The following is a 125,644-nucleotide window of genomic DNA, read 5'->3' as shown; positions in this document are numbered from 1 at the left end:
TAGCTTAGTTCAGCATGAGGAAAATGTACACCCCCTCAGAGAAAGTTGTCTTTTGACCCTTATTAGATTTAATTAAACTTGGAAAACAAGTTAACATGTTAATTAGCGGGCTTAAAACGAAGTGCTCATAGGTAATGTTTATTTATTTGTGCTGCCCATGAGCAACTTCAGACTTGGTGTTTGCCGCTACTTTAAGAATTAAATAAGCCGATGTCTCAGCTAGCTCTCAGCAAAACCGCAAGTAAGCATATTTTCCACATGGTAGGTAGTATGCTATACTTGAAGTTATTAAATGCTTCCCTGTGGGAACGGACTCCTTTTTTGAGAAGAGCCTGATAATTATGGCAATAATGGACAGCTGAGTTAAATGTACGTAACTATTAATGAGAAAGTTGTTTCCAGTTATTTTTAGGCACAGTCTATTGCCAGTCTTAAACTTCTCTTTAAATTCCTTAATGCTTTACTCTGAATGTTGACTACTCACTAGATTCCAAAAAGAAGCCTAATTGCTTTGTTTAGTAAAACCCTGCAATTCAAGCTTAAGCCATCTAACACCACATAACAGTTCTCCCTCATCATTTGCATTTGGCTCACTGGACTCTGCAGAGTCCTCAGCTTGACTGTATTGGTGACACAATTGAGAGAGTGCCAACTACTAAACAGTAGTACAGTAGTCGGGGGGTATTGATGCCAAACTGAACTTGAATCTGCTTCAGCAGCTTTTTCACCCATTTTTTTTTTGTCCAGTTTTTTATACCTTGGCAAAATGACATTGTGCAGAATATAATGGTACCTGATTGCAGCTAAAATAACATTTTATGCACATAAAATGGCTTTACTGTTATATTTTTAACAGATGAATACAAAACAAAGTGGCTTAAGATCCAATTAAAACAGACTTATTTCCAATGTTGTCTTTTATTTTTGAGTCCCTTGAGTTTAAGATTTCTGTATTTATAATAGAAAGGTGTGACAGATGGATAGTTGGATTTGGACCTTTGCAGCTACATGCACACTGGCCTGCTATGTTGTGGTGGAGAACTTGATCCAAAAAGCCTGATTTACTTTTCCATCTGTAATCTAGCGGCTGAAATGTGCTTCCTCTATAGAGTGGCCAAACTCAGCCACTCTATAGAGGCTGAGATAAGTTGAAGCGCCCCTGCTTCTCTGCATCAAAATGAGTGGCGTAGTTCTTAAGGATGCCTCTTGGGCATCTCCCCTGGAGTGTTTTCCGGTCATGTCTCTGCGATAGGATGCCCAGCTGGAAACTTTGAACTTACTGGATGTACTATATCCTATCTGGCAAGGGAACACCTTGCTGTTCTTCAGAATTATCTGAGGAGAGTTGCTGGACAGAAAGATGTCTGGGTTTTCCTATTCTGGATCTTTTACATCTCTAACCGCGTCTTGGGTAGGTGCAAGTCAACAAGCACATGTGGGACGATCGCTCTAAAAGACTCTTGGAAGCAAAAGAAAGAAAAGGGATGACTCAGAACTTCTTTGCACAGCGGTGAATGTGATAAAAATTCATATCAAACAGTCAATAGGCTTATTTACTGAATATTGAAATGTATCTTTTCCTTACTGAAAGTATTAACATATTCACTGACTGCAGCTAGTCTGTAGCTTCTTGCAGTGACTCCATTGCAATATTAATTTTTTGCATGCTCAGTTCCAATACATCTCTCCATATGAACCAATTTTCTGAAAAGCAACTAGAATAAGCCCTTTTTATCATGCCAGTTAAAACCTTGAGGCTATGAAAAAAATATATATATCATCTCCTTTTAGATTTGTGGGGTAATGGAAACACTGATGCTTTTGAGCTGGAGGATCTATCACCTCAATTATTCAGCTTTATATCAAAATGGGGATTGCAGGTGACTTGCAGGCCAGTTATTAAAAGGGGATATGCTCAGGACCCAGAAAGATATTGGATTTGGTTTCATAATGCAGCTGTAAAGAGATACGGATGATTTTGTCATTAGCGGCACTGCGAAGCTCCAGCGGTGTGAAAGATCACCATGTTCTGAGCTGATCAATGGCGAGCAGCGTGGTGCTTTCAGTGCAGTCAAGGAAGAGCTGAATTTGTAAAAACTTTTTCTGCACACATAGTTTTTAAGGAGCGTTAAAAGAGTCGAGTCTGAACACAGATAATATGACTCTCCAAAGTCCAAGGTTGTACAGGGCAATGAGCAGATATTTATTTGGAGGCCATCCTGCATTAAATCTCACCAGCATTGGCATTCTGTGAGGTGGTTGCTCATGCAGTTTAAAAATTACCGTACAAACATTATCTTCAGTTGTGTAGTGCATTTGATCATGTTCAGTTTAAAATATGAACCACACGAACTATTCAAGCCTAGGCTATAGTAAGAGCAGAGATTAATTAAAACCGAGGAACGGATTGATTTTGTTTGAATTTCCCACAGATTAAAAATAATTTCAAACATGTTTTTACCAAACTCATTATGCACTGTTGATCATTTATACGAGTGCTTCCTTAATTCACTCTGGAAATATTTGACTGAAAACCAGAAACCACATGTATGACAGAGATTCTTCATAACAAAGTTTTAGATTTAGACACTAACGCTCACATTTTTAATGTGTTTTTGTTTTGTTTTTCATTTTGCATTACAACCAAGTTTGGAGGCTTAAAAACTGAGGTGAGAAAGAGGGGCCTGCCCATGGTGCTACAAGAACCAGCACTTCTCATCAGTTCACACAGTACCTCTAATCTCTTGTTTCATAATGTTAATGCTTTATAAATATGGCATTCTCCATTCAACATAACCTGTGTTTCAGTTTATGTGCGATTCACCAATGAATTACAGCTGTATTACAGAACATATAGCACTTTTTTGAAATTTAGAGCTCATTTTAAATCATTCATTTCAAATATGTAAAGTTTTTAAGGTTCTAAGATCTTACTACAGCAAATGCTTCTTCTATGCATATTTTTTGGCATCTATCTTTGCAATCTTTGTGCTATTTCAACAATTCAAATACTAAAGCATTCAAGGAAATATTATTTTAAAACAATTCATGTAGAAATGAATGGAGCAAGCTTTCAAATACTTGTAAAGTTTTCCTGTACTAAAGAATAACACAGGGGGAAAAGATTGATCATAAATTACTGATCTATACTGACATTATACCAGAAATGAAAGAATAAGTCCAGACAAATATTTTAATGGTTAAATAAAGAAAAAGCATAATTATTTCAGACCCATAACCTTTAAGATATGAAGGTTTATATTCACTTTCAGCATATCCTTTGAGAATATAATTTCTCTTGAAACCTCTTGGCCAGCCGGGGGGTTGGATGTGTTTTGAGTCACCTCCAGATTTGATAATGAGGGAAGAAATAAATAAGACAAATTGAAACCTCAAACCTATGAGAATCCCAATCTTTTTATTGAGATTTTCTTCTTGATTACGTTTTTTCACTGTGAATACAAGCACAGGAGACCAGCAATCGAATCAAGTTGGAGGGATTTTATCCAGCTTACCTCATTAAGGGGATCTGAATCTATAAAAGTAATCCTGAAAATATAGTTTTTCCCCCCCTGCTTACCTATGACAAGTAAACAAGAAATGAATGAATAGATGAAGTACAAATTCTAAATAACCTTAATGCTTTCAATTTGAAAGACTAAATTCGGACTCCTCCAGGAAATAAATTGTAATAAGATTAGAGATTGTTTAAAGTTTTTGAAAAGAAGTGTCAAAGTTGAGTTGCTCAGCTACATACACCTTAAATAAAACCTTTGGTGTTGGTTCATAATTCACATTCTTTCAAAAATTAAGAAGAGAGCTGGCATGCCATCTTCTGTAACACTTTATTTTTTAAATCGCATGAAAAATGATGCTATTATTGTAAGAATATCCAACTACAGTATTCCTGAGCTGGCTCTCCAGTATCTGGGAATCCTAACAGGCGCTTTGTCCTTAGCAGTCGCAAAGTTCGCTGGTACTTAAGGCGTGCTCTGCTCGGTCGGCTCTCATCGCCCGCCCGGTTGTTCTGCACGGAGAGGGAGTTCATACGCGGGGAGGGGTGGAGGCGCACTGCACGACTGCTGCCCGATTTGAACAATTATCCCTGATGAGCGCAGATTGGTTTCACTTAACAGGCGCAGGTGCGGAGGATTTGTGATGCGGCGCAGCTGAGCGTTTTTCCAGGTTTGTGACTGAACACTGGCGCATCTTATGTTGAACATTAACTCTTTAGCGGATACGGACTTTATTTTTTTTCCCTCCTTCGGGACAGGATGCGTGCTACAAAATGACATCCCGTCCAGTCTGGCAGACTCGAGCCGAATTCAGGAGCATCGCTGAATAAATTTGGACCCACGCTGATAAATTTGACCGCGCTGTCATTGCCCTGTCCAGCCTAAAAGGCTCTTCTAAAGCTGCAGGGGAAGGGGGGGAAAAAAAACAAACACTATTCGCTTCAGTACTCTTAGGTCTGCGCACTTGGACGACTTGAAATGAGGACCACATCCCGGCTGTACTCCGTGTGAAGAGACGAGCCGGGCGGCAGCTTTCCCTTCGGCTCTCAAGGACGCGCCAGAAAAAAGTGGCCCCCGGCCGAGCGAGCTGCGGAGCATGGAGCGGGACGACTCCGAAACCGTGTGCCCGTCCAAAAAGACGATAATCGCGAAGATCTTCAAAGTTCGCAAGAGGAGGGAGATGCTGTTCGTTCAGGTCTGCTTCATCTGCAGTGTCCTCTTCGTGGCATGGAGCATGTCGGCACTGTTAACTAAGACAGGTGAGTGTGTGTGGGTGACAAGAGGGGGGGGATGCACCGGGGGCGAAAGAGGAGCATCCGACATCTGCAGAGTGATCATGCTTGGCCACATCACAGTCGTCCATAAAAATGTATCATTTTGCTTTAATTTCAAGGGCAAATGATGAAAAAGATTCATTTTTCCCTTTAGGAACACTCTGTCCAACCTGTGCACGCAGTTCATCTAAATGACGTTTCATTCAAATAACTGTTAAGAGTTTCTGAAGCTGCACATGCTGTCAGCTCTCAGCTTTTTAATGAAAGTACGTTCTGTGTGCCGCAGTGTGCGCGGCGGCACGTTTTTAAACCGATAGGCACGTTTGTAATTACAGCATGCTCCTCATCCACGTGAAGATTTTTTTTTCTTTTTTTACTTAAAATGTTAATTTGCTTTTTGGCTTTTTTTTTTTTTTTGTCTTGCCTTTTTCTTTAATGCGTATCAGAATGTACAGTTTCCAGGCGCGTCATCTGTGGAGCGTCAAGATCATGGTTAATGTTGGCATCATCGCGTCTGGCCCGGGGCTTCACACAGACACACGCACATTTTGCACACACTGGTTCACGAAGATGATCATGCTCCTTTTGCTTCCGCATGCTGATTTTTACGCAGAGGCCACCGACGATCGCTAGGATGGGGAAAAGGAGGGAGAAACGTAGAGAAGGGGTTTGCGATTTCTTAGGAATTTTTATTTATTTTTTTCATTGGCGAGCACACTGAGGAAAAAGATTCCGACGGTGGTGGTGGTGATCATGTCTCGTGTGTGTGAGCGAGCGCAACCCAAACATGCCCTCTCGTGTACAGGAACTCTCGCGGCAGGCTCGTGCAGAGCATCCCACTCAGCCCTCACGCGGTTATGTAATCTGATGGTCAACCTTGACATTTTTGCTGGTGAAGAATGAGACGCTACTGGGATTAAAGGTTAACTAAACAACAGCCATCCCTCGGGAAATTGATCGGATAGTCTCCTGGATTTATGGCAGGAATTTTGACGGCAATCGATTTATTTATATTTTTGTAGTGCTTGTGGTTTCGATGAGAATATCTAGCTGTCTTATTTTAGGGAAACTTTTCAGATATGATGAACCATAGAAACTTCTAATTCTCCCAAATGTTCTCAGGTCCCTCAGTCATGGACTATAGCTAAAATATGCTTTTCCATAAGCTTTTGTCCTACTTCTTGTTGGCATAAAAATATCTTATCTGAATACCAGTACATGCTAAATGGACTTCATATTACTCTGATCACAGGTGTTTGCTATATAAAACATGTTTGATTTTCTGAGCTTTTTATTGTGATTTTTATCCTGCATTTAAGTGAAACCTTAAGAATAAAAAAAATACAACATCCTAGTTGCAAGTGTGAATATCCTTTGCATAAACCTGTAGTTTATTTATGTATGTATTGCATAAACAAAAGGTTTGCAAAAACACCTTTTCAATAAAGTCCAACATTGTCCGTTGGAGTATAACCTCTATTGCCTAGAACCAGATCTTACAAAACATTTTCTTGTTGTACATTTGTCAGTAATTTAACCATAGCCTGAATTTAACACTGAAGGGACTGTTTACCTAATGCTTTGTGACCTCAATCAACCACCTGCATTCTGTATAAATCTGGTCTAAGAGGGACAATTGAAAGATGGATAGAATCTCCCTAAATTATTGGCTTCAATACCAGATTTGCCAAAAGAACACAACTTCTGGTGCATGGTGTTGGCAGCATCATGATCTGGGATACTAGATTAAGTGAATTAAATTGTGTGAACAGTTCCAGTCAGTTTTGGCTTAATCCTTATGTCTGCCAGACTGCTAAAGACAGATTTTTATTTTCCACTGTGATGCAGTGAGTCATGTCATGTATCTAAATCAGCAAAGAATGAGTTTAATATTTGAAGTTATGAAATGGCCCAGCAAGAGTTTAAAACTAAATCTCGCTGGAAAAACCAGCATAGACTTATTATGGGGTGCTAAAATGAATCAAAAGGGGGGTTGTCATGAATTAAATGTGGAAACTTGTAAAATATTGTGGCTCATTGGATTTCCCAAAATTTGCTTTTAGAGTTAAATTGGACAGGTCATTAAATTATTTGCTCACATATATTTATTTTGTTTCTTTTGTAGATTAGAAAAATGTTGGTGTATTGAAAGGGGTACCTTTGAGGGCTACTTACCCAAGGTTAAAACAAAGGCCACTTTAAACTTTAAGAACCACTGAAACTGTAAAATTACAAGCACAGAAATTAAATCTTGAGTGACATGAATTTTTGTTCTGGGCCTTGTCAAATGTGAGATTTGCTGAGAGCATTTCAATAATGTACCTAGCCCTGGGGGATCCCACATGGGGATTTTTTTTTTCTTTTGCATTCTCTCACAATACTAATCAGTTCATGCGCCATAAATGAATACTGTAAACCTTTCTTACGTGGCCGTCATACTTTCTGCTATAATATAAGGTTTTCATAAGGTTTTTCCATATATCTTAATATCTCGTGAAATATCTGAAGTTTTATATCTTTAGGATAGAAATGCATCACAGACCTATGATATAAACAGAAACTTTCCGTAAGAAGGAAAGAAATGAAAAATGCATCCAAAGTATTTGGACTATTTCTGGCTTATTATCACGGAGCAATAAATTCATCTGACAGTTTTGAATGTGCCTCCTTTGTGTTGATGGTCTGAATGTTTTAAAGGGCTGTTTTCATTTATAGTCCCATCTCAACCTTACACAAACATGCAGTGAATAAACCGATTTTCAATAAATTTTTTGCACCAAAGAGTTAACAATAAACACCTTCTCACCGAGGCACTTGATTTGAAATTTTAAATTGACATTTGTGACTGTATACAAAATAGACCAACAAATATTGCAGTAAGTATATTGCGAGAAAACGCAAAATGTATTGCGAGGAAACGCAAAGAAAAATTTTCCCCAGTGCTCCGTAATAATAGAATCCAGAGGTGGTGAAGAATAAATGTTCTGGGTTGGTGTACGGTGTAATGGTTGTATTGTTAGTTCTCTAAGCAAGAGACTGTTAATCGGTTATGCTCATAAATATCCTTGACAAAAAACGTAGATTTGTATCAAAATAGCACAAAGGTTCTTAACATCTCTTGATGGTTTCACAATGCTCAAGACTGACTACTTTGTTTTGGTTGCAGAGTAGAAAATGTTTTTACCCATATCTTGGATCTGGTTAGAACAGGCATCTGACGGTCTTGTCTCATCAGGAGACATGCCTGTTTAAAGCTGTGGATCATTCACATAACTGTGAAAACTTGGGATTTCAAGGGTGGCATGTATAAATTAAGAGTGGGACATGGACTTGAGCCTTGGGGAAACACCATGGATTTTGTTTATAGCTCAAAGATGTAACTGCAATGCCTTTAAAAAATAAATAGAACTTGCTGTTTAAGATGAGAACCTGATATGCTTTTTGTTGGTCCTTTAGCTCCTACTGCTCAGCAGTTCTGGACTAAAGGCAGTCAAAGACTTGGTATATCTGATTGCAGACCTTTAAGGGATTACCACAAGTGTCTAATTACACTAGAAACAAGAGGCTTAAAAGATTATTCTGAATTTATATTATAGATTATAATAGAATCCCCTATGGTTCATTCTAGAAGCCATCATTGAGGCCCTATGTTTTCAATTGATCTTCTGACCCAGGACCCACCCAGAGCTGAGCATGAGTGCCTTTTTGACTCTGACCTATTGGACTTTCAACCTTTGGAGGATTTGGGATGGCACAATGAAGCTATAGTGCTTACCATGGTGGCAATTTACCAGTTACCAGTGTCAAAGTTGTACCAATGTTTTAAAACCAGTTTTCATTTTACCATTTTTTTTATATAGTAATGTTTTATTGAGATAGCAGTTATGAGAGGGGGATTGTTTTCTTACTGTATGAGACATAGTTGAGCAGTGCTGCCCCTCCCCTACTTGTTGCTGCACACTCCCAAGATTAAAAACAGCTCCCACACTTTTCTTTTAAAAGGGGGGGAAAAGTTTCCTATTTCCTGCCACCAAAAACGGACACCCAATACGCAAGCTAAAGGTGATCACTACTTAATTTTTAATGAAGCTTTGTTTTTTAGATGCTCGCCAGTAAATCCAATCTAATAATTTTTGCGTCGTCTAACACTAAAAAAAATCATATATTACCCTGGTCCCTATTTGTGACTGGTGGCAAATGATTTGCCGACTGGCCCAGATGGATAGGATGTGCTGTACTGCCTCTAGGTTGCATCTTCGTGAAGCAGCGGTGGGGCTCCACGTGCTGTCACTCCCGCTGATTGCCGCGTGCATATGCACATGTAGCAGACCTGCGCACGGGTGGCAGGAACAGGTATGTTGAGCAGCGGGGCATTGCTCTGACAGGTTGCTGTGGCAAGTTGACTGTGTGATTGAGCAAAAAAATTATGGTAGCAAAAAATGAGGTGTGCTTGTTCACGTCATGTGACATTTGATTGATGGTTGACCTTGGTTTATCTACCTCCTGGGCTTCTCCGACAGAGCACGAGGATGTTATTAAACCATTACTGCCTGCGTCTGATGTTCAGTAGTGTCGACCAAAGGCAAATTTACTGATTTCTCAAGGTAGGCTTGGACTACTGAATATTTTTTTGCATGACAGTCTTTGGTCATTTTAGGTTTGCGTTCCATGAACATGTCTCACACGACAGAGATATGCTTATGACTTATCCCACAGGTCCCTCCACATTGGTTGACCTCACTTTTTGTTGTTGTATAATCTTACACTTGAAACTTTTTCTAGAATACATTTATTCAGTGGGGTGGGGGAATCCCATGGTAAAGATCTTAATGTTGGGTAAATTTCCCCTTGGTCTTATTACATTTTAAGTAGTGGGCTTTGTCTGTATAGGCCATATTGAGTCCTTTATTACTCTTTTCCTCCCAACTGTCCTTCCAAAGGCTTTACATTATTTAGGTCCACCAATTTTCAGTTTTTGGGTAGAAAGGCACCATAGTTACAATTTCCTGGTTTAAAGTGTGCATGATCATGATTTGGTGAATATAAATAAATGAAAACACTGTCTGTAGAGATCTGATGTTGCACAAGGCAGCAATGTCACACAAGTGGCTGTAGCTCGTATTATAGCACCGACACCCTCTCAGTCTGCCCAGAGGTGCTGACAGAATCACATCTTTAAATGAATGCAACTTGGTGGTAAACTGGACAGCTCAAACTGTCACCCTGTGTTGACTCTTTAAGTGGAAATGTCATAGTTGTGAGCATGTGGTTTCACAAGTAACTGGTTTGGAAAATTGCAATTTGATAAACTGTTTTACTAAATTTAAAATGACCATGTATATCTAATCCAGTTTTCTAATGTCACACATAGGCCACATTATTTATTATAAACTGGTCTAGTGATGGCAAGATATGAAATTAGATGGCTTTCAATTGAACATCTGATCAAGAGGGAGGCCAGAGATGTCAGAGCAGCCAAATGACTTGACTGGTGAAAATGGGTTAAACTGATATCTGGAGGGTTTGGTCTTGGAAAGCAACAAATTGTGGGAAGCAGTAGCGTCTCATCTGTAATTTCATTCAGTTGCCGCTGATCCTGTGGCTTCTGAAATACTTTTGGATTTGTCTTTGAGTCTAGAAAAAAACTATCTGTGGCAAGTTGAGCGCTGCTGTCCTTGTCTGATGCCTGGAATTGAGTATTTAACTCTATAATACTGAAGTTTATTTTTTTCAAACTACACTTTTTGAGACGGGGTTACAACTTGAGCAGAATTTGATTTGGGAGACAAACGATTAAACAGAAACCCCCTGCATAATTGATTTATGGTATATTTTAACCAATGAGCCAAAGAATACAGACTCAAATGTATTGTGAAACTTGGTTTTCAGAACTTAAAAAACTACCAGTCTTGTCAAAAGTCTAATCAATTTTGTAACCTGTTCATCATTTTTTTTGTTTTTATTTTTCAGGAAGTTTAGTACTGCAGTCATACACGTGTTTATGTGTGCATTAAAAGAATCGATACAGAAAATCTAATGGTTCAAAAGCTGTAGAGAGCAGGAAATTGGGTCTAATCTGCTGATGCCCATTGATTGGTAATTTACCAATAAACAAAGAAAATCCCAACCGATGAACATATGAGAATGGAAGCTCTTCAAGAACCATACAATTTTAAAAAGACCTATTTTAAAGATGTTGTTTTTGTGAACTGACAAGGTAATATTATTTAAAATTTAATTTAAATATAAGAATGTCTTCCAAGGCTGCAAATCACCAGAGAATCCACTGGCCTTCAGAACAGGGAGAAAGTCCCTGATTCTTTAGATTCTAGTTTTTCATCAGTCCCAGTTTATCAAATAACATACCGAATCCCTTTAGTGTCAATGAATCAATATCTGTTCAAACATTCAAACTGTAAAACTGGATGCAACTTCATTTATACTAAACATTTACATTTCTTGACTAGCTCTGAAATATTACTGCAGTTTTATGTAGGGGGTGCCGTATCCTCTGTAAGTTGATTTGTGATCAATTCCCCTTTTGTTGGTACACCATTCTGTGGCCATCTTGGCTATTCTGACTTCTTGCATGACAAAATGGCATTTTAGTATGTTAATCACCATTTAAGTGGAACGTTTCTCAAAACTTATTTGTTCAGTTGTACATATGTGTAGATACCTTTCAACCATCAGGAAACTTAATTTGTGGAAAGATGTATTTTTCGTAGAATTCAGATGGTTATACCATTGGATTATCTTTGAGACAAACCAGGAGATTTTGGGGAAAGAAATGGCATTGGTTGCAGGCAAAGAAAGGTTGAGCAATAAAATTTGTAGATGTAATGTGTAATCTTGTTTTTAAAAATGGAATTTATGCAATTTAGCTTGGAGCTGGAAATATCTACATGCATTATGTGTATTGAATAGTTTTTGTTTAATAATCCATGAGTTGAAGCTAGACAGAAGCAACAAGATTGATTGGCTAAGCTCTGGATGAATTAAACATTGCCTTATTAGTTGTCTATATTCCCTTGTGAGCAGTACAAATGTGCATACAGCATCACTGTTTCATCATCCTGTCCCACAGTCCAGCATTGGCTTTGCATCACAGCGTTTTATGAAAATTGCGACTTTAAAGTGATGCTCGGTGCGTATGAACGACTTTACATAATAGGTTTGAGTTTTTTTTTCTCCCCCTCTTGTCCTCATTAGAGGCTTAAAAGCAGTTTTATTTAAAAAAAAAAAAAAAAAAAAAAAAGCCCCCACCCCTAAAACATAATGGCACAGCTGTATTTTGACGTCATGTTGGAGCTGGATAAAAATTTCACATCTACATAAATGAGAACTTTTAAAGGATTAAGTGAAATTAAACCCTGGTTGGTTTAATGAGCATGATCATGGATTCCTGCACATGAAATATGCTGTAAAACATCAGCTATGTTTTTGTTTGCAGAATTGAGTTAAGGTTTGGTTAAAACTACAGGTTCTACAGTTAACTTTTAAATGCATGACATGCTGCAAGAATTGAATGTGCATCTGCTACTGTTGGCTAATCAGTTCTGTTTTATTTATTTTTTTCTTTTTTCAGGGCATGGGATGATTGTGGAGGGACATCCAGACCTTGAACACTGGGGTAGAAGACTAATGGCTTCCAGATCTGAAAATGACACAGAGTCAAAGAACTGTTCAGAGCCAGGTACGTTCTTAAAGTTTTAAACTTCTGAAGATTTATTTATGTTTTTCCTTTGGTTGCAATTTGTTTCTCAGCAGCAAGGCAATCTGAGGTATATCTATTTAAGAATAAAATGGTGGCACCATCTTATTTACCATAGAAATTATCCTTCTGTCTCAGAAATACATGAACTGCATTTGGCTACATTTCTGCGATAGGTGAAAACAGATCAAGCCTGATGGAGAAAGTGATTGCATAATGCTGGCCATGTTGACTGGTTTATGGAGATCCCATGTTGCTTCAGGCTTGGCTGCTCTGAAACCATAATCGTATATTGTAAGCACAGATAAGGATGGATGTATAACTTTATCACACCCCTTTAATCTTAATTCTAATCTAAACAAGGATATATTTTATTCTTAAATGGCCATATTTCATTTTTTTCTCCATTTGGTTAGTAGATTTAGTCAGATGGTCTAGATAATTCTGATGTACTGTTTGCATTTTAGATTTTATACTTCCAGTGACTCATAATTTTGTTCCAACAAAGTTGACATTTTCAAATGGAAATAATGTTTTGAAGATGACCTGTATTTAGGTGTAAATGCTACTAAAATGGGCAAGAGAACTCCACTAATAAGCACTTTTGATCCTCATGTCTATTTTGTATGACTAAAACTAGAATTGTGAAATCACTGAATATCTGAATCTCTGTTGGACATTTCTTAACTTTTCATAAATGAGATGAAAACAAGAACTCGAATGAATGTGTGGAAAAGGCTCTGAAATTGTATTTACTTCGAGTGCAGCTCTTCTGACCTTTCTGTAAATGAGGATATTTTGGTAACTCGTGTACTTCACTGCATGCTGACCTTGTGTAGCACAAGAACTGCTTAAACATATGTTTCCTAATTGGGACTCAAACATGGCTAGAATTTTCTCCTTATTTTCATTTTAACCATGAGTTTGTGGATTTTCTTGTTCGCATGGATCGACTCAGTCTGGCAAACTTCTGTTTTCCTCAAACCCTGAGTCACATGTGCTCCGTGACCCTGCGTGACTCGGTAGAAAGAGAATGGCAAAGCTGCCAGGCCTAGAAGTTAAGTCCCAGCTAACTACTTATTTCATAAAGATTTCTATAAATAACACCCATCCTGTAACATAACTCACAGGCTGAAGAGGATTTGGAGATGACTGTGAAATAACCTTCAGTATAATGAAAGACCTCTTTTATAACAGATAAATTAAAATCCAAAGGATGATAATTCTGCATGATGCATCTCAACGGGTACTTGTGTCGACCTGGGATGTTGATGAGCATGCAACAGAACGCTCTGGGTCATGGATAATTTGGAAGCAATTTCAAATATTTCATTTACTCACTTAGTGAAGTTTACCAGGTTATTACTTCATTACTGTTCATAGGAGGCAGGATCCTGAAGGGATTATAGAAATGTTTCCTGCTGTTGATGTGTGACGGCGCAAAAATGGCATTTTTTTTTCACCATTAAACAATACAAATGTGTAAGTGTTTTTTTCTTTCAAGGCCGCTCGGTCTGAATATTTTAATCACAAGACTCTGAAGTTTTCCGCACATTGACTTTCCCCACTCCTTAGCACAAGAGGCACCGGATGGGCCGTGACATTCCTCAAATTTCTCCTCTCATCCCACCGCCGCCCTGCCTTTTCGGTTTAAAGCTGGTCATATGACTTTATTCCTTTCTCGTGAATAATCCTGTTAAAGTTGCAGTAAGATTAAAGTACAACCACCTTAGCCAGACTGTTCTCATTTGTACAGTTACGTGAAAGCAAGACATGCATTTTCGTTTGGTGTTGTGCCAACGGTCTGTTCTTGTGTTCATGTGTTTGTCCTGAACTGTTGATACAACTACCACTTTTGGGAAAATGCAGTCAATGAATAAATCTACAGGCAATCGATATTCATCCACTAGAAAATATGTGCTTTTATTGCCTTGTGGTAATGGCCACAACAGAAGCTGAATGGATGAAGATAATTTCTAAAGCCGTCCACCGTAATGGAAATGAGGGCCTGTTGGTAATGCATGCAGATGTTTTAAAGACTTGGCTGCTTGTTTATAACATTCTATGCACAAATTGAAGTTCATAATTTTTACTTGAGTATAAAATAACATGATGTTGATGGTTCACTGACATTGTCGCAGTTGAGGATTGAAGATGCAGTATTTAGGCAGGTAGTTTTCCAACCTTCAGTTTTTTGCAGGCATCTTCCCTAGCCAATGGCTGCTTCACTTCTGGCATTGTAGCAACTTAAATCCTTAAGTAGTTTTTATTATTTATTTATTTTTTGCCTTCTGTTGGGAGCAGAGGTGAGGTCACGCTCAGATCAGCTACTGTAAAAATGGTTTGCTTAAAACTAAGATGAAAGGGGCTGGAGTCAACATCTTAAACTACACTGTCTTGGCACCCAGCATGCAGTTACTAAAACTGCTTTCTTGAATTTAATTGCGTTTTCCAAAAAGGTTTTCAACATTTCAAAAATGAGCATATTCCAAGAATGTGTAAAAAGCACCAAAAAATAGAACAAGGCAACTTTGCCGTTTTGGTGAAGTCTGGTCTAGTTCATTATTTGCCAGATTGAATTATCCCAAGCTTGATACAAATTGACATTCTGTTGTAGCAGTCTGAATGTTTCAGTATGTTTTCATTATGTTCCCATGTTTTGACTATACATATATAAGGGCTTTACTGAATAGTGCCACACCATATTACGGCAGTATGTAGTAATATTGTAGAATTTTGAGTATTAGTCTTTCTACTTGAGCTCTATGCTGAACATTGGGCCCAGATAATGAGTGATTTATTAGCGACGGAGGGGAGATGTACAAAATTGACACTGACCCCTTTCTTTCAAATTAGCCAGTTTGGTAGTGAATCTCTAGTTTTATCCAAGCAAATAATCAATCTACTACAACCAAGGTTGGAGAAATGTTTTTTTGTTTTTGTTTGGTTTTTTTTCCCCTTTGAACACTTTTTTTTGTCCCAGATGTGTTGTGCATCTTAAATTCAGTATAATTAGGCATTGGTTTGAAGACTTGCATAGATTTTCCAGAGCTATCTTAGGTTTCAGTCACTTCCTCATCGTTATTTCTGATCAGCAGGGGAGCTTTTTCCGGGGTTCCTGGTGTGCTAATGTTTTTTCTTCCTATACCTAAGACTTGGGCTGCTAAAGCAGCCATTTATCGTAAGTGCCTCTTTATATAGGTCACTGAGTAATCACTCCTGGAAAACAAAGTGCTATACTAACTGCTTTTTGGGCTCTTGCTTTATAAGTGCATGCTTCCACAGACCTGTCAGATTGAAATGATTACATTGTAAGTTTCTCCAAGCCAGACGTTGGGATGATTGTAAACCATAGAAGCCTGGCTAACTTCCTATGAGAAACAATTAATGCTTGATGTCCTTTTTAAACCCGTGTAAGATTTATGTGAAGTTCAAAATTACAACCATAATGTTGGACTTCCTGGAGATCTTCTCTGCTAAAAACAAATTTTATTACTTTGGGTTGAATGACGTGGGCAGATCAGGGTGTTTAACTGTCAGTGCATCTGTCACATGTATGAATGTTGAGTGTCCATGTCGCTGCCAGACGACCAGGCTTAAATCCCTCCACCTGCCCTTCAGAGGATCCTCCCTTCTATCTGCGTCTGCTTTATAGTCCTTCATTGCTTGATTTAAAAGCCCACTAATGGGGGGGAAAATCTTAAATCATGGACATTTTAATGCTGTTTTTTAAAAACCCTTCTTAATACTGTACTGATAAAATAATGCAACACAACTGCAATTGTCTAACTTATAGCTCAGATTCACTGAACAGGAGCCTCATGCTAAAATGGGAAATCATGATTATTCCTTATTGGGGATGCATGTTTAAACATTGTATTACTTACAAAAGTTGCTCTTGTCTTGGTGTATGCCTCATCAGATTTGTATATCTGGAAATCTTTTTTTTTTTGCTTCTTAAGGAATAATTGTGTGCGTCTTTATGGGTTGTTGCTCTCTTGAGCTCATTCCAGACAGTTTCTGACTCTACAATCTGGTGTTAGAAAATAGAGCCGCATATTTTCAAAAATGCTTTCCTGTGATTGTGTAAAAAATGTAGATGCCTGAGATGAACATTTATTTTTCACTGGAATATGCATGAGCAAAATTAGTGTGGAAAATCCTAACAGTCAATATAAAACCAATTTTGATTTTTGGCTATCGCATTGCTCCATTTCCAAAACTGTTGAACAAATTTTGTTCAGTTCTGCTTTCTTCCCCTGTAGCAACTTTAACAGCATCAAATGTTACTGTAGTAAAGTGGATGAGAAGATTGACGTGGTAGTCTATAGATTGTTAAAGTAGCTGGTAAAACTGTGGGTTACAACCATTGCATGCAGATCTTGAGTCACTTCCCCTCATCACATGCTTGCCTGTAGCAATCCCATGACGAATGGAACAAACACACTTTCATCTGTTACCCAAGTAAGGCAAGTAGCAAGATATCTGGAACAATATTTTTATTTTGGGATCCGAATGTTTTATGGGTTCTTCCAGGCGGTGTGGGCAACATGATGCATGCTCGCTGGGAAATGACTTGTGGCTTACTCGGGACTATTGGATTACTTTCTCACATGCATCCTCTTCCTGTGTAGATGTTGCTCCAAAGCACACAAGATTAGAAAGGGAAGATGGAACCACAGCTGCTAATGTGCTGGAGGACTGATTTGCATTCAATAAACACTAAAACCAGATTAATCTCCCACACCAGTAGCATAATTGCCCTGGTTAAGGTACAATGTAAAGGCAAACAAAGCAAAACATCTTGGATTGTTTTGTTGGCTGTACATGTAGGCTGGTGATGCATATTTCATGAGATGGAGGAGGAACTGATTGTGACATGGAAAAATAGACATGGCTTGAAAAAGCTGCAGCTAATGTCTGTTGTGTGCAATGAGACAATTGTTTTTCTTTTCCAATTTTTTATTTAATTTTCTTTTCCTCAGTTGAATTAAAAGTGGAAACCAGCAGCAAGTTTGTTTAGCTGTTGGAAGGTGAAGGCTTGCCGATGTTCAAATGCATATTTCTCAACTACAGGGAACACACCTGAAAGCATTTTAAAAGGGAATTATGCAGGGTGGGATTATGCTGCCGTGCATAATGCAGACTGACCTGACTTTTTCCATTGTTGGCTTGCAAACAAGAAGCAATGATGCAGCAGAGGAGGCACAGGGGGGAGCAGAAACAAACACCTGCAGAAAACTTTTTTGTGCAGAACTCTTTGAGAATGCCTGACCTCCTTAAGCATTTATACACCCTTTGATGCATTGTGTCCTGTTCCACTTTTAGCAAGGTACTAATAAACTTGCTGGTGTTGGTGCTGCATGTCACCCTGAGGGGAAAGTGTACTTCTAAAGCTGAATGCATGTCTCACAGCAGTCTTATTTAACAAGGAGTCCTTTGGTCCAGAAGCAACTGTAACTATGACGTCCCGTGTGACTTTGTGAAACTGTTGAACTTTGGCAGAATAAAGGTGTATCAAGAAATTGGATTGAGCAACTCGAATGAAGGTCAGATTTGGTACATGGAGATCTTTGAAGTTTCTGTCCTGATGAAGGATTACAGATAGAAGTTTATCAAGTTCAAATTCATAACCGTTTATCAAGAATCTCATGTTTCTCTCTGCTGATGAGCGTCATGGAGACACTATATACACAGTACAGACCAAAAGTTTGGACACACCTTTTAATTCAATGAGTTTCCTTTATTTTCATGACTATTGACATTGTAGATTCACACTGAAGGCATCAAAACTATGAATAATACATGTGGAAATATGCACTAAACAAAAAAGTGTAAAACTGAAAATACTCCTTATATTCTAGTTTCTTCAAAGTAGCAACCTTTTGCTGTGATTACTACTTTGCACACACTCTGCATTTTCTTGATGAGCTTCAAGAGGTAGTCACTTGAAATGGTTTTCACTTCATAGGTGTGCCCTGTCAGGTTAGTAAGTGGGATTTCTTGCCTTATAAATAGTCATGAAAATAAAGAAAACCCATTGAATTAGAAGGTGTGTCCAAACTTTTGGTCTGAACTGAGTACTACTTTTGGTCTGTAGTGTATATATCTATATATGTGTATGTATGTATATATATGTATGTATGTATGTATATATATATTTCCCCCATCCAAACTTGGCACCTATCCATCTAGTTAATACCTGAGTAATGACCATAGTCTCTCCATTCTGTCTAGTTAATAGCCAATCAAGAACAGTGAGCTAACCTCCACAGAGAAGATAGTATTCCAGTAAACGATCCAGCACTGGACCTGCCCGGCAAATGTGGAAGAGCTTAAGGTTGTTATTAAAGCAACATGGACTTCCTGAACATCATAGTACAATCTCAAGTCCATGTCACACTGCACTGTAATTAACAGAAAAAGGAGTCTCAAAGTATTCAGTGTGTTTACTGTATAGTACATGGGCATATTTTCAGTAAGCTCAACTTTCCTTGGGTAACTTCAATCTTTTTACAAATAAAATTTGGCATTATTGGCTGCAAGCTGTAAACTGAATGAATCTCAAAATGTATCGAGGTGTATAAACTCTGAAATTCGGATTCTCTTAAAAGTAAAACTGAAAGCAATTCTAATGTAAACATACAGGTTAAGGTGCTCATGAGGCTGTACATGAATTTGTTTTACTTAAATGTTTTGCTGGCAGACTAAGTTTGACATTCTCGATGGATTTCCATAAGTTGAATCATGATTGCGTGTTTGCAAGAATAGCTGATCAGTGCATCTACATTACGCTGCTCACTGATGCCTTCTGGAGCAAGCTAATTATCTAATGGGCTAATAATGACCCAGAGGAAGCGCTCCCTCTCAAGAGTCTCTTGACTGCTGTAGTGGATTGTCAGTTGTATTTAGTTAATGACCTGGCTGGTCTGTGGGTCAGAGCAGCCTTTGGCAGAGGGCAACACCGGGCATTCTGCCGAATAACATTTTGCTCATGTCACTTTTTTTTTTTTTTTTTGGTTGTATAATATTTGAGACTTGTGCTTGTCTCGCTCTCCCGGGAAGATCCGTTTAGCCTTATTACATAGTTTGATGGAGCCATGCAGGCAAAAAGGTCCACTTCATAACCTCGCTTGAGTCATAAGGTCTTGTTCATAGACCACCAGAAGTGCAGAGGGAACACTTGCACACATTCATGTACATTCCTGCCAGGCTTTTTTTTTTTTTTTTTTTTGCCCTCCCTCTGGTGCAGCAGGAGGTACCAGATGCTGAAGGCCATCATGTAACTGAGCCATGATGTTTGTGATTTGGCCAGATTATAAAATACATGAGGAAAAGTAAAAGAAATTGTTCTGCATGCACCTCCACAAATGTCTCATATTGAGATTGGTTATTTTTATTTTCGTACATAAGGCAAGGATTGTGAGAAAGTGTTTACTTTATGCCTTATGAATTAAAGTGTTAAAAACCAATACAGCTGGAAAAAAACTCTCCGAATTTACAGCAGTTTGAAGCTGATCTAATCTTAAAATTGACCATTTACAACCCGACCACTCCATAACTCTTAAATTAATCTTCATCACATTTACATCTGTCTTGGTCATATTTAATCATTCCAGCTTACTATATTAAGTCATCATCAGCTGCTCTTGTATTAAGCAAATGGCTCTTTCAGCAGGGTTTCTTTGGTGTAAGACGTGATCTGAAAATGAAAGTGTTTAACTTCATTCAATTAATGTGACTGCATTTTAAACAGTGACGGTTTTGGTGTTGACCAGATTAATTTGCTTAACCTTTTTGCTTGATATCCATGTCTATTGGGTGTTTTTGCAGCGAACATAAAATGTTTCTTGATGGCTACAACTCTAGTTATTGCTCCAAATGAGGAAACACAGACATTACTTTAAACTAAGTCTTCTGTTGCAAAGATCTGGCTTGTGGCAAAAATGCTAAATTTGTTTTGGTCTGATCCCTCTACTGTACATCAAACAGTTGGAATCAACAACACTTTTTATCCTCTTAAAAATATCGTAATTGATACGGTTTTCCCTGAAGTGTGCTTTCCTCTTGCAAATTAGATTAGGGATTTCTATTGCATTACACCAGCTGGAGCAATAAATTCCTCTCGTGACACTTTAAGAAATCTTAAAATTGATGGTATGCATTATGAATTTTCTTGGAATTTAAAAAGGAATAGGTGATTTTCTTATAAACAACATTGAAACATTTATTGCCCACTTGTTGAAACAAATCTGAAGGACTTGTAGCTTTTAATCACAAAGCATTAATGTAGTATCACCAGTGAAATTCTTAACTAGTGTGGCACAGAGTGAAGACTGTAGCGATATTTAACAAATTCATCAGAGTAGTAAATGTGGACCTCCTAAAAGCTGCAAGTTTCAATTATTTGAGTCTTTGCCCTTAATCAGCAGTATTCTTCCAAAGTGTTACTCTTATGCAGAGTAGGGTGTGGTCTATAAAATTCCATGTTGTGTGGGACTTGAAATGTAAATTAAACGGTTTTAAAAACTTAATGTTAAAATTCTTTTTGCAGCTGATTAAAGCTTGACTGGTTTGTTGCACATTAATAATCCTAATAGGGACACTTCCCGTTAATTTCTTGGTGTCAAATGTTTTGATTTGCCTCGGTCTGTGTGGACACCATGTCCTGTCCTTGTGAGGGAATTGGCTGTGAAAGCAATGTTCATGTCTGGTTTGACCTCTGTTGGCAGCAGACGGTGGCAAACCCCATAGACGCTGTCTGATTGAATGTTTACGAGGCTGAGCGCTGACCTCCCGCCTGCCTGTCATCACTGTGCAGTCTTGGCGCTTACACCCTTTTTAGGTTCACCTTTATGCTGTCATTCAGCGACGATTACAGTGGCAAGCTGGGATTGGGTAAAGCTTTCTGCTAACTAACCTGTAGGCATGCTGGAATCCCAACTGAACATGTAGGGAGGATAAATCAACTCTTTTGATTTTTGCATGCCGTTTTAATCTAAAATTCATGTTTGAGGGCTATTTGTTGCTTATAAATCCTGTAATTGATTTTGCAGGCAGCCATCTGACACTTCAGAAAATAAACCTGTCGGATATGAAAAGATGTAAAGCTGCCTGACACAATCAATACTGTTAGATCTATGTTGGTACTCTGGTACTTCATTACAGATTAAAATAATGGTGCATGTTTGTACCGAGATTTAATTTTTTCCCCTCTCCCTAATCAAAGCTTGGACTTTTAGTGTCAGCACCTGTAGTGTGCATTCATTTAAAGTTAGTGTTTAAGATGGGAATTGGTGCATATTTCTGCCATGATTTTAATTTTGTGATGAAGTGGATGTTTGTTACTACATGGGTCAGTCAGTGCAGCATTTGAAAGCGGTAAATTCAGTTTCATGTCACGGTACTTCAGACTGATGCAGAAATGGATGCAGAGGCTCCCTTTATAGCACCATATCGCGAGGCCCCAAATGTGTTTTCAGTTTAATATTCCATTCATGTATTTTTTTTTTCTTTCTTAGACATGTTTGAGTCATGCGCATTTGACTCTATGGCCAGACAACTTGAGTAGGAATGTCATTTCTGTTACATCAGACAAAGCGCTTTGTAATAGAATTCAAGGGGTTTTGAATACATATTTTTTTTTCAGGATTTAATGCAACACACCTACTCATAATTGTGAAGAGTAATTTATGTGGAAACAAAAGGAATTCTTCTTTTTTTCCCTCTTAAGAATAAAACTCAAACAGCATTTTATTTTCAGGCTTGATTGCAAATGTTGTAGAATCACTAGTTGTATCTAAGTGTTAGATATTTTTAGTCCATCTTCTTTTAGATTACATGGAGAAAGATGAAGATTTTTAAAGTCTTAGTCTTAGATTTAGTTGTAGACTTATCCAAACATGTTTAAACGACGATCACTGCTCTGACTGTACGCTTAGGGTCATCATCCTGCTGGAAGGTGAACCTAACTCAGTCCAATACATCATGGAGCCCCTGAGTTTTCAATCAGCTTTGATCTAGTTCCACTTTTTTGGAGAAAAGCATCCCTGCATGATGCTGCCACCACCATGCTTCATGCTGGACATGATGCAGACAGGGTGGATCTATACCATTCCAGGGTTAACGGGGTTCACTTGACTGCTTATCAAGTTTCTGTCAGTTTAGATGAATGGCTTTGCCTCAGTAGGGTTGCAGTCGTGTCTTTTCTTGAACGTCTCATGAAAAGATGTAAATGGTTTGGGAACCCTGCTTTATACTTGGAATGTTTGATCTCTGACCTCCTTTCACCAATGCTCTAACAAACCCCAGAGGTTTGCAGAACGGGTGCATTTGGAATTTAAATTTAAGATGGTGGGCTTACTTGCACTTTTGCTGACTTTTATAGGCAATTGTTTGCACTGGATTTGGCAGATATCATTCTGGATTTCCACTTGTAAAAATGTAAAACTATGTATCCTTTTCACTTGTATTTTGTTAGCCTGTCAAACTCCAATAAGCATTAAAGTTGTGACAAAATGTAGTTGGAAGAGAACCTGTTTGAAGCATTAACTATTGCTGGCATGCACGCTGGCTGTTAATTGACAACCTGCTGAAAGCGCAAACCATTTCACTCTGAGATTTGATACCATATGGAGCTCACTGGGTGAAAGCCACTAAGTCTGAATCTGATGTAGACATATGGTTCTCGCTGGCAGCTTGTCTGCTATACTTGGAAACTTCAATCCACAACACTTAATATTTTTGCTTTAATTTCAGGTTAATCTAAAATAAATCTAACATGGCTGCAAGGTCCAGGTTCTGCATAGGAATATAGGAACCTGAATTTGTTCCAGTACAAAAAACAAACCACCAGTTGGCAAATAGTTGCCAGTTGTAAAATACTTTGAAATAGATTAGTCGGTCTCTGTCCCAATCATAAGACTGTCCTTTTTTTTTTTTTTTTTTTTAAAAAAGGCTCTTTAGACCTCGGGCAAGTTGCTGTCACACACTCCACCTCTGAGATTTACATAAGATTCTCCTCACTCCCTGAGGCAGTTTTCTCAGTCCTGCTCCTTGGGGTACCTTGTTTTTTTTTTGTTTTTTTTTTAGATGTTTAAGTTCAATTTCAAGCTGTTATCCAGCAACATCCTAAGGTTATTGGAGTTTTTTTTTCCTCTCTCTCTCTTTTGATCCATCAGTCCTAGTTCAACAGAATCAGATCAAACACCGCTCAACACATATGTTGCTCTCATCAGGGAAATGACCTGCCTCCACCTCCAGCCAGAGGCAATATAATTGTGACCCCAGAGATCTGAGCTGTGATCACTCTGGACTGAAGCTGGAGCACCTGATGAACCTTGGCGTGTTCATTCTGCCTGATTGCTTTAATTCTGATTTCACACTCAAGATTTTCCTCAGTCAGAATGTCTGGCTGTTTGTATTGATTAAGATGTGTGATATGCTGCAGTTTAAGTTGGGATTTTGATCAGATTCTATGAGGGTCTTTCCCCCCCACCCTAACACAAGAACAGATCTGAGTGCAAACTAAACACCCCCAGACGGAGAGCCATCATAAAGTCACAAAGTCCTGTTGGGGTGGGCTGGGTACATGAATACCTCACAGTCATGCTGCTGATGTGTTGTGACCGTGACATTTCCTCTCTTCTCAGCAATACACGAGTTCCCTGATGACCTTTTCACCAATGACGAACGAAAGAGTGGAGCCGTCCTGCTGCACATCGCAGCGGTAAGGGAGCTATCAACTGATGGGAGGCATACGCACTCAGTGTTTCTTACCGTTTTAAGTATCCTTTATTATCCTTTGTTTATAGTTTCTGTACAGAAGTGGGATTTAAAACAAATTGGAATAAACTGAATGAAATTGCTTGGCCTAAAGTAAATTATCTTGTTTTGCAAGCCTGAGTTTGCTGTATGGAGCTTTTGAAACGGGTTTGATTTAATTTAGTCAAATCAGTGCTTTAAATCCATTTCAACACGGGCAACATTATTCTTTTAAGCTTAATGTCTTACCATTAGAACATAATGTCTAAGCAATCTACCATTTTCCTTGGATTAAAAAAAAAAAGTACCAGTTAAAGAGCTTTAGTAGAATGAAACCGATTTATTTTTTTTCCCCAATATGTACAGTACCTTGAGATGACGTAATGTGCATAGGACACGAATTAGAATTTACTTTAATTTTCTCTCCTTTTGGGTTAAATGCATAACCTTAAGAATATGGCACATTTTAAAAGCATTTTGAGTTTATTGTTTTTAAAACCATATTAAGGAAAGTATTGCCATTTATTAACACAGGATTGAAAAATGTTTCATTTGGTTTTGGAAGTAAAACCTGAGATGGAGAATATGTAGCAGATTTCCAGCTCAACAAAGCTGGAATCTGCCATTGTTGCTGAAATGCAATAATTGTCAGACCTCTGAGACTTTAACAACTTTGCTTCTATTTTTAGATTAAATGTATGTCATTCTTCTGACTTGGTGTAATGTACTGGCCTCACTGATCAGCAGGATAGCCCTAAGTGTGAAAGTTTTGAGTGCTGCAGTCCTGCAGTGCCCCCTGTGGACAGCATAGAGCAGAGCATTTCTGTGAAAGCACATCAGCCTTGATGGTGTCACGACTGATCTATAATTTATAGATCTCTTCTCCGCTGCTGAAACAGGCTGAATCTCCCCCTTCCTTCTCACTGTGGGAGTATAAAGATCCTGTCAGTTTTTCTCATTGCAAGGGGAAACGTTACTGACATTGGAATTTAATGCAGATAGTTTTTTTTCCAATCTTGTACCATGGTTTGTTGTTCCCCTTTCCTTGTCCTTTAGCAGCGGTAACAAGCAGTTCTGATCTATAAAGAAAATTTCAGTTAAAGAAAAAATGGATTCATACATGCATTTTCTACACCTTATATGGATTTATCTGATTTCTCCCTTCAGACTCTTTACATGTTTCTGGCACTCGCCATAACTTGTGATGAATACTTCGTGACGTCACTGGAGAAGATCTGTGAGGTACCGTGAGGGCTTTAATCCTTTATTTTTTGTTCTCCCTAAATATTACATAACAAATTCACAATACTTTTCATATTGCAGAAACTAGATCTCAGTGAAGATGTTGCTGGAGCTACCTTCATGGCAGCTGGCAGTTCTGCGCCAGAGCTCTTTGCATCTGTCATCGGTACACACACTCACACACAGACGCACGCATGCAGGTCGTGCATACAGACGGTCCCAGATGCTCTGTGTCACTGCTGGTTCTGAGACGATCCCTCCTTGTGTGCAGGTGTCTTCATCACCCATGGAGACGTGGGGGTGGGGACCATCGTCGGCTCAGCAGTTTTCAACATCCTATGCATCATTGGTGTGTGTGGAATCTTCGCCGGACAGGTGCGTGAGTCAGAGCGAGGGACTTACTGCTGCTGCTGCATCATCTTTATTTATAGACTGTAGAGCAGCACACGTGCTGACCTGCCCCCCGCCCTCTGAGGAGAAACAAAAGCTTCTGAAATTGAGGTCTGATTTAGTTGTAGTTTGGCTTTAGAAGACGACAAAAAGCCAAAGTTTTAGCAATGACAAATGGTTCTAGAGAGCAAAGATTGAAAGATTTCTGCATTTGTTTCCATAATCGGTTGACATTTCATGCAGTTTGCTTCTTGATACTTTGTTCTATATATTTGACTCAAAAGCCTGAAATACTTCACACAGCATCATGTTAAATCAGCATAACTGATTTAACATTACAATGTCTGCACAAATGCATCATTTGTGTGATGGGTGCAATTTTTGTGCTTTTCTGTTTTTAGGACAGTACTCTTGTAGATTACAACTGCAATTATCCAAGTTGCACTTTCAAAATAAAACTTATTTCCTAAATCTTTAAATTTAGAAATTAAATGCAAAGATTTAGAAAATAATACCTTTAATTTCAATATTTGCATAAAATTATAACTGGCAAACAGTAGCACTGTGATGAAAACGTGTTTTCTTAAGATCAGACGTCTTGACCTTCACAATTGCTCTTCAATTAAACATCTGATTAGGAATTTAGCCCTTCAAACCTCACGTTTTTCCTGTTTCCATTTTCAATTCAGATTGCAGTCAAATAAAAGCACTGTGCAACATCGGCGGGTCATATTCAGAATAATTGAATAAAATACTATTCGGAATTTGCAATGTCTTGATTTAGAAGGGCTTTTCTGCACATAGTTGATGCCTTTTGATAATTCACACAATATATTTTTTTTTTTCGGTTTTCTGAAATCAAACACTTGGTACCATAACAAATGTTTCTACTTGTAAATTCTCAGGTGGTGTTGCTGACCTGGTGGGCTGTTTTCAGGGACTCCTTCTACTACATCCTATCTGTTTTAGCTTTGATTGCAGTAAGTTAACATTAGCAGTCAATACACATGCATTTTTGTGCTTGGATTTTAGATTATACTAATCTGTTCCTTTTTTCTGCAGTTCATCTACGATGAGAAGATAGTTTGGTGAGAAGATTTTCCTGTTCAGCTTTAAATGCAACGTATTCAGAGTTTAGTTGAGGTTAACTCGTATTCAACTAGTTGTTGCACAAAAATGTCAAACAAGCCAATAACATGATGCAGCTTTAGCTAAAATTGAATAGCAATACTAAAACTTTGACAAGTTACACCTGAATGAGTTTAATTTAATAGTTTAAGTGCTTCTAACACAGAAGATCAATTTTATCTTAGTGTTTGGTGTTGCTCACCATAACTGTTGGAAATATTTCTACTTATGAAAAAACATAAACAGCTAAGTGTGTAAAGGATTAGCCTTTCGCTGAGCTCACCAGTTCACAGGAACAGGTGGAACTCTGGTACTAACTTACTGCATACAAAATAAAAACTTGCTTTTACATGTTGGATATTAATATTGTAGAAATGGCAATGTTAAGAATTTAACCCAGCTGCATCTTGAGGCCAGTAACTCTTGTGCTGAAGTATCATTAACATGTCTGCATTTTACACAGTAGTAACAAATTCCATAAACATTCTCAAAATGAAATCTTTTTGAAAAGATTCATCTTTTCAATATTCTATGTTAAGAATTTATAGCTCCACATTTTCTAGAATAGAATCTGTGTTTGACTGAACTCTTTATTTTTTCCTCCTTCAGGTGGGAGAGTTTGGTGCTTGTCGTCATGTATGCAGGCTACATCCTGGTCATGAAGTGAGTTTTGCCCATTTTCAAAAACAGTTCTTGTTAGATCGGGTTTATTGGACTGATAAAGTTCTGCTTCACTCCTGTACACAAACATCTGTGAGCTGATGAGTATAAACGACTGCGCTCTCACAAGAGGGCAGTAATTTTTCCAGCTGGAGGGGAGTGTCCCATTTCTGTCCCCTGCCCAGATGGCGCACATTTTCCTCTGTATGGATATTATATGCTGCTGCTTGCACTATAAAATTGTTTTCTTTTAATTAAACAATGTGACACATTCCTCATATTTTGCAGTTCATAATTGGAAATGTGCTTAAATCCTAATTTTAGCTCTTCAACACAGCAGCCATATGTTGGCCTTCACAGAACTTGGTTCTTTTTTTTTTTTTCTAAACATAGATCTATGCGTTTATGACTATAAGTGCACTCCATTAGGCCACATTTGTCTTTACAGTCCAGACTCAATAATACCAACCATGCTGTCCTGTGCTGCTGTCTCTGTCCAGCTGGTAATCTGTGCTACACTCAGCGGCAGCCTGCTCACTCGCTGCCATAAGAGTTTAATCTTTTTCCCTCTGCAGTGGCTAAGAGCACCAGGCTTAACCGGATCATTCCCCTCCTTTCTCATTTGGAGGAATAAATGCTTACAGTAGGACATGCTGTCATGTCTCCCTTAACCCAAAATATCTGCGGAGCATTTTGGGCCGTTCAAGTCCAAATGGAGCAGAGTGCATTTAACATGGACCGTCTGGGTCTCTGATTTGAGATAATACTCCGCCTCTCCCTCGTCAGATGTGCTGAGATGAAAGCTGAAGTGGGGGGGGAAGAAAAAAAAAAAAAATGCCATAAATTATAAGCTGTACATCTCATCTCTTGAGCATTTTATGTTTGTTCTCTAAATCTAATCCTGTAACTGACAAAATGCACTCTTAATACCATTATATGCACACTGAAGTTGAGTCTTTGGGATCAAAACGAGGGATGCACAGTGGCTGTTTTAGCAAACCTGAGGGGAAAATAATGCAGTAAAGATTTTCTACTGTTTGGTTGACAGATTAACTTTATCAACCATTTGTAGGAAGAAATTAGTTTTTTAAAAAGTCTAAACTTATCCTGCTCTTTTGGGTCACTTGCTGTTGTGCAAACAGGGCCTCTTAAATATGATGGCTTGTATTTGGCTATGATGCTGCAGCACGGTATCATAACTAATTATACCAACTAGAATAGTTTCTTACTGAAATCCACAGAACATTTTTCAATGCGATGTCTCTGTTCCATGACCCATGATAAAAAAAACTTCACTATTATAAAATAACTTTTTATTATAATGAAGTGCTGGTGAGTCAGTGCTCTGTTTTAGCTGGAGGGACAAAAGTCTGCATATTCTGGGTTTAGAGAATCCAAAATGCGCAAGAACTTTTCCACTGCTGGGCCAACTGCTGGATAACTGGGTAATCTACAAAAGGTTGTCCTGTGCTTAGTCCAAGCAGTACTTGAAGGATGAGAGGGAAAAAAATGACAGAACAAGATTTACTTGTAATCATAGCCTTAAGAGCATGTGAAGCCAAAGCCTTCCAAGATATTGATTTTTATAAATTCTCTCCTAAGCCACAGATTTAAGTCTCACCTGGGCTAAAACAAGACTGGACTGTTACTCAGGGCTCAAGTTATGTTTTAAGATTAAATAAAATCTTTCACTTACAAATGAAAGTTCTAGAGTCTGGGGGTGGGGGTGAGGAGGCACAGAACATTCTCATGGTCTAATAGAAATGTTCTAGTTGGTGATGATTTGGAGAGGAATGTCTGCTGGTGTTGGTGTACCAGGTGTTAAGCAACCCTGTTCAACACCTCTGCAACCACAATGCAATAATTCATCCAAAAGAAGCCCTGATTACAGAATTTACAGTCCACGCGTGTTGTGGTTATTCCTTGCATGTCACTTTTTTTTCCCCCATTCAAATTTCCTTCAAAATGCTTGAATACAGTAATTTGAACATCAAACTTCTTTAGCAATTTGAGAAGCTTCCTGTGCATCTGGGACCTTACTATGAAACAAATAGAAAAGCAGGTTCAGCTGTTAAAGGCAGTAAGACCGTTTGGCAGATGAGCAATTTATCGGAAATGGACTTTATTTCAGGCATTTCAAGTGTTGAAGGTGTATGCAAAATATTCACATGTTTAAAAGTAAAGCAACAGAAGTCATATGAACAGTCTTTTCACATTGAATATGCACTGTATAAAATAAAAGTAATTTTCCCCAATGAATCAAAATTCTGTTTGAGGAAAAAACCTCAAATACTGACACTGAATCTGGTTGGTCTTTGTTCTCCGCTGTTATCAGGCGTTTTTTAGTTGTAATGTTCTTTGAAGATGCTGAGGGCAGAGAACGACTCTTTTACCACTCCAGCTATTACCTCTGCATACTTTATGTTCAAAGGCAGCTGTAGTTCCTTCAGTGTTTGATCCATTTTTATGTAATGGCACTGAAATGGTCTCACTGAAAATGTGTAGCTAAGAGCCTTTGATTGCCTTTTGGGAACGTTTCTTTTGGCTTTCTTTTCTGCCTCAATACAGAGTATCAGAGCAGCGTAGCTCAGCCATTTTCCATAACATTTTGTTAATGGGCCCTTGAAAATTGGGCCCTTGACAATTTTGCATAATGAAAAATAGACATTTTAAGACGCTGTTATGCTTCACCTGTCCAGCTTTTTTTAATTGGATATTTTTCCCTCCTTCCTCCCTAGATTTAACTCCAGCATGCAGCGGTTTTTCATGGGGAAGTCTAACAAAAATGTGGCTAATGGTAACGCTGCAACCAGCAGCGAGATGGAGGACGGTAATGCTTGTTTTGACTATGTTTGGGATGACGACCCGTCGTCACCTTTACTCTCTCCAGGTAAGGTTAATCAGACAGGCCGGGTCCCAGCTGAGTGGTTAAGTCTGATTCTCTGGCAGTCTGAAGACTACTTGCTGGATTTTTCTTCTCCTGAGGGATCTGTGGCTTTGCTTTCTGCTAAACTAACACAGCCAGTGCTTTTTTTTTATATATATATATATACTAATGACTTGATATCAATATTAGAAATGTTTTTGAAGGTAGCATGATGTGATCTCTGCTCCATCTTGATTTGTGTTAATAATCTTAGGTTAATTATCCAATACAAACCATTATGGGTGAGGCATCACTCTCCATCAGGTTCATAAGAGTCTTGTCTAATGAAACCTCACTTTCTCACAACGTATGAAATCAGGCTCATGATGCCTCCAAGCCACAGTCCTCCCTCTATTCTGCACTTAATCTTTAAATTAAAAAATAACCTGTTTCAGAAATGTAACTCTTCCAAGTCTGACTGCATTACTGCTAACATGCCTGTCTGTTTAGCCTTACTAAACCTACTCTCACTTTGTCAGTGTTGTGCTGCTCTGCCAGTTTTTCTGCTTGCATCCTGCTTTTCTCCTGCCAGTCTCTGGAGCGTAGACCTACTCACTCCTGAAGTGGTAATGAATTTCGCAAGAGGAACTGTTTACACCAGCTCTGTTTACGTTGTTAATTTATGTGCATTGGTGCATGCTTAAGTAGTCAAATTAAGGCTGGGTTAAACTAATAAGTGTACCGTCTTATTCCCTGTGCGTGCAATCTAAAAGCTTCTTTTTCAGCAAATGAAAAGATATGAAGTTTCACTTGAATTATTTACTTTTAAGGATATAATCTAAAATCTCAAGTCAAACTTTCAGTGTTGCAAGTTTTGAAATCAATTCTGTTTCTGTATTTATACAGCACATCAGTGAGCTGCCAACCAAACTATAGCACATAGGATTAAGATGTGCCAAAAATTTGATCCGTGGAGATCATCTTTACTGTAGAGTAGCTTGTCCTTTCCTGATGAAATTTGACTACAGTTAAACTTTTTTTGAAATTAAAATGTGCAAGTTAAGTCTTGACAGATTGAAAGTTAAGTTTGGGGGAATATGAATACTAGCTACAATGTTCTTCATATCCTCATTTATTAAACTCCATATCGTTTTTGTTCCACATTTATAGCCAATATTTCTGGTATAGACTAGATAAACTCCAATGTGATCAATTCTCCATTTTGGCCGATGGTTCTGAAATAAATTGCCCATGGCCTTCCTTGAGTTCCTCGTAGGTGTTGTAAAATTTAAGTTTGCATTTTGGGTGCAATAACTTCAGTTGTATATGTTTTTTTTCTTTTTTTTTTTGTTCCTCACAAACTTCAATTTGTGCCTTCATCCCTACAGTCAAGCCGAGCAAGGCTTACAGCCGCGGCTCAGTGGTGATGGTGGATGAGATGATGAATGCCAGCCCATCAAAGTTCCGCTTTCCTGAGGCTGGACTCCGCGTCATGGTCACCAGCCACTTCGGGCCCAAAACCCGCCTTCGCATGGCCAGTCGGCTCATCATTACAGAGGTACAGCGGGCCGTTGTTGCCGCATTCAGTTTGGTGACTTTGAGCAGAGATATATTTCGTCCATATTTGTCTGCAGAAGTGAGCTCAGTTTGAAAATGTTTGTAGCAGCAAGTCTGCTTGTGTGCCCTTTGACTTAGTTTCTTTTTTCTGAAAGCGCCAGAAGTTGGTGCAGGCGTCCAATGGTGTGGAGACGCAAGTGATTGATGGGAAGGTTGAAATCGAGAACGGAAACGTACCAGAGGACAAACCCACGGAGGCAGAAGAAAACGACACAATTTCACCGTTTCATATTCCAAGTATGTGATTTAGAAACTTGCATAAATGTCTGATCTAGTATATTTTGAGACGGTGTAAAAGATCTAATTTGTACGTTCATAATTTAAGACAGTTGTATATTCTCTGAGGTGGTGATATAAATAAGTTATTGAAATTCCTAGTTGGGCAACTTGAATTGTTTTGCTGACGTCTCTTTTAAAATGAGTTTTGCTGTCTAATGGATGAACTAATGATAATCAAATGGCTCAAAGCAAGGCTGCCCTTCTGTCTCTACTGATGTGATGAAGGTCCAATTTATCATTAAACTATAATTTATTATTAAAGTGTTTATGCACTTACAAAGTTCAAATGAAGTGAAAAGAGGAAATACTTGATTCTGTTGGTTTAAAAACTTTAAGGAGATGGTGTGTCATATTTTAAACAGTAATTACTCAAATTTTGGCCATCCTATTTTATGTATATAAATACATTTTCATAAAATCTGGATTTTTCTCTATTTTTTTTATTTAAATGCATTCAAATGGGAAATTCCCGCTTAATCAGAAATATTTCCAATAATCCAGGCTTAGCAAGGAAGTACGGGTACAGTGGATGCTTTAACCAACTTGATCTAATCCTAAAGGTCGGGGAGAAGGCAAAACTCTAATAAAATATTTCACTTTGTATATTTAATGTAATGTTGTCTTGACAGTTATAAGGCAGTCATTAATGGTTCCTCCTGCAGGGGGCGTGGGCAGCAAGATCAAGTGGCTGATCTCATGGCCTCTGCTCCTGCTGCTGTTCTTCACCGTCCCGAACTGTGCCAAGCCTCGCTGGGAGAAATACTTCATGGTCTCCTTCATTCTGTCCACTGTCTGGATTGCAGTCTTCTCATACTTGATGGTCTGGATGGTGAGTTTATTTTACTGTGATTCTGCTGTGGTGGAATTTATTTTCTGAATTAAACCGATGTGCAGTATGCAAATATTTAAAACAGTCAGCAAACCAGTGTCTTAATTTCTGTTGCATAAAATGTCTTTTAAACTTGTGGCACTGAACTTTTCTGCCTATATTGACGGCTATAGAAATGCTCCCAATCTAAATTTAGGGCATTTACTTTAAGAAAAGCTACATTAGTAAGACAGTGAATATTTTCTTATAAATTCATGTTTTATTTCTCTGAAAAATTGTGATTTAACTGGGCTTAGATTACTGTTTTCACTCAAGCAAAAACATCAGCCAGTCTTGCCTTTGGTTGAAATGACTTCAGTGAGAAGCTTCTTGTACCAATCAGTCTGACATCACTGAGGAAAGCTTGTCCCACTCTGCACAATATTTCTTTGCCATTTTAAGTGTGAATAAATGTTGAGGGATGTCGTAATTTCTCATTTGAAACTTATTTCAGCTTCTGAAAATTACTTTTTGTTTCTTTCCCTGATAAAAATTGTTACGAATCTGAGACAAACGGGCTAGGAAGGAACTACATAATTTATTTACACCATTTAAATTAAATGCAGAAATCTGTTTTTGCTGTTCAATAAATGAGGAGTAAAAGAGTAATTCTATTGGTGGAAGCTTCAGCAGTAATAAAGTGTAGCAATGGTATTTGGGGACAATGTACCCTGAAAGGTAATTTACTTCAACATTGATTTATGTATATTAGGTCTGTTTGTTGTCACTTCAAGCTACAAGCAGCACAAATTTTGATTAAGACAATCAATCAAATGCTGAAATCATGCTAAAGATTTATTGTCTCAAAACAGTTTACATTAAGAATTCGCTCGAACACTTTTGGTAAGAAACTGCAGATAACCTGGCCTTATCTGTGTCTCTTTAGGTCACTATAATCGGCTACACCTTGGGCATCCCGGATGTTATCATGGGCATCACGTTCCTGGCTGCTGGCACGAGCGTTCCAGACTGCATAGCCAGTCTCATTGTGGCACGACAAGGTATTACATTACCTACCTGGGAAGACGTAATTTACTTTTAGAAGATATTCTTAGGTTTGTTGATGCAGGAACAGAGTTCCGTGTGGATCTCTTTACATAAATGGGAAGGCTGATTAGAGCTGTGGTGGGTTTTAGGTTTTTGGTTCAATGGAAACTTGGAGGCTTAATGTCTGGCCATTGATTTTTTAACATTTTTGGATCTATTCTTGGGAATTGAAATTTTAACCAGTTATTAGCATGTCAAGGGCATTATTTGATGCAAATATTGTTCCAGAAGATTTTATGATTAACTTTTTCTCTTTTTTTTTTTTTTTTTTTCACTTTCAATTTATTTGGTTCAAAAAATACTATTATTTAAAATCGTGTTTTACTTGAATGACAAGAAAAAACCCTTGGACTGAACTTACAGTTGATCTTAAGTCTTCCCAAGAGAACGTTCATTTCATGGTGTCTTGACATTGAGAAATAAGTTTTTATTCATCATTATACTTTTGCCATGATCTATGTATGTACAAAGATTTTGCTCTAAAAGAAAGCTTTGATCTGTGCTGTAATAACTTTTTTTTTTTACTTCAGGTTTGGGAGATATGGCAGTGTCTAATACAATTGGCAGTAATGTCTTTGACATCTTGGTGGGACTCGGAGTTCCCTGGGCAATGCAGACTATGTGTGTGAACTATGGATCCGAGGTTGGTTTACATTTGATCAAGAATACAGCTTTTGATCAGTTTATACAAGAATGTAATTTAATACAAGAGACTGAGGATCTATTAGCCAGCTACTCGCCTTTTGTTTCAGGTGATGATCAACAGTCGGGGACTGCTGTATTCAGTGGTACTTTTGCTGGGCTCTGTGGCCCTCACGGTGAGCATTAAATGCTAATCGCACTTTAAGTCAGACAATTTTTGCTTTGAAAAGAACTTTAGGGGTTATAAATGGTTTTGCTCTGCATTTCAAATGTCCAACCACAACACATTTCAATGTATTTTGAGGTTTATGACGACGCTCGACAACGTACTGCTGATTTGTGTCTTGGAAGGGAAGAATGCGTGCTTTTCAGAATGTTTTTTTTTGTATACAGCTACAGCCTGACTTTTTGCCCATTTGAAGTTGTGCAGATTTTTATGTTTGCCTTTCTATATGTGCAGGTGTCGGGCATCCACATAAACAAGTGGCAGCTGGATTTAAAGCTGGGCGTCTATGTCCTGGTCTTGTATGCCGTGTTCCTCTGCTTCTCCATCATGATCGAGTACAACGTCTTCACCTTTGTCAACTTGCCCATGTGCATGGAGGATTAGAGCTCAGCAGCATGCAACGATTACCAAAACCTCAAAAATCCACTTTGGCAACCTGAGTTTTTTTTTTTGTTTTTTTTTTCTCAATAAATTGGACCTATCTGGCGACTTTTTGTTTTCCCCCTTTGCTTGCAGTCTTTATTTTTAAATGTTTAATAGAAATCTAATTTTCTTATAAGGCAGTGCTTTGTAGCTGTGAACTCTACGTTTCCAAATTGCCCAGTCATCACACAGCACTGGTCCTTTTTGCTCGTTCTTTCAGGTCGTCGTCAGCGTCTTAGTTTCTCTGTACGCCTGCTAACTTTCCACCCATCAAGCATGCCTTTAGATGTCGTGGACCTCCAGAATCAGAAGTGCCCCTTTTTGATTTCACTGTTCTCACTTTTAGAGTTTTCAGATCAGAACAATCTGTTCCACATCAGGCACTTACTAAACCCAAACTTTATTAAATGTTAAGCCATTGTTAAAAGATTTGTGAAATTATTACGGTCAGGATTTTCCCCCTCTCAAACCAAGAAAAGAGGGAAGAAGGTCTTGCGTTGGCATCTCCCCTCCTTTAGCTCGGACCACACCCCCCAGGATGGCTTTAGGCAACAGGGAGCTGATGCTGTTAGTGCTTTACTCCACCCCAACCCTCGCCTGCTTTCCTAATCTGCTTTCCTAAAGACCTTTTTGTCAGGACACTTTAATTCAACATGTATCGCAGTCCAGATCTAGTGACTGTGATGGTGTTATGCATCTGCACCAGTGCACAATGTAAATTTGTAAACACTTTTTTTGTATTTATTTTTTCAAAAAAAAAAGAAGAGAAGGTTTTGTCTAGTTTGAAATGTAGAAACGAGCTTGTTGCAAATATCAGACCTTGTTCGTCTTTCACTGAACGCTAATTGCACATTGAAAATGCTTTTCTTGCTCTTTGTGTTGAGATTGAAACCTCGGATGCGAGGTGTACCTGGCTGATGACGGCCCAGCTTTAGCCTTTCTGTTTATCCTTCTGCACAAATCAAGATTGGGAGGGAAAAAAAATATCTCAATCTGTCAGATGCATCTTTTAGTCTTTATCAAATGATACTCATTCAAAGATGGCTGCAGAAGGATGGTAGTTGTGCTCGTTGCAGTGATGCACCCTGGCCTGTAGGGGGCACTGCAGCCCCTCTTAGTCCAGAGCGGGCAATCAGTTCCACCAGTTATCAGGGAAACTAAGATTGACAGTTTATGGAGATGATGATCTTGCTTTTTTTTTCTTGCGTTGTATGTAGATATTGCACTTTAACAGCTGTCCTCTCATTCTGAATCAACTAGTGCTTCCTTCTGTGCGTTTGTACTTTCAGTGTATACATGTCGGCGTGACTGTGTGTGAAAGAGAAACGGTGTGTGTGTGTGTGTGGGTGTACGTGCTCATTCTGGGCTCGCGTCAACTTTCTCAAACTGACTGGAACCTTTTTAACAATTTGAGCACACCTGTATCTGTCTGCAGTGCATGCTGGGACACGAAAACAAAGCGCCTCCACAGCACAGCAAAAGGTCGAGGGCTTCCGGGCAGTTTCTATGGCTACTGCCTGGCCCACTTTACAAAAAAAAAATGGCAGCTAAGAGCACTGCAATCCAGACATTTTGACACGATGCAAAAATGCCTGTAAAAAGTCCAGGAGTGGGGGTGCAGAGACTATTAAAGTGTATGTGTGTATGAAATGTTTTGTGTTGAATAATCCTCCTCGGCCACATTGTTGGCAGAGGGCACTTGTATATGCAATCTAAATGTAAAGAATTTATGTGACAAAGGCCCCTGCAAGGTTGCCATATAATGACGGGGCATCCTGTGGAGATTTGATGTCAGTTTGTCTAGTATTCCTTAATGTGTGAGCTCACAGGTGTGTGAAAGCTGAAGAACTGTGCACAGAAAATGGACATGACTGGAGCAGTGGCTTTGTGGAAACGCTCATCTTCTCCCGCTTTTTATTTTTTTTCTTCCTGTGGCTTTCCACTCTGGTACCAGGGCATTAACTCCTCGCCGGCCCCAGCGGAAGGAGCAGCGGGGCAGGATGCAGAACGCATTTGTCTGCCCCCAGGACTCTTTATTGTACACGGCAGAGCAAGGAAAATACAAAATACTGGACCCCTCCTTAGTCTGCCGATCTGCTGGGGTTCATATGGCTTTGTGACCCCACAGGGCCTACAAACCCCTCCTACTCCTCTGTACAAGACCTCCGGAGCGTAACTTTTTTTTTTTTTTTTTAATGCTTTCTCAGAAGACTGCATGGCGGTGCTGATCTGAATAGTGTTGCTCCATTTGGTTAGGTACCGATTGTCAGGTCACAGCATAATAGTTTAAGAACTTTTTTTTTTTCTTTTTTTGTGTGTGTGTTTTATTTTTTGTCCTAACTTGAAAATGTTTTAAATGGCTGGCATTTTTGCTCCAAAGTCATTTGTGTTGGGGAGGGAAGGTCAAAAGAAAGTTGGATGTCATGTTTGGAACTTTGCATAAACCAAGATTGTACGGACATGTTGTGTACAAAATACGCCCACGCACTTGAGGAAGCACATTAGAGAAGGCAATTTGACACTAGAGGACTGGTATCCATTGATTGAATGCGACCTAATGCACTGTGAGCTCAATGTGATGTGGGAGTTGTTTGTCAAGAAAAAAAAAAGATAAATATATTTAATGTAAAGTTAGTTACTATTAAAATATTACTGAGGACATCTGTATAACTTATATGAATGTATTGTCTTGCTATACTGGACATATCCAACCAATGCATTTTACTGTAAAGCAATAATGTGAAGAAAAAAATAAAATGACAAAATGACTCCTACACATTTCTCACGATTTGCCTTCCATTCTGGCATTGTCAATGTTGTAACTATTAAGTGGTTTTCTTTTTTTTTTGTTTACTATATTGGCAAATTGAGATTTGAGTTGGGCTTTTATTTTCTAAGAGTTAACACTTAGTTTTAAGTCTTTGTCCCACTTTAGAATAATGGGGTGCTTTGTGGGGTGGAAGCTCGGCTGGAGACCGCAGCTCTGAGGAGCATTGAGAGAACAAGCCTTCAGGTTCCCCCGAATCCTCAGACATTCATGAAAGAATCAAAGCAACACTCCAGGTATGTTTTTGATGAGGGAATAACATGAAGCTCAGACAATTTTACATAATCCTTCCCCTCTCTAAGTTCTGATAAAGGACGTAAAGATTGATCCAAATCCATGACGTACAAAGTTTCCAAATTAAACTACTATTCAACGAAGTACAACCATTTAACATTAGCAAACCTTTAAAAGTAAATAAGCGTCTGATTGCCTGAAATGCTGCACTGCTCCGTGTGCATGCAAATTCTCCCCTTGTGATTTAGTTTAATGTATATTTTAATTGGCTACATCTAACGCCACTGGAGGACAACTTCAGACTTGCTGACTCTTGAATTGTTCTTGATGTAAGCAATTTGAAATGCGGAATGGATCTTCCTTGATGAGAAAGCCTCAAGGTAAAGTTAATGAGTTGGATGTACTCATCATGCTTGCATTTATGTAATATCCATAATTTGAACATTTCTATTTCAACTGACTGGAAATTCAGTTTCTCCCTTTTTTTTTCTTTATGTAATAAAATATGATGTTTTCAAGATGGTAATATTTACGAATCAGTTTTTGAGGTCTATGCGAAAAAGACACATTTGGCTTAACAGCTACAGTAGCCTTCAATAATGGGGGGAGAGGGATTTTTATTTGCAAAGCTAAAGTCCAGTTGTAACACTTAGGGGCTTTTTTTTCACCCCATCAAGCAATCTGGACACTTTGTTTTTTCACCCAGCAGGGGGCAATGTTGCAGCACGTTTCATTTGTCGTCTTCAACAAACTTTGGAGCTGAAAATGGAGCTCATGAGTGCGAATCCTCCACTCTGATGTAAAGTTAACAAAGTGCAACTAAAATGAAAAAAGACAACTGGAGTTTTTACATGATTTCATCTGCACAAAGTGTGCCAAACATGATTTGTTAATAATGGATGTTGACGTCCTTCATCAGCCAGACAGGCAGCCATCTGGTGAGACCAGCCTGGTCTGTGCCGGCTACTGGTGCTTCTCCTTAATGAGCCACCCTCTTGGCTAGCTTGTGGAAGTTAACAAGCCTCGCTGTCAGCCGTGATCTCTTGCACTGACGAGTTCCACTTCTGCCCCCTAACAAGCCCGTTTGGGTGGCAACTGCTCGTCTCCTGTGAATGCTGGCCCTGCTCCCACATTTGTTGTACCACTTTTAGAGACGAGGCCCACGCATCCTGGCCTTGACGTATCCAGTTGCAGAATTCCACTTTCAAAAGTTGTTTATCTTTTCACCCACCGCCTCCACAGTTTTATAGTTGGGGGATATTTTCTTTCCTTATTTGTGTGTTGCCAGTATTTTTGACAACTACTTCGCTGTTTGGGTAAATTGCTGTGCTTCAGTGATGGATGATGGGGAAACTGACTTGCTGCAGTCCTTGTGCATGGAATGGTTTGGATTGCCCTCAGCTCTCCATAGGATGAAGTTTGTATTTTCTCCATTAAATGATTTTAGGTTGCAGAGTTCTTCTGCCTCTCAGCATACCAAATAACATTTTTGTTCAAGACACTGTTTTCTGGCTCCGTGTGTAACGCAAACCACATACGAAAAAATAAAATATGGAGTGTTGTTCACCCAAGTCTAGAAACTGACCTGCAGATATTTTTCTTGACACAAAGTCAAGGAAAGGCATTGTTGAAAGAAATCGCCAATAATTGCAACTTGTTTGCCACAAGCCAGAGGCCATAGACGTGTGGAGCTTGAATATATTTTCTATTTTTTGGAGTCTGTGTGATGGGAAAAGTAATGCTGCACACCACCTTTAACACCCCATGTCTGGAGTAGAAGGAAAAACAGCTGCAAAGATACAGAGTAATCCTGGAAAAAATATGTTGTTAGAACCTGAAAAAGACTTGGCTGAGTCAGAGAGTCACCATCCATAAAAACAGCAACTCTAACTACAGCCAGAGTTAATATGTTTTTAGATCAAAGGGTCTTGGGAAAAGATCAGAAAGTCTAGACCTAAATTCATCTGAATCCCAATAAAATATGATCAAGTTTGTGGTTGTATCAATAAATTGCTAAACTATGAATACTTAAAAAAAAAAGATTCCCATGAAACAGTATTTGTTACAAGAATTTAAGTTTGCTATGCTCATATCTCATGCTCTATTAATGTCTTTGACATAAACGACTATTTCTAATGGAGTCAAATGAGAATAAGAACAAAATGGTAGACGTTAAAATCATTCCTTTTTGGTGGAGGTTTTATTGAACAGTTTCTGATGAAAAATCTCTGGTTCTCTTTTACCTAACCTTAAATCTGAACTAGTTGAAGAATCTCAGGACTCCAAAGATGGCGATGTTATTCACTCTCAATGCCTTCTTATGCTTTTCTGGGTTTTCTTAAGTTTATCATCAGGTTATTCATCAGAATCCTTGATTTTCTCGTCTTTCTGTGAAAACACCTACAACCATGAAATGCACTGGGTCCATTTATCATAAAACCTTTTCACAAAAAGCCCTAAGCGGTCCATTTCTGCTGTTTTCCATTATCCCCTCATAACCTTTGTGGTATTTTAACAACTTGCACAGTAACAGTAAAATAAGTAGAAATGAATCCAAAGGGAATTAATCTGAATCACAGTGACATTTACATTATCAGAGCTGCAACCTGTGAACACTAGTTCCTTTTTTTGCATACCCTTTTTAATGGAGTCACTTTTAAAATGCCATGAACATAAAGCTGCTAACCCAAAGGTATTCCACACTGAACCGAGCATCTTTCAGTCACAATACTCTCTCAGCTTTGAATTCTGCTCATCTTTTTATGAAAGCTTCCACAGCTGTGGATTGTAGATCAGTGATTAATCCATCGCTGACAGTCCGTGAAGGCAGCACAACACCTTATCAATGTGTTTTTGAATACTAAATAGTGATCCATGGTGAATTTAGGAGAGTGCAATGAAAACAGATGGTTGTGATAAAAACGTACAGAAAACCGCCCTAAAGCACCGATTCATTTTAATGAAGATTATTTGCATTTCGATAGCACTTTCTGTGCTCTTAAGACTTTGTCACTAAAAAAAGACAATTTAAACTCTCTTCTGGTGATATCTGACAGAGGAACTGAGGTGCTGTTTGGTTACACAAATTGTAAACAAATTTAAGGCAAGTGCTTAAATGCTAATTTCTGTTTATTTAAAGTAGCAGAGCTATACCATGAATGAAATCAAAATGATTTTGCTGACATTTCTGTTTTAATAAATATGTCAGAGCAATTCTTATACTCTACTATACCTACCAATAAATTGTTTGCCTCATTGAAATATTATTGTTACCAAAAACATTGACCTTGTCACGGATGTTGGCCCACTATTGCTTTGAACAAAACTGTATGTTGCGCTAATCTGCTGTCATCAAACTCACCTGTTCTTTCGGTCAAATGTTCTTTTTTTTTTTCTATTGTTTTTCAGAAATGCTATTTGTCTGACAATGATATTAATTGCTTCTTAACTTTCAAAAATCAGCATTGCATTCAGTAACCAAACAGTTATTTTAATTTTGAATTTTAAATCTTTGCGAAACTTTGATCAACATTTGTATTTTACTGTTCTTATGGTTCACAAAACCAACATAGTCCCCTACTCTTGTTTATTTATCAACAAGAAAATGTGCATTTTCCCAATGCACATTAAAATTCCATTACCTGTCATGCCATATAGATTTCTACTGAGGGAAAAATATGCAAATCTTTTCCAGGCTTTTTTTAAAAAATGAACGTTACTTTAAAAAAAATTATAATAATAATAATCTGTAATTTTCTCACATTTGCTGACCAACTGAACGGGAACGCTTTTGAGCTGTGTTGCAAGCCTAAAATTCAAAAATGAATTATTAAAATGATCATGGGACACAACATGAAATACCCAGTGGTAACAGTGTCTGCAATAAAGTAAAAGTCAAAGAAGGTAAATTATTCATCAGTTTCTCACATTCTGATAGGTCTATAGTGGGGAAGGAAAAGACAGAAAGAAAGAAACCTATTAAATGTTGATTTACATAAAGCCAGGGTTCTACTGTAGGTGACTAAGTTTTCAGTCGTGTTTTTAACTGGTACTTTTTCATAGAAATGGTTTACTGTTTCGTGCCCTATAAAGATAAACTAAAGGATGTTTTAAAGCTGATAAAACCACATTGTAGAAACTACTTTTCCCTCCGGCAGCATATGAACTGACTTTGGCTCGCCATGGTCACGTTAAACAACATTCTTTGTGATACTGAACAAACAACTTTTAGAATACTCCAATAATTTTCTTCCTGAGGGCAAGTTGCGGCTGACTGCTGTGTGAACACTGTGTCGGTCAGGAGATCATGTATGCTTAATGTTTCTATGGAGACATTTTATTCATTGATTCCATGGCTTTTGTCCATCCATTTTAAGCTAATAGGTCAACAAACTAATGCCCGAAGCTACATGCACATCTCAAAGAGAGTCATTTTGAGATGTAAGAAGCCAAAATAAACGTATTGGGATTTCTTCAATGAGAAATTTTACACAAATGACAAAACATGCAACACCGAGTCAGCAAACTGGCATTAAGAATGATCATTTTTGTGCAAACAAAATTGCAAAGAAGAGTAAATTAAGTTTTTTTGATGTCAAGAAAGGGAAAAGGAGAATGATGCAGTAAAGTGTATTTTGTGATCTTTAGCATTATTACTAAGGGAAAGTCTTTGTTGTCCAGTGAAGATTAAATGTGCAGCTCTTGCATGATCTTTCTAGAGAAGGATTTCCATATAGATGACTTTGTGCATAGAGGTATATGGGGTGAAGGGTTGAGTAGCGACCAAAGTCATCCCAACATAGGAAAAAAAGCTATTGGCTGAAAATGGTGAGCAAAGAGAGGACATGTTTTGCAAGTCAGCACATGTATGTCAAAAGTCCGTCATAACTTGAAATGTCACTTTCCTCTTATTGGCTCTCAATTGACGTTAGCAAAGACTAATTGCTTCAGGAAGTCATGGATAGACATTAGATCACTTGCAGACAGAGAGAGTCCTTTTACTGAGTTATTACATATGGAGGGAACACAATTACATTCCTGATGCGCAGCGCTGTTGATTTATGGATGAGTCCGTAGCACGAAGGGTCTTGGAAAGGTGATCTGCTGCAGAGGCAGCCACAGGTAATTTATTGTTATTCCCAAGTTTGCCATTTACTTCCCCCCTCTTCGTCAAGCACTTGTGCTGACGAGATTTATTCAAACATTTGTGGCGCTTAACTGTGAGTTGTGATCCGGGCCGCAGTGAAGACTCGATCCGGGGTCATGGACATAAAGTTACTGAGCAGTACCTGGAATGGTTGTGAAGCTCATTTTCGTAAAGGATTTCTTTAATTAAGCGCGGAACCTGCTCCTCGCTTCCGACGGACGCATTTTGCTGAAACGTCTGCTCGGGCGGCATTAAAGAGGCTCAATAATGTGAATTCAGCTGCAGCAGAGAGCCAGCTGGGCCATCATCATCATCTGCTGAAATAGGCACCAAATTCTTAGACATTTTATCCCCTCGCAATAATCCATCTTAGAATTAGAGAATAACACTGGTTCCATTTCAATTTTCAGAGCTGTAGCACATCTCCAACCCCAAATCATTTAGCGGTGCATGAGGTGTGTAATTAGATTTTTTTTCCCTTCTTTTATCTACTTGTTTATCTTGAACAGCGTCAAATTTAGATTAACAGCTGTCCTTGCTAACAAGGATGCCCCTAATAGGGAGGCCTGGGTGTGACAGCAGAATGCACAAGGTGACAGGATTTTGAAAGGTGGTTTATTTAGGATGAGTTATATCCTCTTGCAGGTGACAGATGATGGACAGTAAACGGTGTAATGCAGTGTGTGCATTGAGGCGCACAGACCAGCTAACAGAATCTAATTGCTCTCAGATCTCCAGCAGCATATAATGTAATGACACAACTGAGATAAGATCCATTGTAGGACAGGGAAAATTAATTAAATAGACTCAGTAAAGAGCAGTCCGTCCAGGTGTAGTCATTTAGGGCTTTGTACTGTTGTAGAGCGGTTAGGTATTGCTTATCATCCTCAGACAGTTTTGGTTAAAGAAAAAAAGAAAACAAAAAGTCTACAAACACTAATTATCATCACGACTTCATTATAGCTTTGGGCTTTTAACGGTTTGTTTAACTGTTCATTTTCAGAGTTGAATTATAATTCATCATGCAAACTGAATATTTTTTCTAAAATAACTGAATTTATTAGAGTTTCTCTGAGTCACAAAAGGTTAAAAACAACCATGAAAAAAAAATTAAAAATTATTAGTGTCAAGGACACTAATAATGGGTATGCTGTGCTAACTTTAATTCTCTTCGCAAACTTCTCCAAGCAGTCCTAGATTTGCCTATTTGCAAGATGACTTGTGACAAAGCGGACAAAATACATGCGAAATGAGATTCATTATTTCTCATGTCCATTTTATTTATTGATTTATTTTCATCTAACGGCCAATCATAACAGAATGAGCAGGATCAGTTTTCTACCTCTGGTATCTGTGCAATCTGACTGTCTCTTTCCCTTGGAATCTCCTCTATAGAAACATATTGATTTTTCAGGCTGGTGAAGTATTAAATACTTAGGAGACATGGACTAGCTCTTTGTGTTTGTCTGTTTTCAGTCCAGCTCTCCATCGTTAAAACTGTGATATACAGTATGTAATGATAAAGCTGCACTGCATCACTGGAAATTTCATATTTTATAGTTTGGATTATTGTTTATTGTTTTTTTTTTAATTACAAACCTCGACAAAATTCTTTTTGCAACTCATGAAAACATTAGTAAAATCTTAAATGAAAAAGAAAGAAAATGTGGTCACACAATAAACGAGGTAGTAAAGAAACACCAGGACAGTGGAGGTATTTGGGGAAAAAAAGAAGAAGCTCTTTTGCCAGGAGAAGCTGTTTGCACAGAGAAGTGCAATTATTTCCACCGGACAGCCTGGGCTACAGGCAGCCCAGTTATTCAGCCAGGATTTTACAGCGCAGCACCGGGTGAACTTTGATCTCGATTGTGCTTACAGCCACAGCACACTTCTGGAGCGATTCAGTGCTGACAGGAGGCCAAAGTGAGGCATGAGATGGTAGAAAAAGGTATTGTAGCGCATCGTAGAGTATAGTTAGCTGACTGTAGCGTTTTGAACAGCAAGAGTTACAGAATGTGATGAAACAAGTTTGTCTTTTCTTGCTAATCGGCTCACCTTATATCTGATCATTTAAACGCATTCACACATACAGGTCTTCATTGGAACTGTTCCACATAGATGTTGAAATTTAAAAACTATAAAAAAAAAACAAAAAACTGGATACACAAATGTGAACTACTGTAAATTTTTGTGTTAAAAAACTACATGTAGAGGCCAGGAATCCTGATCAACCAGTGAATGTTTCTAGATCTACTTATTTGATGTGCTTAGGTTGCAAACTTCTGTAAAAAGCAATAAAAAAGGTAAAGCGTCCAAGGAGACTGAGTGGGTTTCATAGGCACCGTCTACACACACTGAGAAATGTTTGGATTAATATCTCTTAGCAAGTTGCAAAAAAGTAACTCTGTTCCCATTAGCAAACCTTTGGCACAATTACAGCTCGATATTAAATCGCTCTTCTTTTAAAGAATTGTAGAAAATGTTTTATCAAACTACTGGCTGAGTAAATCAGGGCTGAGGATGCACCTGTGTGCCACTTGTTGCTGCCAGGAAACTGAATGATCTTTGATTTTTTTGTGCTGGTCTGGTTCTGATTGCTTGCTTTTTCTTTTTGCAAAATTGATTATCTTGTGATCTTTTGTAATTACCGCTACCTTATAACGTCAAGCACTTAAATCAGCACTATTTTAAATGCAGAGACTTGTTATTCATTGCCTTGATTCGGCAGCAGAAGTATCTACTAATGATGCCTTTATGCTGGATTAAGTGTATCAGACCCACGGAAAAGATGCAGGTACACAACACACCCAGATAAAAAAGAAAAAACATTCAGGAAGTGGCCAGGTTTTCCATCTGCAGAGTAGAATTCAGGATGCATCTGTCAGGCTGTCAGATGAAAGGATTCGAGTTTCTTCTACCCGATGATGATGAGAAAAATGAGACAAGGAGCAGCTGAAAAGGCAGCGTGTTTATAATATCCTCAGAGTTAGGAAGAGTTTAGGTTCGCTCAGGAGTTGCAGCTACACGACGACAGCTTCCAGGTATACTTCACACCGAGTCGGAAGAAACTTGACAGGCGGATGGCGTTTTGGGAAGAGTTGCAGTGAGACTCATGAAAAATAAAAAACTAACTTCAGGCTGCAGAAGCTCATAGCGCTTGGATCAGTATGATTATGTATGCACACCCTCACAGTATACCTCAGAATGTTTGGATTACTCTCTAGGTTTGGATCCACAAGATCTGATCACAGAAAGCTGCAATGCCCCACCTGAATGCTCTAGAAGAGCATGTACTGCGACTTGGAAAAGTGTTCATAACTCCTTAAGGTTTTCACATTTTACAATACAAAGTAATGCATAACAGTGCAGCGCAACCAACTGCCTTCTGAAGTCTCGTAATGACTAAACAGAGTTGACATTTGTGTAATTTAATATCATTATTAGTGTGATGGAATCATGTAGGGAGAGCAGTAGTCTGAGAAGCAGCTTGGCCAGCATGTTTAACTCTGGGAGAGCTGACTGAACAGATACAATTCATGCACTCCACAAATCCAGCCTTTGTGGAAGAGAGGCAAGGAAAAAGCTGTTAAAAAAATCCATGGAAAGTTCAGGTTCCTGTTTCCCAGGGACAAAGCAAATGTGTACAAATGTCCTCTGGTCAAATGGGACCAAAATTAGCCTTTATGAGTGGACTTGAAGTCTTTACAGAGAATAAATAGTAATTAATACATAAACTTTCAGTCTTTAGGTGTGTAAATATCCAGCAGATATACTTAAAAATTGTATCTTTAATTGTAAAAAAAAAAAAAAAGCATTAGTTCAGGTGGCTGAGATATATATTTTTGAACGAAAAACATTTTTTGCATCCTTTTCCTTTCACAAATATACACAGATTTTGTGTAGGTGTATCATATAACATCCCAATCAAGACTATTGTAGCACAGGTTTGTGTTGTGACAAAATGTGAAATAGTCTTCAAAGCACTCTAATCAAAACTAGAAGAAAGTTAGAATTTTAGAACAATTTAAGTTATCCAAAAGTATTTTTATGCAAGGGATTGCCAGTTTTTCTCAATTGCATGTTTTTCCTCTGACCCGTGTTGTTAATAGAGGCGGCTCCTTCAGCATCTGACAGCTTCTCTTTGAGCTGAGATCAACAATTAACTTTTGTTTCTCTTGCTTCTGATGGCTGTAAAGTGGTTTCCCTCGTGTGACTGACCTCTCTGCCTCCTTCTAGGATGTTATTACAAAACTCTGTGAAAATCTGGAGGCAACTCATTCCCTGGGGAACAAAGAAAAAAAAAAAGTCAGATTTGGTACGGAGACAGAACAGAGAAGATTACTGTTAAGAGAATAACAAAGCAACTGGGAAGGTGATAATGAGAACTGGGACAAAAAAGGGGGACAAAGCGAGGAAAGGTTCCTGCATTTTTATCTAATTTTAAACATGAATTTGTTGCCTCCGTTCTGAAAATATTAAGCCTTAGGCAGAGAGAAATAACCCTGTAGGACAAACCAGGAGAATGCTGCTACATCTAAATATTTATGCACCGGGAGGGAGGCTTTTGTACAAAGCAGATGAGCGATCGATTATAGGTTGTATTGCTGTTGGAGAAGTTTGTTACTTTAAAAAAAAAAAAGATTCATTATAATAGACAATCAGATAGAGAGGAAGAAACAATTCTGTTATTATTAATATTATTTTATTTATATTTTTATTAAAACATTATTGGCCTCAAACATGTAAAGAATGTACATACTATAATAATAATAATGATAATAATAATAACAATAATAATAATAATAATAATAATAATAATAATAATAATAATAATGAACTGAAAAACTTCTTCAGTTTCTTTTTCTACATTGTTACATTTTATTTTGTCTCTTCTTTCTCTGAGTTCTGCTCTGTCAGCCTTCAAAACTTGAAATACTTTTTCTTGAGGAATGTACAGTACAGAAAGCAACAAAAAGAGAGCGTAATCTTTACCGCTGTCATTTTGTTCTCTTTTTGACATCAACGTATCTCATTTCGTCTGCAGATAATGACACCCAGCTACAGCTTTCCACTTAAAGTTCCAGCGCATTTCCGTCAGAAATGCGCATTTTAACACTCGCTCTGCTAAATACGTTTGGTGTTATGTCGCTGAGTGCTGCTGTTTTCATCAGACATGTGATTGTAAAGCACCGAAATGGCAGCCTTTACATAGCTCTGTTTTTTTTTTTTTTTTTTTTCCTGCTGAAGAAAACACAGAAAGCCGCTGACCTTGCTCGTGCACGCTGCAGAGAGCGCATCATGACAGATTTTTTTTGTCACTTTCTGCTCTTCCTCTCCATCTCTGCTTCACACTGAGTGCTTTGTCCTTTGCTGGAATATAAAGGAAATGCCACAGATGCACTGTCAAAAAAGTGACATAAAAAAAAAAATACAAGCTACTCACTGAAAGGGAACCAACTGTCCGTTTTACAGAACAAAATGCCACAGGGCTGCACAGTTTGGAGATGTCTTCTTAGTAAAGTTAGAACTTTTAAAATATGTTAGACAGTTAAAAACACAACAGCACAATTTAAAAATGTTCTGATTTAGTCTGCACAGTTCACTTAGAGTCAAGTGTAGGTTGACAGAATTTTCTGACAGGCAGGTGTTGCTAAAAATCTCTTTTCTTGATTCAATGCAGTTGAGAAGAGCTTGACAAGAAGCGGAACTTCATCCTGTCATGCAGCTGATTTCTCCATCCCCCTGCTCTCCTTCTCTGCTGAAGCTCTCAGTCTGTTTCTAACGGGACTAAATCTGGCACTGGCGGTCATGTGTCTATAACATCCTGCGCCGGTGAAGGTTCGTGCGGCAGACTCGTGGCGTTAGGCAGCGTTTGCGTGTGGGCGACGGAGTTCTGCTGCAGCTCCAGAGCCATGGCGTTCTGCGGGTGGGGAAACTCCTTCACCTGTTTGCGGTACTCCAAGAAGGTGGAGGCCTTGGTGGCAATGGCCACCACGTTCTTGCCGACGAAGATGGTGGAGACTCGGCTGTCCTGGAACAGCACCATGTTGACGCCACGTATGAGGATGGTGACGACATTTATGGTGACCAGGCTGAGGACCGGGTACAGCATCATCTTCTGAGGCGACATGTGTTCGCCCTGCATGCTGATCTCGCTGAGGGACACACAGGGCAGGATGAGCAGCAGGATGTAGCAGTAGAAGAACATCAGGCCTTCCGCCCAGATGGGCAGACCTGTCCGCTGGGGCTCCCACAGGTTGGCTTGAATGTCCAGCAGGTCCAGCAGGTCCAGAGCAACCCAGAACAACCGGCTTCTCATGTCCTCCTTCTTGCGGAAAGTTCTCACATATTCCATGCTATCCAGAGCGACGAGAACCAAATACAAACCCGGCACACACACAGATAGTAGCAATGTCAAAGCTTTCCGTGCCACTGTTTCCAGACTCTTCCTGTCAGCCTTGCAATTCTGGAAGACAAAGTAGAGTTTGATCTCCAGGACAAAGATGTAGAGAAACCATAGGATCATGGCGTATCCTCGTCGGGCCGTGCGCACCTCGGCGCCGACCCACACCGCCACATAGCGTAGCACAATGAGGAAACAAACGTCCCCGACCAGCACTATGATGCACACGCCGATCTTCCTGGGACCCTGGTTTTGCTCCACCAGGTAGGCATCCATGAAGGCCATGCTCGTCATGATGACAATGGTGGTCAGGCACACGTGACGTTTATCTGGGGGCGGCAAAACCATGGTGAGGGCACCAATTGGCTCTCCCTCTCAAGCTACAGCTTTTAAAAGTAAAAGGGAAATAAAGTAGAAGTTGATGTGCACTGTGGAGACTCCAAGCCTTAAAGGCTGGAGGATAAAAGGTATTTAAGGTGCTTAGACTGAAGCAAATGTCAAAATAAAGCAGGGCTGACGATAAAATACCACTTTAAGTGAGTGCCACAGTAGACCATACAGGATGGTTTTTGCAGTTTGGAAGTGGAGCTTTCTGTGGAGATATGCTGGCTGCTGAGTCCTCTCAGGCCAAGTGAAAACAGGAGCCTCCTCTTGTCAGTCAGCGCACTTCCATTGATCCAGCCCGGCCTCCCAGCAGCAGCTACACCGAGGGGCTCCACACCCAACTCACCATGACTGATTGTAATCCGCACACAGTCAAATGAGGGATGCTCTCAGAGCTGTCTCGCTCTAATTGACTTGTGATGGGATGTTGGGACACGGTGCCGCAGTGCTGGAACGTTTATGGAGGTGTTTATTTTTGGATGAAACTGTGTAGGAAAAGGTGGATATGTGGGCACGGCAGCTCTGCATGTATGAGAAATTCCTCTTCGGATACCCCTGCAGACGACGGTGCAGTGTGTGTATCTCCTCGTGGTTCTGCAGTGTGTAAGGAGGGAAATGGAGGAGAGAAGGGAGAGGAGGCTGCAGTGGCCAGAAGCCCCCAGCCGCCATAAATCAAGGAGACAGCAGGTCAACGGCCCGTGAGGCCTTGCGTCTGATGCTGGCTTCCCCGGGGGGAGGCTCTTGCTCTGAGCTGAAGATCCATCCTGCCTCCTTCCTCGTGCCACGTGCCTGCCTCTCCACAGCCTACAGGAGGGAGAAATGAGGAAGGGAGAGGGGGGAGGGAGAAAGAAACCTGTCAGCACTACTGGGCCATATAACACAGTTTCATTGCCAACGGCCCATATATGAGAAGCAAAGTAATGTGTCAGCTTGGCTCAAACGTGGCCTGTTTCACTATTGATGGGACAGAACATATTGCTCACGTAACACTGCTTCAGGATGTCATTACCACTCTATTGTCTGTGATGTGTCATGTGACATCTGGATGCATGGCTTAATAGGCTCCCATGGCAATGGCAATATATTCACTCTAATGCGTTGCCGTTTAATTCCGGCTCTTAAATTAATAGAGGACTTATTAGAAGAACTTACAGGAACCCAATTTTCAAGTCTCATACAGCAGCTAACTACTCAGAACACGTATTTCCCTTTTTCAATATTACTTGGCAGAAAAATGGGTTTAAATGTCGGCCATGTGTTCATTTCCTGATAATATTTTTAGTTAGTCTTGGGCAGCTTCCAATCTGAATATAGGAGACCATAATTGCAGTATGTTCGGTGACTGCCATTTGTAGGTACTCATGGCAAAATAAATTTGTGTTTTATTGCAGTACCATGTTCTCACACTAAAAATGGGTGAAAAATAAAACTTCATGGCCATTAATATCTTATGTATATGAGTAATTGTTTTTTAACAAAATCTAAACTCCGACTTCTTAAATCTAGAAAGTATTATCCTGTAGTACATAGAGATTTGTGAACTTTGATGCCTTCATTCTGTTGGTAAAAAAAAGACGTTCAATGCTAAGTAACGAAAATATGGGTTTAAAACTATGAAAAACTGTTATTGAATCAAATGTGGGCTTTCCATCTTACAATAAAAGATGAGTTTTAATACAAGATATAAAGTTGCATTGTTAATCATAAACATAAAGAATGTCATGTACATTTAAATCCATGTAGAAATCATGCTACTTTGAAGAATTTTTTTTTTCTAAATAATTTAAAAAGTAATAATGTTTTGAAACCTAAACATTTTTCCGTTCTCCAATTTATGTTTTTCCTACTCATTCTCAGATTGAAAAAAATACATTACTTTCATACATGGGAGGCTTTGCACACTGAATAAATTCATTCCATCTAAAGCTTTGATTTTTCTAAATTATTTCAGTGCAAGATTATGCTGCTGCAATCAGCAATGAATGTATATGAAAAACATCTTTACCAGGTGTGTCAGTAAATAGGGCTGGAACTGTTCATTGTACAAAAAACTATATTCTATATTTACTGTATATATATATATAAATATACATATATATATATATTTTTTTGTCCTGTTAAATATTTTAGCTGCTATGTTTGGAGCGTGTGACAGAATGGATTTGAGATGACTCAAAGGGCATCTGTCTCTTAAAAAAAAAAAACCCCAAAAAAACCAACACATGCCAGGTGCTGAATGCCCAGCAGGAACCCACCTTGGGCATTGGCCTCATCCATAAATAAAACGGCATGTGTAAACATTAGCATGAACACAGAATGGGGCTGGGTAACAAGAATGTTAACTGTATTAAAAGAGCAGAAACATCTCCTTCTGTTCAAATGTGCTTTACCTTAGCAGAAACCAGAACTTGTCGTTCTGCTCTGTTCTGTCGGCTCCTGCTGTCACTGGATCCCTCCGGCTAAACACTTATGAATCACATTAACGTTTATGTCAGCCTACATACCATTTAAATCAAGATATAAATGTAACACTCTGAAAAGCCCTGGCAGTAATCCGACAAACTCTGGTTAAATAAAGTCACTTTGAAAACTTCTGTAATGTAGACATCCAAAAGTATTCTTCCAATCCAGAAAAAGAGCAATTAGGGTAATTTAGTTAATGTAGTGACCCAGATAGAAACATAATTTAATATGCAATATTCTCTTTAACTTAGTGCTTGGCAATCCAATTGGTTTCCTTCAGCCTATTCTAGTGTTTCTCATTGTACTGTAAGAATAATGAAGCTCTAAAAACTTAATAAGTCTGCAACAGAGCCAAGAACATTGTGATGCTTAAGTTTCAGCAGCTAATCGCTGCAGTAATAGTGACCTTATTTTGATTATAGCAAAACCTGAAATAAACACAAATGCTATGTTCACTATAGCACGTCTATTGTCAAAGATGGCTCCTGGAATGCAAATATGACAAAAATTCAGAAAGTGATGATAACCATTCCACACCGAGACGATGGAATTACAAGTATCTGAGTAGCAACACACTACAACTCATTATGCATTAAACATTATTTAAACATTAAAGAGGAACACACGTCCATGATAATTAAACCCATTTCAGAGTACTCACTGTCTTTTAAGTTGGGAAATTTTATTTTACATCGGTACTATGACTCTTCACTTCACTCTAAGCCCATTGGTAGACTATCAAATTTTTTATTTGTTATGTTTCTGTGGCAGTAAAAGAAAAAACAAGAAAACATATACAGTTTTTTTTTTATGTTACCGATACATAACTCATAACTAAAAGTTAAAAAAACCTTTTTTGTGTAAATATCTCATGTTACAACGTAGACACCTGTGGCTTATAGACAAATGTGGCCTATAGATCTACAGCGGGTGTGGCTTAAACTCAGGTGCGCTCAATAGTGAGGATATATACTATATATAGTCATATATATATATATATATATATGACTTTTTCAGTGAAGCCCTCTCAGTTTGGCACATGTGTGTACTGAATGAACACAGTGTTGTTTTAAACATGTCCTCATGCAGAATATTAATATGTGGAACTAAGTCTGCAAAAATGCTGCGGCTGCAGTTGAGAAGTTTACCGACCCCCACCTCTCTGCTTCAGCCACAACTGCTCAAATAAAACCTACTGACAGCAGACAATCCCAGCACACCATCTGACACTTTCAGCCTAAATCAGTAGCTACAACTGTCAGTATAACATCAGCTCATGTTGTAGTGGCACCATCTGACTGCACTGATGGTCTTCCTCCAGGCTTCAATTAAAATTCTATAAACTCTTTAGTCACCAATGGATATATATGGGTTTTTTTTAATTGTGATTAATTGTCTTATTTATCAGAATAAAGATAACTCAACATCTCTGCATGTTTATTATTATGGCATCTGTGAATATGGAAATGAGTCCTTTGCCTCCCCTCTGCAGCTTGCTGACAAACACATAAAAAAACAGGTCATGGCAGCACAGTGAGGCATCCGCTGAGAATGTTACATAGGAATAGAAAAACAAAGATAACATGCACCAAGGGTTCAGTCGACTACATTAGCACATAGCCAATAACATGTAAACAAATACAACTTTTCTTCTATTGGCCAGCTCTGAAAATGAAACCCCATCCTACAAGACACAAGAACAAGTGATGCATTTTATACCCCCCCATATCACGTATATATACTGTATATATATATATATATATATATATATATATATATATATATATATATATATATATATATATATATATATATACGTTCAGACAGATAAGCATAGCAGATTTTCTATATGCCAGAAAAACATGTTGTCTTTGAACAAATCTGCTGAATATTATAATTATCTCCGCCTTATTAGTTTCTGCTGCATCCTTATGCTTCACAGCTGCACCATATCAGTAATCACACACCTATTTTCTATCCATTAATCACTCTGGCTAGTATATATGCTCCCTGGTTTACTTTTTCTGCTTCATACTCTTATTTGTATGCACTACCCTCCCACACACATACATACCTTTGTCTTCTTTTACCCTTGAAATTTTTTTTTAAGTCTTACATTTAGATCTCTGTAATTTGCACTTAATTTCCTGTGTAACATCATCCTACAAGATGTTACCCAGCTTATTCATAAAGAACACTACATTAGAAAGTTTTTTTTCCACCTGAAAAGGTCCTTCATTTACTTCATTTTTTACAATGAAGTAAAAAAAAGAAAAGAAAAACACAAGCCTGAATCGTTAGCCCCTCAGGTACAAAGCCCTCGTGAGTTTTTGAACATTTTAGAACAACTGCTAAACTTTTAGCAACATTGATTAACTTCATTGTGGCTTTAGTTTAGGTGAAATGCAATAACTGCAAGTGTGTGTTGTAAATTGCTCTGCCGCTATGTCTGGTATTTGGAGACTTCTACTTCTCTCCCATCACGGCGAACCGAGCTCACCGTGTGAGTGTTTTAAGTATGCGATGAATAAACATGAGTTTGTTTTCAGACCTGCAGCGTGAAATCACTGAAGGAAAATTGGCCTCTTTGAATGTGATTTTTGAGAGGTTATCTTTCATCAGGCAACCCCATCATTTAAAAAGCCCACTGTGTACACTAATAGATCCAGAGAAAATGCATCTTTTGTAGTGCCTTGTGACAATTTTGATTGGTGCCCTTGAGTGCAGAGCAGGAAAATAACTGGGTATCTGAAAAGCATCTTGATTTATGGTCAGGCAGAGCAGGCCCAGCATATGAGTACAGCACCAGAATTAGCCTAAATTGTAATCCAAGTGCGGATTTGATTGTTTAAAACCCATTATGTGGAGCAGCGCTTAAGTATGAGATTAAAATCACGAGATGGTGATTAATTGACTGATTAGCAGAATGCTGTGGATCATTAACGGGCAATAAAGAGGACAACACCCACTTATGAGAAACATCATATCTGCACCAAGATGCCATTCATAATCAGAAAAGACTTTGGGATTCTTTCCCAAATGAACAGATTAGAGCCCGAGCTCTAATACGAAAGTGGTAAATTGAGTGGCTTCAAAAGTCTGGGGAATTATGACTGGAGCATGCAAAACATGGATCCCAGTGTGCCAATGGCGTAATTCAGTTTGAGCGATGAAACTGGAAGCAAGAGATTAGATCAGAGATTAGATGATTATTAATATTTTCAGTCTTTGTCTTTATGAAATGACAGCAGGCATTAACAGCATCATTTAGTGCTCTCTGTGCTGCATGTGTAATGCATAGCTCAAGGCAGAAGATCAGTCATGGATGTTAACAGAATTAGAAGGAAATTTAGGAAGAAATGTCCACAGATATGAGATTGGACAGATGTGACAACCCTCATTTCATATCTTTGCTTGAATTTCTTTTCCTTGTAGGAGCAAAGGGCCTTTGAGGGTAGCACTCTGTGTAAAGCACTCCTCACAGACTTCAATTACAGCGTATTAATTATGGTGAACTATAAATAGTGAGGATGGAGGACTGTGAACTGGTAGGACAACATTCCCTCACAGGGGGAAGCTATTATACTGTCTGTGGTCCAGGTTATTATCTCTCTGGCCAGAGTTTCTTTGTCAGAGGGTTATCTAGCAATCTGTGTCTGTAAATGTCCACAAGGCTCCACATGGATCACAGCAAGAACAGACGTTTAGCAGCAAACACCATTACAACAAATTTTATTTTGGTCTGTGATTTTCAGTGCTGTTCCCTTCCTCTTTTAGCATTTCGAAAATCAAAACTGAAAAAGCAACTGAAAATCTGAACAGTGTGGTATGCATCTATGAAAAAAAAAAAAAAAAATTCCAGGCTTGTCTGAGATTCTAGGTTGCATTTCTCTAATTAATGCACTTCTTCCCTAGACTGTCAGAATAGATGGACTGTCAAGTCTTGATGGGTTTTTGGTTGTGATGTACTCTTTCCGTCTTCAAATGAGTTTCAACAGAGGATGTTGAAAGTTTGAGAATTTTTTTTAAGGACCTACTCCTCCTTAAACTCATCCTGTCTAGTGGGTTTTTTGGTCTTCATTCTAGTTATTCACTCATGTTATCCAACAATTGTTGTCTGTGACAACAAGTCTGTTGTCACAGAAGAGATTCACAACATCTGGAAGTGTAGCAGCTTGGAGGATTTGTAGACTGCACATCGAATTAAGGCCTAAAATGTTATCTGAATTGTGCTTTTTCCAGGTTGTTCTTTTGAAGATCATGAATAAACAATTTTCCTTTATTCATCTTGTTTACTTAATTAACTGTGTCCTGCTAGATTGATGTTTGTGTTTTGTGAGACAAACAGTCAGCAGATCGGTAAGTCTTTCATCCCACTGAGGCTTTGCTTTAATGTGAATATGTTCTGACACTTTGTACACCTTGTGAGGCTTGTGAGATTGTGCTTGTTTACAGCAGAAAAAAATTATTTTATTCTGCAGCTGTGGACTGACTATGTGCTTTTTTTTTTTTTTTTTTACCTGTAGGCTTCAAAGGAGAAGGAGATGTTTACGCTTTCGAGTTGCTGTATTGTTATACAATAAATGAGTAGCATTATAGAAACAATTCTGCTTATTTTTTTTTGTACCACATTCTTTCAAAATCGAAAGGATAATCTAATGTTTATTTCAATGGCAGCAACACGGCAACGGGATGGTGCAGGTCCCGATAGTGGGCCGTTTTGTACAATATTTATGTCAGGTTGTCTTCATTAGGCCCAGAATGGAGACCATATGTTGTCTTGGCCGCCGGCCATCTTCGTCATCCCGGCAGGTGTTCTTCACCGTCCTTTGTGTTACTGTACAGTCAGTGCTTGGCTGATTTTGGCAGAGGCTGCAGATTGCTTTAAGCTTCCCCAGTACACAGACTACAGCTCAGCTAAGCAAATGCTCTGAACATAGAAACTTAACCCATGTGCACTTGATTTTGTGAGTGTGTGTGCAAAGATCCTGGAACGTTTAGAGAGGAATGCAATTTGCAAGAAATGCTCTCTTTCGATTTTTCACAAACTGATAATGTTCTGCCACCATGTTGATATACAAAGCACTGATAAACTAATCACCGAGTATAACATTATAAAATCCCTTGACAGATTATAAAATTTGCTGGGACTAATAAACCACCTGGTTGCAATGAAAGTGCTTAATTTCCCATTTAAAAATGTTAGCTGCTCATACAACATCCCCTACGTGCTGAGTAAATTTCCTAAACATCTTTAAACCACTGGAATACTATATTTAATAGATCACAAACTTTGCTTCAAATCAGGTTTTCTTTGTTGTTCGGTTTAAAGCCTTCAGGGCGTCAAACGCTTTCAGGCTATTCATCATTCTTAATAATTTTTTAGCACTGAGGGTAAAGATCTGAAAAGAAAAAAACTTTAAATAAATTAATTTCATAGTGATGTGCTGAACTCCATTAAACACGGACGGCTTCGGCAGTTCTAAAAACAAGCTTTGCAGATTTTTCTCTACCTCTGTCACACTAATACAGAGGTAGAGCCTTGCATTTCAATGGCTCATCTGATATGTAGCTTATGGCAAGTGGCGCATGGAGGCTCTGGGTTGCTCTGCCGTTTCTCATAAGCTACAGGGAGTGCGTCTCCGTGTGCTCATTTACATGCTGTTTTTCAGGTGAGAATAACACTCAAGTTTATTAAAAATACTTTTTATCATCTGGGAATGTTCGGGAAATGTTTAGGGAAATGTGTGAACTTGTTAAAGATGCTGGAAGAGTTTTGTTGTGTTCCGGAGCCTGCAGTGGCTAGAGGAAGTAGCTAGCATGCCGTGATGCTAGTGGGTTAGCATACTGTAGCTACGGGCCCATAAGATATGTCGGTGTGTGTGATTAAACATGCATTTAAAGTGCAGTGAACCAAAGCAATATGTTACCTGATGGAATTGTGACAAAAAATATATTGATGGGATTATTTCTGGTTTGAGAAAAGCTAATGTTGATGTTTCTGTGTATGTTGGAATATGTATACAGAGATCATTTATCCAGTAAATTACTGAACTACAAATTGGGCTGTGTAGACAGTTAGATGAGATGGTTTGTTCAATAAATAAGCTGAGAAAAAATTGGAGTAACACAGAATGTGTCTCCCGTGGGCTCATTTACATGCTGTTTTTCAGCTTTATCTGCTGCTGACAAGTCTGGAACCGTGATATCTATTACACATAGCTGTCTTAAATTTATCAATATTGCTCTGCTGCTCTCCCTGTGGACACGTGGGTTCTCTCTGGGTACTTTGGCTCCCATCCACAGCCAGAAAACTTGACGTTTAGGTTAATTGATCTCTAAATTGCCATTTGGAGTGTATGTGAGTGTGCATGATTGTTTGTCCTGTATGTCTCAGTGCCCTCTGTACGTGGAGTTACCTGCTTCCCACGACGATGATGCTGGAAACAGGCACCAGACTACCGTGTCCCAGCAAGGAATAACTGGTAAGACGGAGTGATAGAGGGATGCGCAGCTGGTGTAGACACATATTGAGGAGTAGCTATTTTCTTGTAGCTATTTGTCTAGTGAAGATCAACATGGGATGTTTTATTTCATTTCATGTCCTCTTGTATGCCCCATTTTGAAGAGTGGCTCAGGGAATCTGGCTTCTTTGTCATGTCACATTTATGCTAAAACTGCACATGAAATTATGGATCATTAATTAAAAATTCCCACAAAATCTGGTCAAATTAGGAAATAAAAGTAAACATTAAAATGCTTCAGTAAAACGTATATCATAGGAATTGTTAGGGATGTCAAGACAATTTTTTTAAACAATTATTTCATCACATGGGTTTCATTCCTCTCGTGATAGAATCACTCAGATTAAATATTTAATTGTTATAAAATTTATTCTCTGTGATAATACTGCTTCAATCACTTATACAGTTATTTGAAGGCCTTTTATACATTTTTACTAAAGAGGCTGTTAACCTTCTCAGCGCTTATGCTAACTGCACATATGTCTTTAGAGGACAAGTATTTGAAACCTAAATTTACTTTTTTCTCCTCCTGTTATGGTTGAGTGTTGCAGATCATCTCCCCACATTGATGTGTGTAATAGGCATTTAAAGAGCAGTGTGTGTTGATCATATTCTTATAAAATCAAACAGAGTGCAGCTGACAAGGGATGAATAGAAATCTGCAACGCAGTTGAGTCTCCTATAATAGTCATTGTACAGGATGATGCTGAAAGCAGCACAAAAGTGCTTTCCTGCAACTTGGCCACTATGAGCAGAGACAAGGGGCTTTTCAGCATGACAGACGTGTCTTTTTTTCCCCCTGCCAACTCTCTAACGGCCATAATGTGCGCTGCATCAATCAAAGTGTATTCTTTATTCACAAAGCTGGGGAGAGGATCAAAGACACCATGCCACGGCAAGTCATCATCAAAGTGAGGAGCAGCCTCATGGCATCCCACCCTGTATTTAGTTAAAAGAACTGGGGGTGAGGATGACCAGTTAACCATGTACACACCGGACCCATGGACCTTGAGGCAATTATCACCCTCATTTAAAAGACAGAGGAAAATCTTTTGAGGAAAGAAACATCCTTATTTTCAAAATGGTGTGAGGAAATGGTGAAAAATCCACAAATGAAAATAGCAAAAATAGACTGGACTAACCATGAGGTATCACCTATCTGACACTATTCATCCAAGTGGGTTCACATTTCATGTTCTGGTTTCTGTGGGAGAACTAAACAACAGTGCTTACAATTGTGTCACTTTGCAGCCCCAAAATGTATTTTTATCTTCATCGGCAGTCAATGAAAGTTTAACAGTGCATTTCTATTTGTTCTTATTCATTTGTATTTGTATTTTATTGACAAAAAACATCCAAATAAAGTATCTATATTTTAGTTACTGAAAGGACCAAATCTAACCAATGTCATGTACTGTTGTACCAAATCAAAAACAAAATTATCACACAAAAGATTGACTCATTATGTAAAGAAATTGTTGTTTACAATACAGTTATTTTTGCATTTAATTTTCTTTCTACCAAGCAATGTTATGTTTTTTTTTTTTATCTGCAAATATCTGTTTTTGCTATGAGAGCCCACTTAGTGTGCTGTTGGTTGTGTGTCGTTTTTCATTTCTTGTCTATTTTTGTCTTTGCCTCTGTGCCATTTATAGTCTACCTTTTATTCCCCTAATGCAACTGTCTCATTATTTGTGTTTGCTCCAAATTTTGGACATGGAAGCAGCCAAAATATTTTTTTACTCCACAAACTAAATTACCTTCCAAAAGAATTGTAACTAACAAGAGGTATGTTTCATACTGGTTCACTAGTTAAGAGTGCAGCAGCTTTTTAAAAAGCACTCTACTTTAAATTTTCAGACTAAATTAATTAAAATTTTTTAGACTTATTTATGTAGTTGCAGTTGAAAGGCAAAATCCAGCGATATTATGTCTGCTCTTTTTAAGTACAACTACAAACCAATTTTATTGCGCAAAGAGAAATAAATCTGTGCAAAAGTCAGAATTACAACCCACTAATGAATTCAAAATAACAAAGTTTACGTGACATAAACATTATAGAAGCGTTATCCTAAATACAGAAAGGGGATAAAAACTGAAGCACTGTTGATATCATTCATCCCATAGGGAATAAGATAATTATTGTTCCTGACAAAGTTGGGGACAAATCAATCAAAACTTCTAAAGTATGAAATCACAACAGGGTGAAATGACCAAAGCCCACTTCTCATTCTTCTCGGAGGTTGTATTGTTTGCGGTTCTTGAACTTTAAAGTACTACAGACCAGAGGTGTGACCAAGTCACTGTGTTGCAAGTCTCAAGTAAGTCTCAAGTCTCTGTCCTCAAGTCCGAGTCAAGTCTCAAGTAAAGACAGGCAAAAGTCGAGTCAAGTCTCAAGTAAAGACAGGCAAAAGTCGAGTCAAGTCTCAAGTCAGGAACCTTTAATTTCAAGTCATTTCGAGTCGTTTTTATTTTATTTTTTTTTTTATAATTTGCAATTATACATAAAATTCAAATAATAGACCATTTGTTCTTTTTAAAATATGTATTTGAGGTTCATTTGTGATCCTCTTATTCATCTGGTATTCTTCAAATCTGTCAGAAGTAAACAGATGTCAGAAAATAAATTACCGCCTTTCATGAATTACATTTGACTTCAGTTTACTCCTTCTATTCATAAATAAACATCAACACTACAACAATCATAGTTTTCAAAAAATGAAATAAGTATAAATGAAGTTATCGCAAGTAAACTCAGGAAGGTCTGGTGCATTTATTTTTCTGCTTTTATTTCTAAGTATGTTAGTTTCAGTCCTCCGTAAATATGGGACAGATATTCTAAACACAAAATTTATTTGGGACAGTCACTGTATTTGGTCTTTTTTTTTTTTTTTCCCAGCAAAGCTATACTACTTGGAAATGGGTTCTGTGCGACATGTGACAGTCACGCCGGTCAGTGCATTACGTCAAAAACAGTTGACTTAATGCACTGACTGCAGTAAACAATATATTGTCAATATAATTTCCCAACGTAGATGTCTTCAAATACACCAACCATCCTTAGATGATACTAGACCCGGCTCATCATCATGATGGGACAGAGAGACTCTGTTCCCTGTGTTCAGGTCCAGAATCTGCTTTCTGTTCCGGAGCCCCGCTCACTATCCACCGGCTTCCTGAGCTAACACGGTGCACATTATTTGTGGAGGCATTTGAAGGACCGGATTTATGGTAAATCATCACCAATTTAACCCGGAGTACACATGCTAACACGAAGTTAGCTAAAGTCAACTATCTTACAGCAAAAGAAAAGTGCCACCTACCGATCTTTGTGAAGCTTCAAATGCCGGACAAAGTTGGACGTCGTGGCATCTCCATCCGATATTCTCCTCTTGCATGTTTTACAAGTTGCAGTTCGTTTTTTAGTCGAAAGTTCATAACCTACGTAGCCAAAAGAAATTACTCGCGGAAGCATATTCGAGCGGTTATTTCGTATTTCGTTCCCTGAGCTCTGTAGCTTTGCCGCGTTTTTTTAAACGTCCAAATCCTGTTAATTTGATTGGTTGTGCTGCAGCTACGTACACATACATACATAAGGAGAGAGGAAAACCATAGTGACGGTCTGCGCATATTGATACGGAATGAGTGAAATTAATTAATGACGCCACTTTATAAATAATGTGTTTTAAATTTTAAGACTTTGAGTAAAAAATATCAAGTCTTTTCAAGTAAACGGCTTCAAGTCGAGTCAAGTCCCAAGTCAATGGCATGAAAGTCAAAGTCAAGTCCGAGTCTTTGAGCATTTTTTCAAGTCAAGTCTCAAGTCGTGATTTTAACGACTCGAGTCTGACTCGAGTCCAAGTCATGTGACTCGAGTCCCCACCTCTGCTACAGACTCCCCTCACTTCCAGTACGTAACTTGATATAGAGGACCTCTGTTTTTAGACTTTACTGTAACATGGTTCACATGCTGTCACTTCATCAAAAAGCCTCTTTTTGTTTTTGAAACAATAAGAAGTAGCACAGAGGAAAGTGAATAAGAGTCCTCATTGTTTATTTAAAATATTGATCACACTAGCTTTTAAGATAAAAGGTGGCACTGCTCACTGCTCCCTTAGGCATGAAGGAGCTGCTTTATACTTGTTCATAGGCAATGAGAACAAAACAGAATAAATCCATTGAGAGCCAACATTATCCAGTCTGTGCAGACCTAGATTAGAAAAGGGGAAATGTAAAAGAATTATAGCTCACTACATCTGCGTTCAAGGACATAACAGCTGACCTGTAAAATATACGTTAATACCCAAACGTACGTTAGCATCTAATGCACTTGTCAGTTTTAATAGTGGAAACACAACCTTGCTCCCGAAGATATTACCCCTCATTTTCTTTAATGTTTCCAGAAATGGGATTCATTGAAGCTAGACCGGTTATAAATCCCAGCTGCGTTGTTCATTTTTTTTTAAAGACCAAAGGTTATCAATAAATTAACACTGTTTTCTTCTTTTTAGTTCTTTACGTTGCAGAAGCCTTCATACGCATATCAACATCTCCTCACTGTGATAATTGGGTTGTCCCTTCAGCTGATTGTTGGACGCCCCTTTAATTTTTGAAAGTGAGCACCACAGAAGAGCGTCAAGTGCTGCAGTCATTACCATTGCCCCCTCTTCTTTAGACACACACACACACACGCCCACCCCTCCCTCCCCCCACACACACACACACATGCCGACGGTCATCTCTGGCTCTGGAGCTGTACCATGCTAACACGCTATTACATACCCTGAGGCTTTTAATTCTCCCCATACACTGATGCAAGAGTTCAATATTGATTTGTCCATGTGATGGTGGCTCTCGTATTCATTTCTCTAATGACAATTTGGGCGTGATCACGCCACCACGACAGTTATTTTCATCCGCAGGTTTTTACAGGGAGATCCGTTTAATCTTTGTGTCAGTAACCCACCCTGTGCTCCCCCACCCCTCTTTTTCTCCACTCCCAAGCTTACTGTTTAGCCATGCTTCTAAATCCCTCCTTCTGTGTTCACTGTCACCGTTTCTAATCTGACAACCCTAAGGGAGGTGGTATCCATACCTCATTCCAGTCATGCTTGCATGCCTTTCTCCTTGCGCTCATCCCACTTGGGGGTAAAACAGCTTTCTGAAGACATCAAAACCTCACAGGTCCAATTCAGTATTTAGTTTTTCAATTGCCTTATTCCAGCAAAACACTGAATTTTAAGAGGTAGGAATCCACCACTAAAAGCTAACTTTGCTTTCTATCTCAATTAAACACCCCTTTGTCCTGCTGTTGCAGCTACTTTGCATGAAACAGATGTACACTTGCAGATAAAAGGGCAAGAAGTAGTCACCTTCATGCAGCTTTGTCAGAAGGGGAAAAACACGGGTGGAAGAAAATGAGTAAGGAGATGAGAGAGAGAGAGGGAGACAAGGCAGCAAGTGCCGCTTTTCCTCTTGACTGAATAAAACGCAAAAGAGACGTGATTCACAGAGGATTTGAAGAACTGCTAATGAGCTAGGGGTTAAATCAGATACTGTAGCTGTGCTGAGGAACCTGATTTCACTATTAGCTAAGGGTTTTAGAGAAGGGTGGGTAAAAGTATAGAGGGAAAAAAAGCAAAAAATGTCTCTTCCAACAAGTCGTTTGATCTTTCTTTCAGTCTTAAACTTATTTTCTGGAATGCACATTGGGGATTTCATAGATGCTGGGAGAAATGTTCCTCTTTTTAAGAAGGATGAGGTGTTGGGCAGTGAAAAAAGTTCTTTGATGCATTCAGTTACTGTAATGCTTTTTATTTAACCATAATGGAGAGAGTGCTTAATGAAATGTTGCCTTGAAAGTGTCTCGGGGGTTAGGTATTTGGTAAAAGTGACACAAGCTTTCTCTAGTCATGAAAGGAAGAGAGATTTTTAATCAGGATTTAAAAACTTTTGTTTGACGCACTTGAGTAGAAAAAAAAACAATTCTTTGCATATCCCTCTCCTGAGGTGCAGTCTGAAGTTTACATTCACTCATGCTTCTTATGATGAGGCATTTTTACAGTTTATCTCCAGTAGGCCTGTCACGATAACAAATTTTGCTGAGCGATTATTGTCTCAAAAATTATTGCGATAAACGATAATATTGTTTGAAGACCTTTTTACACTGATTTAATGGAGACTACGTAATAATGCATGTGATTTCCTGCCAAAGATAAATACACTTTATTTTCAAAAGAACACTTAACACTGGAACTGATAAACAAAATAAACAAAACAACCAAAAACAAAAATAAAATGGATTCTCAGTCTCTATTAACAACAAATGTACTTGAATAAAAACTAAACAACATAAAACCAAAGTGGAAATAAATACTGCATTCAACCAAAAGAGTGCAGATTGTGAAGTCTGTATACTATGTTGCCCTTCAGTAATAATTAGATTTAAATAGAGAAAATGGGCACATCCGACTACCTGATGCAATAGTTCACACTACACGATTTTTTTGCCCCGATTTTCCCCTTACGACAATCTTAGGACGTTAGGCATTCTCTAAGATTGTTGCTTGCGATTTCCTAACCGATCAACTTGTAGTGTGTGGTGTGTTACGGTAGATCGTCGTTGCCGCTCCGATCTAAATTTAGAGGTTTTCCCTGACTGGGAGCCTTAATGCAGCCTGCTGAATGTGACAGGTAGCCAATCAGAAAGCGCAGATTCCCCTCCGTAATTTCCCCTCAGAAATCCCAAACAGCTGACACGCCGCAACCCGAAGTGCGGTGGACATTGGAGATGATATGTGGAAACAACATTAATGTTTATTCAACATTTCGTGCAAAGAATATAGAAATGACAAGGGAAGGAGTTGGAGCAAAATTGCTACCGCAGTCGATAAACCCGGTAACTTTTCAGCTGTTCTTTGTTAACGTGACATAAATAGGTTATAATGATTTTCATTCAGTCAGGACTGACACTAGCCACATGCAGTTCAGGTAGATTGTAGTAAAGCATTGATTAATGCCTGGTTTTAAAATTAGTTAACTGGACGTGTAGCCATTATTTGGTGACCATTGTTGGACACCACACGGCATGATCGAACCCGATCGAACAGTTATACGTAGGATTTCTGTCGGCTAACGTGTGGTCTCTCAGGTTTTGAAAATGGGTCGACAATCGGCCGACAACTCTTAAGATCGTGTAGTGGGAGCTGGGCATTACACTAAGGATATGAGGAAGGTGGGAGAGCACCGGAGTTGAGCCATTTTCGTTCAGTGTCATCAACAGAAAGAGAAAAAGGCCTGAAGAGACAATAAAGCCGCTAATTAAAATGACGTCGATAGTTTTAATTTGTCGTACGATTAATTGATTCATCGTTTATCGCGACAGGCCTAGTCTAAAACACACTGGAATATTAAAAATCAAAAATGTTTCCACTATGTTTCCCTTTTGTTTTTACTAAGGCTGCAGCTGTCAAATGGATGTTGGCTCATATTCTGTTATTTTCTTGGGCTTATTAGCAATTATGTATAGAGTCACTGGGAACAGAGTTTTGAAGCTTTTGGCAAGTTGTGATGAACGAGCTCAGCAGTGAGCAGTTTGTGTTTAGATAATGATGCTGTGCAGTTCAACTGCGAGACTCGATTCAGCTGTTATCCTCAAATATAAACCATTTACATGTGATTTACTTTTAGTTTTTACTCTGGCTCTCGGAATGAGTAGAAGCCTACTGAGCTGTTTAATGTTCTTGTCAAAATTTAAGAAATATTTAAAGTTGACATGAATATTAATTAGGAAGATCCAGCCTGAACTAAATGGCTGTATTCAATGTAGAATAACACAGTCCAGGTTAAACTTGCCTAGAAATCACAGTTTTCAGTTTTCCCTACAATCACAGGTGGTCCTAAACCCAAACCCGGCATAAAAATGTATGTCTTTCATGTCAATTCACCATTTTACATCCACCTGCTGTTATTTCATATTATCCTATTACCATTTCATACTGTAAACAAACCATTTAACCTTTGTTGTTCTACGGTTTGTTCCAAACAAACTTACCATATCTTAATTGTGTACTTACTATGTTGCCTGGTTCTGTCTCTCTACTGTCTGCGAATAGTGGTAATAAATGTTCATGAAAATGAAATGAAAACAATAGCTAATTTGTAGCCACAAATTAAGCAGGTGGCACCTCCATCGTTGGCAGGAAGATCTAGTCATGGGAAAAGTAACTGAAAAATCAAACTGCCATTTCTATTCTTGAAAGGAGAAGTGAAGCGCTTGATGTGTTGAATACAGGTTTGAAATGTCACCAAGTAGTACATGAAACATCCACTCATTATGTTTTGTAGGTTTAAGAAAGGACCAAACCACAGACATGAACATATGCGACTTAATGAAATTCGCCAAAAACACTTACAGAAAAAGGATAACGGGAAAATGGAACGGCAGGGAGAATAGGTCATATCACGGGTAAAAACGGTAGTCAGTGGGGAACAATGCAAACCGGAGAGCCTAAATGCAGGGGGAGAAGTGGAAGTGACAAAAGAACCAGAAGAGCTAATCAGGAGGGAATAGTGCACTGCTGAGAGAGAATGCAGGCTGAAGGAAAGTGAAACGGAGAAATGTAAAAGAATTTAAACTAACTTCAACATTAAACAGAAAGGAACGCAATCAGAAGAAATGAGTCGAAAGCTTAAATGATTAGAGGAATTGAACTGGGACAGGGAAAAAAACTAAAATGTACTATAACATGGGAAGATGTAAGCAAACGAAGAAATGATCAAAACAAAAACATAAATGCAAACCAAAATTCAAACAGTTTACGATCACAACATCACGGGGCAGAAATCAACTGTCTATGTAGAGGATGTGATTTGATATGTGGTTGGTGAAGAAATGCCACCAACCAAGGCAGCTTTTATGTATTTATTAATTTATTTATTACCAGCACAGCCAATATAAAACACTGCTGAGGAAAGGGACGAAACGGCAATGGACCAAAATTTCAAAAGTTGTCTTAAAGTTGCAGACTTCTGAATATTCGGTTTAGGTTTGAATAGTTTAAATATCTTAGGTTTTGATGTAGAGATGATTAAATGCAAACTTAATTCCTTAAAAAACATTGAAATGGCACTTTTTTATTATTAAGGAAAATTGAAAGCTATCCCACAGCCACCTACGTGTTATGGCCATGTAGACGTGTCCAACGCAAAGATCTCTTACTCAACACTGACTGTAAAGCCAAGCAAGCGAGAGAAAACTCATTTAGTAATTCATATTTCTTTTGCATCGGAGGCATGTGCCAACCCCAGCCTGTCACCCTGGGCAGAGAGCAGAATCAAAACCTCCCAGTTGATGGTTTTTCTCAGATTTGTACTGTATATTCAGTAAATGAGGATCCATAAATGAGCGAGTCTGACTCCATTCCACAACTTTACCAATGAGCACATGACATTGGTTTGATTTTATGCTTAACTAAGGAGTACTAGACAGGATTTCAGTATTGAACATACTTGATACCTTGAGTTAAAATAAGACAACTTTGACCAGTTTGTTCAGTTGCTTTGAGTCACTTGTTGTGATACAGCTGCACCAAATTGTCTGGAAAAATATTGTCACACTTTAGCACAATCTTATAGATGACATTCAACATTTTTGTTCAAATGATGAAGGAAGTCAAGTTGGTGATCTACCCTTTTGTAGTCAGCTCTTTTGAGAAATTCCAAGTCCAACTTATCATCCTGGTTATAAGCACTTGCTCGACTGCATCCCTTTTCTTTCTAGTATGGTTATTGTTTTCGTGGTACACCTGGTCCTCATATTTCCTGTCATCTCCTCTTTGCTTGCAGCATCTCATTTGTCTTTTTCACTTTCAGGATGAGGTGACTGTTCACAGACCATGCCCCAAAGTGCTCCCCAAATTGTCTGTCATCACCATCCTGTCCACTACTGACAAACTGCATAATCTGATTATTGCTAAAGATTAATAATAATCTTTCGTCTTCACAGTGTAAAGGAAAATGATTATTTGTTGGCGCTTAATACAGTTAATCTACGACATGTGTAACAGTTATATACAATACTCTTATTTGGAACAGGTCTCGTCTGAGATGCGGTAAGCAGACAGAGCAGGGCCCTTTGCCTCCCCCACACCAGAGCAATAAATTTGCATTCCAATGGAAGTGGGGACTACGGAGGTGTCTGTGAAATCTCATCTTAGGACGTTTGGCGCCAGGGATCTTCCGTATCAGGCAGCGATGGGCACGAAGTGGTCCGCCTTTGCTTAGATAAAAAACAGACACCTTTGCTATAAATCAGGAAGTCACAACTTTCTTTGGGGGCCTGAGGGAGTTCTAATTGGTCGAAGAGCAGAACGCCTTCTTTGCATATATTAAATAGGGAAACGCCTCTTTGGTTAAAATTTCAGGGCAGCACCGGAGAGGGGCTGAGAGTTTTTTTTCATCTTTTCTCCACGAGGGCGCCTTTGTCTGTCTTATGTGTTTTGTGTTCGTCTGTCTTCCCTTGTGTGTTTTTATTTTCATGAGAAAATGCATATCTCTGTATCTCTGCAGCTTTGTTGTCGATTGCTTTGTATGAGATTAAACTCTGTGATCTGTGACGTCATTCTGTTTCGCCGTACTTTTGCAGCCGTGATGACATCCGCTCGCGACCCGGCTAACAGGAGGAAAAGGAGAGCCATGCTTTTTCCAAAATTTAAGCTAACATAATAACTTTCCTCTTTAACAACAGTTTCAGCTGTGAAGACGAAAGAGAAGATTGGGTCTCTAGTGGGTCGCCTGTGAATTACCAAAAACCTATATTATATTACAAACTTATTGAGTTCTTAGAAAACAGCGAAGTACAAATCCTTATTGAAAAAAGCTTTATAAATCAAAGAAAGTTATTCATACAGTACTGCCTGCTTTGTTTCGGTGTTGCTAGACTTGCAAAAGAAGGCCAACAAGAAAACCACAGTGTCCTGACATGGTTATCTACAGTAGAAGTGCACAGAAGAACTCTGTGACTTTCACAATATCAGATCATGAGCAGGCCTGCAGTCAGAGGGCACACTTTTTTTTTTAGGTAAAGTACAAGATGAGACCTTTTCCGCTACCCAAGACTGTTTTCTCAGACTAAGGTCAAAGGGACTATAGAATCACACACAGCTAGTCCGTGCTTTCCAGCTTTTCTCTGCTGACCTACATCAGCCTCTACTCTGCACACTTCTCAAGAACTCTGTCTCTCTCTCTCTGAAGGCTCTCCTGGGGCCTAACAGCTCCTTCATGGCTTGTTACTGGGAAAACACCTCACTGTCCACAGAGAAACTGATGTTGTCCTCAACACACTTCAGGTGTAATTACTGTGTACCTCACAGACAAGGGTCCCCGTCTTTCACATAACAATTTGTCTGTACAGCATGAACTTCCTGTGACCACCTTCTCACATTTCACATTTTTTCAAAGGTTACAGCTGAACAATGTGTAGATAGTAGACATAAAAAAAATCTAATTGGTCTGTTTTTCCATTGACGAAAGGGCATAGGAACTGCAAGAATCATTAACATTTAAATGTAATAAAGTTCAAAGTCTGCTGAAGCAGTTTAAAAATGCAATAGGTGAGGTAGAGACATTTCTGAAATCCAATGCCATAAATGCATTTGTGTGTGCCTGATACTGTAACTTATCTGATGCACACTCCTGCAGTGTCTGTAGAAACTAAAGTCTGAAACATTAGTGCTACCATACAGTAGAGCTAACTTGCTGTTAAGGTTAAAACGTGTTTTTCGGGAGGACGACATTGTTTCCCCCAGGGGCATAATGTGTCCAGGACTCATGTCTGCTGTTGACAAGCACTGCTTTAATCTTGGCACCATGTCTTCAATTCTGCATGTGTTCCTTTTAAATTTGTGTTCATGTCTACTCATGTTTTTAAACAGACATGCAAACATAATTTAGCCAAACTTTAGTTTGTAAAGTGTAAGACATATTTATTCTTTAAGGCTACTTTTCACTCCAAAAATCTTCAGCTTGAAAGATGAGTTAATTTATTATGACTATTTATTACTATTTGCATTATGTACAATACTAATATTCGGCCTAATATACAATTGCTTCTATGTGTAAATTTGTTTGAATATATAAAATGAATATTGAATTCACATTATATGGATGTAATTTTTAAGTTAGATTTAAAATTTGAGCAACAAAACATTGTTCAACATGACAGAAGTCCAACATTACTAAGGGGATTATTCACTGTTTTTATAGAAATCATATTTCTACATGGGAAAAAAATTACAAGTTTGGTGAAGTGGAGTATGACAAACACCCCTGCATGCTGCTGATTCAGTATAATTAAATCATTAACTAACAGGGGTGTATTTGATATAATAGCAATGTGAAATGAAGTCAATGAGGTCATTCCTTTTGTTAAAAAACAAAACAAAAACCTGTGCAGAAAAACAAAAGCACTTAAGGTAGAAGGGAATAGATGTTAATTATGCTAAGCTCTCCTCTGATAATCTGAGTAAAATGGGTCATTCCAGAGATTGCTCAGAGAAACAAAATTCTGTGATTAAGTTGTTGATTAAAAAGTGGAAAATTAATAAAAATGATAGATTAATTAGCTAAACACATCCTAATTGTTTTATAACATAAACCAAAACCAGAAAGATGAAACTAATAAGATGTGGAGAAAAACAGAAAACGGTCACACTGATTGGATTACAGAGTTGCCAAAAGCAAATCCTGCACTGATGCTCAAGTTTCAAGAGGACTCCAGTTACCTGAGTAATTTCATAATTAGAGGACATATGTGAAGCAGTCACTAAAACTCAATGTAAAGTCCCATTGTTGAAAGAAAATACATATGAAAATGTACATTTACAAAAGATCCTGCTGACTGGCCTGAAGAAAACCAACCATCCAGTTTTATGGGCTGACAAAAGTAAAATTATTCTTTTTGAGTCTAGGGACAGCAGACAGATGACCACGAAAAACTGAATTTAAGTCAAAGTAGAATGTGAAGGCTGTGAAACATGATTCATTCATGATGGACTGGACCACTTGTTCACAGGTCCCAAAAGTTGGTCCATGCAACACAAATATGAAGCAGTTCTTAAAAACAGTGGTTGGAGAAATACATATTAGCTTGAAAGTTACATTGTCTAGTTCATACAGTGAATGTTTGTAAAGAATAATGCAAAAACTGCTATTTTTTTTTTTTTTTTACCCCTCCAGGGGGTCTTTTGTGGGCTCTAGTGTCCCTTATATCACAGTAGGCTGACAGGAAACTGGGAAGGAGAGGGGGGAAGACATGCGGCAAATGTCGTCGGGTCCGGGAGTTGAACCCGCGACGGCCGCGTCGAGGACTCAAGGCCTCCAAATACGGGTCGCGCTAACACCTACGCCACCACGGCAAGCCCAAAAAACTGCTATTTTATAACAAGTCTGGTATTATTTCCTCTCTTCCCATAGGTTGATAACAAATTTCAAAATGTTTTTTCTTTTATTGGTTTTCAATAAAATTCCATTTGTATGTATGCAGATAACATAATTGAGGATTTGGAGCTTTATTTGCTTTCTTTAATCACAATTTTATAGAACATGGCAGCAATTAATGAAATGAGCATTCATGAACCGTAATGATTTTTTTTTTTTTAGGTATTTAAAATCTAATTTGTTACTGACCACTAAAGAGACATGAAAGCAGAAATAAATGTGAACCTGACATTAACTCTGACAATTCAGAGAAACTGAAAAGATCACCTGCATGAAAACGTGAGCATTTAGATTCAGTGCATTATACTGTGAATGAGGACAGAGTGTTCCTCCGTTTCTTTCAATCACTGTCACAATACTCTAATCTAATGTGTAGACTTTTTTTCGCCACAGGCCTTTCTGCTTCCCAGCCATGGTGCATTTTCAACAGTGAACAGTTATTCCTTGCTTCTGGATACTGATGGTTTCATGATGTGAAATGTGGTATGATTGGTATCACTTTTTTATCTTGCCACCTATTTTGGCATGTATAGTTTTATCCAAACATTTTTTTAACTAATTACTTTTGCATTGATATCACAGTCTTGTTTAGATTTTTTTTCTTCTTTTTTTCCCCCATATTTACTGTAGTGATTGCTGACTATTTTGGACTGAATGCTCAATGCGTAAGTGATCCCAAGAGATCAATTTTTTGTAAAATTTTTGTTATAAAGGAAGGGTCAGACTGCCCTGCTGTAGGAACCACTGTGAGCATTTGGCATGCTGAGGTAACTGAATGGGCTATAGAGTTAGCAAATTAGATTTCATGACTTTCTGTACTTTATTAAAAACATGAATTATTTGCCAAATAGTGAAAAAATGCAAAAAATAATAGTAAAATCACAGATTGCCTCCACAAAGATCAGCAATGTATTAGGTAGCTATGGGAACAGCCACACAGCAGACATCTTACTTCTACATTATAGATAGTGCTGATGCTCAATAACAACCAAAGAAACTCATTCAAGGTAGTGTTTCTAACATTAATAAAAATCACATCACAGAGATTTGAATATTATTTCCAGTATCTATAGAATAATTAAAATGGATTATTTTGGCAATATGTGACAACTAATAATGAAAGTCATCCATCTAATAATTTGCACTGTTGTGTCAATGGCTGTTGTGCCACTTAAATCTTAATGCAAGATGAGAATTGCTAAGCAGCACTGTAAGCATCAATGACATGTTCTTAAACATAATAGTATATTCAAATGTACTTAATGCCAGCATCAATTAATGAGATCTAAAAATGGGCTTCAAAGAGTGACAAGAACATGAGGTTGCATGATGTAAACAACTCTACTGAGCCACCCAAACAGATGGGGAACACTAATAAACTTCTGGTATGTCATGCTTTTCGAACAGTGCTTTACAGTCATTTATACATAATAAACATGCAGACAAATCATTGAGACAAGTAATTAAAACATGACATATTAATTATGTGACAGCAGACAATTAAAATGTGGATCGCAGAAGATGCAGAGTAAAATAATGTTAAGAGAAGCATTGAAACTGAAGTTGTGCTAATGTTAATTTTTTTTAGCTGTTGTTTTTCTCAGCATTAGTATATGAGATAATGTATAACATATCTTTGCTGGACGTGAATTTTGAGGCTATGGTTCTCAACCGGAAAAAGATGGGCTGCCCCCTCTGGCTGGGGGTCAGTGTCTGCCCCCAAACAATGACAAAAGACATCACTTGTGTCTTGTGTCAGAAGTGATGTTAGGACAGAACAAGAGATGTTCTGTCCTGCAGATGGGGCTTTGTCTGCAGTAATGTGGACACTGCTCCGATATGTTGTGAAAAAAGAGCTGAGCCCGAAGAGCTCTTGATTTAATAGACTATGTTCTAACCCTCACCTACGGTCATCGGTCATGAGATATGGACTGAAAGAACAATGACCTGGATACTAGAGGCCAAATTGAGCTTCTTCCCAAGGGTGTCTCTCCCCTGTCATACAGGGGGAGAGCTCAACCTAGAGTCGCTGCCTCTTTGCATCAAAAAGGAAGTCAATTGAAGTAGTTCGGACATCTGATCAAAATGCCCCCCGGGGCACCTTGTTTCGGAGGTCTTCTGGGCATGTCCCACTGGGAGGAGACCCCGAGGAAGACCCAGAACTCGCTGAAGGCACTACACATCATGTTTGACCTGAAACACTTTGGAATCCCCGAGAATGAGCCGGGGGATGTTACCATGGGTTTCCCTCCTGGACCATTTCCCCCACTACCTGATCTTAGCTGGAAGAGGATGAATGCATGGAGGAAAAAGTCTGCATAAGCTACAAAATTCATACTACATTCTGAAAAAAAAACGTTTTTCCTTCTGTTAGTATTAAAAATATAAATTTATTTCTAAAAATGATTCACGTCACTTTGTGTAAGTGCAGCTAGAGCACTCTGTCAATGTATCTGCTCTGGCCTCACTTTATTCTTTATATATGGTGGCTTCTTATCACCCATGATCATATAGAGCTGCAGAAACCTCTCCTTTTTTTCAAAGTCTAAGGTCTAATCTGCTGAATACTCATGCTTCTTAGACCGTGGTAAACTCAAAAGGACAAAAAAAAAATCTCACATTTTTTCAGCGGCAATTTACTGCTGATTTTTGTCTATGTGCACTGCATGGTGTATGCAGCCTCTGATAGAGAAAGGTCAGGGTAAAATATTTTGAAAGAGCAACGCCACTCAACCAGATCTCTGGATGTCAGACATTCAGCGACATTTTAGCCATTGAAAAAGTAAGCCAAAACTTAAAATACTTAAAAAAAAAAGTAATCCATTTTTAAAAGCCTATCTTTTGATTAATGCAGTTTATCAAATCTTTAACAAGCACAAACCAACACACCCATCAATGTCAAAATCAATGTTAGTTGTAGTTCTGGCAGAATTTTTAGTCATCATTCTATGCTATGAAAAGGTAAATTTTACAAAAAAATGTGCCAAACTTTAAACAGACTTTCTTCTATTACTCTTCCATAAAGATAATTTCTGGAGTCCATGATTAATACCACTTGAAAATCAGCCAAGAGGACTATGGTATTTCCTCCAAAGTGTGACTGTCAGTTCAGAAGGACAGTCATGCCTCAGTAGGTTTGCAGGAATTGTAGGGGTTTTTTATAAAAAGATTATCAAAATTTGTGAAACTATTTCATATTCACAACTTAATTCCAGACCTATGTGATGAGCTTTTCTAAAATAAAAACAAAACCCTTTTCATGACTTGTACCGAATTTTAATTAGAGGGTGTCAGATTAAAACAAGCTTAATAATAATAATAAACTTTCAGATGTTTATTTGGTGTATTATTTTCCTTTATTTTTACAGTTATGCACCACTTTGTGTTGCAGTACATAAAAGCTCAAATACATTTGTGCCTGTAACATGATCAAATTTGAAAGCCTTCAGAGGTATGAATACTTTCTCAAAGTCATTGTGATCGGCCTATTGTGACACACACAAACTTTGGTTCTTAAAACCAGTGCTTTCATAAATCCTGCCTTGATATTTGAGTAATTTGTTTTCTATTTTAACTAATAATGTAAATACTATTCATGAACTTGAAACAAAAAAAAAAAACAGATAAAAACAAATCGTCTCTTACAAACTCAAGGTCTCATAAAGCTTGAGGGTTGTTTGGAGCAGAAAAGTTAGTTTCATCAATCAGCCAACTGCTGGCAGCCTTTTCAAATGAAAGCAGCCTCCATCTGTTGTAGAACTATGCTGATGTATTCAGCACACATGCTCACCCACTCCAGGCTAGCCTGCACCTTCACAGGCAACAAAGTGTGTGAAGAAAGAATGGTTTAAAAAAAAAAGCCACAAAAGTTTGCTGTCGTTTGTTCAAAATGTGCTCTATGTTTCTGAATTGATTTGGCTTTGGGATTTGCTTTAACAGAATAAAAGCCACAAAAAAAAAGAAGTAGGATTAGCAATTCATCAAAAAGTTAGTGGTGGTTTAGTCTTGCCAAAGTAGGTCCCAAATTATTCAGGCCAAGGAGTTCTTATTTAGCTTTTTAAGTGTCGCTGTTAACTGTAGTTCTTTTTTAGGTTTCTTATGTCTTCTCAGAGAAGCTGAGCCTTATTTAACTGCCTTCCACGTTGACATGCAATTTAGTTTTGGCTAATTATAGGGTACAGTAGTCATAATTTTTTTTTTTCTGTGACTTCTAGCTCTCTCTCTTTGACCCACACGCCTTCTTCTAACACAGGCAGAAATGCACACATCCACCCTAACCATACAAACAAAATTACCCATCTGCTGATTTTCACACTGAGGCTGAATGTCACGTACAATTGGGAAGCAGCACACTGACTCTGGGAGGGGGAAAGGAAGAGGGAGAGCAAGCAGACGAAGAAACAAGAGATGGGGAAAATCCAGCAGTTCATCTCTTCCCTGCTGTTAAAGGCCATTCATAAATACTCAGCCTATCTGCCTCAGTGTAACAGATTCTATGGGACTCTAGTTCTTTGGTGTTTCACAAGCAAAGCTTTAAATCATCTCAACACCGAAAAGAGGGAGGGAATAAAATGCATTTTGACAAGAGAGGAAGAGTGAAATCCGAAGGAAAGCAACGCTGGAGTAGCCCGCTAGCTGCAGAACATTCAGGAGCTCCGTGGCTGTAATAATGAGCCATTCACAGAGCCGCTATGCTCAGTTTGAATGCAACAGGAAGACATTTTCAGACTCTAAAACTGCCAGTGCTGTGGCCTCAACTTTAAGGCAATTTTTACAGGACCAATGTGATATACTGTCTGTTTTTCTTCCTCATGCAGTGAAATACATTCAAACAGAGAATCTTTCTAAAATTTTTAAACCATTTAACATAAGTACAATAAATTGATATAGTTTATATATCAGAATATATAAATAATGCAAACCATGCCGATAGGTGAGTCATTAAGGATAAAATAAAACTGAAATTATTTCTTCAAGATAATCTAAAACTTTCGAAACATTTTTTTCCAAAACAAACATATCTATAATGTTAGATTGAAGCATAAAATTCTTCTTTTATACATAAAAACTCAACTTATCTGTGACTGTCCATGTTAAAAAATTATTTAAGAAAAATAAAATATATCAAATTGTATGAGTTCACTGGCCTCATTTTTAAGTACATTCAACAACCACAATATTAGGCACACCTTAGACTTGGCAACTTTTTTACATTTAGTTTCCAGTTTTGGTGAGTTTGGTACACATGCCTTGGTTTCCATTTCTCATAATACACAAGTGGCACCAGTTGTGGTCTCTTGCTCTAAGGTGCACAATGTTGTGCTTTCAAACGTGAATCAAACCAGTCTGCAGATTCCCCTCTGACCTTTGACATTGACAAGGCAATTTTGTCCACAGAACCGCTGCTCACTGGAAATGTTCTTTTTCACACAATATTCTGTAAAACCAAGAGATGGATGTGTAAAAATACCTGAAGACCAGATCCTAATGCTCAGTTATCAAGTAATCTTGATACGCATTTTTTTTCCATAATTTTACTGTCTGTTAGTGCGGACACAGCGCACAGGACTGGAAAGTGTTACGCTCAGAACTATAAAATAAAGCTGAACGTTGACATTTTATGCAGAACACATTATTGCATCTCTCTAATCTTACATTTGTGTAAACTTTAGCGAGAAGAGTCTATATATTCCTCATTTAGTGCTAAGAATATGTTTTAAAAGGTCACAGTGATTCCAGACTTTGATGGAGAACCTGTAAACATACTTGATTACAACTGAACGTTTGTAATAAATTGAAAAATATTTCCATCAAGATTTACAAGGCATATTGCACTCAGTAAAGGTCACATACACATATGCTGCGAAACCTCATGTTATTGCTGTCACCATTATGTACATTGTCGCATTTTTAAAATTCAGCAAATATAATTTAGGAGGACCTAAAGCAAGAAACATAACTACCTAAAAAATAACTACAAAATAGGCCTACTCATCACCTCATGTTTGGCTTTCTGCAGAACACGAGTTAGAAATAAGAGACAGAAAATTATTATATTTATATTATATTTCATGTACCGTGGAAAAATCGGGTTATTAATAGCCATTTTCACACTTCATTTGCAGCTTATTTCATTACAAACTGTAAGTATATACAGTCACTTGAAACAATTAGGACTCGTCATTTAATGTATTTTCTTTTGCTAAGAAATTCACATATCAATGTCTATTTTTTTTTTTTATCTCTGGACTGGAAAGTTATTTAATAACAGGTAAACAAAGCTAGCCTCGGTTTTTAGTTTAATCAAAAATTATAAAAGTAAATTTGTTTTCTAACTTAAAAAAAAGTTATTACATCCTCCTCTGTAGGATGTAGTAAACTGAGTATTTTATGTGTTTTATGTCATTTTCATTTATCAGGGTCCAGGCAAGCTTCTGATTAGTTTGTTTGTTTTGGGGGGTTTTTGACATTGTTTCTCAAGCATTCTCTGAAACATTGTCAGATTCATGGCGGGTTCACTAATGGTGCGCTACCAGGTCCTGCTACAGCAAAGCATCCCCAAAAAATTCAGAGCAGGAGTGGCTAAAATCCTAGAACACATTAAGTTAATGATTAAATAGAAATAGGTGTTATGACACACAAATTAGGATCAGGTGGGAGGAAAAAAAACAAGGATGCCAAACATGAATTCAAAGCAGCCAACAAGACCAAAATATGAAATCGGAAATTGATACACATGGAAAGAAGAGCAAGTCAAAGCAAAACCCCACAAAATCTCTAAACCACAACAGATGCCTAAAAAAATGTATGTTAGTACCAGTTGTTACATTAAGAATACAGTACGAATATGTCTTTTGTCTGTTTTCTGTTTCTCGGCCTGGTTGTAAACATTAGGTATCCACCAGAGGGAAATGCTCCAGTTCTCTCATTTCTCTCCTTGACTGAGCTGAGATTCCGCTTCGTTTTTCCACTCTGCGGTCTCTGATTCCACACCAGTGTTTGCCCTGATTTCTGTCTTATTTCACAGAGCTTGTTCTACCTATGATCAGGGGCTTTGACTGCCCCCCTCCATCGTCAAAAGATGTAGAGTAAAACCTTATCATTCTCCATGCGCACCAGTGGCAGAATTGTTTCAAGGTCAGGTTATTAAGTCTACAGGTATAATCAAGTCTTCTATTGGATAACCTCTTAGCTAACTAAGAAAGTGGTTAGCTACACATAGCATGTGTTACAGATCCTTACCTTCATCTTAACATTGATGATTTAAAATATGCTATTTCAAGAATCTGTAGTGCATTAGTATGTAAAGTTATTGTTTACATTATGCAATCAATCATTTAATCAATTTGTTGTAGAGTATACTTGCTTTTAATCAAGCTTATTGCATTCTGGTCTTTTGTAACCATTGGACACCACACAGGTTTGACAAAGAATGTAATCATTCAGTTCATTTAAGGAATTGTTTTTGCCCTTCGTGTAATCAATAAGAAGTCCATGGAGTTGATCTCAGCAGAATTGCTTGAAAAGATCTTTAAAAAGGCATGTCTTACAAACTAAAACACACCATAGGAGATCATTGCCTTCTAGAAGTAAAACACACACTCTTTAGCCTTGCGAGTCATGTAGTAGAGAGTAAATAACCACAAACTCCTTAAAGTATTGTAGATCTCTGGTAACCTTACCTTACCCAAGAACACCACTGGGTTTGTGAAACGTGTATAACAGAAATTGCTCTTTCTGAAAATACCGAAACATCATTCCCTACTTGCATCATCATAGTTGTCCATAGATCTACTGTGAGAGGTTCTGAGGTACTGTATCTTGGCGTGTTGCTCCAATTTCAATATAGCAAACAAGACGGCCCAGGAGAGGATAGTGAAAGAAGCTGTGAAGGTCACTGAAATGTTACAGCCCTTTGTCTAGGGCTGTGACATTGAAGGAACAAGTTTTTTTTCCCCCATTGATTCCTCATTTCCTTTCTATGAAGTTTTTAGACTGCTGCCATCAGGTAAATAATAGTGCAAAATGAAAAACAGAATAACCGCACTGCTACACAGCTTTCTGCCTGAAGTTCTTAGAACCTTGCATATATTATGGTACTTGTTTTATATTTCTTATAATTTTTTTAAATAATCAGGGGCATTTCCCCAGTAAAACAATACCCTCTTTTTGTTGTGGTCTATTTACTTCATAACAAAATAAAAATGCATTTAATTTAAGAACCCACCGCCATGTTTCATAGAACTTGCTAAAGCCAAGCTCCTTTGTTTCTGAGGTGAACCTCTCTCTCCTCAGTCTTGAGAATAGTACTTAAGATCAGGGTTGTAATGAAAACCAGGTTTCCTGCTGGGAAAAACTCTTGTAGCCGCTTTCACGGACATGGATTATGCCTGGTCCTAAACTAATTTGCCTTTTCAGTGGATAACTCTGTTGAGAAATCTCTTTAGTAAAGGACTGTGAGTAACTGGCCCCTCCTCTCGTTCTCTCTCCTGGAGTGTCTATTCTTTGTATTTTCTCTTCCAAAAGCATGAACTTGCTCTATCCCCGGTGTCATCCCTCTCTCCTGTTGCAAAGCGATTTTAATTTAAGACTACTTGTATGGCTTGTGCTTATTCATCATGTTAAATATCCCTTAGCCTTCCTCTCTCTTGGCGTAGATTATTCAAATGACGGCTCCCCCATATTTAGAATTAGGCTGTAGACATATCGGCCCATAAATTGACTCGATCTGCCACCACACTCCAGATGCAAAGAACTCCAATGATGTATGCTCTTGTGTGTCATAATGCACTATTATTCCTTTTTGGACATGCATGTGGGTGCGGGGTGTGTATTAGCAAGCCAGATTAGAGTCATAAAACTTGGTGCAGAGATGATGACATTTACCCCCTGACTGTAAAACCTCCACAGGCTGATTGTGCTCTCACACTGTAAATTCAAAGCCTGCCGCAGGGGAACCGAGACAGGATTGTGCATGCTAATGATATGTCAGGTTTGTGTATATAAGGCAATTCAAGCGGGGCTTTTTGTTCTTCTTTGTTTGCATGCACATTAATCCCATTTATGTGCTGCAATATGTTTGAGTTTGTTTATCCATACTTTAGAGCAGCTAACATGAGATGCATCTTAGTTCTGCATGGGTGTGCAGAGAGCAGTCTAAGCTGTGGTTTAGTAGTCCTTTTGCATCTGCCATGAAACTGCACAAGAATCCTCCTTTTTCACAGCATGTCTGACTTCATAGCCCAACCAGTATCTCGTCAATCTATCATGGGGGCTCGCAAACAGGTTGTTCAAGTGAAGGGAAAAGGGACAAAGAATGACATTGACAGGCAAGTTGCTGCAGAAAGTCTCCCTATTCCAGGGACAGCAAGCTGATTGCTGATAGCAGATGTGTGTCTAATTGCTGCGGGGTTGGGCGCCCTCGATGTGTCTCTGTTTCTTCTGTCTCTGCCTGCCAGAAAGCTAAGCCCCCACCAGAACCCCCCAATCACTGCCTTAATTAGAGGCCTTATCTCCGTCAATCACCGTGCCTTTTTGCTCTCCTCTGCCCACTGTAGGCATAATAGCGTAACAGGCCTGGCCAGGATGGCAATGTGTCACACAGGACGAGTAGAAATGGAAAAAGTGGGAGAGATAGTTTAAAGGAAAAGGGAAAGAATTTTGAAAAAGATAAAATGGTGAGCTTTTTGTGATTTTACTGTGCTTGGTATTCATACCACTGGAACATTTTCTCATTTTGTTACACTGGAACCACAACGTTTAGTGACTTTTATTAGGATTTTATGTGACAGACAAACACGATGTAATATCTTAGAACTAGCATCAGACAACACTTAATTTGAATTATTATTTATATAGATTTTAATATGTTAATTTTTTTCCTTGCAATTAATCACTTTTTTTTTGTCTTTTTTACATATAAAGGATCCAGCCGAAACCTTTGTACCAAACATAAGTCTGATGCACTAGCAACATCTGCAAACAGTGATGGATGATGCGGCCACTTGACTCTCCCACTGGGGATTATTTTATGCTTCAAAAATGAAAGACTATTATTGTTTTCAAGTTTTGCAAAAATGAGTTAGCCTGAAATACCATCTCAGCGCAAAACGTGGTGCAGAAAGCACAGACGCCCCAAACGCTAATAACAGCCTCCACATTTATCAAGGTTCCTGAAACACTTAAAAGCTAAATAGATAAAATAGCACTTTGCCTCAATGTTGGTTGAGTAACCTAAATAACAGATTAAAAACAATGAATATCTTTGTTGTGGAGCTCTGTTGAGTCAATGATTTAGCCGTATTTTTAAACAGAACATGCTCTTTATGTTGACGTTATATAGCTTTTGATTAAAATGTGGTTAATTCTGATTAATTATAGACCCTGCAGTTAATGCGATTAAAAATTTTAATCGAGACCCACCACTACTTAAAACAAAAAGGTCATTAAAGCACAACATGCACCGAGTATAGGGGGCTAAGCAGAGCTAAAGAAACTTATGCATGAATGCACATGAGCATTTGAGCCATGCATTTGGGTCAGCTAACGTATTATTAGTGTTACTATCTTTGACTATTACATCTTGCATAATTTACTGATAAATGTTGAAGCCCATTCAGAATTAACTAACTGAATTACTTCAAATATGCTTAAGTGCTGTCAGAGTTTTGAATCTGGCTGCATGAATGTTGGAAGAAAACCATCTCATTAGCTGCAATGAAATTCAATAAGGCTACTAGGGTTCCAGGGGCAAACTTTAATTGTATTCAGAGTGTGAACGAGTGAAATGTCATCCACTGACCAGGCAGCGCAGGCACAGATTTACTGAAGTTTTAAACCAAGTCACGATTCATTTACCATTAATAATGCTTGAGTGTATTCAACCTCATAAATGAACTGGGTTTGGATTTTATCGCAGTGCACCTAAGGCTTGACTCTTAACAACAGGCACAATTTTATTTGTGGACGTTCCTTCTTTTGCCTGGAGCTTGTGATTATCATATAAAACCATAAGGCCTGTGTAACTCTTGCCTGTATATAAATGGAAATCGTACTGTATCTTGTAGAAGGATGCATGAACAGAAGCCATCAGCTATTGCATAAATGAGCTCTTTGCTATGCTATTCCTTGCAAACATCCACTGCAATATTTGGAAAACAAAAGGCCACATAGGACAATCAAAAATATTTTCCACTGCTATACTAGACTTTCTACAACAATGTCAGTCTAGAAATAAGCAGAAAAGGAAAAACAGAATTACTAAAGCTGAACTGCTCAATATCTGTTGGCTAATTTACACCAAATCTGAAGTTGTGGTTTGGAATCACATTGTTGACATAGCTGGCTGTATTGCTAAGTGCTTCCAGAAAAGGGGTTAGGGTTAGGTAGGGTAGGGGAGGGTTAGTTTTCCACCAGATTTTATTCTAGTTCGATTCTTGCTGAGGACCTTGCTTGCATTCCTGTCTTTGTGTGACTTTTGTTGTTTTGTTTAATTTTCAGACATCCAATGTAGAAATTGACATCCCAAAAATCTATAGAAAATTAACTTTTTCTCAGTTCATTTTCTTTTGTTACCATTTGTGCCACTCTTTGACAGAAGCATACCCTGGATAGGGAGCCAAATCTCTTATATTAAAAATCTCCTCTACATTCAGACATCACTGTGGTATGAATTGTACATTTGTCATTGACTTGGTTTATGTAATAAATGTAAAAAAAAAATAAGTTTATGGTCCTTAAACTTAAAAGTATTATTATAACTTATACTTTTTTATATTTGTTAAAGAGAATAAAGGCTGCTGGTCCAAAGTACTGTTTCTAGATATTTGTGTTACCTTTTGTTTTGAAAATTAAGGGACAGAGACTAAAAGAAGAGGCACAGAATCCAAGTTGCTTGAGGTCCATTTTAAAGTTTCCAAAGTAAGTGACGATTTGGGGAATCCTGATTTTTACTGGTATTGGTCTATTGTGTTTTGTAACCTCCAAAAACAGAAAAGTTCCAGTAAGCATTAGGACACTTCTTGCTTCCCTCTGCTGATGAACTTTGTGGAGTTTTCATTTTTCATTGATAATCTAGCTTATTTAGCTGCATCTGTGCATCAACCTACCATCTGTCATTATTGAGGTCTTTGGGGAAATATCTAAATCATAATCAATATAGAGGTTTTGTTCCGTTAACAATCAAGTATCAAATATAGATGTTTTTGAATAACTAATTTACAAAAAAATGAGTCGGATGGATCATTAAAAAACCAGCAGGCGGTTTATGCAGGGAAGACGTGGGTCGGTGGAAATCTGATTTTGATATGTAATTGAGAAACAAAACTGTGTTTCAGTTAATAAGGTAGCCACATTGATTTAGACATGTGTGAACAAAGGATAAATAGATGGGGGTTGTTGAGGTTAAGTGTAAGTGCTGGGTACAAAAGTGCAGACATGTAAATGTGTAGCTCGAGCACGGGTTAAAAAGGGAGGTTAGGCCAGAGGTTAAGAAGGCTGGAACAGGTCCAGCATAAGAGAAATATAATACAACAGAGGGAGCGAAGAGGGAATCCTCCCTCTCCGTGTGTCTCATGCTGGTTCTTTCTGGGCACCTCTTCAAAATCAATTTAAGAAATTACCATTCAGCCAGAGTTCCGTCATTAGGATTTTATAATTTCATCTTCCTCCTCCAGTGCCTTTATCCCAGAGCCCCTCAGTTCATCTCCGCAGCACAACCCGGGTGAATAATTAACCGCAGCCGTGAGCAGAAAGACGATGAGTGACACAAGCATTCTATCACTGGCGCGCAGCCGTCCACCTTCACCAGCACCGGTGGTTCACTTTTAAGTCTCTTTCTTCTGTTTTGTTTCTTTATAGCTCAGCTCAGACCTGACAAGTCTCTAGCTCGTGTGTAAATACAGTATATCAACACTGTCAGACACAAGCACAAGTTATCACGCGCAAAACTCATATTCGGCTTATTATGTTTATTATACATATTATTATGTATATTATGTTTATTATGTTTACGCACACTTGCTATCTGTCAGTCAGGAGGGACTTTTCACCCTTTGTGATCCTTCTTTGTTCTTCAAAACGATCTGTGGGGGCCTTTCTGAGACGAGATGGGGCCCTCGTCTGCCCTCTGTTTCATGTTGCGTTGAGCTCTATAAACCAAGGTGGGGTAAAAGTGAAAGGATGGAGGAGCAACTGCTTGCAAGGAGATCACAAGGTGAGAGTCTTAGCCGAGATTTAGCCTTAAGACCTGATGTGGGCGGACATATTTTATGAGAATCAATAGGAAGGCTCAAGCAGATTCTCTGCAGCCCCAGCTATTTCCATACCTCCAGTGTTAGCTGATTCTTTATAGAGAACAGACATTTATTTGGGGGTTCTTTAACATGCAATATCTTCTGTAAATAGGGGACATTATTTCACATATTTTGCAAAAATAGATTTTTCATATATTCCATCTGCTTTTGATTTGCTCAATAATTACAGCGTGTCTAAACTGGTGAAATTAAGAAATGACACAGCGTCACAGGCCAGAAAGATAGATTGTGTAACCAATATAGCGATCATTTGGTCTTTGTCTTATAATTGCTTAATCATCACTCTTAATTCTTGCATGCGTCTCACCTAAATTCCTGCTGCTTATTTGGTAAGGCCTTTGTTTTCTTCTATTAATCGGAGTTTATAATTCCTTTTGCATTTTTTTCTCTATTTATGAGCCATCAGATGCACGGTCAGTGACTAGTTATTGCAGTGATTATTCAGACTTTAATATGAACAACTATTGGACATGTTTCGTTGTTTAGAGTGTTTTCTTGGTTTTCATTATGCTGAGTATTTTTTTGTATATTCACTTCCATTAGATTGTGCCTACTGTTTCAGTTTGTAACTTCCAACACCTGTTCTTAATCAACAATCAGCACGCCTGCTACTTGTTCAACAGTCACGTTCTGAGTATTTATACTTCCAGCTTCAAATCCCATGGTTTCCAACCCACTACGTTTGAGGTTCTCTTGTTTTTTTTTCCTGTGCTGTGGATTCAAAGATTTTAGAGTTCACCATTTTAATCTAATTGATGTATTTTTGCCTGTATTTAAGCACTGTCTTGCCATCATTATGCGACTGGCACAAAGAGCAAATTGCTATTCCTAAGCAGCACAGTTTTTGTTATATTTGTAAATAAGAAAACATGAATAAAAGGGCATACCAGAAAAAAGAATAACTGCACCCAACTGAAAGCCTGTTTACATTTCTCATATTAATGAGGGTGCTAAATGTGTCATTTAGCTTTAACACTGTGGGAAATGCTGAAAGTAGTCAGTGAAACTACTAAAGAGCACTTTTTTTTCATTTTGGATAAAACTTTTGGATTATTTTAAAAACCATGTACAAATGCCAAATAAACCTCATTCTGCTGTGCATGATCTAACTACATGGGGTCAGAAGTTGGGTAATACCATTGAGCTATAGAATAAAAAACAGTATGTCTTAGAAACTTTTATCTCATTTTTAGAAATAAACATTTCAACTGGAGAAAAATAAACTCAGGATTATCTTAAAACCTAAAAAGATTCTTTAAAACCCATGCGTATCTGTTGCTGTCAGGCTGACAACAAAAAAGGACTTTAAAAATTACATTTTATAAATAAGATTAAGACCAATATGGCTTCTATACTAGGAATGGCCTAGTGTGAAATATTCACAATATGAAAACTTAAGAGTTAAAAAACACATTTTTGCTGTATTATGGTATTTCTTAGTCATAAAATGGGCTGAGCAGAACCTGTACTTTCTGAGGAAACTAAAACAAGCATCACACCCAAGCCTCCTCACAATTTACAACATTGTGGTGGAGAGTGTGTATCAGCATGGTACTTCAACTGCAATATGACATGTGAGAGGTCTTTGCTCAGAATAGTGAGGGGAGCTGAGGATGTCATTGGAGCGTCCTTTCACTCTTTCCAAGATCACTGTTAGATATGCAGGAGGAGGAAGGGCTCTGAGCATTGCAAGACTCTGTCTCCTGTACCATTTTTGATATCCTGCATTAACAAAGTTTAGCTGAAAAATTACAGAGGCTATCCTAAATTTGCTTTTTAAGCGATATGTCATTATCTTTCACACAGTTGGCTTAAAACAGCATTCCTTTGACAAGGATATGTGGTACTCCTTTAAGGGAAATGCAAACTGGCGGAAGTGCGTTTTAAAGCAAAAACTGCACCACCCCAATTATTTAAGCAACCCACATCTGCTGCATCTAGTATGTAGCCGATGCTCAAAAGTATGTTTCCTGGTAAATCTTTTCAAACCTGTTTTAGTCAAACACATCAGAGCTGATTAAACAGAAATTCTGATAAGACTATCCTTGGCTTGAGTTCAAAATTCTATGTAATTAAGGTGGCAATCGACTTGTCACTGGTGATTTGTGTTCCCTTTTAGTTTCCACACCATGGCTGCTTTTGGCAAAATGCGAAATAAGTTCAAACAACCAACTTTGTCTTTCTTGTAGGTAAAAAAATAAGTGCACCAGTCTATTCCATTCAGCTGACCAGCAGTATGCAGCAACAGGTCCTACATTGCTTCCCTATTCCGGTCTTTCAAGCACTTTTTCTGGCATCACATGAAAGGACTTTAGACAACAGGAAAAATATGCCATTTTGAAACCATGGCTTTTTAAGACATTGGTATACATAAATACGGTTCTCTAACCCTGAAAAATCGAATCAACTTCTGTTTATCATTAAATGTATGTATTATTTGTTACCAACAAACAATATTCCCAGTGAATGACTATCTAAAATTAAATTACTTAAATCATTCTGGAGCTCATGACAGATTTGCATTCAGATCCCAACTCTCGTATCTTTTAGAAGGCATTCCAATAGCAGAAGTAATAACAAGTTTTAAGGATGAAATATTGGGTTCCCTTTCGGTTTGCTTTTTGTAGGATACTCAGCCAATGATTGCATATAAGAGAAAAAATATGTGTTTGCGATTATTTTTCAGTACGAGGACGGAAAAGCTGAGAATTTGCAAAGTCTGCCTGATTGAACACACCGCTCTCAGACTGAGTTCACTTCACTTAATCAAAGCCAGTTACAGAAATGTTAGGCCTGTAAGACATGTGTAGAAACTCTTCTATATATTAGTTTTATTTGCCACAAAGTGGGTGGAATTTGCTGATTGGAAGTGGCATGCAATCATTCTCAATAATTCGCATTCCCCAAAGAGTTGACTAATTGGAGCCATTAAAATCTTGACACCGGTGGTTAATTTGTTTCCCTGTGTTTTATAGCGATCATTTATCCCATCGGAAAGCTCAGATGAAGCATGAGGTGATTACTCCAGTAGTCTGTCGGAGTGGGTTGAATAAGGAACGCGCAGGCCAACATCTCACAGTTCCCAAAATCCCTCATGTCATCAGTCGCTGGCGTGTTTTTGTCACATGTAAATACTAGGTCCAGATTAATCCCGACAGTGACCACAGTCTTTATGAGTGCACCGAGACCTTAATGGGAGAACAGTCAACTTGACCTTTCGGTGAATTCCTTCAGGAAAACACAAGGAAATATCCTAATTTGAAAGAGATGGAGCTGCAAAGAAAACACACATTGATTGTGTGGAAACCACTGCTGTCCACACAGTTTGAAGGAGAGGTAAAACAGGGCTGTGCTCTGGTTGCACAATAATCATGAAGAATGTACGTGTGTGGAATTAAGGATGGGTTGACTATTTGTACAGAGAAATTTACATAAGAGACCCAGCAACCTTAAAGGCTACATGATCGGAATAGACACTGCTTCCCTAATTGGGAGGGTCAAAACTTGAGTTAAAAGTGGAATTAGTTCATTGTCTGTAGTTTAGAAGAAGTTAAACAAAAATCTTGAAAACAAGATTATACAGGATTGTCCAGTTCCAGTTGTCTAGTTCCGTTTTTCAAGTGGCCATGGACAAGAATCCACCCTAAACAGGACATTTACCCCCAATTCTTTAAAAAGAAAATCTTGTACACCACAAACCACAGTGTGAATTTCTTTACTATCTTTCCAATTTACCTTTTGCATCTTGGTTTCTGTTTTGCTTTTGTTTTTTTGTTTTTTGAAAACCTGATTTAACTTTAAGAAAAGTTTGGAAAAGAAATTAACAGTTCATCAGAGGAAAACCTTGAAGGTCTGACAGGTTATGATGCCATAAAAGTGTCTGAGATCATTTAATAAGACACTTTACTCTCAGCCTTGGGTCTCATTGTGTCTTCTCTCAGTGAACCAGACAGGGTCCCTTGACCTGTAGTTTCTCAACGTTCTGCTCCTCAGTTCAATGGGCAGAGAGTCTCTGCATAACATTTGTTCAAATTGGCCTAAAGATTGTCTCTCCAAGGAGTCACCAGCTGATTTTACCGCAGCACAGGTGCAGGAAGTTTAGCAGTACCTTTCTTTGCAATTCGTATTTGAAAAATTAGCAATTTTTAAAGCTATATTGAATTAAATTAAAGAATATTGTAAATAAAAATAACAGCACTAATTTTAACCAAGTGGATCCAGGGTTGATTAGTCTGAATAGGCACAATTTCTGCATCATGTGGGTTGGCTGGTCAAAGATTCATCGCGGTGTTCATCTCTCTGGCTCTCTCCGCCATCTGTTCTTCATCACTATGACTCACTCCATTCTCTTCATCATTCGGATCCAGCTTTCACAACTCACAGAAATCACCCAATAATGTAGTAGTAAGGAATTGGGGTGTTAGTCCATATATGTTTGGCCCAAACTATCATACAAAGACCAATTGGATTGGTTTTCCATCAACTTGTCCAATGCAATTAAATATTCTTAGCACAGAAATCACATAATAAAATTCAGTTTACTGTGCTTTATTTTTCACAGAAACCTCATTCGTTTTAAAAAGCAATACAATTTTACAATACAAAATATTTTAGTTCTTTTAATCATATCTGCTTTATATTCAAACATTGCATTTGGACAATCTCAAGAGCACAGTGAGATAAGAGAAATATCTGCCACCATACAGGAATGAGTATCTTCAAGGTCACCTTTTGTGTGTTTCTAAACACTTTATCAGCATCTCATTGACTGCTTGCTTTTATGCTCTTTAATAAGAGACCACAAAACTGCTGGATATGTATTACCTCGTGAATTTGATCAGTAAAGAAATCCTTTATTGTACCATAAGTTGAAGCAGGGCTACTGGGAAAATGTCTGGACAAAAATGTTCATGGTAATGCCAGAAGTACCATAGGCAACAACTCTTACAGGTGAAATGTTATATTTTATTTTATTTTTTTTATCCAGCTCAAGCAGCACTTTGTGACTGTGCTGTGACTCCAGCAGCTGCGAAAGGCAAATAATATATTCTAGAGCCAGTGGGTTGGTTGTCCAGAGTGTGTTAAATTCAATCACCCACTTTATCCTTTTAGTTTCCTTGTCATCAATTGATAACTTAACTCTTCTATATTGAGTTTCTCCTAAAGTATGTTGCTTCACCTTGCTTGCTTTCATGTTAACTCTGTGAGATTTATGCACTTGGCTGTGTAGCTCCTGCAATATCACCTCAGGAAATATCCAAAGGTTTACAGGTGGCAACTGAACAGCATTATTTTTCTCTGTAGCAGTGTCTCCTATCCCTGGTCCTTCTGGCCCAGTGCAACAGATGTCTTAGATCATTCCTTGTTTTAGCCTGATTCAGGTGATTGTAAATCAGAAAAAGTATTTTTATCAGCCATCAATTGCTTATAGGGAAACTAAAACTTGCAGGACTGTGCCTTGATAACCAGGGTTGAAAAACACAGATCTATACAATAAAGCTACCCTAACTGAATCTTCAGTAAATGTATTTCATATGGTGTAGCATATTCATACTATCAGCCCCGTTGAACCACACTATTCCACAGAGTACAAAGTCAAAAGGGGGCAATAGTGTGGTGGTTTGTATATTCTCTGGTTAGATAAGAAATAAAGTAATTTCTTACCAGGATCATATCAAACATGAGAATTTGGTAATTATGGAATAAGAAATTTAAAGGATTCCATTTAAATTCAATAACACATAATAAAGAAGTATTAGTCAGAATGATTGTGGTTTAATTCACTTGGTCCTACATTAGGAAAGTACAGATTGTGCTAATATAGTATGGTCGAATTTTAAAGTGCCATCATGTTGCCTGTTGCTTTATTTAGATTTTGTGCAGTTCATAAATGCAGACTCCTGATTTTTCACAAGTGGAATTGCTGTCGGTATGCTAAAAACACAGAGCAGACCCACATGTATCCCTGTGCAGAAGTGTCAGCTTGTAGCACTTCACGGCTTTTGACAGAGAAATTGTAAAACTCGCAGAGCTCGGTGATGCAAAGCGTCGGTCAGCCTCTGATTCACCCTCTTAACTCCTCTTGACCAGTTCTGATGTAAACACTGTGGCAGATGAGCTCTTGCTTGACCAACACAATATGTGGTCTGCCTGCCTTTTGCAGTGATGCAACTCGAGGCTCCTAGTAAGTTTTCAGCCGCTTCTTTGGATTTCCAGCAAGTTACATCACTCTGAGTGACTGCTGTGATTGGGAATGTGAGCATTTCATTACCGTCACGCTTCAATTATTGGTGAGAGATTTAAAAGATATATGGCAGTCAAGAGAAAAGCCTACTGGAAGACTCAGACATTTGCACAACTCCGTAGAGGTTTAGAGGCAGAAAAAAAATTCATTACTACAAAGTTTTAATGATTGCGAACAGACGGACAGGGAACATAGTTGATATTGATCTGCTGAGGCTAAGAATAATGCTCAAAGGCACCAGGCTTCAGGGAGCGGGCTGGCTGGGTTTCATTAAGTGTAAACATTTTCAAGGCAGAAGTAGCCTGAAATGAGAAAATTCTGAGCTGTGAGAGATGAAGGTGAGATAGAAAGTCAAAGGCGAAAAAAGCAAACAATTCATGATCTTTTCTTTTATTCCTCGAGCCATCTCTTTGGACTTTGCAACCAGCTCTGAATAGATGATAGAGCCTTTCAGTTACAGTGCCTGGTTCTGGCACCAACATAAAATTATGGGCACTAGCCCCCGGTGGACTAAGATGAAGCACCAACAACTACCTTAGCTTTGGTTCCAGCAACAACACCTACATAAACAACCTATGTGGGCTTTTAATAAGTCTTTCTGCTTTTGTTTGTTGTGTTTCAATCTGTTTGGCAGATTGGCAGGCCGCTACCTGCTGACATACATTGCTGTGATGATAATTGCATTTGACTTTGTTGGTGGGCTTTGTGATGGGCAAAGCGTGAACTGCTTCATCTTTGTTTATCTTTTTTTTTTTTTTGCCTAATTGCAGAGTACAGTGGCTTGCAGAATGCCTATTAGTCCCGTGCTGAGTTGAGAGACAAGCCAGCACAGAAAACGAGGAAAAGAAAAAAATCCAACACATTTTTATGTAGACAAACACTAATCCATTCCTATTGAGAGTTTGCATGTATAAACATTCTCATGATTACCCACATGCTCGCTTGGGCTGTATAGGGGAAGAAGAGAAAGATAAAAAAAAAGTCTTTTGTGTTTAAGCCCCCACGCCGAAAACAAAGAGGTACACGTGAGAGTATATCACTCATGAGTGTTTGTGTGTGTCCTTGGATTACTGCCTGTTGGTGTTTAAACACTGCTGGAAAAGACGAATGGGATGAAGAGAGAAAAGAAGGTGAGGTAAGCAGAGATAGGGGAAAAGCAGTAACAACAACAGTGGAGGGAGGAGGTCAGGGTGAAAAGGACTCCCCGTATCTCCAGACTCCCCATCCACTGCTCAGAGGCAGTGACACAGCAGCAGCTTCCCCTGCCTTTCATGGCTCAGTCTCAGTGATTTGGAGCTGAATTTATCCCCCCAGCAACAAATACCAGCAGTCACTTTGGACTTATCAGTCCAGCAGTCGTGACTTCAACCTGGCAGAGGCTGTTTGCCCTTTCCCCTTGTCGGGATTGATCTGTATCAGTGATGATGAACACAATAGTTCCGCCTACTGGGCTGTAGCTTACAACCCGGTGGTAATAATGTCCAACAGAAGGGGTCAGGTGGCCCCCATATATGGGGGTCAGCACCTTACCATGGTCATTGCTTCCCTGTACCCTCACCAGGGCAGTGTATTTTGGGGGCTGGCAAAGGCCTACGGGTGACAAACCCTACGGGAATCCGCAGGAGAATGAGACACGGACAGTTGGCTGATGTTCTCTGCGTGTATGTGTGTGTGTTTGTGCCGTAATTAAATCATGGGAGTTTCTGTAGCGCACATGGCGCTTAGAGGAAGCATGGGTGCTGACTTAATTACAAGAAAACAGAGGAAACTGTGATTACACACAATCACACCTGCACAGCACCACCAGTTCTTACACAGGGTTGTATAAACACGGTTTATTACAGGAACAGCTTTAACTTAGTCTAATAATCAAGCTCAGAGTTTTTACTGCAAACAGCTCCCTATCAAAGTCTAGTGTTTATTTGCTTTGAGGCAGGGATGTAAAATTATCAGAGTCATGCCAAGGTGAGTGTACCATCAAAGGTATCATGACTGCATTATTTTTGTTTGTCCAAGTTATCCATCCATAGTCTGTTTTTGCTTATGCTTGCAAGAACTTGGGTTTTCTGGTTCCTATCTTCTGTGGTTACTTGGTGAGAGGCAAGGTACTCCCTGATGGGGTGTCCATTGAAGGGTAACACAGAGACATACAGGACAATCAATCATGCACACACAATTTGGAGAGACCAATTTTTTAAGGTCACTTAAATGACTTCATTTAAAGATTGAAAGTCAATTATCCAACATCCATGCAGTAATTTACAGATTTGCATTTCTTACCCACAAAAATTAGAGCTGCACTAGATGGATTTGATAAGAAAATGTTTATTTTGGTTGCTGACTCTGACTTGGGGTTTACAGCTCTTTCCATTTGATATATCATACAAGGCTCCTTAAAGAATGACCCTCTCAAAAATTATGCATTAATTATTCTGATTTATTTTTTCCTCATTCTTAATATATTAGATTATCGACAATGTAGCTATAAAGATATGCATTACACTGACTATAAAGCAAAGACACCCGACCACATTTTGTGCTAAGAAGGAAAAGACAAAGAGGACTGGAGGATACTTTCAGCACAATTAAGGCATGTATCTTCCAGCTAGGTGAAATTATCACATGTAAATGAACAAAAAGCCATTCAGCATCGTAGTGGGTAAGAAGCATATAGCGGTACAGACAGACAAAAGGTGAGCATAATTGTTTGAATACACACACAACCCCGCGACACACTCTGGGTCACCATAAGATAGACACACTCAGATTGTTTACCGCGAGCTGCGCCTGGCTGCTTGTCAGATCAGCTAGTTTTCTAAATGATCTCATACACTCTTGCTGCTTAACTGGGATGACAGCATACAGATGAGTCCGCCAGAGGGCCAAGTCTAGTTTGCCAGCCTGGGACCAGGAAATAAACAGAACTGTCACTCACACGCCAGTAGCACACCAGAACAACATCCCAACACTTATTCACATCTTTATATTTGTGTAAACCTTTAAATCAGACATTTGTAAAGCTGTGATTATAAGCATGCAGAATTTATGATGAGGGGAAAAAGTTTTTCTTGAGGATCTCTTCATCTAAGGGATTTTCATCTCTGTTTGCCAGTTAACTGGAAGGTGAACCTCTCGTCAACTAAAGTTTTTTTTTTGCATCCTTCCTTACTCTTGCAGTGTTCTCTATCCCACTCTCCGTGATCTCTGAGCAACTTTCCCATCCAGCTACAGAAAAACATTTCCACACAAAGATGCTCCCAACACGGTTTCACAGTGGAGGTGGTGTTTTTTAGATTCACGTGCAAGTTTTGATACATGCCAATCTCTGCGTTTTGCATGAAGGCGGAAAGATAAACTCTAATCTCATCAGAGACAAACATTTCCTGTTTACTTTAAATGCCCTCTGATGAACCGTAACTTTGACTTTTTCAGCTTTTCTTTCAATCTACCACTCTTCCAAAAAGCCTAGATTTTTAAAGTGAATGAGTAATAGTCGTCCTGGTGAGAGAGTCAACCACCTTAAGTGTAGATCAATGCAGCTCCTCCATAGTAACCGTTGGCCTCTTGGCTTTTTCTCTGATCAATGCTAACCTTGCCAGGTCTATCAATTGTGCCATATTCACAACATTTTCAGATCATGGATTGAACCTTGCTTTTGCTTTGAGATCATTTGAAGTGCTGGGTATTTTTAAGACTTTGCACTGCTTCAAGCTTCTCCTCAACTTTACTTTTGGCCTGTCTTATATTTGTTGGTCTTGATGCTGTTTGTCCCCTGTGTTTGCTAACAAACCTTTTGAAGGCTGAATTTACAGCATGTTGGATAAATTAGCTGACATATGAAGGCAACTGGACCCACTGAATATTATTTTGGTGTATTAAAATAGTCACTTTAACAGCCATTTTGTATTTTTATTTGTTAAATTTTTTTTTTAAATGTCTTCCTTTCTTATTCTCTACAAATAAGCAATGTAATCTAATTTTCTACCACATGCAGTCTGTTATTTACTTTTAAATGATAACCTCCTACAACAACCTGCAAAAGTTCACTGAAGAGGTAGCTTGTCCAATGTGTTTCTTTACATAAACACTTTCTTTCACATTTTGGTCAAACTCAAGCCTCCTGATTTTCCATTGTTAGTTTCCCAGAACCACAAAGCTTATAATTGCCAAAAACTTCTTGGAAAAATTAATTTGATGTTTTTCTTTAGAGAAAACAAACTGAAGGAGCTTTAAGCCTAGAGAGAAATTCTATAAAAATAAATACCGTCATCAACCTGTTGAACCATTGTGATATGCAACTTCATTAGTAAGTGTAAGTGGTCCAAATGTTTTGATTTTTAAAAAATTATATTTCTTTATGTTCATTATTTAGCCAGTGCTTATGGAATACTTGATCAGCTAACATTGGACACACTGAAGCACTCCACACATGGATGCTTGGTGAAGAGGGTGCTTCACACTTTCTATGCAAAAAGGAGTAATGAGAGCATGTGAAGGCACAGGATTCAGTTGAGTAGTGAAGCAGCAGGGCTTGCAGCAAAGATCGTGTAGATCACTGACAGCTTATGTACGTTGCCATGATTTAAGGCATGCAGAAGACATATTCTGCAGTCTGGGCAAAGTGGTAGAATTAAATTGCCTGTGTGAACAAACTTTCATAAAAAGGTTCATTTTTTTCAGATTTGTTTCAACTTGAAAGTGCCATATTCAATAAATTATGTAGAATGGATACAAAACTGAAAACAATGTGCTGATGCAAAAAAAAGAGCATAAAGCACAACTGTATATTTATTTTTGAATTACAATCAATAAAATTTTTTTATATGATTAATTATTGTCTAGCACTCCGATTAATCATGATTAATCACTATGCTTAACGTTTCTGAGCTTGAAATGTAAAAATGCACATTTTCAAAAAACAAAAAGGTTTAAGAAAATTAGCACAAAAAACACACATCTGAGTTTTTCGGGTTTTCATATTCAGGAAGGTTTTAAAGTAGTCATTTTGTTTCAAACATAATTTAGAAATGCTAACTATAAACTGGTTATGCTTCAATGGAAAGATAAAATGGATCAGTGTTGGTAGCACTGTTGCCTTGCTGTAGGAAAGTTTTCTGTTCCCCCCACATTTCAAAAGCATGACTGAGACAAGTGGACTGGGAGAAACCTGTCCTTCACAGCCCACTAACAAACAAACTGGGCATTACATCACATTAGTGCCGAGCACTTTGATTTTCTTTTATATTTTTGCTATTCATCATTGCTGTTATTTCATTAAATGGTAATAGCTGTACATGTTAACACCCTTGCATGCCAACTTTGTTTTATCCAGCCTAGCGCATCAGTCATAAAAACTAACATTGCCTTTCTAATTACCCAGAACGTTTTTTAGAAAATATTTAAATATCCCTGTTGTCCTGGGATCTGTTGTCCTTTTTCATGTTTGTCAAAACACCAACAGGTAAAGAGCACATGGTCTTACATGTAAGTATGTGATCGACCATGTTGTAACATCCTGTGTTCCAGTCATAGCAGCAATCACCTCCCATGACCAGACATTAAGAAATTAGTGTCCCATCTATCATGCCACCATTACCGTATCTCTACCTGCCTGTGGTACAAAGGACGTTATAAATGTTTCTGTACTTCAATGACTGGTTACTCATAATTTCCTTAATGTTTGCCAGTTAAAACTCCTGAATTCATACCTGTAGTAAGTGCAAAATGCATGCAGACAGAGACCTGGTTATGTTAATATTATTATTTAGTTCCTGAAATCCATGGGGTGCCAAAGACAAATTATTCATTTTCATCTTTAATTTTAATAATATGTTTCACAATCATTAATTAGTCTTTCGGTACTTATTAAATTGGGTTAGCAGGCTGGCTTATATGGTACAGAACAATTTTATGACGGAACTAAGCTAAGCTTTTTTTAATGTTTCTATTGGATGATGTGTAAAGCCGCTGAGAGAAAATTCTCATATTTAGAAGTACTATTATCATTTCTGGGCATATAGATGGTTATAAGTTGGAACTATACAGAGAGCTGTCAGCTACAGCTGCATCTGTATAGCAGTGCTAATATCCCACCTGAATAAAATGACAGATGCTGAGTGTTTGGTCAGGAACTGCTAACTCCTTAGTCATTCAGGGTTTCCTGAACCAGAAGCTGTAAAGTCCTCAGTTGACATCTAAAAGACACAGATAGTTCTCTCAGCTTCATCCTACATGCACAAACATCCACTGTCACACTACTAAACTCTGATATACACACGTTATGCTTCCATGCGCTCATCAAAGCTCAGAACACCACGAGCTATCACACCCTCTGTCAGACAGATGCTCAATTCTATTCCCTCTCACACTTTCAGGTAAATCACAAGGAAATATTCTCATGCACAGGATACACAAATGCACAATTATGCACACACTGACCATCTGGTGAGGTTGTGCTTACTTTGCATTGATAAAAGAAGCGCATGAAAATAACAAAAACCCTAACATCAGCTTGCCGTGCTGCTAATTTTTCTGTCTACATATCAGAAGCAGGCGCACCGCTGTGAATTACTCTCTATGCATGGGAGCGAATAAGTGCACAAATGCATTTGTATCAGCCGCACACACTCGCTGACAGATTAATGTGAATCCGTGTTATGCTGACAGTCCAGGCATTTAAGCAGGCAGGGTTGTGCGTGGTGTAAGCTGTTTCCTGCGAGAGCTTTGAGAAATGTGAAAGGAGCCCCACACTCTCTGTTCCCACTTTCCCTCCAAGGAGAAGAAGCCATAGAGAACACCGCATGAAAATATAAAAACAGGTTGTACAATCTGACTTATAAAATCATTACAAAGGAAAACGTCCCTGTGGGATAATGTGGGATATTAATGTTTATGGACACCACCAGAGCCTCCAGCTACAGTACATTACTTTGCTCTGTTCATTTTTGTACGGGGCCCAGCTTTTGAGAGCATAAACACGGCTGCACAGCTACAATAAGGTGCATGAATTAGATATGAGGTTGATATAGAGATGTAACAGATCTGTTGGCTTTAGCACTGCATTGCTGCTCCAAAACTGTGCAGCAATATAGATACCAAAAGGCAGAATGTAGGGGAAAAAACTTGGGATTTAACACATGGAAAAAGGTGGACTAGATAAGAGGATATTTCTGCTCTGTCTTGCATAAACACATCATCGGACAGAAAATGTATGTTTGATTCACTGGCTGAGCAGTGAACTGCACGCATTCAACGCATTCAGGCATGCATGTGCAAAGGACAAGACTCTCCACATCTGACCAAGCCACTCCACTTGAGCTGATTGATTTCACATCACTTCTGTATCCCCGATAACTGCATGCCCGAAGGGCTGCAATGGCGCCAATATTTCACTGCTACATGCATGCACAACTGCACTATGTTTGCAGCACGTTTTTTAGTGTGGGTCCTGACATTGTGTGTGTGTGTGTGTGACTGGTGTGGGTGAGTTCATGGGAGGATGTACGATCGTAGGTGTGTGCGTGTTGTGAAAAGCACCAGCAGCTGGTAACTGTATACGCTGTGACATTTTTGATGATGACATGCCACACATGTCTGCTTGTATCCAAGACAAGATGGAACCTCTGCTGCTACTGCGCCTATTGTTTTTCTTTTCCTTGTCAACAATCTGAAGTCGGTTTTCTGAGCTAGTAGGAAGAAAATAAGGTGTCTTTCTAAGGTAAAAATAAAATGTTTCTTTTTTTTCACATTTTGTCACACTGCAAACAAACTTCCCTTGTAATTATTATTTTTTGTGCGACTAAAAACATAATTTTGAAGTGGAAGAAGAAAAAATGCTAAATGGTTGTCAAATGTTTTTCATGAATACAAGCATCAAAAGTCTGGTGGGAACTTGTGAGTAAACCAGCAAAAAAAAAATTACACACCAGTCTATGAGCATTTCACAGAGCACAGTACGGTCCTTCATCCAAAAAGCAAATATGCACATTACCATTAACAAACCATCTCCAATGTGCTGGTGGCAGCAGCATGCTGTGGGGACGCTTAGTGAAACAACAATGCTGGTCAGAGTTTTTGAAGTTGGATGAAGTTAATTTCAGAACAATCTGGGAGGAAAACCTGTGAGAGTGCCAATGACTTGGCAATAAGGAGGAGATTCACCTTAGACCCTAAATGTCCAGCCAGCCTATCGACTGAATTATTTAAACAAAAGATATTCCCATGAAAGAATAGTCAAGTCAAAACCCAGCATTTTGAATTAATTATTTAGAAATGTCAATGTCACAAGGTTTTTTGAGTGTTTTTAAAATATTTTCTCCTAAAAGTAGAATCAAATCACATTTTTTGATGCTGCGTGTAAACAGAAGAATGTCTCATCTGCAATTTTCAGGGCAATTTTATGCTCCACAAATATTAGGCTCTGCAGCTGTCCTAGACCGCTGCAGCTACTTTTTCAATTGCTATTCTTTCCATTTGTAGTCTTTCTTTTTGTACGGAAGGCTGTCAGCAAAAGATTTCAAACACACAGATAATTTAAAAAGGTTTCATTCTGAAATGTCAAATGTGATAAAGCAGTTGTTTCATCTTGGATACAGCGTGCCTTGTTGGCCACAAAATGTCCTGTCTTATCGGCGGGTTCTCTATGCAAGGCACGGATGAAAAGCTTGATTAACACTTGAAAACCCAGGGAATTTTCTGGCTCTTGAGGGAAAGCAAACAAACCCTTAATTGAATGTTCGAATACGGCTTCCATGCCTGATTTTGTAAACCACTGGTTAGTGTAGAAATGTATCAAGGAGTGGTTTTTCAAGAGAGCCAAACTAATTATGCCTGTTTACTTATAGGTTTTACTCTGTTTAATATTCAAGCTTTCAGTTTTAACTTTATTTTTTGGAGCTCTGTGTTTTTTGAGAAGAGGCTGGGTGATGATTAGAGCAAACGAGGAGAGCAGTACTGCAAACTGGTGCCAATTCTTTTCTTTTTTTACTATTAATGAAACTGCTGTGCTGACATTAGCATAGATCATACAGCAATCCATAATACATAGCTCATTAATGAGGTTGGTATTTTTGATCCATAATTAAGGAGTATATTTTTTACGTACTGTGCCTTTCAAAAGTACTCATCCCATAATCTGTTTCACATTTTGTTGTCTCAAACTTAAGTATAGTTTGCTGTGACTTTATGTGAAACTATAAATACTGACATTTTAAAGTATATGTCTATAACATGCTTCACCCGAGTGACTAGAATGTCAAAAGGCTTTTTTCATCAAATTTTGATTCCATTTTTCAATGACAGTGATTAGGACATAAAATGTTGAAAAGATACATCTAGTGTATTTAAGTTAAAAGACAGATTAAGACCTACCGTGCTTCAATTTAATCAAATATCCTCCAAAATATGCAACTTGTCCACATTTTATGTAATTTATTTTGGAAAAGTTATCTGTAAATGAACATTAAAAAAGACAAAATAGGGAACTGACATATTGTTTTTTTAAAGTAACATAAAAATTAGCATTCTTCAATTTCAGAGTAGTTTCAATCTGACAATTTAATCTGTTTTTCCTGAAAACAAACTTGGTTGTTTTTCACAAGCTGGGCACACCAAGTTAGCTTTTGTAAATAAATATGAGTTCATGTCCAACTTAAAAGCTCTACATTTTGTATTAATCCTTTTTTGTAAACAATGTATAGAAAATCTTTACAGCAGCATTTCTGTGTTTATCGGTGCAGACCCTGTACATATAAGTGCATTGCTGAAGGACCACAATAGTACTCTTACTAGGAACTAAATGTATGACCTTGAGTTCAATTTCCAAAATAAAAGCAACATATTCACAATGACACATGTAAAATGCTACATTATGCATTTTTATATTTCAGATTTCATGTGTCCCAGTAAGAACACCTAACAGGGGGGGGGGGGGGGGGGGGGGGGGGGACAGAACCATTCTCTTGTAGGTTCTGGTTGTTTATAGAATGTTCTTGTTCTGCTGGAAGTTGAACCTCCACTTCAGTCTCAAGCCTTCTGCAGACACCAATCGGCTTTCCTTCGGGACTGCCCTGCCTTTAACCACAAATATCTTCTGAATAACTCTGAGAATCTCCCCTGTCCCTGCTGGAGAACACCACCATCACATGACGCTGCAAAAACCTGTTGCATCGGGGGATGATGTGTTGAGAGTGATATGCAGTGTTAGTTTTGCTTTTAGGTCAAAAAGTTTAATTTTTCTCTCATTTAACCAAAGCACATGTTTGCTGTGTCCTCTATATAGCTTTTGTTAAGCTGGTTTCTCCTATAATTCATCAAATCTTCCTTATAGACCAGATCTGAAAAATACACAACCCCATTATACACAGATGGAATCTATTATAAATGGTTTACTTGCACTGGATTTAGGGGTATTGGAATATAGGAGGATAAAAAACATTTTCATTTCACACTTTTCAGATTTTTATGCACAAAGCTGATGGACAAACTTGGAACATTTTTCTTCCACTTCACAAATATGCCTTGGTTTATGTTGGTCTATCACATAAAATCCCCAATAACAACATTGATGTTTGTGTTTGTGACAAAATGTGACAACCAGGATTATGAATGCTTATGCAGGGTTTTGCAATTTGCATGGAAAGGCTGCAGTACACCCGTACCTGGGCCATGTTATTGTTCAGCGTGGTGGCTATCGATTTACCATGCCATTTGGCTATTGATCGGAGTAGATCCCATTATGTCAGTGATATTGTAGCCCTCTGGAGCACAGTAAGTTTAAATGGGGGAACCAGCCAGTGAGAACTGATGGGATGAGCTGAATCAGATGCAAACAGCAGCACAGTAACATGTAGCTTAGGATAGCACGCCATAGTCCAGGAACAAGCACTCTCATTTCTCTCGTTTCTAACTGTGCCGAAGGGAGCTGTAGAACCACACAGAGTAATGACACTGACTGTTTCAGAAATGCAGATTTTTTTTTTTCTTTTTTATTAGTGCAGCTCACCGTGCCCTAATATCCCCTGCGACAGTCAGCGCCTACCACACTGCCTTCTGTTGATCACTCAAATTGACCAACTCACTATGCGGCGGGGTGTGGAGAGGAGGGGAGGATTTTCATTGGCCTGGGATGATTGGGAAATCCGGGGAAAGGAGGGTGGCTGAGTGGGCGTTCACCGCCACTGCCTACTCTCTTTCTGTTCAAATCCGCCTGTCATGTATTTATAGCAATATTGAATTTAATTGCATTTCTAGCAAAGGGTGTTAGACTTTAAGAGACCCATAAATGATATTCCAGGCATGCAGTAACACAATTTGCCATGCAAAGAGCATGTAAAGTGCACACTCATGGAAAGCAACCTGGCCTGCAATTTGTGTAATGCAAAAAAATCCAAAGCGAAAGCCCATCAGCTTGCTGTGTCCTGGATACCAAGGCCGGCTGGTAAGTGCTGTCCCTCAGGCTACGCACTGTGCCATGTTTCTCAATAAGGCATGGTTTGAGACAGTGCGCCACTGAAGAGGTACCCCACTGGGTGGCAAATGACTGCTAAACTGGCAATGAGATGATGTGAGATACTGTAAAAAGCCCTGGGTCGAGCCTGCCATCGCTCTCCATCCATCCCTGACCGCTTCATTTTCTAACAAGACAAAGACAGTTTACACAAAGGTAACAAGCAGCTGTAGGTCCTGCCCTCTGTAGGGGCACTGCTCAGATTCAAATTCACAGTCTGTTTATTAGATAATAAATTGAGCGTGAAGGATTAATTTGCATTTACTTCATCATTCTGCTGATATACAGCAGCAATCTATCCAGTGGTGCCCAGAGCTTAATATCCCAGAGAATAAAAAAACTGACATGCTGATATGTGATTTCTTTCCTTCAAGGACGGCGGAGTGTGAGGGCCGTAGCAACAGTCATGCTGAGATTCACTCTTCTTGCTTCCTTCCACTAAGTTCTTTTCACTCAACGTCTGAGCCAGAATATCAGACGCAGTGCCGAGAGTTATCCAATATTAAGTGTAATCAAAATCTTAATGAACATCATTAAAATCAAACTGGGGCTCACATCACAGTGGGTTAACATGGTCTGAATATGGATGGGGGTGTGCGTGTGTGTGTGTGTGGGTGTGTGCGTGGGTGCTTGTGTGTGTGTGTGTGTGTGTGCTTAAAGCTATAAGAGCCTGTCAGACCGCCTCAGGGAAAGCCGCATGGGGGTCACTCCTTATTCAGAGTTTGGCTGACATAGCTTTACATTTTGAGAATTATTATTTTTAAATTCTTTTAAAGAACTGGAGCATGAGAGCTGAGTAAGCCATATTAAAGAAGGCAAAAAAAAGGATGCTGGGTGGCCACATCAATTTCAAGCACCAGTCTGGACATTCAAAGGTGACATGGTTAATCCAAGCACCAGCTAATGCTCTGCTAGGATTACAGAAGTATAAACTGAATAAATCCTTTGAAACACTTGCTAATATATGACATACTGTTCTAGTGCTCTACTTAATGACTAATTGTTTTGTTGTGTTCCTAAGCCAAAACTAAGCCCACTTGTAAATCATGGGTTGGTTACTGTTGTCGAAACATACGCAATTTTAAAAAATTACATTTCGAAACTGCACATATTTTTGTCATGGTGTTCCAATTCTTAGCTGTACCAGTTGGCAAAAAGAAAATCTGTCAGTAAAAACCCAGCTGATTGTATCTTGATTTGCTCTAATCCATCACCCGCAAACATGGTGATATCCTTAACCTTTACCTGACTTTATATTTCTAGCACCATCAGAAACAATGCAGGTTTTTGCATTTTTACACTGGAAATAATGGCACATTCTTTTGTGCATTTAATGAATAGATCAATATAGCTTAAAAAACATTTGATTGGCTGATTACTGATCAGAGCCAATCAACAGATAACTGGGAGATTGATTGGTGCATTTCCATTAGCTAAGAAGCAATTTATTTATTTATTTTCAAATATCGCTATACATCTATTTCTATTTAAGGCTATTTTAGTGCCAGGTTCTCATCTGCCTAGAACTGAAACCCAAAGAGACAGTTAGAATGTATCCAACTACACATCCTTGTTTTTTTGTTGTTGTTTTAAATCGCATCGCTCCGAAATGATTAATATGTTTCACTCTATAGCTCTGAGCATGTGGACTCAAACCTGTCAGTTGCGTGGTCCAGCAAAATCACCTGCTCATTAACCTTAGTTTGACAAGGGTTGGGACATGGCAGGTGGCATGACAGCTCATATATGTGGGCAAGAAATTCAACCTCTCTATCTCAATAGTTGAAATTGAATGCGCAGGGTGAAGCGGGGTGAGCGTCATTATCGAGCAGTCAATCTGAAATACGGTGAAGTGAGATCCACGGGGGTCGTATGGATTATAAGCGGCGTGCGTGTGCGCGTGCTAACGGTGGATGGGCTGATTTTTTTTCTTTCTTTTTTTTTTTCGCTCTTCTGTCTCGCGCGCGGACCTGAGGCACGAGCAGATGCTGCTTGGGCACGCGCTGCCTCTCGAGCCAGCTGCCTTAAATAAAGCTGACGAGAGCAAACGGAAGCTCGCCGTTTATCAAAGCAGAGATAAAACCTTATTTTTACTTGTTTCAAAACGTGTTTCGTGACCACTTGATGTCTCACGTTAATAATCTCATGAATGGACCAAAAATATACGAATGTGGGACCTAAAAAAAGCGACAAGAGGAGTCAGAATAAGGATGGTCGAAAGTGAAAGAGCTGCTAAATAAATGACCAAGCGCTTAAGCGTCAAACTTCACGTAAACTGGACTTTCTGATAATTATGTCAAGTGCCATATTGATCTTAATTTGTGTCATATCCTTTTAGAATGGTAAAGAGTGATTTTGTGTCAATTTCTATCCCACCTTTTCTTGCTACCCTGAACATGGAGAGGCGAAAAGCCGCTGTTGAACTCCGCTCTTACCTCCAGAGAACGGCGAGTCGCTGTCCAGGGTTCCCGGGATGCTCACTCTCTGTCCAGGGTCCTGAATCTCATCTCCGGCTCCACGCAAGGTGGCTTTGTAAATCCGCTGCGTGGAGGCGCTGAAAACGCCGGTACAACAGGGGGAGAAAAAAAAAAAAAAGAAAAACTGCTGCCTGTCCGCTGTGAAGTTAAAGAGAATCCCAATCCCAACACGCCGAGCGACGGCTGCTCCAAACTCGTTTGCAAAATACGTGAGTTCGCATTCAGGATCGTGAATCCTGAAAGCGAAGCCTGTTGGCCAAATGGAACCGCTTTGGCAAGTGTAATTGCTGAGGCTTCTTGGCCAGTTGCTTCTTCCTCCGGATAGGCTTAAACACCTCCCCCTCCTCCCTCTCTCCTCCTCCCTATCTCCCCTGTTCTCAGTCTCTATCAATCACAGCTCCCATTCAAATATGTTGGAGCGACATGAAGCGAGAGCCTAATTCTGTAGACTGCAACAGACATGAGCGAATTACTGCCAGTACTGGCACAGGGCTCACTGTGATAAAGGCATCGTTGATTAGACTATAAAGTCAGAACTGAAGAGATGGTTAATTCTTATGTTAGACGAACAGTCCTGATACATGAGGCGTTTGCATTTAAATCTAAACAAATCAAGGGTTTTTTTTCTGCTGAATATTTTAATTACAAATAACAATGATGCTGCAGCTATTAACTAGAAAAAAAGAGAGAAACGATCAAATAATTAATTTGGCAAGATGCCATTCTTGTATCAAGCAATGACCTTATTTTGAAAAAGAATGTTATTCTTGCAAGTAGGAATAGTTTGCCTATTTAAACCGTATAAATAATACGAAAGAGGATGTATTTGTGTTTTGAATCCAAGCTGTGAGATAAATTGAAAATCCTTACAGCAGCTTTTATTTCCCTCCATGCAAACACATTGGCAATGCTGCACTTTGCATTCCAAATCAAATCAAGAAGAAAATGTTAACAAATGTGTCATCACTTTGGAGAAAGTGAGGGAAAAAAAAAACATTAGGTTGTTTAAAAAAGGAAATGGTTTTTTCATTCCAAACAAACAAAAATAAATTGAAGAACCAACCACTGTTCACTTATTGTAGCATTAATTCAGCATTTGGAGGTAAGCTGATGAAATCTTCTACATCCAGAACGCTCTGTCTTTCGTCAGTCCATAAAATGTCAGTCAGGGTTTTATTTGGGAAACTAGAACCCCTTATGTTCATAAAACACTTTTTAGCAACAAGATCCTGCTGATAGCTGTTGACTTTTAGAGTACTCGGTTAATAGAGTACTCTAGCTGTTCTTTTTAACCTTGATGCTGATTATGGGTTGAGTCATTGGACATTTTCTAATCCATTTGACTGGAAGGTTAGTGTTTTCATCTGTGTTCATCTGGTTTTGTTTTCAATTTAAATGCACAACCAGTGCATTTTTTTCTTTCTTTTTTTGATTTCAGATTTTCAGAGAGGCGTGCACAACAATCAGCATGCACAACATTCATGGCCTTTGTCCTTAAATAAGGAATAACAGTTTGAAATCCATTTTTTACAGAATGAAGAACCTTGGAGATTGCTCTTCTTTTTCGTTTACTTACACACAGTCAGGATAGATGTGCCAGGGGTGTTTATACTGTTGTTTGCTCATTACTCTACATACTATTAAATTATTTACCATGTAGAATTATATCTTTTACCAAAAAGTGTGATTAAGCTGGTTAGTAACGTTCAGCTGTTGCAGACTCCTTCGAGTATAAAGTAAAACCTCTTTGTGAGAAATTTAAATCTGTTCTGTTTTGCGCTTGGTTTGGTTTTTTTCCTGGTGGATCTTTTTTCCTCCAACGTGTGGAGACTAAGTGCTTATGTTGGCCCGTCCTATGTAGCATCCTGACCTTGCATAGTTGTCTTTGTTAGCGTAATCGATTGGCAGCCTCTCCAGGGCTTTTGCCCAGTTCTTGCACTAAGAAAGCAGTGCTAGACTCCGACAGTCTGCACCTGGATTAGGAACGAATGGATGAACTTTGCTATTTTTTACCACCAGCAAATGGTTGCCTGGTGTGATTATTTGCACTTAGTTTAACACAACTAACTCAAATCTGTCTGTGGGATTTCCGCTGATTTTTCAGTTTCCTCCTGTAATAAAACAATTGCACACCACAGATGTGTCATTGTGACCTTAAGAGAGATAAAACAATTGTAATGAATCGACTTGGTTGCTGGATTCAAACTACCACAATGCGAAAAATTATTGAGATGCATGCAAAAGTCTGACTTTAACTGAAAACTTCTGTCAACTTTGACTTTTCCAGCCATTTGGGGGCAGCAGCTACTTTCTGTGGTAATAGTCACCTATTTACTTATTTGCTGTCCTTTACTGACGCCTTACTGTTATATTCATGTTGGAGTGTTATGGAGATGGTCCTGGTGACCAATTATTTAGAACCTATAAACATTATAATAGAAAAAATTCAGAGCAAATATAACATTAAATACATTAAAAGTGCAAACATCAGTTTTACTGTTACACTGACAATTAAAAACTTTATTTAGTTGATAATAACAATCCAGACCACATACAAAACTAAGGACAACATAAAAAAATTCTTTTGCTGAGTAATTTTTATTCATTTATTAAAAGAGAGATAAAATAGGACATGACAGTGGTAAAGGACAGTGATAAAGAAAAACAACTATACAGAATCTCTAAATCCAGATAAATGAAGGGAAACATTAGCAGAAGCCACATGATCAGCTTCCTCACCTTGGTGTCCATAGAGTGTGCAGGAAAAACATTTACACTGTCATATTTTTATGAATAATGAAAATTTAAATCTGAATGCAAAGTATAATGTTCTTGACTGTCTCTCTAAACATAAAGTTTCAAATGTTGTTTGACCTTAATGATAACTACTCAGCAAACATTGTTGGAGTCTGTAATAGTTTCACTTGTCCTGAAATCACTCATTGACTCTCTGAAAAGTTTGGCAACTTCACAGTTAAAATATATTACCAGAAGTTAATTTACAGAAAACGGTGAACACTTTTAGAAGTTATTTTCAAATAAAGCTGTTGTTAAGTCTGGTGTTTTATGATCCTCTCCTTGCTATTTTAGGTACATTCCTACAGGATGTGGCTGTTCATTTTCTACGGGGAAACTGTTTTGCAATTAAATGTGCTCCAGTGGATGAGCAGGCTTTTTATGGGGCTTGAGTAACTGCTTATAGAGAGTGAAATATTTAAAGCCAAAAATTCAAAGCAACACTTTGCAAATCACTTTGTGCTGCACCTTCAGGTTTTATTAATAGCACTTTTTGAGTATTTTGGAGCAAACGAGACGGAGGAGGCCTTGTCTCATATTTGAGTTAAGGAATCCAGTTACTCATTTAACACTGACAATTCATTGGCAATTCACAACTTAAGTGTAAAACATTGGGCAGTCAACAATTACCTGTTTTTTGGCATCAAATATTGATGAGTGTATACTGTAAATGCAGTGCAGTGGTAGCCAAGGGATCAAAGGTCACAAAATTTAATTTTTTTTAAAGTCTTTTTCCTTATACCTTCATGTAGTTTCAATTTACCATTTTAATCTTTCGTCTCATAGGCAAACGCATTGTAAGCACAACATGAATATTTTCCAGTCTTTTACAGACAGACTTGTATGAATTTAAATTGCCTCAATCTTAATTAAACAAAACAGAAGTTTTCTCCTTTTTTTTTAGCAAAACGGACTTTACATTCAAGCGTCTTTCATCAAATCAGTTCAATACAATAAGTTTGTCCTTTAAAAGAGCCTCTTTTACTCTTTACAGTAGTGTTTTGTAATCCTTATTCGTTTATCTTTGCTGTTTTTCATTGCTCTTGTGGTGCAGCCCTCTGGTGTTGCTTTTTTTTTTTGTTTTTAAAGCGATTCAGTATTGAAAAAAACAATGACTGACAATGAATGCTCAAAAAGGTTAGGTGTTGTCACATCAGTAACAGATCATAGTCAAAGCACTCACTCATATTTTTTGCATAACATTGAGTCACAAGGCAATCTGAAGTGAAAAAATGATCAAAGAGACTAAGATCTTCTTTAGGAGTTTTACTGGAATTCCACCTAAAAGCAAAGGAAAGATTTAATGTCATTTTGTCAGTCTTTATTTTATTTTAGTTGGTCTAAAATAAAAGTCTGTTTTATTTTGAAGTTCTTTTTATTCTGATTCTTGTCTTGCTCTTTATTTTGTCCCTCTTTATTTCCTTAGTTTCATCATGTGTACTATTGTCTGGTTTGATTTTGTCATTCCTTCTGTTTTCTTCCCCTAATACTCCTCAGCATTATTTCCTTTGCCTGTTTAAATGCCCTGCCTATTTTCTTGCATGGACATCAAAGGCTCTGTGAATTTAAATAAAGATGTTTTTTTTTGTTTTGTTTTTTCTAAAATTTCCTGCCTTACCTGTGACTGTACTTTGGTCCTTTTCTTGGCCTGTGCACGTAATAACCTCCCCACAAACCACATATGTCATTGTCAGAGTGAATCTATATTGAATGCCATGTGGATTCATGCTCTGAATGTTTCTATAAAACAGTAATCCATCTAAAACTTTCAATTTAAGCCTGGACCACAGGCAGTAGCGGACCAAACAATTGCTGACCGCCTTCCACATAAAATAGACATAAATTCATCTGACAGTAAAAACATTAGTGTCTTCAACTTTTTCGCAATGTGACATGTTGCATCTATAAATTGTAATGTATTTTATCGGGATTTTATGTGATAGATGAACACAAAATAGTGTGCAGCTTGTGAAGTGAAAGGAAAATTACTTTTCACAAATAAAAACATAGCTTGATGTCCGTTTGTTTTCACTTAACTTCGACACCCTTAAATAAGATCCAGTTCAACCAACTGCCTTCAGTAAATAGTTTTCCTTTGTTAGGGTTTATTTACTCCAACTGTGAATCTGAAGCTCCTTCAGTATTGACATGGACCTACTGACTGTTTCTCATATTATTGCTCTTTGTGAATGGCATGCCAGTTTAGATGGACAATCAGGTCTCGGTAGGTTTGTCATTGTGCTATTTTTTTTTTTTGTTACATTGGATAATAGACTGAATGGCTTTAAAGCTTGGGCTACTGTTTTGTATCCCAATTCTGGTCTTAACTTCTCCACAACCTTGTCTATTATGTGTTTTGTTTGTTATTATGTGTTTTGTGATCCTTATGATGCCACTTGGTCACTACTTAGTCATACATCCTATTAATCTCCTTTATGGAAAGTATCAAGATGAAAACTATTGGTAAAGGAAACTCATAGTGAGTCTGGGGGAATGAACACCCTCTTTCCAGATCTTAATGTGTAAAAACAATTTCTAATTTCCTTACATTTAGGCACTTCTTTGTGTTGATCTGTCACATAAAAATCCAAAAAATTAAGACTGAAGTTATTGTGTCATAAAAATGTGTACAGGGGCATGAACAGTCTATATCTATATCTCTCTACAGTATCTATATATATATATATATATATATATATATATATATATATATATATATATATATATATATATATAAAAACACCATGACACTGTTGGATATTACAAAGCCATCCCAATGAGTGAGGTCATAAGTGTACAGATGGATGCCCTGGATACATTATAAGTGGTTGTAGGTATATCATGCAGCAATGTTTGAGCAGAAATAGAACATGAAAAGGATCAAGTCAATAACTCCATGTCAGCTAACACACTGTAAAGTCATGGGTCAGTGCCATAAATATTGGCTAGGTCCCCCCCCGTAGGGCTACAACAGGAATATTGTCATGTTTTTTTCGTCATGAGTTGAGCTGTTCAGTTCTGTGTAGGGGGGGGAGTCTGCTGTGTCTCATTAGTTTTCAAAATTGCATCCATATGAGTGACTGCACACTGCTTTTTCGAATCAAGGAGCCACAGAAAAGCCCTCACGCACTGAAGTCATCATTTCAAAGTTATTCAAAAACCCCCCACACACTGTCGTCACGTTAAAAGTAATTTACCGTGATTAGCCAATCAGTGCCGATTAGAATCGGCTTATGGAGTGAAATGCAAGGTGACTGTCAGAGTGAGCTTTGATGGAGGAGATCAGAAGGTTATTCCTTGGCCCAATTCAAAGTGAATGTAGGATGAGGGGTGTTAAATATTTAGGAACAACCCCCTATTACCCCCCTGCCTCCCTCCTCCCTGTTAGATCTCTAGCTGCAGCTTCAATGTTATGTAACAAGTGTTTTCATGCTTTTGGGGTGTGTGAAAGTATGCAGTCTGACAGCCGGAGAGAGTGGAAACTGACTGTTGTTCTGCTTTCATCATAACAGTTCGCCATTCTTACCTGTAGAACGCCAGCAGAATTTAGAGTGTCTCAGTATGGCATAAAATAAAAGATTACTGCAGTTGTCTGACATTATACACCAATGGAGATGAATTCCTGTCATCATTCACCAGCTCACATTATTCTTTTGAGAACACGATTCCTTATTTCTGATACTGTCCATCTTTCTTAAAAATCCACCCTCACACTTATGGAAACGAAGAATTAGACCCATCATGGAAAAACATTCAATGTTAGAAAAATCATTATTTTGGCAAAATTGGTTATGGGTTTCTCCTTTGCAATAATCGTGCTTTTGTGATTGTTGCAACATAAACGTAAACCTTCAACTTCTTCACAACCACCAATTGGGATTTTCGTTGTTCCGAGAACAAGACTTGAGGCCATTTTAATACCAGACTGACACCACAAGATTAAAAAACTGAGAGAGGGTCTTCTTGGGCGCATCAAGAGTGCAGACTGCTCAGTTATGTTCAATGGAGCATGAATGTTTCCCAATTGTTTTGAGCATTTAGAAAAAACGTCTGTGGTGAAATCATGGTGGTGTGTTGTTCACCTCTGGGTCCTAGGAGCCAGGAAGCAGTGGGAGTTTTTCCAGATGCTCGCTCAGGAGGAGATTTCTGCAAATTTAATGACTCAACAAAGCTCTTAAGCGGAATAATGTTTCACCAACTAGGCTTAAGACTAAATTTTATTTTCTGTTGTAACTAGTGGTATGCCACTTTATGCATAGAAGAAAGTCTTTTCATAAAGTTAATGAAACTTCCGATTTTGAGTCTACTTCCACAACAAGGCCAAACAAGCATACCCATTTTATTACTTACAATGTCATTGAAAAGTTCATTTACTCCATTAATCCTTTCTATACTCAAGTGAAACACACTATACACGGACTGTTTTTAAGCGTTTAAGATCAGAACACTACATCAGACTAATACACTATGATATCACAATTCGCTTTTATTTATATATAAACATTTTGCTAAATGAAATGCACTCTGACCATTTATGAATGCCTCATTTATAGTATTTTTCATTTTATCAGTAATGTTCTTGTGAATGTTCCTCATCTATAGTTTCTTTTGAAAAATGTATTTTGTTCTCATCTAGTTTACTTTCTTAGCTAAAATTATTCTATTTTTAGTGCTACATTGAACATGTACAATGATTTTTACGAATCACTGTTGTGTCGGTCACTTTCAGCTGTCAGTTTCACTCTGAAAGCAGCAGCGGAGCACAAGAGTCACAACTAGAGCCGTAAGACCTGAACGGTTTGTAGAATTGAAACTGGAAATGTTGACAACAATGAGCTTCTTCCTCAAACTAATCAGTGTTTGTTTGCAGGTGATTAGCAGCTAAGTGAAAATGTAGCTGAGTTGATCATTCTTCTAATTAATTCAGCAGAATTCAGCACAATACAAGAGATAACCTCCGAACTAAGCAGAGGTGGAAAAAACTAATTAAAATCACTCAGAAACTAGTGAAAGTTTTACTTCAAATTATACCAGCCACAGTTTATTTATTATGTATAATGCATAAACGGAGTGGGTGGCTAAAGATGATTTTAGTCTAATTGAGCTCCAGCACCTCGCATTATGTTCCTGAAAACAATGTGTACTGTATTATGTTATGAAGTGGAAAAAAATTAAAGTTTTGTTGAGTTTGAAAGTAAGTTCAAAATTACTACTTCATTCAAATCCTAAAAAATCTGTACTATTATTGGAGGAATAGTTTATTTTGTGTTGTTCGTATTTTAGTGGAAGCACTGCATTTTTTCTTTTAATTTATTTTCCATGCAACTATCCATATACATAAATAACAGAAGAAAACTGTAGCACAAGTATTACAGGAAAATGACCTACATCCCTTGATAAGAAGCACCATTTTCTGAGATTTGATATATACTTTAGTAAGAACACAATGTTACATGTTTATGCTCAGACTTATTACTAGTATTATTCAGTTATCCCAACTCGTCATCAACTATTTAATCAAGCTGCTGTAATAAAAAAAAAGTTTTAAAGAATGTCATGAGCCCCTGAACTTCCCTTCACCCCACTCTGCAGTAAGTTATTCTTCTAAGACCAGGATTGTTCAAGCTCTGACAGCATTTGTATAATGTGGTTCAAATGCTAAGTCAGCGTTTTAGAGAGGCAGTTGGATCCTCAAGCAGCAGTGAAAATATTGTTATAAACACTTAATTCTGTCGGAGACCAAAACTAAAGTCGTGGTGTTGTCTTGCTGGTACTGCATGGTGCCCTATATTCAAATGTTGATTATGTGCCTCCAAATGTGAATGTATGGAACACATTTTGTTCTGTTAAGTCAGTGATGCATGCGTGTGACTTATTATGGGACACTCTATTGAATATTGCTTGCGTAATGGAATATAAGATGCATAAATTATACAGTGTTGCGATGCCACTGTCTAATTTCTTAATTTGTCCATACTTATAGTCAGCCTGACTATTTTTAGCTGAATGTTTAATCTCCCCCAAGTGGTAAATAAATCAAATAATCATTAGCTGAATTGAAGAGTCAGAACAACTCCAAGCATCCATCCTGCCAAGATGAGCGGAAACTCATCATAGCAGACAGAGCAACGGCATAGTGTCCCTTGACATCAACTATGTTGTTATTGGGTCATGCTGTGCTTATGTGGTATTTGAGAGTTTGTGCAATAATCCTCCAGGGTGTTTCGACAAAAACAAAAGCTCATCATCAGCCTGATTTAGTTAGTTTGACAGGGTCTTAGTAAGTTGATATTGAAATGTTAATTCCCCAAAGTTGGGCGCTGTTGTTGATTAAAACACAACGAAGATGCATAAAAATTCTGATGGTCTAATTCTAAGAAACTTTGCTTATAAGGGTGAACTCTATTTTAACATACATGTACAGTATGTCCCTGTCATTTAATTGTATTGGGAATTTGTAATGTACTACTTCTGAATGAATGAATAAATGAATATCACTGATAGGCAGAATAAACATAAGTAGAGCATTTTGGTCTTATTTCCTTCACATCTGAGAGGAATCATAGGACTCCAGAAAAGATTTTGCTTTCAATCAAAAAAAGTGTTGTCCTACGTTTTCTGAGGTTCAGTGAATGCAGTGAGATTATAATGGGGCATTAATCTGAGGTTCTCTCTCAAGGAAAGAAGTGTATTTATTGGAGTACACAAATTATGTTGCTATTGATGCAGAAACTTCAGCAAGGAAAACACATTATTATGCAAATGTAGCAGCTGACGTTTTGACCTTGTGTGATTTCAGATTGAGAGAACCTTTTGGCCTTCAAGATGAAATCTTTTTGAAAACTAACTGCATAACTTTATCATTTTTATTCATTTATTTGTTCCCACTGTGCTGAACTCTGAATTAACCCAGCATCATTCTGCTCTGGAAAGTTTACTATCCTAAATATGTTTCAAAAATAGTCATATGCTCCAAACCACTGCAAAGTATTTAAATCTCTTCATAATAATATACTAGTTTATGTATTAAAAGCAAAAAGATATACAGCTACTGATTGTTTGTTTTTAATACCTATATTTCTATGAAACCAAAAATCAACTTCTTGAAAATGACAAATCTAAAGAAAACCTTTGGTTCTATGAAACTTGGCTGAAAAGTCTAATTTCTTACAGCAGTCATCTGTCATTATCATTTTTAGTTTTTATCTACGTATAAAAATACAAAATTGTAGCCAAGAGCGATGGCAAAGCAAGGACATGGGGATGAAAGCTTCATAGTAAGACCAAAGAGAAAGTCCCCATCTTAGCCATTGTGCTTTCTGCTGTATTTTTCCGTCTCTCTTCCAAAAACAGAAAGAAATTATAAAATTTAATAAATAACTTTAAAAAATATATTTTTCTTCATTAAATGTGTATTTTTAGCACTTGATGAGCACAATTGCCCCTCCAGTGATCAAATGTTTGCTGTACTCTCTCCTGGTTTGGCCTCTGAGGGAGCAGAATACACAGACTGTTGTGAATGAGCTTTACATCGAGTGTGTCTGTCTGACCGGCAGCTGGTTGCACACTTACAGCCTCTGTCTAGATTGCGCCGACCCTTGTTTTGCCAAAAGACCTATTGCAGTTTGTAGCTGCCAGACTGCGGCAACATAATGATTTTGTCCCACATCAGGGTGATTTGACATGCTCTGCTTGACTGTCTGCAGCTTGCAGACTCTCTTCTTCAAATCCGGCACTCTGCTTCTGCCTTATTACTGTCAAACATATCAGAAAATGCTTCGTCTATATGCTTCACATTAGCAAGAGAGTGTATTCAAGTACACCAATAAAGCAAAAAAAAAAAAATCTCCTTTTGAGATACACATGTATTGGCTCTTTTAATGCCATCCTTATTCAGAATGTACAATTTGTTCTCAATGGGTCTACATGTTATCCATTATTCATGTATTTTCCTTGTTACTTGCTTTTACTCATTTTCATGCTTTTTCTCTTGTGGAGTTTCTGTTTCCCACCAGTTTCCCTTCTGTGTTCGCTCTGAGAAACGCTTTGAAGTGACTTAACTGGCCAGAACCAGCTGTTTGTTGCCTTTTTCTAATCAGTTTTACAGACTTTAAATTCAGTTTAAACTAAATGCTTTGTGTACAGTGTAGTTCAAGAATTAAAACCCAAAAGCATTGCAAGCAGATGCTGAAACGTGCTTTGCCATTGGTGGATTGCACAATTCTAGGTTTGGCTATTCTGTCCGGCTCTATTCTTGACCTGTATTGGAAGTTCCTAGATGTTTGTGATATTGTTGTTGTTTTTTATGTTCTAATGTTCTCTAATTCTCAAAGACCTTCACAGAGCACTTGTATTTATGGTGAGATTAAATTATTCATACGGAATCTTTTTACTTCTCTAAAATGCATAACAAAACTTCCACTCATTATATAGCCGTATAATTGTTACTCTACTATATACAGAGATTTAGGAGTGAATTTGGAAATGTTCACCTCTACCTGAACCTGTATCTTGTTTTCATTCTCTGCAAACTTATGGTGATGAAGAATTAGAAATAAGAAGACTGTGAAAACAAGATAGAACGTATTAAAACCTTCCAGGTATGGGTAAGGGTAAGATATGTGTTTCTGAATAAAAGTCTCCCTTCCTTCTCCCTTTTTAATTTCCAGGTATACTTCACTTTGACAAACCCCTTTTCCCCTCCACAGCATCTTGTCATGGCTCACTTTCCTCTGAAATGCACTATAAACAGAGGTTCTTTCCATTTCAAAGCTCAGATCTGCTGTGTCTCCTGTTCGGTACTGTCTATCTGCACACACTCACTCCACGTACAAGTTGAACCAAACAGTGTGATACCCTGGGTTGTTTGAGAGGACCGAAGTACCACAGCGAACACCACTCTGGACAAAACTGTTTGAATTTTATAGAGTGCCTCGAGTCTCTGTGTCTGTTACAAGCAACCATGGACATACACATTCACACTGAAGGACAATTTATAGTGACCAATTAATCTAACAGTCTTGTCTTGGGACCGTGGGAGGAACCAGAGTACCCAGAAAAAAAACCCCACGCATTCAGAGAGAGCATACAAGCTCCATGCAGAAAGACCTCAGGTCAGGATTCAAACCCAAAACCTTCTTGCTGCAAGGTAACAGTGCAACTAATTGCTCCACTGTGCATCCTGCATTGGATACAGTCTCATCCGATTTAAAACAAAAAATGGTTAACCAAAGAGCTGTACCTTAAGAGCGTAGAAAGTAAAACAGACATAAAACAATGTTAGACAACACAAGAACTCATACAAAGGAACAAACAACTCATGCTGTGTTGAACCTCAGGGGAAAAAAGATGAGTCTTCAAAAAGGATTAAAAGTAAGACAATGAAACAACATGCCAAACTTGGAGAGGCAACCCGTTCAGTAACATTGTAGCGGCTACTGCAGTATCCCTCTCGTCTCTGATGACTGTACGTGTCAGTCACCAGGGAGTTGGCACCTCTCTGTGAGAAGTAGGCGGCCCCTGCTTGCTGCTGAGGACAGGGAGATGAGATTACGTGCTTTGTGTGGGACTGCAACACATTTTATTCTGCACCAAAATCCCATGGTAATTCCTGTATTTTGATTGGATGGGAGGTGAGCGGAAGTAGAGGTCTGACCCTCGGCACCACTCCTGCAGGAGCCACTATTGGGAGCAACAACAAACTCCAATGTATTCTGTTTGGATTTTATAATAGACCAACACAAAGTAGCACTTCACTGTAAAATGAAAGGAGTCCACTTGTGAGTAATTTAATTGGAGTATAAATACAGCTGTTCTGTGAATTTTTCAGAGACTTGTTGGAGACCATTAGGAGACAAACATTGCCACAAGGAACGCACAAGTCTGATCATTATGGAGAAGATTAAAGCAGTGATAAACTGGCAAGTCTGGACATGAGAGGATCAATCAGAGCAGCCATAACGTTCGTGGTAGCTTTGGAGGAGACGTGACGATCCACAGCTCACCTCTTATGCACTCAAAAAGTCAATCAGACCTTTAGTATAGAAGAGTAGCAAGAAGAAAGACACATAATTGAATAAAGCCATTAGAAGTTTTGTTTAATGTGCTGTGAAGAAAACAGAGAGGAAAGAAGGGGCTACAAATGAATTAAAAGAATATGGAACTTTACCTTGAATTGACCTACATGCAAAATGCAAGATAAAGCAAAAAATCTTAACACTGAATTGCACCATCTCCACTGCAGTACATAGTGAAGCAGCTGTGGAAATGTTTTTTTCAGCATGTACAAGGAAGACAGATTGAGCTAAATACATGGCAACTCTGGTTGAAAATCTGTTGAGTGTAGCAAAACATTTGAGATTTGGTGGAAATTCACCTCTAAAATTGCTGTTCGTAGATGCCCAGCACTCAGTTTGTCTGAACTTGAGTTACTTTGCAAAGAATGCTGTACAAAGATGGTGAAGATATAACCCATAAAGGCACTGAGCTCCATTAAGTTAATCTGCTTTGAGTTAATCTATCACATAAAATCTCAATAAAACATACTGAACTATTGCAGTTGTACATAAACATTAGTTGGAAAAGGTGTGAATACTTTTTCAAGGCACTGAATAAATGACAAATTCTAACATACAACCTGTAGGTTTGCTTCTAATCAGTTGAGTATAAATTTTGAGGGAACTTTAGTAAAATATGCATGGGAGTAGTTGCACATGATTGGGTGTGTGATTGTGCATCTGTGTCTTAACTTATTAGACAGCCATTTGGCATTTAGCAGGGAGCTTGGGAGATTTTGATGCATGTTGTGTGAATCCCTCTGTGTGCGTGCTTGTGTATATATGCATGTGAGTTTGAACTCATACGTGAACAGAGGTGCATTAAAAGCACGTCTGGCCTCTGAGGAGAGACAGAGCGCCTGAAATAAAATGAGACTTAGATCAGCAGGTTCTGTTTCTGGCACTATTTGCTCCATTAAGATCATTTGAATAGTGATTGTGTATCCGATTGTAACCAAGCCTAAAGAGAATCATTGTTTAATGCAGTCAGCGTGCAGCTCTTTTGGCATGAAGGCTTTTATGAGCACGAATCCTTGTTAAACTAACTTTGGTGGTAAGAGAATTCGACGGCTTACCAACTTTAATCCTTTTTCATATTTATGAGATTCTGTTTTTATGCTTTTTCTGTGTCTATATACATGTTTCAGAAAGATAAACGTGTTTAGCCCTAAAATAAATAGCAAATAATTGAATTTCAGGGATGTGCAGGATGAGAGAGAAAAAAAAATGGTGGCAACGACAGAGTGAGATTAGAACAAGCAAATTCAGAGGGGAATGAAAGATGGATTAGCGGAGAAGATATTGAAAGAGAAAGCAGATGTCTCACTCAGGTGGCCATTATGTCTTGCAACAGATTCAACAGAATCGTGGGGACATGTCATAGAAAACCAGAGTCTTTTCACCTCCTACAACTTGATCACCATGGTGATGCATTGTTCATTTGTGCCTCATTACCTGCTCTTAGGTCAGCATGCTCTGCAACATCTTGCTGAGACGAAGGGGGCAGCGCCTTTCTGACAGGATGGTGATGGATGTTGACGGAGGGGGCAAGGAGCAAGATTGGGTGTCCTGATTAGGAGAAAGGTAGATGAAAAAAAGAGAGGTTGAGCTCAGTTTGATCTTTTGTAGCCATGCGAGGAAAAAAAATAATAAATCGCTGGGCACAACATAGCAGAAAAATGCATAATAACTGAAGCTGGATAATAACTGAACTCTGCAAAGTCAAGATATATATTTTTCTGCCCCTATTATTGACATAAATTTAAGCTCATCTCTAATGCATGAGACATTAAAAAGACTTCATAAAAATGAAATTAAAGGACCAAAGAAGATCAGCTCATCACTCACCACAGTGTCCCACATTTACACTTGGACTTTTAAATCTTTAATAAGGGCCTCCAGGCATGTTTTCAGACACCGAACACTTACATTCACCACAGGAGGCCAAACAACTAACTTCTATACTCGTACCATATTCTGCAAAAGTTGTCAGAACTTTTCAAAAGCTCAAAGATAAAACAAATATATGGCATATTTTCATGAGTGAGTCTTATATATACAGTATTTTGCTCAAAAACATCTGCATAAAAAGTGTTTGTCTCCTTGCAGATTTTTGGGGGTTTTGCTTTTTACCACACTTATTTCATCAAGTAAATTGTAATAACAGTTCCACTGTTCCATATTTTTTCCATATGTGCACAGTTGCTTTTATGACTTCTTTAATAAGGCCTTGTGACCCTTCCAGGCTTATAAATGTCAATAACGTCTCAACTTCTCTTAAATTTCTTTAGACTGGCGCATGATGCGTTTCATTTTGAAGATCTTTCTATCTATCCTATTTGTTTTCATAATGCCTCTATTTAAAAAAATAGAAACAAATCAGTGGGGCACAAATTTTTGCCAGCACTGTCTCAGCCAGGGTTTTTTCATAATGCATCTGTAAGGTGTAATTACCTTGGTTTGTGGCACCATTTCCTCTGTAAAATATGTTAAGTTCTGCTGAACAGTTTTAGTATTGCATGGATCAGCTTTGTTTTTTGTTGTTGTTTTTTTTGCAATTTCACCAATTCAGCTATAAGGTAATTGCAAAATAATCCGCATTTTAAGCCCTTCTTGCTTTGTACAAAAAATTTTTCCTTTGTCACTAGATATACCACAAAGTAAATTGGGATTGATTTATCTGCACCACCTGATCAGTTTCAAAATCAAAGCTCAGGGGAAATAATCTACACAAAAATACCCCCCCCCCCAAAAAAAGCACACACCTACATACACGCACGCACACAAGCAGTAAAACTGTTATAGGTTATTGACAAAGATTCTCTCAACAGATAATGCACAAAAGGTGCACAGAATGTTTTTCCAAACAGAAAAAAAAAACATTGACTGTACTTATTTTAGCCTCTCATCAACGTCTTGAACATCTTGACGTTCCAGATCCTAAACACACAGCCCGTATCAGCTTTTTCTCTGAGGATAAAACCAGCATGAGTAGTATTTTCTCATCAGCAAGGTGATCCAGAAACACAGCATACTTTATCATCTTTTGTCACGTTTCAACTCAAAACATGCATGTATTTTAGTTAATGCAGATGAGATGGAAAAGGAAAAGGGGAAAGTTTGATAAAGCTTGGCTGGAGTTCAAGTCTTTTGGAATAAGAAGGTGTTGTACTGAGATATGAAGGTGGAGGAGTTTAGGCTTGGTCTTTCCCCAAAAATATTCTTTTATAATCCCTCCTATTGGAATTTTACATTATAAACCAACAAAAAGTATGTAAAAGCATCCATTATTTCAAAATGTTTTCAAAAACAAATATGAAAATGTTATGACATAGATCCATGTATCCATCTTTACTCTGGTACGTCTAAATAAAAAATACACTATATCCAATTTCCTTCAGAATTCACCTAAACAGAAAATGTGCCTGTATCTAATTTATACTCTGTGAAGGCATGGGGATTCATAAACAATAATGTTTCAGGAAAAATTGTTGAACAAACAGCATCACAAAGACTAATTTATACATCATAGATGTCAAGAATAAAGTTGTGGAAATGCATGTAAAATGCCAAAGATGGTGAAAAACTAATTGTACAAAAGATCTGCAGCAAAAGCTGGATTTACATAGGAACTCTGGGATCCTAAATATAAATACACTTTTTTTCTTCAGTTTTTCAATTTGTACAAAATATTGGCAAAGTTACATCTGTTTCCTTCCACTTGTTTGTGTTGCTAAGTGAAATAAAATGCCAACCAAAATACATCAAAGTTCTTGGTTTTAATGTGCAAGTACTATATTAACAGCGGATGGATATGCAACGTTTATTTAAGTTTAATTTATTATGTAAATTGGCCAGAAGAAAATTTAAAGAAGAAAATGAAAGAAGTCGGATTATTAAGCAGACTGTGCTTCGGCATGCTTCCAACTAGCATGCATTCCGATGCAACTTCGTACTCCTACGGCTTTCCCTCTCTCCAGAACAGCTACTGACAGCTCCTGCTGTGGTTTAGGAAAGCCTCTCCTGCCACTGCTGCAGACACCAGTTGAACCTGTTGGACTGTGGAAGTGGAAAAACAGATTATCCAAACAGAGGAGAGGAGATGAGACATCAGCCACAGTCTCCTCCTCCAGAGCTCAACAGTCAAGATGTCGAGCAAGCTTGTGCTGAGCAGCCCAGAGCGCTGAAACACTGAGCACGCTCTTCACAATACACAACACTCAGCTACGTATAAAGACTCCATGTATACTCATTGAACTTGGTTCATATGTAAAACATTCCAGTTTGTTGAATGCTCTTGCGATCAAGATAAAAAAATAACCAAAAAAAATGACCCAGCGGAGTTGGTTTGATTAGAGTGTAATATCGACACATCTCGTGTAAAAACATGTATGTGAATGTTGCAGTGCAGAGGAGTGGAGTCGTAGTGTTATCACTCAACTTCACATTTTAAAAAAATGAGCCTTAATTGACGATATCGCATTTATTCTGCTGCTATTGCTGTTCCCACTTCTTCTGTTGAAATGAGGACGTGTTGCTTTTTGACTGAGTCAGACGTCACAGCAGCAACATTCTGATTTGTCACTTTATCTCACATTAATCCATACGTCATCATTTAATGTGTGAGAGTCTGTATGGCAGGAATACGTTGCCAGTGTTACTATCAAAGAAGAATTATTTATGGTTGGGTGAAGATGTCTTGCTGAGAAAGGTTTGCAGGCAACATCACCCTGTCAACACTCATACAGTGTAAGGGAGGAACATGCAGTTGCTTGTGGACAATCTTCACTGTTATATCTGCCTATGAAATTAAATGCACTTTAATTGTAAGAATCAGTCATTATCTCTAATTTAGAAGGCTAAATATATATTTAAAAAATGACCTTGATATTTATCCTTCAGTCAAGTATTTAAACATTACAAACTACTATGTAGGAATTTTAGGATCAAAGCTGCGAATGACCAGAAAAATTAAAATAAACTCCTAACAATGTTGTTCAGTACAAACAAATGTCATCATTTTCTATGCTGCCCTAAAGATATAATGATTTCAAGCTGGTCACATTAAATTTTTTGAAACAGAATATTTATTGCTTATAATTTTTTATTTCATACTGCTTTATATACCCTTGCATCAAAAAAGTGATTTTAAAACCAATTAAATACATTATTCATTCCGTCAGATTAAGATTTTACAATAGTCATGTTTTTATTGACTATTTAAGCAGATTCCAACCAGTTCTATTTCATTTTGTTTCATAAAGAAACGTTTTATTCCTTAACAGTGACTTTCTCTTAGAATAACAGAGATTTGGTTTTATTTTGCGAAGGTGACATTCAGCTTGGTTGCATAATCACACACCAATCATTTGAGAATCTGCTAAATCCAGGTTTCTTGCATTTTAAACACACTCTGACACTCTGTTTTGTCACTGACAATCTTACAAGTCGTTCTCGTAGTTTTCTCTCAGCCCGGCAGACCTGAGCTTTGACTGCTATGAACTAGAACAAATATAATTTTCTTACTCAGTTTTGGTTTACATTAGCATTCAGAGAAGTAGCCCGGTGTTTTGACCGTCCACGGTTACTGATTACTGAGACAAGAGTCGGAATATTTATCATGCTTTGAAATTTGCATCCCCTGACCTTTTCTAATGATCCAGGATTAGACCCAACAAGTTAATTAAGGCCAGACATCACTTGGGATACTCACATGTTTTTATAGTATCACTTTCTTATTTAAAAAAAATACAACTTGAAGATTTCTATAAACGCGGAATATAAACATGTATCTTGAACTAACTGCTATTGAATATTAACTCATCCTTTCTCTGTACTATTATACCCCTAACACTTATTCTCAGTCCAAGTAAAGACATGTAAAAATATTGTAAACAAATTCAAATTTACTTATTTAGTTGGTCAAAATATTTCAAATTACTAAGTACTTATTTTTAATAAGTTCATTGGTGCCACTTTTGTTGGCACCCGTAACAATTCCTATAAATTTGATTAAAATAAACCTTTTTTAATGTATATTTCCCTTCTTGAAACTTTACCAAGATTGTCATATTACTTGTCTGTTTCAATGATAAACACAAGGTGTTTCAAAAGCTGCTTT

At 38.2% G+C, this 125,644-nt stretch overlaps 2 protein-coding genes across 5 annotated transcripts; one reads left to right on the top strand and one right to left on the bottom strand.

The window, feature by feature from the left end:
* Positions 1–3,948: 3,948 nt before the first annotated feature.
* On the top strand, positions 3,949–38,428 carry slc24a4b (solute carrier family 24 member 4b). 4 transcript variants are annotated; one of them, XM_032585556.1, is made up of 18 exons: positions 3,951–4,185; positions 4,274–4,774; positions 12,378–12,485; positions 24,155–24,231; positions 25,434–25,508; positions 25,590–25,674; positions 25,780–25,883; positions 26,804–26,878; positions 26,961–26,986; positions 27,636–27,689; positions 30,425–30,576; positions 31,941–32,110; positions 32,265–32,406; positions 33,111–33,277; positions 34,203–34,317; positions 34,894–35,006; positions 35,116–35,181; positions 35,466–38,428. In XM_032585556.1, the coding sequence occupies exons 2-18, from the start codon at positions 4,612–4,614 to the stop codon at positions 35,613–35,615; spliced, it is 1,842 nt and encodes a 613-aa protein (XP_032441447.1). In that variant the 5' UTR covers positions 3,951–4,185; positions 4,274–4,611; the 3' UTR covers positions 35,616–38,428. The 4 variants fall into 4 exon arrangements, with proteins under 4 accessions (XP_032441448.1, XP_032441447.1, XP_032441446.1 ...); XM_032585557.1 differs by having other exon boundaries at positions 3,949–4,774; positions 32,271–32,406; XM_032585555.1 differs by having other exon boundaries at positions 3,951–4,774.
* Positions 38,429–49,043: 10,615 nt separating this feature from the next.
* Positions 49,044–107,017, bottom strand: tmem121ab (transmembrane protein 121Ab). Its single transcript, XM_032586251.1, has 2 exons — positions 106,631–107,017; positions 49,044–51,452 (listed from the first exon to the last, which is right to left on the bottom strand). Exon 2 carries the CDS (start codon positions 50,610–50,612, stop codon positions 49,668–49,670), a length of 945 nt encoding a protein of 314 aa, XP_032442142.1. The 5' UTR covers positions 50,613–51,452; positions 106,631–107,017; the 3' UTR covers positions 49,044–49,667.
* Between the last annotated feature and the right edge of the window lie 18,627 nt (positions 107,018–125,644).

This window comes from Xiphophorus hellerii, chromosome 15, assembly GCF_003331165.1.
Source record: "Xiphophorus hellerii strain 12219 chromosome 15, Xiphophorus_hellerii-4.1, whole genome shotgun sequence".
Classification (NCBI taxonomy): Eukaryota; Metazoa; Chordata; class Actinopteri; order Cyprinodontiformes; family Poeciliidae; genus Xiphophorus; species Xiphophorus hellerii.
This window is presented reverse-complemented; position numbering and strand designations above follow the sequence as displayed.

What these genes read in the sequence shown, in the direction of transcription:
- slc24a4b (XM_032585556.1), top strand. Translation starts at nt 4,612, where the DNA reads ATGGAGCGGGACGACTCCGAAACCGTGTGCCCGTCCAAAAAGACGATA. An exon ending in TACGATGAGAAGATAGTTTG is followed by an intron (nt 26,987 to 27,635) that starts GTGAGAAGATTT and finishes TTCCTCCTTCAG; the next exon opens with GTGGGAGAGTTTGGTGCTTG. An exon ending in TTCACCGTTTCATATTCCAA is followed by an intron (nt 32,407 to 33,110) that starts GTATGTGATTTA and finishes TTCCTCCTGCAG; the next exon opens with GGGGCGTGGGCAGCAAGATC.
- tmem121ab (XM_032586251.1), bottom strand. Translation starts at nt 50,612, where the DNA reads ATGGTTTTGCCGCCCCCAGATAAACGTCACGTGTGCCTGACCACCATT.